The sequence below is a fragment of the Leptodactylus fuscus genome, chromosome 4 (assembly GCF_031893055.1).
Source record: "Leptodactylus fuscus isolate aLepFus1 chromosome 4, aLepFus1.hap2, whole genome shotgun sequence".
Taxonomy (NCBI): domain Eukaryota; kingdom Metazoa; phylum Chordata; class Amphibia; order Anura; family Leptodactylidae; genus Leptodactylus; species Leptodactylus fuscus.
In genome coordinates this window covers 77,625,134-77,769,312 of record NC_134268.1, presented here as the reverse complement: position 1 = coordinate 77,769,312, position 144,179 = coordinate 77,625,134, and the positions used below count along the sequence as shown (strand labels likewise).

Below are 144,179 nucleotides of genomic sequence, written 5' to 3'. Positions count from 1 at the left end.
ACCAGTATTAAAAATTGTGGGTGCACATAACCCCCATATATTCTTTGAATTCCCAGTGAGACAATGGAACTGTATAGCAGTAGCAAAAATTGTGGGTGCACGTAACCTCCATATATTCTTTGAATTCCCAGTCAGACAATGGCACTGTATACCAGTATTAAAAATTGTGGGTGCACATAACCCCCATATATTCTTTGAATTCCCAGTCAGACAATGGCACTGTATACCAGTAGTAAAAATTGTGGGTGCACATAACCCCAATATATTCTTTGAATTCCCAGTCAGACAATGGCACTGTATACCAGTATTAAAAATTGTGGGTGCACATAACCCCCATATATTCTTTGAATTCCCAGTCAGACAATGGCACTATATACCAGTATTAAAAATTGTGGGTGCACATAACCCCAATATATTCTTTGAATTCCCAGTCAGACAATGGCACTGTATACCAGTATTAAAAATTGTGGGTGCACATAACCCCCATATATTCTTTGAATTCCCAGTGAGACAATGGCACTGTATAGCAGTAGCAAAAATTGTGGGTGCACGTCACCCCAATATATTCTTTGAATTCCCAGTCAGACAATGGCACTGTATACCAGTAGTAAAAATTGTGGGTGCACATAACCCCCATATATTCTTTGAATTCCCAGTCAGACAATGGCACTGTATACCAGTATTAAAAATTGTGGGTGCACATAACCCCCATATATTCTTTGAATTCCCAGTGAGACAATGGAACTGTATAGCAGTAGCAAAAATTGTGGGTGCACGTAACCCCCATATATTCTTTGAATTCCCAGTCAGACAATGGCACTATATACCAGTATTAAAAATTGTGGGTGCACATAACCCCCATATATTCTTTGAATTCCCAGTGAGACAATGGAACTGTATAGCAGTATTAAAAATTGTGGGTGCACGTAACCCCCATATATTCTTTGAATTCCCAGTCAGACAATGGCACTGTATACCAGTATTAAAAATTGTGGGTGCACATAACCCCCATATATTCTTTGAATTCCCAGTCAGACAATGGCACTGTATACCAGTAGTAAAAATTGTGGGTGCACATAACCCCAATATATTCTTTGAATTCCCAGTCAGACAATGGCACTGTATACCAGTATTAAAAATTGTGGGTGCACATAACCCCCATATATTCTTTGAATTCCCAGTCAGACAATGGCACTGTATACCAGTATTAAAAATTGTGGGTGCACATAACCCCCATATATTCTTTGAATTCCCAGTCAGACAATGGCACTGTATACCAGTATTAAAAATTGTGGGTGCACATAACCCCCATATATTCTTTGAATTCCCAGTGAGACAATGGCACTGTATAGCAGTAGCAAAAATTGTGGGTGCACGTCACCCCAATATATTCTTTGAATTCCCAGTCAGACAATGGCACTGTATACCAGTAGTAAAAATTGTGGGTGCACATAACCCCCATATATTCTTTGAATTCCCAGTCAGACAATGGCACTGTATACCAGTATTAAAAATTGTGGGTGCACATAACCCCCATATATTCTTTGAATTCCCAGTGAGACAATGGCACTGTATAGCAGTAGCAAAAATTGTGGGTGCACGTCACCCCAATATATTCTTTGAATTCCCAGTCAGACAATGGCACTGTATACCAGTAGTAAAAATTGTGGGTGCACATAACCCCCATATATTCTTTGAATTCCCAGTCAGACAATGGAACTGTATAGCAGTAGCAAAAATTGTGGGTGCACGTAACCCCCATATATTCTTTGAATTCCCAGTCAGACAATGGCACTATATACCAGTATTAAAAATTGTGGGTGCACATAACCCCCATATATTCTTTGAATTCCCAGTGAGACAATGGAACTGTATAGCAGTAGCAAAAATTGTGGGTGCACGTAACCCCCATATATTCTTTGAATTCCCAGTCAGACAATGGCACTATATACCAGTATTAAAAATTGTGGGTGCACATAACCCCCATATATTCTTTGAATTCCCAGTCAGACAATGGCACTGTATACCAGTAGTAAAAATTGTGGGTGCACATAACCCCAATATATTCTTTGAATTCCCAGTCAGACAATGGCACTGTATACCAGTATTAAAAATTGTGGGTGCACATAACCCCCATATATTCTTTGAATTCCCAGTCAGACAATGGCACTGTATACCAGTATTAAAAATTGTGGGTGCACATAACCCCCATATATTCTTTGAATTCCCAGTCAGACAATGGCACTATATACCAGTATTAAAAATTGTGGGTGCACATAACCCCAATATATTCTTTGAATTCCCAGTGAGACAATGGCACTGTATACCAGTATTAAAAATTGTGGGTGCACATAACCCCCATATATTCTTTGAATTCCCAGTCAGACAATGGCACTGTATACCAGTATTAAAAATTGTGGGTGCACATAACCCCCATATATTCTTTGAATTCCCAGTGAGACAATGGAACTGTATAGCAGTAGCAAAAATTGTGGGTGCACGTAACCCCCATATATTCTTTGAATTCCCAGTCAGACAATGGCACTGTATACCAGTATTAAAAATTGTGGGTGCACATAACCCCCATATATTCTTTGAATTCCCAGTGAGACAATGGCACTGTATAGCAGTAGCAAAAATTGTGGGTGCACGTCACCCCAATATATTCTTTGAATTCCCAGTCAGACAATGGCACTATATACCAGTAGCAAAAATTGTGGGTGTATATAGCCCCAATTCTATTGCTAGGGGACTTGCAGGGTATTTCTGAGGTGAAGGTGGGGGGGGCACACCGTTGGAACGGGGATTTGGGGTGTATATATGGGGTATACGGGAATACACTGTCAGTGTGTTCCATTCAGGATCCTGGGAAAGCTGGGTTGCGGCGATTGAGCCCGTCAGTGCCACGTTACACTGACAAGCTTCTCCCTTGAATTGAAGTTATATGTAAGCCCAATATATTCTTTGAATTCCCAGTGAGACAATGGCACTATATGGCAGTAGCAAAAATAGTGGGTGTATATAGCCCCAATCCTATTGCTAGGGGACTTGCAGGGTATTTCTGGGGTGAAGGTGGGGGGGCACACCGTTGGAACGGGTATCGGGGGTATATATCGGGTATACGGGAATACACTGACAGTGTATTCCATTCAGGATCCTGGGAAAGCTGGGTTGCGGCGATTGAGCCCGTCAGTGCCACGTTACACTGACAAGCTTCTCCCTGGAATTTAGCTCTTATAAGAGCTGTTGGTTGTCTTCTCCTTCCTATCCTAGCCTGTCCCTGCCTACCCAGAATCTAAGCCCTAGCTAACTGGACAGAAACCTCCGTCCTCGGTGAATTGCAAGCTCAGAATGACGCGAAGCTGGGCGGCGCTGTTCTTTTAAATTAGAGGTCACATGTTTTCGGCAGCCAATGGGTTTTGCCTACTTTTCTCAACGTCACCGGTGTCGTAGTTCCTGTCCCACCTACCCTGCGCTGTTATTGGAGCAAAAAAGGCGCCAGGGAAGGTGGGAGGGGAATCGAGTAATGGCGCACTTTACCACGCGGTGTTCGATTCGATTCGAACATGCCGAACAGCCTAATATCCGATCGAACATGAGTTCGATAGAACACTGTTCGCTCATCTCTACTCCTAACTCTAGAACTCTATTGGGAGGCTTTTTTTGGAGGCTGATTTTGAGGCAGATTCTTGACCAAATTCTTGACCAAAAAACTCTGTGTGAACTCAGCCTTAGAAGAAGCTGAAAATCTAGTCTCAAGCTATAGGCTTTACCTCTGGGAAAACAATGTAGCATATTAATTTGCTGCACACTAGATTCTCCCCTTTCTACTAAATATTCTCCAATTTTTTTGACCTAAAGGACCATGTTCTATTCTGATTTTCCTCCTGATTATTTCTACTTTTCTTTTAATTTTTCTTTGATTTGCATTAATTGTCTGATAAACTGAAAATGTCATCTTATCAAAACTACCAGAAATAAACCTATAATGGGACAAATGTCTCTTCAGCATGAGAGTGAGTCAGACAATTTATTGCATGAATAATAATTAGAATTCACTGGAATAAAACGAGGATTTATATAGAAGTCAATTTAATTCAGAAATTCATATTTACTAATTCTTACATAGGTGTTGTCGTTGCTCAAGCTAATCTCACTTTTATTTGATTCTTTTCTTGCTCACTTTCAGAAAAGTAGTCAAGTGGTTGCTTCAAATTTTATTTCTCCATTTTTTTCTATCATTTCCTAGTACATTTGTAAGGTTTGCTTTTAAGTGTAGTTAGATAGGAATTCAATAACATTATTACTTGTTTACAAGACACCACCACGATACATTTCTGGTGAAATAAATGTGTAATTTCATCACTAGTGTACCTACAATCCTGTCTAAGTTCCCTCTTCAAACATTGTGAACGTTTGTATTTCTTTCTAGAGTTTGATTCCATCCAGCTTTCCTATTTGCAATAGTGGTTATAGATCTTGTATTGCACATTTGTCTATTCCATAATTCTTTGGAAATTCTCTGGATAAAATGTTGAGCAGCTTGTCATGTGTTTTACATAAGTGATTCTTTATCATGACGTAGTGAGTATATGGAGTAAGGCAATGACTACAAGAAGAGTTATGGCTGTATTCCCAATTGCATCTAATGATGGTGAGTGCGATCATGTAGAAATCCATCAGGTTTGGAGGTCTCAACACAACCACTTTCAATTAGAAGTGATCCAGAAGATAAAATAAGATAATCCTTTAATAGTCCCACAGTGGGGAAATTTCAGTATGTTACAGCAGCATAGTAATACAGGTACAGGATAATACACAATAATATAATACAGACGTAGACACATATATGCTGAGAAGAGAAGATATACTGGGAGTCCATAACAGCTAAGGAATGGAAGAGAAAGAAAGATAAGACTTCATGGTCATCATCATAATCATCATTATCATCAGAAGTGCAACATTGTAATTATACGTCACCATTAGGGTTGAGCCGATCTTCACTTTTCAGGATCGATTTTAAAATCTGATTTCCGATCATTTTTCATTCAAACCCGATCTCGATCCCAATTCGGATCCCAATGCAAGTCAATGGGATTTTTTTATTAATCGGAGATCGGATTTTAAAAGCAATCCTATTCACTATACAGCATGGAATCTAACAATTGAACACTTGTAGTCCCCCTTGGTGTCCACTTAACTGCAGAGATGGCTGCTCCGGTGCCTGGTGTTCTTCTTCGCCTCGCTGTCGCTCCACGCTGCTCTTCTCGCCTAGCTGCCCTGTGCCTCCCAGATTAGGAGAGTGTGGCAGGTTAGGAGAGTGTGGGCGGGTACTGGGAGGGGAGACGTCACATCTCCCCACCCTGTACCCACCCACACTCTCCTAAGCCACAAGCCCCGCCTTCCTAGCACTTTAAACACTAACCTGGGAGGCGGCGGCAGCGAGGCGAAGAAGAAGGAGAACACCGGGCACCGGAGCAGCCATCTCTGGAGGTAAGTAGCTACTAGAGATGTTAGTTTAGTCTTCCATTAGGAGGCAGCCGGCACGCAGAGGGTTAAGGCTGTGTGCCGGCTGCTTCCATTCATTCCTATGGAACCGCAGCTCAGAATGAGCGGAGCGTATACTTAGTGTGAAGGCTAAGCAAAGCATTGTGGGAAATAGGACCAATCTCGATCCCACCTAAAAAGATCATGTTTGGAATTCCGATCGCGATCGTGAAATTTTCTCGATCACCGATCGGAATCCGATCTTTTCCGAACATGTTTGCTCAACCCTAGTCACCATATAACCCTATGGTTCTAAGTTTAAAGACTTTTTCCAGTATGTTCTGTACTACACACTAATTCAAACATAAGAACATAATGTGCCATAATCTATTCCTGACACAGCCAGATTTTTCATTTTTAATATTCGCATTCTGATTCCCCACCTTCCAAAAGCCATAACTTGTTGACATAGATGGACTTATTTTTTTCAGAAGTTGTGGACTTATTTAATGTTTCATGTCATTCTTCGAGAAACTATAAAAAGAAAAATTACTTGTGGGGAGGAATTGTAACCCCCCCCCCTTTTTTTTAATTTCACCATAAACTGAAGTATTTTCTGGTACCAGTTTTAGGAAAAAAAATGGCTTTTTAATAATTTTTATTTCATTTTATTTGGGCAAGGGTGAAGTGACCAAAATACAGCAATTCAGGCATTGTCATTGTCATTTGCTTTCTTTTAGTTAGACTGGATGTACACAGTTGTAATATGTCATTTTTCATAGATGATATTAAAGGGGTTTTCCAGGATTTTTTTTTTTAAAAAAAGGTCTGTTAGTGCTATTAATCGGTTAATAAATGCACCCATCTACCTTCAGCAGTGTTTTGAGTGATTGAGTGATAGACTATAATGGGGTCCGTGCTTTCCACGCAGTGTCCGCACAAGTCATGCGGAGAGAAAAGTACTTTATGAACTTCTTTCTTCAATACATGACTCGTGTGGAGACCGCATGGAAAAAACATGGACCCCATTATAATCTATGGGGTCCATGTGCTTTCATTCCTCACCGCTTGTCAATGTGCTCGGTATTCTGTTCAGGGGGTTCCCATGCGGATTCCCTGAACAGAATACCAAACACAGATGTGAACCAGGCCTCACACTGCAAGATGCCTTTATGTATGTCAGAATATGGCACCTTCTTCCACTGTGTGATCAAACATTGACACAGATAGGATAATTAGAATATCACTTGTTGACAAGTTGTCACTAGAAATGAGCGAACCAACTTGTAAGACCTGAACATTCCAAATTGTTCTATTTTTTTTAAGAAACTGAACAAATAGAGATTTACCTCAGGTGACTTAAAATGGCTACCGCATTATATTCTGAGGTCTCTTCAGACCACAAAGTATATCTCCTTTATTCTTCTTCTTCTTCCTCACCACCTCCTCTACCCACCCTTCACCCCCTTTTCGTTGCCCACTTGTTGTGTTTAATTTGTATGTTTATTGGTTTGTCTGTCTGTGTTTTTACCAGATTACTTATTTTTCTGTTTTCTTCTGGGGTTCTTCCCTGCTCTCCTTATCTCCATTATTAACCCAATATAACACACAACCCCCTAGGATGGATTCATCCGAGACCTATATTGTATCCCATAAAAGATACTTATGGCAATGGTGTTATTAGAATAGCGATGTCATTGTTGACATGTCTTGAGTACTGTTCACTAATGTTGGTATTCTTTGTGTGCTTGTTTCCTGACTTTACCTTTTGTACTGGCTGTTGTGACTTTGTTTATGTACCCTCCTTATAACTGAAATAAAAAATCTTTTGTATCAAAAAAATAAAAATGTTGTCTTGAAATTTTGAGAGAACGAATTGTTTTCTGGAAAAAAGTTTGTATTGTGCAAAAGTAGCAAAATATAACAAAAACAGCCACCATAAAATAATGTTTACTAGCTAATTATTTATACAGTGCTGTGCAAGAAATAAGCAAAATGTAAAAGATAATGGAAATAATTGCTGGTTTCTTTATATCCACAAAATTCAATCTTATAAAATTACATTAAAATAAAATTTTAAAAGTTACAAGTACTAAAACACAGAGAGGGAAATATTACTGATTTAAGCATAACATGCGTTAGATTGCTAAAGGCTAAAATTCACTTTACGTACTGGGTTATGTGCCTGCAATTTTTACTTGAGTCATAAACTTAAATTCTGCAATAAAAAAAAAAAAAAAAAAAAAAAAAATATATTTTTTAGGAGGGTTCTTGCAATTTTAATGTGACTGTTAGAGGTTTAAAGAAATAGTGGAGGTAGCGGAGTCTGACCACTGCGTGGAGATGGCTGCTTTTGCCTGATGCTCTATCACATTGTGTCTCTTCACTTCCACTTTCTTAGATGAAATTGTCTGAGGATTGTAAAGATAGGAAGGGATAGACGGGGTGAGTCACCTGAAAATTCTGTAAATGGCAAAAAGCCAGACTTGCAATGTTTCCTTCATAAACGGAGTGCACAATTTCCATCAAGGCCTTCTAAAATGGCGTATGGAGAGCATACCCTTATAAACAATGCAGAGGATACAGACCAGGAAAGCCTGCCTGACGTAGAACAACAAGAAGGCAAGACTCTACCGCTATCAAAGGATTACAATTGGAAGGTACTAGCACAAGCCTTAAAGGTGCTCATACCTGAGCTGGAGGATAATAAAGCTGAGATTCTGAACATATACAAAACAGTGGATAACTTAGAATGTACCTGCACGGATCTCTGCACATACTCAGAGGCCCTCACCATTCAGCTCTCCAACCAATATGAATATATCAGTAAATCCCTAATGCTAACTATGCCCAAATGATCCACCATGAGATGTAATCTGTGGCCTCCTATAATGCCAACACTATGGCCATCTCAAATGCTGAAGTGAGCGCTAAGACTAGATATTGGTGAACCGCTTTGTCACATGCTAGATTCGACTGGAATATTTAAAATTGTTAGCTTTTTTTCTAAAACAACATGGTGATTCATTTTGATAGAACTAAAATGGCCGCCACCACATGTCTGAGTAGGAAACCCAGCAGAAACACGTGTCTGACACTCTGCAAGCAATATAGTAAGCTAGTTGCAGTGATGGTGGAGATAGTGTAGGGTCTGTGATTCATCTCATTGCATCATGCAGAGCACAGTTCTGAAAAGTTTGCAAGCAATAGTTAGAATAGGAGAATTTAATCAAATTTAAGCAATTACACAGGAAGGTGTCAGGATCTGAGTTGTTTATAAAATTGTTGTGTATTTTCTGGTGGTGTTTGTATGGGGATTTGAGTCGGTGCCCTGTGATTCTCTGGTCATTCTCTTTGCCACTGACCTGTTGGGATAGTGGTTGGGGCTCTGCCTTAGTGTCTACTTGAGCTTGCTTTGTGTCTCGGTGGCTGCGAGCTTCAGGTGTGTGTAATTGTCGTCAACCTATCAGGTCTTTCCGGGGTCTGTATAAGGCTGACTGCTGGCTTCAGTCCTCGCTGGTTTTCGTGGTTACCCCCTAGGATTCTTGGCCCAGTCTTGCAGGAGAGTTTAGTTGGTGTTATACTGTTTCTGGAGCTGAATTGGAAGTGGTGTGAGTTTTTTTTCTGTGTGAGAGTCTGCTTTTCCCTCATACATTCCCACTCAACTCCTGTCCTGCATTTCTGGCTGCCTGTCACTGTTTTGGTTAGTGAGTTTCTGTTTCAGGCTTGTTTTGCCCCTGTCCTGTTATACCTTTCCTCACTAATCCAATCTTACTCTCCTCATTTCCTGTTGTGTATTTAGTGGTTGTGCTGCACCTGTTAGTTCTCCATCCAGCACATCCCATCCTAGCTTGTACTGTTTGCAGCTGCATTAATCCTTTCGCCAGGGGTGACCACCTCTAGTTTTCCAGTCCCTAGCCTCTTTCAGCTCTCATCCTACCCGTCTGTTAGGTCTTCATGTTTAGAGAGCCAGTAGTTGTCGGGCCGAGCTTAGCTTGGGTACAGCTGACCTACACCCTCAGGCAGGGCCTAGTCAGCCGTCGTAGCACTAGGGACAGCTTTCCTACCCCATTTTCCTAATAGGGCAAGCAGCATTCAGTACCACGGTTGTCGGGCATTGACACAACCATGACAGAAGGTTAATGATATCAATCTATATAAATCATGATCTATTTGGTTTTCTCTTCTATTCACTATATGTTTATTATTTATGTGCTTTACTTTATCCCTTTCACACAAACTGACCTACATGGGCATGAGGGATTGTATGGAGTGGGCTCAGAAGCTGAGCCTCTCCATACACAGGGGATTCTAGCTGTATAATACAGCCAGAACACTCTGCTAACAGCCACGATTGGTACGGACAATGATCACAGCTGTTAAACCTACAGATTACACGGCAAAACATGACTATGACATCTAAACAGCATCGGTGGCCATGTTTAGAACCACCACCCTATGGTGTATCAGAGGACAGTGATCGGTTGCCATATCTGTTACTGTTGAAGGCTCCTAGGCCTATCATTAGTATAGTTCTATTACACCGTGCCATGTATTAGAATATGTGATTAGTCTGAGAGATCTGATGTTAAAGTGTTAAAAAGTTTTCAAAAGTATAAAAAAAAACACAAAAAATATCACATTTCAAATGACCCCCCTTATTCAAGATCATATATAAAAATAAACAAAAATAAACACTTTAGGTATCCCTGCACTCAAAGAAGCCTAAAACAATAAAAATATTTATCCTATATTGTGAACACTTAAAACCTAGTTATGTCTTACCACCTTGACTTACTTTTTTATACCCTAGATCTGCGGTGGCAAATCTATGGCACACATGCCAGAGGGGGCACAAATCAAATCAAAAAAGCTTTATTGGCATGTCCGAGTAGACATTTAGCATTGCCAAAGCAAAAAGAGTGGGTGTGGGGGGGTTGAGGTGGAGAGGGAGAGGATTGGGGGGGAGGGGTATACATAGAGTGGATGGGTAGGTGATTTGAGGTATAATAGTCCTTGGGGTTTCATCTTCCCCCTCATTTGGTAACAGGTTGACACATATTGGGCAGTGATCTCCACAGTGGACTCATCTTCTCCCAGTAGGATGTAGAGTTTCCTCTTCTCATCTGCAGATGTGAAGTCTGGGATGTGGGCAGAGAGTCTTTGGAAATAGGTAGCCCTCACAGCTGAGTATTTGGTGCAGTGTAGCAGGAAGTGGGCCTTGTCTTCTAGGGCCTCGGGCACAGTCTGTTCTCCTGTGGCTTGTACGTCTGCCTGTGCCGCCCCATCTCTATCTCTAGGCTGTGGGTGCTCAGTCTGTACCGGTTCAGGGTCTGTCTATGTTTGGGATTGTGTATTTTCTCCAGGTAGGTGGCCATGGTGTAGTCTCTTTGCAGTGACTGCTACACGGTAAGTTTCTTGGAGTTATTTATTTCATTTCTCCATTCCTCAATGTACTGCTCTTTGCTGATTTCTATGTCCCCCTTTTATTTGGGCCTTGTTCAGGGCCTGTTGAGAGTTTTGGCTTGGCAGGTGGCTGTTGCTGGGTAGGGAGGCGTCGGGTTTGCTCAGGGCTCTGTGGCTTAGCCAGGCTTGGTGGTGGTAGGAGCTGGGGCTGCTGCCCTGAATGTGCTCCTGGAATGATACTTACTGTATCTATGCACTTTCATATAATGCTGTACTACCTCATGGCCAATCACAGGCCACTGGGCAAGGTTCTAGGAAAGGGTTTATATTATCTGGTAGCTGTTGCCAAGGTTAGTCCAGGGTTTGCCAAGCCGGGCGTCCGCCATAGCCGCTGGGTGTCTACTGCTTTAAGCAGTAGACAACTGGCTTTAATGCCTCCGATCGGAGGCATTAACCCCTCTGGCGTCACGGTCAAAGGCGCCGGAGGCACCATTTTCCCGGCGGCGCATGGGAGCCGCCATTTTGCCGGTGATCGCTGGCTCCTGGAGCATGCTCCAGGGCCGACGTCACGTTGCCATGACAGCCGGGAGCCTTTACAAGGCTCCCAGGCTTGTCTGCAAATTCTGCAAAAAGGATGATTTTTTGCAATGCATTAGCATTGTAATGCATTGCATTAGTGATCAGACCCCCTGGGGTTCAACACCCCTAGGGGGTCTAATAAATGCAAATAAAAAAATAAAAAAAAAAAGTAAAAAAAATATAAAAAAATATAAAAAGTATTAAAAGTTCAAATCACCCCCCTTTTCCTAGAACACATATAAAAGTAGTTAAAAACTGTGAAACATATACATGTTAGGTATCCCCGTGTCCGAAATCGCCTGCTCTACAAATATATAAAAATATTTTTCCTGTTCGGTAAACGCCGTAGCGGGAAAAATAGTCCAAAAGTGCCAAACCGCCGTTTTTTCACTGTTTTGATTCTGATAAAAATTTGAATAAAAAGTGATCAAAGCAATAACATTTCCCGAAAATGGTAGAACTAAAAAGTACACCCAGCCCCACAAAAAATACACCCTATGCATCCCCGTACACTTACGTACAAAAAAGTTACGGCCGTCGGAATATGGCGACTTTTAGAAAAACATTTTTTAACATAGTTTTGGATTTTTTTTAAGGGGTCAAAATGTAAATAAAACCATATAAATTTGGTACCCCTGGAACCGTACCGAAACACAGAATACAGGGGACATGTCATTTTGACTGCACAGTGAACGCTGTAAAACCAAAGCCCGTAAGAAAGTCGCAGAAATGCATTTTTTCTTCAAATCCACCCCATTCTGAATTTTTTTCCTGCTTCCCAGTACATTATATAGAATAATTAAGGGTGGCATCATGAAGAAAAATTTGTCCCACAAAAATTAAGACCTCATATGGCTCTGGGAGCGGAGAAATAAAAAAGTTATGGGGTTTAGAAGGAGGGGAGTCAAAAACAAAAAACGAAAATCAAAAAATGCCATTGGTGGGAAGGGGTTAACTAATGTAATTTCTCATGAAATTAATGCAACAAATATTTATGACAAAAACCTGGAAATTCACCCTTTAACCACAGTGGACATGCATAGACACTAATAGAATAGTAATCATATAACTTTGACTTGACACACGCATATCTGGGCATGTCTAGTTAACAGAACAGGTAAAGGAAGTAGAGATGAGCGAACACTAAAGTGTCCGAGGTTCGAAATCCGATTCCAATAGCCGCACACTGTTCGACTGTTCGAACGGATTTCGAACCCCATTATAGTCTATGGGGGGAAATGCTCGTTTCAGGGGTAGGCAACATTCAATAAAATCATACTTACTAAGTCCACGAGTGACGGTCGGGCTGGATTCTGCTTGAAGTCTTCTCCCGGCGCAGCTTCCCCGCGACCTCTTCCGGGTGGAATTCACTCTGCCTAGGCATCCGGCCTAGGCAGAGCCGACTGCGCATGCGCGTGTATGCGCAGTCGACTCTGCCTAGGCCGGATGCCTAGGCAGAGTGAATTCCACCTGGAAGAAGACGCGGGGACACAGCGCGGAGAAGACTTCGGAAAGGTAAGAGAAGAACCAGCGTTGATTGGCAGAATGTATAGCATTCTGCCAATCAACGCTGATTCTGCATCGAACCTTAAACTTCAAACAGCTAGTAGTGTTCGATCGAGTACGAGTATTTCGAATACCGTAGTATTCGATCGAACACCTACTCGCTCATCTCTAAAAGGAAGACATGTGAATATGCAGTGTGGCTTCTCATTAGGTAGAATTACACCATATATTATAATCATCAATGCTTGCTGTGGGTACTCTGCAATAATATGTTGATGGGTCAGGGAGGACTTTCTTCCATGCTTTGATCTATAGCTCCAAGGCATCTGAGCTGTGCCTTCTCCCTAATACCCGCTGTTGCTGGGTAGAACATGCAAATGACTGATCAACAAACACAATTGCAGAACAATTATAACAACACAATTACAGAATAATCAGAACAGTTATAACAACATCACATGCTCTAGCCTAGAAAGTGGAAAAGTGTGAACATACCTTTACGGCTTTGATAACGGTAATGAAGAAAATGATACCCAGGTGCAACTAATCATCTTCACTTGATTACCAGAAAGTCAGAAATGAAATGTTTAAAAAGTAGAAATGTGGCATTTAGTTAATTTTAACCAAAATTATTTTGTAATATACATAGAAATGAGTGAACCATAAAAATATTCTACTCAGTTGTACCGTGAATGTAAATGGATTTGGAATATGTATTCAACTTTCACATTTTCTACATATAAAGAATTAATGCACATGCTTTTAGCAGATGCAATTAAAAAATGCTTAAAAATGTAAATGACTAAGATTTGACTAAGGTTATACTCACACAACCATTTCCATTTCTCAGTCATAACAAAACTGATGAATTAGTCCACCTGTGTGGACAATATATTGTGTAGAGGGGCATAAAACAGTGGGGGCAATCTGGAAGGGGACAAGAAACTATGGGGACATCCTAACATAATAATTAAAAAACTTAAATTAAATTACCATAAATTAACATAAATAAGGAATGCTAAACCTGGGTAAGAGTCCTTGGAGCTATCAAAACCAAAAACCACAAATCCCCCCATTCTGGCACTACCCTAACCACACATAGACTTACTACCAGCTCGGTGGCACCATGAGTAAGAATGAACCTCTTCTTCCATGTACCAACTCCCAGGACCAAAACCCTATAACCATTCACCAGGCACCAGGCCATCCACCAAAACCGAGCAATTTACTCCCCCCCCCCCCTTTTAGCCATTTGACCACCAACTCCAAGGACCCAACCCCAATGGCCACCATGATGCCAATACCTGCAAAGGAAACACAAACTAACACTCACAGAAAAAAGGGTGGGAGAGACAAAATTTCACTGTTTCGCGTAGCTCTGGAGTGAGTGCTTCCCAGCACAACACAGTGAAACCTGCCAGCACTAAGCTCTGCCCACCCCAGTCTTCCAGCTGAAGAAAGCTATTGGTCCCACTACTGCCCGTCCCTAATCATGATCCCTGCACTCCTCTGCCTGTCACTCTGGTAATTCCTTTACATAGCTATGTTGACAGAAAAATAAACAAGTAGTGAATTTTGGAAGTCCAGATGGAACATATGAAAAAAGTTGCTGAGTATTAACTCCCAAACTATCCTGCATTCTTAAAGGGCTAAAAAGTGTTCTCTATTATAAGAATCTATTAGGCACTGTGAGAAGGTAGCAGACAAAGTGCTGGAGTCCAGATATATCAGCTCCAAGTTTCTGACATATATGTGGTCCAGGGCGGATCTGGACTAGGCCTCAGCACAGGTGTAGATCCTGGGTTCATTACTGCAGAGCGTGCAGTTCAGTGAAGTGAAAAGAGATGTATGGTTCTGTCCTGTAACCCTGAGTCCAGTAAGACAATATTCCTCCTGTTTTGTTCTTGTCGCTGGAAGTAAGCCACACCTATAGTTAGGTTATCAGTTCTGTTTAGTTAATGGCTCAGATAAGCAGGTATTTATGTTGTTTTTGCCTGAAGTTAAGGCTGTATTTTGTTTTGTTTATTTTGTGCCTGAAGTCAAGGTTTATTTATTTTCCAGTTTTTTTCTAAATAAACCAGTTTTCTGCAATTTTTGTGTCCCTGCCGTGACTGTTTTGATCCGCACTGGTTCTACCAAGCTAACTTTCCCACACCACCTATTGCACAACAGATGTTACACTGTTTCAAGAATTCTATTGTAAGGGCAAGTTCACACGTAAATTACATGTGGCGTAATTTGCTCCGGAAAAAAACGCTTCCTAATTAGGAAGCGGTTTTTGAACCTTGACACGTTTTTTGGAGCGTTTTCGGGAGCAGTTTTTGGTAAAAACCGCTTCAGAAAACGTCAGGTGGTTTTCTCCTCCCCTAAAGTGAACGGACCGTAAAAAAAATGCCAAAACCACGACGCGTTTCCCGCTTCCCATTCACTTTTATTGCTTTCCTCAGGTGGAAGAAAGGTCATGTCACTTCTTTTTTCCGCTAGCAGCAAAAAACTGCTAGCGGAAAAACAAATGCTAACAGTCTCCATAGACCACCATTGTATGGAGGTGGATTTTGAGGCAAAATCTGCAGTCAAAATCACCTCATTGCCCCTGTGTGAACTAGTCCTAAGCAGAAGACACAAAGCAGATCCTTACAAAGTCTTAAATTGAACTTGTCTCTTTGTTCTTTCTAAGCACTATAGTTGATACATGCAAAGTTATTCATTCCTTACGCTAGGTTCACACTAGCATTTGGGTTTCCGTCCTTCGGGTCCACTTGGGGACCAGAAAAATGGAAACCCTATCTATTTAAAAAGCAGTTACATGCAGAAATTATAATGGGGTCTGCTGTGTTTCTGTCCGGTTTCTGCCAAAAAGATGAGAAAAGATCTCCTTTTCTCTCCGCTATTTTTAAGCAAAATGGGAGATGGAGTCTTATACTGAGACTGAAATGTTAGTATGAACCTAGCATTACTCATTTATTCTTTTCCCTGCTGTCACAGGAAGATGGTAAATAAGCTGCTGTTGATGGATTTTATTATCTCTTCTTTTTTACAGCTTTGAATACAAATGGAGCATTAAAGTGAATGGGCTGATACTTTAAATGACTTTATGTTAGCAATTTTGTTAGATCACTATATATAGCTTACTGTGCATACTGCTTGTGTCTGCATTATTACAGTCAATAAGCCTTTAAACTTAATAAAATAAAAGCATAAGTAGAACCTCCAAAAAAACTTTAAGTTGTATGGAGTTATAATAGCGTGTTTTATTATGCCAAAAAGAAATATCGCTCTACTTGTCCTGAATTCATAGTTCGAGACCAATGTGGCTGCACGGAAACTCCAGACCGTAAAAGAGTATGAAAATTGAAAAAATCCAAGAAAAAAATTCCAGCATGCCACCAATTATCTAAAACATAACTTTTGCTTCAATGTATAAAAAAGATGGATATTACATTACCATAAAGAAGGTAGGAACATGATGAAAAGCTGACGCGTTTTGGGTCAAAAGTTAATGTAAGTCCCTTACTTATAGCATGTTCAATAAAAAAAATACAAGGACACATATATAGGAACAAAAAGCCCCACCCATCAAACACAGTTAACCCCAGCAACACCAAAAATGCAAGGATAGACATAAACATGGCGTACACGTGTATACAATATAACACTTCATATACAATCCATCTACCTCAAATGATCATGTCTAATGCATAGCAGAACCATCATTAAAAAAAAACGCATACAAAAAACTCATACAAAAATGGGCGGTCACTTTGCAAACCCATTCAAGAGAATGGGTTTGAAAACTGACTACTGGGTTTCCATCTCCTGTCCAGTATCTCGGGACAGAAGACAGAAACCGTCAGAATTGCCTAAAGCGGGCACGGGCACAGATGTGAAGCCACCCTAAAAAAGTATATTAGTAACATTTAGGAGTATGAGAACTAGTAATATTTGCATGCAGCTGTATGGTGGTGGGAACTAGACACCCTGGTACAACACAGTTTACAGCCATCAGATAAAATGCCCAGAACAGATTTGTATATTTGAATAGGAAGACTCTTAACTTTATTGAACAACGGAAAGGTAAGCGGATTTGCTCTTCGTAAATAGTCGTGCACACAAACTGCAGTTACAGAACATTCTGATTAAAACAATATCTGATCTGTAATTAGATTACTAAAAGAAGTTTTAAACAGGGCACAAATTATATCCCTGGCTCATAGAGCTAAAGGGGCTTTAGTACAAAATGAGAGCCAGACAGAAGGTTATTGACAGAACCCAAAAAAAGAAACAGAGAGCAGCAAGCTACTAGTGTCATGCAGTATGTGCATGCAGTTGTATCGTGGACCCCCAAAATAAATTTCACCTAGGCACATCAGTCCAACTCTAATTGCAATAACTGGATAAAATGACCAGAACACATTTTATTTATTTTTAGAGCACCGTTATTAATTCCATAGTGCTTTACATTATTATATTAATTCCATGGTGCTGTACATTATTATATTAATTCCATGGTGCTTTACATTATTACAGTCCTATGAAAAAGTTTGGGCACCCCTATTAATCTTAATCATTTTTAGTTCTAAATATTTTGGTGTTTGCAACAGCCATTTCAGTTTGATATATCTAATAACTGATGGACACAGTAATATTTCCGGATTGAAATGAGGTTTATTGTACTAACAGAAAATGTGCAATATGCATTAAACCAAAATTTGACCAGTGCAAAAGTATGGGCACCTCAACAGAAAAGTGACATTAATATTTAGTAGATCCTCCTTTTGCAAAGATAACAGCCTCTAGTCGCTTCCTGTAGCTTTTAATCAGTTCCTGGATCCTGGATAAAGGTATTTTGGACAAACAATTCAAGTTCAGTTAAGTTAGATGGTCGCCGAGCATGGACAGCCCGCTTCAAATCATCCCACAGATGTTCAATGATATTCAGGTCTGGGGACTGGGATGGCCATTCCAGAACATTGTAATTGTTCCTCTGCATGAATGCCTGAGGATTTGGAGCGGTGTTTTGGATCATTGTCTTTCTGAAATATCCATCCCCGGCGTAACTTCAACTTCGTCACTGATTCTTGAACATTATTCTCAAGAATCTGCTGATACTGAGTGGAATCCATGCGACTCTCAACTTTAACAAGATTCCCGATGCCGGCATTGGCCACACAGCCCCAAAGCATGATGGAACCTCCACCAAATTTTACAGTGGGTAGCATGTGTTTTTCTTGGAATGCTGTTTCTTTTTGGACGCCATGCATAACGCCTTTTTTTTTATAACCAAACAACTCAATTTTTGTTTCCAAAATGAAGCTGCCTTGTCCAAATGTGCTTTTTCATACCTCAGGCAACTCTATTTGTGGCGTACGTGCAGAAACGGCTTCTTTCTCATCACTCTCCCATACAACTTCTATTTGTGCAAAGTGCACTGTATAGTTGACTGATGCACAGTGACACCATCTGCAGCAAGATGATGCTGCAGCTCTTTGGAGGTGGTCTGTGGATTGTCCTTGACTGTTCTCACCATTCTTCTTCTCTGTCTTTCTGATATTTTTCTTGGCCTGCCACTTCTGGGCTTAACAAGAACTGTCCCTGTGGTCTTCCATTTCCTTACTATGTTCCTCACAGTGGAAACTGACAGGTTAAATCTCTGAGACAACTTTTTGTATCCTTCCCCTGAACAACTATGTTGAACAATCTTTGTTTTCAGATCATTTGAGAGTTGTTTTGAGTAGCCCATGATGCCACTCTTCAGAGGAGATTCAAATAGGAGATCAACTTGCAATTGGCCACCTTAAATACCTTTTCTTATGATTGGATACATCTGGCTATGAAGTTCAAAGCTCACTGAGGTTACAAAACCAATTTTGTGCTTCAGTAAGTCAGTAAAAAGTAGTTAGGGGAATTCAAATCAATAAAATGATAAGGGTGCCCATACTTTTGCACCGGTCAAATTTTGGTTTAATGCATATTGCACATTTTCTGTTAGTACAATAAACCTCATTTCAATCTTGAAATATTACTGTGTCCATCAGTTATTAGATATATCAAACTGAAATGGCTGTTGCAAACACCAAAATATTTAGAACAAAAAATGATTAAGATTAATAGGGGTGCCCAAACTTTTTCATAGGACTGTATATTAATTCCATTGTGCTGTTCAAACACAAAATACACAACACAAGTACAATACTAACAGAAACCAACTGGTACCATGGAATAGAGGGCCCTACCCATAAAAAATTACGATCTATGAGGGAAAGGATAGAGACAGTAAGTAGGTGGGGATAGAAGCTGTTTAGATGGTGGTGCGGTGGCAGTGGGATTATTGAGCTAAAGATATGAGTTTTCAGAATCCTCTTGGATGTTGTGATTGCAAGGACCAGTTTTATGTATCATGGTGGTGAGTTTCAGAGTCTTGGGGATGCACAGGAAAAGTCTTGGAGGTGGTTGTGTAAAGAGTGTATAAGAGCAGAGTAAAGAATAAGGTCTTGAGAGGATTGGAGATTATGTGAGGGTAGGTATCTGAAGATTAGGTCAGAGGTGTATGGATGTGAAAGGCTGTGGACAGCCTTGTATGTCAGAATTTGCATTTCAGATTCTATTCCAGGGGTGAGTAACCTTTTTTTTATTTGTATTTTGGGCCGATTTTTGAAAAACAATCAAACATGGAGTAGTGTGTCATAGAATAAGTGTAAGGATGTTGACCCATACATGAAAGATATATAACACACAACATAACACTAACCAATTAACTGCTTGACTAAACTTCCAATTCAATTTGATTCTTTTAATAATTAAGGTCTTATAACTGAAGCTATATGAGTCTGTCATCAGCTGGTATCTATGAATGTACTGATACTAAGTGCATGGAGTGCAGATAAACATCTAGATGAAGGGGTCAGATTCTGTGAAGTGAAGTAGTAAGGATAGCTTAGGATAAGAAATGTTAGTGTGCGGAGGTGTAAAACAATGTGATCAGGTCGTGTGATTGATCAAAAACAAGGGGAGAGAAGAATTAAGCAAGCTGCAGAATTGAGGGTGGACTGGAGTGGAATTTGCAAGATTAATATTTATCTAGTAAACACATGAAGGTTCTTATAGAATGACAGCAAGCACAAATCTCTTCTTTTTTTCTCATTCTGCCCATGAGGTATAGACAATGTGAGTACCAACTGAATGATAAAAAGCAGAGGTCTTGTATCCCTGAGAAGCTGAAACAGAAAGTGGATTAGAAAATTTGTATAACTTAACAATGCAAACAATAACATTTTTGCTAAAAGTAAGCGGAAGCTAAAGTAGCTGTGTCAACAATCTACAGTTATAGAACATTTTGATTAAAACAAAATCTGATCTGTAATTAGATTACTAAAAGATGCTTCAAACAGGGATATGTTTACAAAATGTTACACAAGCCATTAACACCTAATTAAAAAACATAAATCACTGAGCATATTATAATTAGTTTTTCTCCATTTGGAAAGATTAGTAAGATCACCTAGGCTCCAATCCAAAAAAAAAAAAAAAATGTAACTAAGGATATTATGACATGAACTTTGTTCCAAACAAAATTGGCTGTTTGTGGAATGTTATGCTAACCAGGGCAGTGAATGTCAATTTAAATGGAAAGTTTAAATTACTGCCGAAACTTCTTTCATAAAAGCAAATAGTAACAGTCACACTTGTAGAGGATATTGTAAGGGTTAAAATCAGATTTACATGTAGCCATTTGGGAGTCATTACAAACCAGGTCACCCATTTAGTGCTGTCTCTCCCATATTACAATAACATTACTTTCTATTCTCCTCCTTCACTCTACCTACAGTTAGTTTCTTAATCAACGGCCAATATTGGCCCAGACAACCCCAAGAGGCATATGCCTCTCTTATCCTGAAAGAAGGTAAGGACCCCCACAACTGCAGCACTTAGAAGCAAAGCTCTCTTTTAAATCAGGACCAGCACAAGCTATTCATTTTTCAAATTCCCACAGGATATCTTAAGTTCTTCTTGGCATTTATGCCAAGAAAGTCTTTGATAGGGTCAATTGGGCCATCATGAACCCTAACTCAGTTTGGTGTACTACCAGCATTTATTAGACTGATATTCACTATGTACACAAGACTATATGCCAGACTGAAGGTGAATGGGACCTACTCACCCTCACTACTCACTCTCTTCATCCTAGTGGGGGAGACTCAAAGTGTTAGGTAGAATGATTCAATAAAGGAACTTAAAATGAGCTTGAAGCAATTGTAAGTAACTGATTTTGCAGATTACCTACTATTTCTAATTACAAACCTAGAAAGGGGCTACCCAGTTTTTAGGCCCAGTTCATATCTGCATTCAGGTCATTCCATTCCCCTCTCCACATGAAAAATGAGGAGTGAAAAGTCGTGCAAATAGCACTTTTCTCTCCACATTTTTCAGGCGTAAACCACAAGGATCCCTTTATAGTCTATGGGGTCCACAGATTTCCTAAGGTAACCGGTTTTTTATGCAGAACCCCAAACAGAAGCCCATGCGCAGAACCAGGCCTCACTCGTAAATTAGAACATTTCTGTTATCTGCCAAACTAAAAGTCAATTTCAGTAAGTCAGATATCTTAAATATAACGTTGTCTAAGACAAATTAAAGCCACTTACCACCTTGTTTTGGACAAAAGACCCCCTGAAATACTTTGGTATTTCGGTGCCATCTGACTTTGCAAGCCTCTGTAGTGCATATATCCTCCCCCTAACTTTGAATATTAAAAACTGTTAGATGATTATGATATTCCACACATTTCATGGTTGGACTGTATGTGCCTCTTAAAGACCTACATCATGCCGAAACTGCCATACATAATGAATATTGTTCCTATCCCCCCTACCACTCCCAATATGTTTGCCAATGAAAGAGTCCCAGGCTAATTCACTCCCTACTGAGGAGAGGCAACGGCATGGGAGCGATGGGGCTTCTCAATGCAAAGGCATACTACACAGCTATTCAATTGAACCGTTAGCTAGAACTGGCGAGCCCCACTAGAAATGTTGCTGTCTCACACTTTCCTTGTCAGATGAGGATACCAAATTTAACAAAAGATACCAAAATTTCTGCATCACATGATTTTTCTAATTGTACCAGAATTCAGGAACACCATTATAATCTCCTAAATAAGTGGTACAAGATGCCTGAGTTACTGCATGCATACCAACTAGCTCTTTCTAATCTCTGCTGGAGTTGCAATTAGAATGCTGGCTTTCTCATTTTATGGTATTAAACCATAACAGAATATATATAAATTTGATACCACCATGATCATGTTGACACACAGAATATACTGTAGGTGACACATATTAATTTATAACAGAATTTATCTGCACAGACTAATTTATCTGCAGAATGTATTTCCTTTTTTTTTTTTTTTTTTTTTTTTTTTTTGTCTTTGGTCATCTTCCTCCCTCGCCCCCCTCAAAATAGAATGAAAAGTAATCAAAAAAAGTTGCAAATATTCTAAAATCGTGCCATATATACCATATCTACCCTTACAAAAATAATCCCTCACCATGTGCTTTCCCTATATATATGAGGAAGAAAAAAAATGCAATGAAAAATGCAGCACAAACTGAAAAATGTGTGGAAAAAATGTATTGGTGACAGGTGAGACAGTAGTGTTCCTGATTCCTTTAGGTTCCTTCAGCATACAAAATTAATATTCAATAACCTTGGATATGTCACGTGCCAAGGGTCACCACTGAGGCTTGTGAACTCTGTATGCTGCCCTCTAGAGAGCAGCCTTAACATCATGCATGACAAGCCTACTATCATGATGCGGATTTAATTGCCAAATTAGTATTTCTATTCCAAAAGGAACAGATTCCCAGCTCTAGAGGGCGGCATACAGAGTGCACCGTTCTCCTAATTACATCCTGGAGAATAGATTTGCATATTTTGCACCCATTGAGGAAGTTTCATCAGACAACTGAATTAAAGAGATGGTATTGAGGCTGACATTTGGCACAAGGCCAAGTACCCATCCATGCCCACCATATTCTGCAAACCAAGGATAAGAAATTAAAAGAGGGATGGACAAATTGACAGTTTTATTACACCATATTACAAATTACGATACAGTCTTCAACTGTTAGAGTAGAAATCCAATTTTATTGTGCAAACCTTCCAATGATAAAAAATAAATAAATCACAAATTAAAAAATCAAAATCCACTGTTCCAAATTATTAATCGCAACAGAGCTTTTAAACTTTTTATAGGTTGTAAAGAACTGAAAATGGTCATTAGATGAATGTGAAGCATTAAGTGGTCACATTTACTGAAATCAAAAGCTATTTCAATCGAAAACATCTTAACAGGCCAAGTTACATATTAACTTGACTCCGTCTTTCATATCACCTTCACACTTCTTATATCCATTGAACTAGTTGCGAGTGTAAAGACATAACTTGATGCAGAATTATATACTAATTATAAAAAAATCTAAGTTACAAGAATTCATGTTTTTAATGTTCTATACAAACTACATTTATGACTTTCCTTAGTAAAAGCACTAACATTTCAGAAATTTCTATAGATAATGAGAAGAAATCTCCACACAATAAAGCTACAAATACATTAACAGTAATGGGAAACCAGATTAGCTTGACTGACTGTAATATGCAGAGATCATCCTGCTCAAATTATTATGGGAAACAATCATCTCAATTCTTGAGCTGGAAATTTAGACAAAGTCTTAAGAAATCATACAATTTAACTTTGCTACATTGCCATCTATCTAATTTCACATTGATTAAACCCAAAATTTTCATCTTTGTTACTTGACTATTTTAGATTCAAATAAACGCCTCTCAGGAAATTGAATCCTACAAGGTCCTCAATTTAACTCCCATGATTATTACGAGCTATGGCTAGACAGAATTAACCCTTAAGTACTATCATGGTGTCTATCATAAAACACTAACATACACATATCATTATGATAGACACCATGATAGTACTTAAGGGTTAAAGGGGTTGTCTCACGTCACATACTCACCCGTCTTCGTTACTCTAAAATCTTCCGTCTTCCGGCTTTGTTTCGTCATTGGTGGGCGGGGTCACATATGCAAAGCCAAGCGGCAAGATGCCACCGGCCCTGCGTGCGCGCTCATACATCAGTCTGCTTTAAGCAGTAGACAACCGGCTCTAATGCCTCCGATCAGTCCCCGATCGCCACCATTTTCCCGGCGGCGCATGGGTGCCGCCATTTTGGCCGGGATCGCCGGCTCCTGGAGCATGCTCCAGGGCTGACGTCCCGTTGCCATGACAGCCAGGAGCCTTGTACAGGCTCCCAGGCTTGTCTGCAAATCCTCTCTTTTGCAGGCTGGTCTATGCAGCCTGCAAAAGAAAGGATGCTTTTTTGCAATGCATTGCAATGCATTAGCATTGTAATGCATTGCATTAGTGATCAGACCCCTGGGGTTCAACACCCCTAGGGGGTCTAATAAATGCAAAAAAAAAATAAAAAAAAAAAAGTTAAAAAAATATAAAAAAATATAAAAAGAATTAAAAGTTCAAATCACCCCCCTTTCCCTAGAACACATATAAAAGTAGTTAAAAACTGTGAAACATATACATGTTAGGTATCCCCGCGTCCGAAATCGCCCGCTCTACAAATCTATAAAAATATTTTTCCTGTTCGGTAAACGCCATAGCAGGAAAAATAGTCGAAAGTGCCAAACCGCCGTTTTTTCACTGTTTTGATTCTGATAAAAATTTGAATAAAAAGTGATCAAAGCAATAACATTTCCAGAAAATGGTAGAACTAAAAAGTACACCCGGCCCCGCAAAAAAAAATACGCCCTATGCATCCCCGTACACTTACGTATAAAAAAGTTACAGCCGTCGGAATATGGCGACTTTTACAAAAAAAATTTTTTAACACAGTTTTGGAATTTTTTTTAGGGGTCAAAATGTAAATAAAAGCATATAAATTTGGTATCACTGGAACCGTACCGAAACACAGAATATAGGGGACATGTCATTTTGGCTGCACAGTGAACGCCGTAAAACCAAAGCCCATAAGAAAGTCGCAGAAATGCATTTTTTCTTCAAATCCACCCCATTCTGAATTTTTTTCCTGCTTCCCAGTACATTATATAGAATAATTCATGATAGCATCATGAAGAAAAAATTGTCCCACAAAAATCAAGACCTCATATGGCTCTGGGAGCAGAGAAATAAAAAAGTTATGGGGTTTAGAAGGAGGGGAGTCAAAAACGAAAAACGAAAATCAAAAAATGCCATCGGCGGGAAGGGGTTAAATGCCAATCATATTGGCCTTTATTTCACTTTTGAGGTTGAATCTGGATCCTTTTTATTTCTAGACCTCGAAATTTCGAGGGCAGGGGATGGTGAACTCCATACAACGGTTTATTGTAAACCTACTGCTACTAACTCCTTATTACGTTGGGAGAGTCACCACCATCTGTCCCTGAAAAAAGGCATTCCGAAAGGGCAGTATTTGAGGTTACGATGGAATTGCACCACCACAGCTGAATTTAAGAAAAAGGCTGATGATTTGCAATCTAGATTCCATGCGAGAGGGTATCCGGATTATGTTTTGTGCAAAACTTTCCAACATGCATTACAATGTAATCGCAGCCAGTTATTGATCCCTAAGAAACCTGATCCACCTGATAATGTTATCCATCTTGTAGCCACTTATGATGGGTTCGCAAGAGAGATTCGTACCATCATAGCCAAGCTTTGGGGTATTCTGACTATGGACCCAAACATCTGCCCCGTAGTTGGTTTATCACCACAAATTGCATATCAATGGGGCAGAAGTAGTCGAGACTATTGTATCCAGTCATTTTGTTAAACCTCTTGGTAACCAATGTTGGCTTCCACCACCCGTGATTGGGTGTCACTGTTGTAGTGGGTGCATAGCCTGTCTATCAATGGTGACTGGTAAGCACTTTGTATCTAATGTCACTGGCCAAAGTTTTCAAATCCAGTCCTTTATTAATTGTCGGTCTAAGGGAGTAGTCTACAAAGCCAATTGCATCTGCGGCTTAGAATATATTGGGAAAACAATTCGGGAACTGAGGCGGACAGTGGGGGAACATTTATTGGATATTGCACATGATCATAACACTCCTATTGCTCGTCCCCAGGGCCGGCGTCAGCGCACGGCATAGTCGGGCAAGTGCCGGGGCCCACAGAGCCTCTGGGGGCCCCCCGGCACTTGCCTGTCACAATTTCAGCTCATCGGCGTCCGTCCGCCGATGAGCTGAAATACATACGCGATGCAGGAGCTGTGAGATCAGCTCCTGCTTTAAAACTCCGGGCCCGGCGTGCGTGTGTAGGCGCGATGACGTCATCGCATCACGCCTACAGACGCAAGCCGGGCCGGAGCTAAGCAGGATCTGAGTGAGAAGAAGGTGAAGGTGAGTGATAGAAGGTGAGTCTAAGTGTTTGTTTTGTATTACATATTAAGGTGAAACATAATGAAGGGGGCCCATGAAACTGGGGGGCAAATGAAGGGGAGGGGGGGAACGGAATGACACTGGAGAAGATGAAGGGGGTGGGGAGAGAACGCCATGAAACTGGGGACAGAGATGGAGGGGGCCCAAAGAAACTGGGGGGCAAATGAAGGGGAGGGGGGAACAGCATGACACTGGGTCAGATGGAGGGGGGGAGAACAGCATGACACTGGGGCAGATGGAGGGGGTGGGGAGAGAACGGCATGGAACTGGGGACAGAGATGGAGGGGGCCCAATGAAACTGAGGGGGCAAATGAAGGGTAGGGGGGGGAACGGCATGACACTGGGGAAGATGAAGGGGGTGGGGAGAGAACGGCATGAAACTGGGGACAGAGATGGAGGGGGCCCAAAGAAACTGGGGGGCAAATGAAGGGGAGGGGGGAACAGCATGACACTGGGGCAGATGGAGGGGGGGAGAACAGCATGACACTGGGGCAGATGGAGGGGGTGGGGAGAGAACGGCATGGAACTGGGGACAGAGATGGAGGGGGCCCAATGAAACTGAGGGGGCAAATGAAGGGTAGGGGGGGGAACGGCATGACACTGGGGAAGATGAAGGGGGTGGGGAGAGAACGGCATGAAACTGGGGACAGAGATGGAGGGGGCCCAATGAAACTGAAGGGGCAAATGAAGGGGAGGGGGGGAACGGCATGACACTGGGGCAGAGACGGGGGACATGAAACTGTGGGCAGATGAAGGGGGAGAACGTGATGAAACTGGGGACAGAGATGGAGGGGGGACATGAAACTGGGGGCAGAGGAAGGGTGTATATGAAACTGGGGGAGAGATGGAGGGGGGCATATAATTTACAGGTGACTGTAGGAGGATTATACTGTGTGGGAGCACATAATAAATGAATGAGAATGGGTGGAATCAACATAAAAGTGGGTGGAGCTAAATTTGCAGCGGCACGCAGAGCGCGCCGCACATTTTGCCCCTCTTTCTACTCTTTAAAAGATTGGGAGGTATGGCGTTGGTGACGCCACACTCCTGCATGACGTCACTCGCTTCATCTGCAACGCACAGTGTCTCGACTCCCCCAACTCCTTTACAAGGGGGCCCACTGAGGCTCTGTCGCCCAAGGGCCCATAAAAACCTGGAGCCGGCCCTGCTCGTCCCATTCGACTAGCTCATCATGGTGATGCGTCATGCATCAAATTCATGGGCATTGATATTGTCAAAGCCCCAACCCGTAGAGGGGATTGGGATCAATTGGTTACTCAAACTGAAACTAAGTGGATATTCCACTTGAAAACAGGTAAACCTTTGGGACTGAATGAGCAACTTAGTTTTTGTTTTGTTTTTTTATTTGATTTGTCAGTTACTTTGTCCTGTTCTGTAATTGGTTGTCACTTGTTGATCCTTGTGCTACTTGAATTTTAGTCCTGGTCAAAAATCAGCATTACATATTCCTTATACCACACTATATTATATTTGCATGATTGTGGATATTATGTGTATACCGATTTGGCATTGTCCTTTTGGTGTATATATTTGTGCCCATGTTTTCCTTTTGGGAGTTGCACATATTTATTTATCCTCTGTGGCGTTGTTATACTTGTATACTTACGTATCCCCGCTCCGGAGTTTGTATTCGGCTTGGTTTGCGCATGTGCAATTTGCGGACCTTCGCGCTTGCGCATTCAAGCCTTCTTTGCTGGTGAGGTATCTACTGCGCAGGTAAGGCTTGTTGACCAGTGATCGCCTATTATGCAGGATAGGACCAGCAAGCAGGAAAGGACAGTGGAGGGTTTCAGCTTAAGGCTCACTATCTATTGTGCACCTCCCCCCAGGGTTCACAGCAGCTACTGGGGAATTGCTGCTTTAGCAATTCCCTTACATTAGGCCTGTACACTAGTCTATGGAACTTGATAGTAAATAATGGATTAGAGGGGTTCTAGTATGTTACATGAATAGTCACAGAGTGGGATGTTGCAGTAGTCTCGGCAGGAGAAGTTGTATCGATTATTTAGAATATTATAGAGATAAGAACTAAGAACTTTAACCCCTTCCCGCCGATGGCATTTTTTGATTTTCGTTTTTCGTTTTTGACTCCCCTCCTTCTAAACCCCATAACTTTTTTATTTCTCCGCTCCCAGAGTCATATGAGGTCTTAATTTTTGCGGGACAATTTTTTCTTCATGATGCCACCATTAATTATTCTGTATAATGTACTGGGAAGCAGGAAAAAAATTCAGAATGGGGTGGATTTGAAGAAAAATGCATTTCTGCGAATTTCTTACGGGCTTTGGTTTTACGGCATTCACTGTGCAGCCAAAATGACATGTCCCCTATATTCTGTGTTTCGGTACGGTTCCAGGGATACCAAATTTATATGGTTTTATTTACATTTTGACCCCTAAAAAAATTTCCAAAACGGTGTTAAAAAATTTTTTTTCTAAAAGTCGCCATATTCCGACGGCCGTAACTTTTTTATACATAGGTGTACGGGGATGCATAGGGCGTCTTTTTTTGCGGGGCCGGGTGTACTTTTTAGTTCTACCATTTTCGGGAAATGTTATTGTTTTGATCACTTTTTATTCAAATTTTTATCAGAATTAAAACAGTGAAAAAACGGCGGTTTGGCACTTTTGACTATTTTTCCTGCTACGGCGTTTACCGAACAGGAAAAATATTTTTATAGATTTGTAGAGCGGGCGATTTCGGACGCGGGGATACCTAACATGTATATGTTTCACAGTTTTTAACTACTTTTATATTTGTTCTAGGGAAAGGGGGGTGATTTGAACTTTTAATTCTTTTTATATTTTTTTTATATTTTTTTTTACTTTTTTTTTTATTTTTTTTTTTGCATTTATTAGACCCCCTAGGGGTGTTGAACCCCAGGGGGTCTGATCACTAATGCAATGCATTACAATGCTAATGCATTGCAATGCATTGCAAAAAATCATCATCTCTTTTGCAGGCTGCATAGACCAGCCTGCAAAAGAGAGAATTTGCAGACTGGCTGGGAGCCCTTAACAAGGCTCCCGGCTGTCATGGCAACGGGGGGTCGGCCCTGGAGCATGCTCCAGGAGCCGGCGATCCCTGCCAAAATGGCGGCGCCCATGCGCCGCCGGGAAGATGGCGCCTCCGGCGCCTTTGACAGCAGCGCCGGAGGGGTTCATGCCTCCGATCGGTCCGGGGACCGATCGGAGGCATTAGAGCCGGTTGTCTACTGCTTAAAGCAGTAGACACCCGGCGGCTATGGCGGCCGCCCGGCTCCCGGGCGGTCGCCATAGTTACAGACCCGACACGCGCCGTACTATTACGGCGCATGTCGGGAAGGGGTTAAAGTGAAAGTACACATTTACTTATTTATATTAAATCAATAGCGCAGGTGAAGGGATCAAAATTTGTAGTATACCTTCAAAGAGTCTTTTTCTTCCCTTTTTAACTCCTTCTACCACTGATCAAATCTACATAGTAGACATCAATGGGGAGGGTAAAGGGAAGAAGAGTGACCATCCTGTTTCTCGACACAGCTAGCTTATCAGGAATTACTATCCAGCCTTATTTTGTCAGAAATGACTCAATTAATTCTGTAGACACAGCTCATGTCTCGGTCTCTCTCATTCCTCCCTTTGCCCTCTCTATAGACTGCACTGGAATGTTATCATCTTGTGTAGAGACCAAAATAATCAGATAAGAATTAAGACAGGAATGATACTTAAAAACATATGTACTTCTTTTAGTGAAGTACACTCACCGGCCACTTTATTAGGTACACCATGCTAGTAACGGGTTGGACCCCCTTTTGCCTTCAGAACTGCCTCAATTCTTCGTGGCATAGATTCAACAAGGTGCTGGAAGCATTCCTCAGAGATTTTGGTCCATATTGACATGATGGCATCACACAGTTGCCGCAGATTTGTCGGCTGCACATCCATGATGCGAATCTCCCGTTCCACCACATCCCAAAGATGCTCTATTGGATTGAGATCTGGTGACTGTGGAGGCCATTGGAGTACAGTGAACTCATTGTCATGTTCAAGAAACCAGTCTGAGATGATTCCAGCTTTATGACATGGCGCATTATCCTGCTGAAAGTAGCCATCAGATGTTGGGTACATTGTGGTCATAAAGGGATGGACATGGTCAGCAACAATACTCAGGTAGGCTTTGGCGTTGCAACGATGCTCAATTGGTACCAAGGGGCCCAAAGAGTGCCAAGAAAATATTCCCCACACCATGACACCACCACCACCAGCCTGAACCGTTGATACAAGGCAGGATGGATCCATGCTTTCATGTTGTTGACCCAAATTCTGACCCTACCATCCGAATGTCGCAGCAGAAATCGAGACTCATCAGACCAGGCAACGTTTTTCCAATCTTCAATTGTCCAATTTCGATGAGCTTGTGCAAATTGTAGCCTCAGTTTCCTGTTCTTAGCTGAAAGGAGTGGCACCCGGTGTGGTCTTCTGCTGCTGTAGCCCATCTGCCTCAAAGTTCGACATACTGTGCGTTCAGAGATGCTCTTCTGGCTACCTTGGTTGTAACGGGTGGCTATTTGAGTCACTGTTGCCTTTCTATCAGCTCGAACCAGTCTGGCCATTCTCCTCTGACCTCTGGCATCAACAACGCATTTCCGCCCACAGAACTGCCGCTCACTGGATGTTTTTTCTTTTCCGGACCATTCTCTGTAAACCCTAGAGATGGTTGTGCGTGAAAATCCCAGTAGATCAGCAGTTTCTGAAATACTCAGACCAGCCCTTCTGGCACCAACAACCATGCCACGTTCAAAGGCACTCAAATCACCTTTCTTCTCCATACTGATGCTCGGTTTGAACTGCAGGAGATTGTCTTGACCATGTCTACATGCCTAAATGCACTGAGTTGCCGCCATGTGATTGGCTGATTAGAAATTAAGTGTTAACGAGCAGTTGGAAAGGTGTACCTAATAAAGTGGCCGGTGAGTGTATATTGCTACGTTCCTTCACTTCACCTACCTTGTTGATTTATGAAAAATATTAAAAATTTACTTATACTTTAGGTCACATGATGGCTTATTGTTTGTGGGACAATTTTTTTCTTTGTAATGGCACCAATCAGTACCATGATCAATGTATTTGGATATTGGGGATATTCGGATAGTTTGATCACTTTTTATTCTATTTTTTTTAGGAGCCAAAGTGTTGAAAAAATTTGATATATTTCCTGATGATGAAATTGCCCATATGGGATAAATATTTCTATATTTTAAAAATTCTGGCATTTTTTAGCGCGGGGAAAGCTAAAGTATTTCTTTATATTTTTGTTTATTTTTATATGTGATCTAGCGGTGATTTGAAATGTTTTATCTTTTGTGGGTTTTTTATACTTTTAAAAACTTTTTTACATTTTTTTTTACTTTTATTCTCAGGACCCTCTAGGGACCATGAACCGTAGGGGGTTTGATTGCTCATACAATATGCTGTAATACATTACATAATGTATTACAGTGTATAATAAAATCCATTGATTTCTATGGCACGCTGTCTATGGCAGTATTTTAACCCCTTAAGGACCAGGCCATTTTTTGGTTTCGCATTTTCGTTTTTCCCTCCTCACATTTCAAGAGCCATAACTTTTTCATTTTTCAGTTCACAGAGTCACATGATGGCTTATTGTTTGCGGGACAAATTGTACTTTGTAATGGCATCATTCAATATGCTGTGCAATGTACTGGGAAGCTGGAAAAAAATTCAGAATGAGGTGCAATTGGAGAAAAAATGCATTTGCGCCATTTTCTTATGGGTTTAATTTTTACAGCGTTCACTGTTTGGTACAAATGACATGTTACCTGTGTTCTACGTGTCAGTACGAACGCGGTGATACCAAATTTATATAGTATTTGAAATGTTTTGATACTTTTAAAAAAATGATAAACTTTGCAAAATAGAAAAAAAAAATTGTGTCATCATGTTCTAACACCTGTAACTTTTTCATATTTCCATGTATGGAGCTGGTTGTGGTGTCTTTTTATGCGGGACAAGATGACGTTTCTATTGATACCATTTGGGGAAAGATCTGATGGTTTGATCACTTTTTATTCAATTTTTTATAGGAGGCAAAGTGTTGAAAAAAACGCTTTTTGGCTGTTTTTATTTTTTTTGCTGCTACGCCGTTCGCAGTACGGGATAAATGTTTTAATATTCTAATAGTTCGGGCATTTTGGAGCGCGGGGATACCTAATATGTTTATGTTTAATGTTCTTTAATTACTTTTATAGCTAATCTAGGGAAAGGGGGGTGATTTGAACTTTTATATTTTTTTTATTTTTTTAATACTTTTAAAAACTTTTTTTTTTCTTCTGTTACATTTATGATCAGACCCCTTAGGTACCTTGAAACCTAGGGGGTCTGATCGCTCATACTATTCACTGCAATACTACAGTACTGCAGTGAATAGCAGAATCCCAGCACTTCTATTAGACGATGCCTCTGGCATCGTCTAATAGATCTAGTGCAGAGACAAGCCTGGAAGCCTTCAATAGGCTTCCGGCTGTCATAGCAACCGATCACCGCCCTCATGTGACGTTCAGGAGGGCGGCAATCGGGGAAACATGGCGGCGCCCATGCCGCCTGCGCTGTTTACACGCTGCGGTCGGGCACCGTCCGCTGCTGTTATTGGCAGGTCCTGGCTGTATTATACAGCCGGCATCTGCCGTGTATGGAGCGAGCTCAGCGTGTGAGCTCGCTCTATACATCCCCATGCGACCCATGACGTACAGTTACGTCAAGGGTCGCTAAGGGGTTAATTATATTGTGCAAGCCCTGTATCTTCTAAAAAATCATTGAAGAAATTAAGTTAAATGCCCTAGACGCTTCCTATTTTTAATCTCTGGGAAAGAAAGTATGGGCTGCCATCAGGACAGTAAGGTTTTTATGGCCCTCAGAGGCCTAGCCACAAGGATATAAAAATGTGGGGTTGCTCGCAGCCACCACTATCTGCTGTCAAACTTGGGCTCTTAATATTTTTTGGGTGAAAGCCAAAAGCCCAATTATGTTGCAAGGCCTGTGCCTTTTATTCAAAGCACACATTAAATACCCTAAATGGGTGAATAGCCATCCAATAATTTCTACACCATAACTGTACTGCAGTTTGGGAGGAAGAGGAAGCAGAGACTCCTGTTACCCTTCAGAGTCAGACATGTTGAGTTACTGTGGGAGGGGAGCTATAAAGACTAAACAATTGACAGATAGTAATTTGGATACATTTTCTATAAGGTTCAATACATTCATATAAAAAAGTTTCCATGTTACAGAGGATGGTCTGTGAAGGAAGCTAGGTTTTTGATACCTGATGCAAAAATATTCACAGAAAGTCCTGGGCAACTAGAATCCCCAAACACTGTGGTAAAAATAGACCTGAGTGTACTGCGTTCTCCTACCCAGAGCGGCACCAGGCCCCGGAGTTCTTTTTTTTTTTTTTTTTTTTTATTTATTCTTTATTTATATTTATACACAAGAAAGTACAGTGACATTAGGTGTAATCAGTCAAAGATACAAACACCAATGATTTCTTTGAAAATTCAAATAAAACAAGTAAACAGAATCCAACAAATAAGTTGGGTATAATAAAACACATTATGTCAAAAGAACATACAGTTGTGTAGGTCATTCTGTATAAGTATGAAGTAACTACCTGAAAAAAACTTCAAATACGAGCATAAGAAGGCAAGGGGGGGGGGGGGGACAAAGAAAGGAGTGAAGAAGCAAGAAAAGAGGACCTGATTCCCAAAAGAAAGAAATCCCAGAAGGAATCACGATACCAGGTTCCACCACTTCTTCCAAACCTTGACATAGCGATCGTGAGATCTATCCTTCCAACTCACTAACTCCTCGAAACGAGCAATTTGGTGAGATTTCTCTAGCCATGCCTGAAAGGTTGGGGGGGAAGAACTTAACCAGTGTAAGGGAATCAGCGACTTTGCTGCGCCAATCAAGTGGAACCACAGCTCTCGTTTATGTGGGCTCAAAGAACCTGCAGGGCCCGTGAGAAAGACTTGATCCGGGAAAAGCACCTGTGATGTTTTGAAAAGTCTGTTAATAAAGTCTGATATCTCTCTCCAAAATGGTTCAATGAGATCACACGACCACCAGATGTGTAACATCGTACCTACTTCAGAATCACAGCGCCAACACTTATTAGAATCTTTAAGGCCATGTCTAAAGAGCCAATCCGGCGTGCGATACCACCTAGTTAAAACTTTATAGTGGAGTTCCTGTAAGCGCACACACCTAGATTGTCCAAAACTACGTTTCAAAATAAAATCTACATCTTCCTCAGAAAAGGTCAAGGCCAATTCTTTCTCCCAAGCAGAGACATAAGGGGGTTTGTCAATGTCAGCATAATCCTCAAGCATTCGTTTACAGCATGAGACCTTTCGTTGGGACGGTAATTTTGCAAGTAGGCCCTTCTCAAAAGCTGTAAGCTTACGACATGGGTTGGCAATTGATAGCAGTTTCTTAATAACACCATAAAATTGCGCGTAATGGAGGAAGTGAGGCTTGACAGAAGGAGCTAATGCATGAAGCTGTGTTTGAGAAATAGGTAAGCCGTCCTCAATTAAATCCTTAAGTCTAACTTCTTTCAAAACATTCCAGATGGAACCACTGAGTAACGGCGCGTTATGGGTTAACAGCGGAAGGAACGGAATGAGGTCTGCAGGCAAAATTGGGGAGGGTGTTGGAGCCAAACGTTCTTTATGTTTAAGCCAAACCTCGCACGGGCCCTTTAATAACAAATTTAGGTCTCCACGACAGTAAGAAGGTGTGGGGAACCAAAGAGGTTTGAAATAAAAGTCATCAAAGAGGCTTTGTGCCAAGTCCGTGACTAAAGAAATCTTATGAGGGAGAGCATAGTACATCCAGCGGGAGAGCTGAATAGCCTCATAACAGATTTGTAGGTCTGGTAGAGCAATTCCACCGTTTTGTCTTCGTTTAACAAGAAGTCTATATGGTAACCTAGGAGGTCTGTGGTTCCAGAGAAAGGCCGAGAAAAGCCGTCGAGTTTGGTGAAAATAAGATCGAGGTACAAAAATGGGTAACATCTGCAATACATATAGCATTTTTGGGACAATATAAACTTGCAAGAGATTTTTCCTGCCTAACCAGGACAAATATGGAAGATTATAATCCTTCAGCAGTGACATGAGTTCAGAGAGCAAGGGAACATAGTTTAGCGAGAAAACATCTTCAATATCAGAGGGCAAATGTACACCAAGATATTTCAAGGACTTAGTTTTCCACTGGTAGGGTGTGGAGCTTTGTAAAACTTTAATCTGGGAAGGTGGTATAGACACATTGAGAATTTCCGATTTCGTGTCATTAATTTTATAATTGGAAAGGGAGCCATAAGTAACTATAAGGGATTGAAGTTCCGGCAGAGACGTTACGGGGTCAGACAGCAGGAACAACACGTCGTCTGCATAAGCCATCGTGTGTATTGATTTATCTGCAAATTGGAAACCTGAAATATTTGGATTTTGTCTCACTGCCTGGAGGAAAGTCTCCAGGGAGAGGACAAATAGGGTAGGGGAGAGAGGGCACCCCTGTCTGGTCCCGTTGGATATATCAAAGCAGCCTGAAAAGGAACCATTAATCTTAATCCGAGCATGAGGTTGGGCATAGAGAGAGAGAACAGCTCTAACAAAAGGAGGTGGAATACCAAAAGCTAGTAAAGTTTCCGACATATAGTTCCAACTTACACGGTCGAATGCCTTCTCGGCGTGTACACTAAATAGAAGTAATGGGCTATTCAATTTTTTTGCCAATGCAATAACATGTAGCAATTTATGCGTGTTTTCTTTACCCTCTCTGCCTTTCACAAAACCGACCTGCTCCTCATGTACTAAAGAGGGAACTATATCTCTCAGTCTCATAGCGAGAACCTTAGCCCAGACTTTCAAATCACAATTCAGCAATGATATAGGTCTATAATTGCAGCATTGCGTCGGGTCTTTGCCCTCTTTGTGAATCAAAGTAATATGTGCCTCCTGCGACTGCCGCACCATAGATGAGCCTTTCAACAAAGAATCACAAAAAGAAGTAAGATGAGGAACTAGCTGAGACTGAAAAGTTTTGTAGTAAAGGGAGGGCAGCCCGTCAGGGCCAGGGCTCTTACCACTAGGAAAACTAGATAAAACCTCTTGTATTTCAGATTCTGTAATTGGTCGAAGCAAAGAGTCACTCATCTCTTCTGTAACAGAAGGCAGTTTAAGAGAGTGAAGGAACTCTCGAATACGTAACGTATCCTCCGTAGTCCTAACTGGACCATGAGGGTTAGTATCCTGTTGCTTTAGGTTATAGAGAGAGGAGTAATAATCTCTAAACTCTTTTGCAATTTCAGAAGTGTCATAAGTCAGAGAGCCATCTGTTTTCTTAATTGCTGCTATATGTGCTCTTGCTCTCTCCTTTCTCAGCATTGCGGTCATAATTTTACCCCCCTTATTTCCATGAGCGTAAATACGGGCTTTAGAGTGTAAGAAAGCCTTAGCTGAGGAAGCATTCAACAAATTTTTCAACTTTTCTCTAAGTAGCAACAGATCCGAGTGGGCAGATAAAAGGGCATTACGTTTCTGCAGTCGCTCAAGGGTGGCAATCTGAGCCATCAGGGAGTCAATCATTTTTTGTTTCTCCTTCTTCAGGGCTGAAGCTTTTGAAATAAAGAGGCCTCGTATAACAGGCTTGTGAGCCTCCCAAACTAATGCCGGAGAAACTTCCGGCGACACATTCAACAGGAAATAAGCAGACAATTCCTTACCTATATGCTCTCTAAACTCAAGACTGTCAAGTAATTGTTCATTAAGGCGCCAGGTCCACTCTCTAGGGGTCAGGTCTGGAAGTGCAAAGGTGGTAGAGACTGGCGCATGGTCCGAAACACTAATAACACCAATTTGGGACTTGGTAATATTATTAGCCAACGACTTGGAGCATAAAATATAATCCAAGCGTTGGTGTGAATTATGTGGCATTGAAAAAAAAGTATAATCTTTCACAGTTGGATTTACCAGTCTCCAGGAGTCTATTAGATTCAATTCCTGCAAAGCAAGGTGTAGTCTTCTAATAGCCTTCTGGGAAAGCGCAGATTTTTGTGAGGAGGAGTCTAAGAGGGGATCTAACAAGACATTAAGATCCCCGCCGATCAAAATTTCGCCCTCTGCAAACTGAGCCAGAGATTTCAGGATCTGTATTAACCAAGAGAGCTGACCATGGTTAGGGGCATAGAGTGAGGCTATAGTTAGTGGTCGGTTAGAAATGCGACCTTTAACAAAAATGGCTCTCCCTTCTACATCAGCATACTGTTGGGTGATAATAAACGGGAGCGTCCTTTTAATGGCGATGGCAACGCCTTTGGAAGAGGACGTCGGATGAGTTGAGTAGTACCATCGATCATATATAGTTTTATAAGGCTTAGGAATCCTGTCTGTTCTAAAATGGGTTTCTTGGAGTAACAAAATATCCGCATTAAACTTTTTTGAAAGGGACATTACCCAATGGCGCTTATTTGGAGAGTTCAACCCCTTTACATTAAAGGATGAGATCGTAAGAGAGGAGGGGGTTACAGAAGCCATAATGGTGAGGTAGGCTAGAAGTAAGAGGATATCTATAAAGAGTATAAACAAGACACGTATCAAATAGGGTGTGGATGCCTTCTACACAAAGAACCCTAGAGGGTATCTCGTAACTATCAGGTAGTAAAAGAATATAAGAGTATGCAGTACCTACACAACTAGAACTAGTCAAGAAGTAACCAAATACTAAACTAGTAGACTGATGGAACGGGGTTTTTCCTGATCGGAATGGGACCCTAAGGGTCGTCCTATAAAGAAAAAAAATTAGCAAGTAAAATACCTGTAGGAGGAACATAGACAGTTAACAACTGAACGAAGTTCGGGAAAACTAAAGAGCACTGTCAGAGTATTGTTGTACCGGTCACACTAAACATCAAGGTGCGATAAAGGATGAGTCCAAAGCCAACACGAGGTGATTATGGTATAAAAGGAAATGTCCCAGCGTCCAACTAAAATATACACAACTAGATAAGGCTAGACTCTTGCTCAAGAGATAGGCAGTGAGCACAATGTAAAGTTACCGGTAGATCCATGAACAGATAACAACCAGGGAAGTCCAGGGCATATTCAGGTAAATTCTTTAGTCCCTGAGAAGGCTCTTCCAAGATTTGGGTGACTTGAATTTATTAGCACCAGGCCCATGCGAGAGAGGTGGCAGTAGTGGTATCGGATCCAAATTCTGAGAGGGTAGCCAAGAGGGGATTTCCAGGGGGGATATATCCAAATATGACCATACAGCTGGTAAGTCCCGTGGAGTATGGACAACAATACGTCGTCCGCCACATAAAATAGCCAGTCCAAAAGGGTATAACCATGCATACTGTATATTCCTTGCTCTCAGTTCATCTAGTAAAGGCTTGAGCAATCTCCTCTTTGCCAATATGGAGGGGGCAATGTCTTGGTACAGAAAAATTTCAACACCCTCAAGCAAAATTTGGTCTTTAGCTTTAGCCGCAGTAAGGATGGCGTGTGTGTCTCTGAAGGAGAGGAGACCACATATTATGTCACGGGGAGGGTCCCCTTGTCTGGGCTTAGGCCGAAGCGATCTATGTATGCGTTCTATGGTCACCTGAGCTGCACGTTCCTGGCCTAACAGATCTGTGAAAATGCTGTTCGCCATTTTGGGCAAGTCCTCTGGGGAGTAAGATTCAGGGACCCCTTTCAAACGGAGATTGCGCCTGCGGTTTCTATTCTCCTGATCTTCTATTAGTAGCAAGGAGCGATCAAGTAGCTCTTCCTGTTGTTGGAGATGGTCTGACACCGCCCCAGCATACTCTCTAATGGACGAGTAAGACTCCTCAAGAGCCTGAACTCTATGAGAAGTAGCTTTAATCTCAGAGGAAATATCCGCCAGTTCAGCTAAAACTGGCGACATCGCATTAGTAATTGCTTTTTCCAAAGTTTTAAGAAAAAATTTCCGTGTGAGTTGCGTGGTATTTGCATCAGAAAGCTCACCTCCCGTTATGCTTCCAACTTCAGAGTCGTCCTCTGAGTCCACTTCCGGCTTAGACTCCGGCGCCATCTTAGGGAGAGTGTGAGGAGAAGTCCCGGCCTTTTTTCTAATAAAACGCTGCAAGTCCACCTGATGTTTGGGCATCCTAGGGGTGCTCGGAGCTTCCCCCTGCTTATCTCTGCCAGATTTGCCCATGTTCACCTCCAGGTAAGGCAAGACGACCGCTCAAAGTCCCCGGTATCACGGAGCTCTAGTGACTCGCGTCCACCATGCTGCGCGGTCAGACCCCGCCCCCCAGGCCCCGGAGTTCTTCTCCAGAGCTCCTGATGGTGGAGTTGGTAAAATAGCCTCCTGCCCACCGCTGACCTCCTTAACCCCAGAAACACTAGTCCCGACACTAGAGGGAGATCGAAACCACCACAGACTCAAGCGGTTCCTCCATGGGGGAACAGAAGCGCCATTCCGGTGCTGAATACAGAGCAGGCCGGTAGCCTCCATGCGGTAGAGCGGAGGCCACGGCACACCCTAACAATAGAATTGTATTTCTGTCCTATCCCATCATTCCTCTGTATGCAAATCAAATCTAATGCCATATTAATAGCTTTAGCTGCAAGTGGTAGCCATTAGGTTGACTTTGTCAATGTAGTATGCTGCTATCACCTACTTTCATTCAGCAGACTAATATTCATTATAAGTCACAGATTATTTTTAAAAGTAAAAGTAACTTGACCAGTTTTGGCAATTCTGCCACAAGAGATTAATATGAGCTAGAGTTCAGTTCTTGCGAATGTTCCAAAATTTAGCATAATATGACAATTTTTGTTCTCTAGAAATTAAAAGCATTTTTCATTAGGACAGTTATAATATATATTATTTTACTTAAAAAATTGTGTGCGCTTTATCTATATGAAGCTTTCTTTTTGTGAGACCTCTTGAACTTCTTTTAAGTACGGCTTAGTTTTGGGTGGTAATCTGAATATATGTTTATGTTCTATTATTTTATATTAATGGGGGATATTTTAAGGGAAATCTATTTCATTTTTTCTTCATATTTGTAGATTACAATATACGCATATATTTGCTAGTATATCAGCTTGTGGCTGGCTAAGAACTGATAATGGGATAATTGTCTCCACATACAAAGCATAGCTATCAATTATTTCAGATATAGCAACATTTCATTAATATTTTTTTCATCTACACTAGTTCTGATTCACTTTATACTAGTGATTTTGGTGTAACATATAGATACTTTCCTATTATAATATTATTATAGAATCTTTCTTCATATCAGTAATAGGACAACAATAATTTATTTTAATCCCATTGATTTACTGTGTTCTATTACCATTTTCCCACAAGTAAACCATATGTTTCAAATGACTTATAGCTGTATTGTTACTATGTTACCAGAAATGAGGAGTCAAACTAACTCTGCTTTCCCCCATTTATCCTGATTTATTAATTTTTTAAGTTTAATTAACATAAATTATTAAGACTACATTTTGCTGGTGAAATGTAACAATTCTGTAGTCTCTCAAGGCTTTGTATGATATATACAGCCTTTTAACCCCTTGCAAGCATTTTTTTAAATTAGATTTTTTTTTATTTACATCCAAAACTACGCAAAAAAAACAGTTACTGTATTCTGACACCCGTTTTTTTTTTTAATATTTCCGTGTATTGGGTTGCATAAGGTCACTTTTTTTTTGGGGGGGGGGGTGGCAGATGTACTTTTTAGCAGTACCACTTTGAGGAATGTCTGATCACGTTTTGTTAAAATTTTTATGGAAAGCAAAATGACAAAAAAAAAAGGCAGCTTGGCGCTTTTGACTTTTCCCACCATTCAGATGTGGGAATGTATAATTTGCTTATGTTTGATTTTATTTAGTTATCTTTATTTTAAATCTAGGGAAAGGGGATGATATTAAGAAAATCAATAAAAAGGTAAAAACTCATATTTTCAAAAAAAATATAGACTGTACCATCGAGGAGTACCAGAGGCTCACCATCAGAGCCGTGCTGGGAACTCCAGTTATCACTGCATCTTTTTTGTTTTGACTATCAGCATATGATTATGAGTATTAGCTCTACACAGGTTTAGGCACAGTTAACTTCTGATGAACCTGAGAACTCGGGGGAAACGCGTTGAGTCTTTATCTACACAAGATTTTATATATATACAAAACCATTAGCCGACTACCCTTTTGATCCTTTGGTGTGTTAGACATTGGTATATGATCTGGGGTGATTACATATCATACAGGTGATCTACACCCAGTATCACTGGCCAGCACACCTTCTGATCTGTATTGCAGCAGGACAATACACCGGTACTGGTGTTAGTTTTGGCTCACCGGCACTTATCTTGCTGCGAGTATATATTTACCACTCTAGACATTGGCGGTATTTAGTGCTCACTACGCATTAATTTTGGGCCATCCTTGGCACCTGAATGTCCATATGGGGAAGTGAAATGTAATGTATATATACATACTGCTTGGTATAAGAGACTTGTAGAGTACAGGCTCAGGCTTATTTATAGTGAACACTTTTTTCCGTTTAATTAGCGGAGAGAAAGATGGTCAAAATAGTGGACAATCACAAGTTTATAGTGCAAATCTATGGCTAGAGGAGAGGTAGACATCTAATACTCTCTCTAGGAAACTGGCGCTTTATGGGGTACAGATTTTTTCCCCTTGACCTGTATGACATTCACTTTTGTATGTGGATGTAAGGACGGTCCGTGTTTTATTCAACAATTTTAACATATATTCATTAAAAGTTATGTTTTATAGTTCATTACTAGAGACAAGCGAGTAGTATTCAATCGAGTAGGTATTCGATCAAATATTATGGTATTCGAAATACTCGTACTCGATCGAGTACCACTCGCTACTCGAATGGAAAAATTCGATGCAGAACCAGCATTGATTGGCCGAATGCTATACAGTCGGCCAATCAACGCTGGTTCTTCTCCTACCTTTTGAAGTCTTCTCCGTGCAGCTTCCCCACGGCGTCTTCCAGCTCTGAATTCACTCTGCCAGGCATCGGGCCTGGGCAGAGCCGACTGTGCATGTCCACTTGTAGTGCGAGCATGTGCAGTCGGCTCTGCCCAGGCCCGATGCCTGGCAGAGTGAATTCAGAGCTGGAAGATGCCGCGGGGATGCTGCAAGGAGAAGACTGCATGGAGGATCCAGCCCGACCCTCACTCGTAGACTTGGTAAGTATAATTTGATCGAACGTTGCCTACCCCTGAAACGAGCATTTTCCCCCCCATAGACTATAATAGGGTTCGATATTCGATTCGAGTAGTCGAATATTGAGGGGCTACTCGAAACGAATATCGAACCTCGAGCATTTTACTGTTCGCTCATCTCTATTCATTACCTAATTGTGATTACCGAGATCTGGATTAGTGTTTCTCTCTTGACGGTAATAGACCGTCTGGTATTATCTTTTTATTTGGTGATTTTTATGTTATAATTTGATGCGATTTACATCATATATAATTACATACTCTTTTATTTTACTTTAAGATTCAAATTTTTATTACATATAATTTTCATGAGAGGGTTAATAGGTTGTGGCTTTGTACAGATGCAGAAGCCTATATGGTGCTTTATTATACAACATAAAAGAATGAGTAACAATAACTATTGACTATTTAGAAAGTAAGCACATTTTACATTAAAAAACAACATACATATGGGGGTATTCATAATATTCTCCTAAGAAGTTCCAATAATTAGGTCTCAATACTCTTATATGCATTCTAGGGAAAGGGGGGGGGGGTGATTTGAATTTTTTTATATTTTTTATATTTTTTTACTTTTTTACTTTTTTAAAAATTTATTTTATTTCATTTATTAGACCCCATAGGGTCTTGAACTCCAGGGGGTCTGATCACTAATGCAATGCATTTCAAAATATCATCATGTGTATGGCAGCCTACAATATAAGTAAATGGAAGATAAGCTTGGGATCCTGCAATAGGCTCCCAGCTGTCATGCCAATGGGACGCCAGCCCCGAATCTTGCTACGGAAGGAAGGGGGGGGCCAGGGCAGTGATCCCCGACAAAAATGGTGCCTTGTTCTGCTTTGACTGAGGTGCCAGGGAGAGGTTAATGCTCGCGGTCACTAGTCACTGATAGTTCTCATTAGCACAGGGTCTTTGCTGTATAATACCGCAGAGTCCTGGTGGCTATGGCGACTGCTCAGCTCCTAAGCAGCCACCATATTTAAATACTCAACATCTCTCATACTATTACGGCGAATGTTGGGAAAGGGTAAAGTGTAAAGTACCATGAAATTAATGGTTAATAATAATAATAATAATAATAATAATAATAGGCAACACAGTGGCTCAGTGGTTAGCCTTGTAGTGCTGGAGTCCTGGGTTCGAATCCTGCTAAGAACAACATCTGCAAGGAGTTTGTATGTTCTCTCTGTGTTTGCGTGGATTTTCTCCCATACTCCAAAGACATACTGATAAGGAAAAATGTACATTGTGAGCCCTATATGGATCTCACAATCTACATAAAAAAATAATAATAATGTGCTCTAATCTATAATATACAATAAAATTAAAAATAATCTTGTTTTGTGCTTATTGTAACCAAAACTAGGAAGAATACATTTCAGAAATATTTTTACATTGCAATGAAAATGAAGTGACCGTAGTATACTTTTGTGCAATAGTAATTTTTATGTCGGGGTAGCAAACACTTAAGACATGACATTTTCTCTTCAGCTTTCTTCAGCTTGATTACACTCCACACAAATGCCACTGATTACGCCGTCACATCTACTGTCACCTTCATTATATTGGTTATTTTGACCATAGCATTTTTTAAACTGGTAAGAAGGTTCACTTACTGAAACCTAGAAAATTGTACAAAGCTGTAAAGAAAGAAAAGCTTTAGAATGTGTTTTATTTATATACGGCTGCAAAAACAGGAAACTAACACTCGCCCACATTCAGTGATGTCCCCTACAAAATACAGTAGCATGCAAAAGTTGTAGATGTGGATAAAATGCTGCAAAGAAAAAATACTTTCAAAAACAAAAGTGTTTATTTTTGACAATTCACAAAGTGCAAAATTAATGAAAAAGATAAATAGGAATCAAATCTATATTTGTAGTGAGTGTGACCACCCTTTGCCTTCAATAACTTGATTCTTCTAGGTACACTTACACATAACATTAGAAGGAACTCAGAAGAGAGGTTGTCCAGATAACTGATGCTAGGATCACACAGCTTGGGGACCCGAAAAACGGAAAGCTAACTTGCTTAAAAAGTGGTTACCTGCAGAACCCCATAGACCCCATAGACTATAATGGGGTCTGCCTGGTTTCCACTAGAAAAATACAGAGAGAAAAGTCTTGCTTGCAGAACTTTTCTCTTCACATTTTTCAAGCGGGTTCAGGGACAGAAATCCCAAATGAAGTTCAAGCGCTGGTGTGAACCCAGCCTTAGAGAGTTAACCAAAGATCTTCCTTAAATGTAGGCTTGCTCAAACCCTTTTGTCTCTTCATATAATTTGAGGCAAACTTTATGATGTTGAGACCAGGGCTCTGTGGGGGTCATATCATCACTTCCAGGACTCTTTGCTCTTCTTTACTCAGAAGATAGTTCTTAATGGCATTGGCTGTATATTTGATGCCATTGCACTGCTGCAGATTAAACTTGGAGCCCATCTCTCTGATAGTATTGAATGATGTATTTCTCAGCATTGAGTAATCATTAATCCTGACCAAATTCCCAAATCCATTTGCTGAAATGCAGACCCGAACTTGCAAGAAACTCCTATCATGCTTCACCATTGTCTGCAAGCACTCATTATTGTACAGTACTACTCTCCAGTAGAGATGAGCGAACACTAAAATGTTCGAGGTTCGAAATTCGATTTGAACAGCCGCTCAATGTTCGTGTGTTCGAACGGGTTTCGAACCCCATTATAGTCTATGGGGAACAGATACTCGTTAAGGGGGAAACCCAAATCCGTGTCTGGAGGGTCACCAAGTCCACTATGACACCCCAGGAAATGATGCCAACACCTCTGGAATGACACTGGGACAGCAGGGGAAGCATGTCTGGGGGCATCTAACACACCAAAGACCCTCTATTACCCCAACATCACTGCCTAACAACTACACACTTTACACACTCAATACCACATCTCTGACAGTAGGAAAACACCTTGAAACATGTGTATTTGGCACTTGCAGTGAGGAGAGCTTGTCACCAGCAGTGAATTTGGCCCTTGTAGTAAGTTGAGGTTGGCACCAACATTTGTTTTGAAAATCAGGGTGGATTGAGCCTCTAACCAGCAGAGTTTGGGCAAATTCATGGTGGAGGGAGCCTCTAAAAACCCCAATTTGGACCAATTCATGGTGGAGGGAGCCTTTAAAAACCCCAGTTTGGACCAATTCATGGTGGAGGGAGCCTCTAAAAACCCCAGTTTGGACCAATTCATGATGGAGGGAGTCTCTAAACAGCCCAGTTTGGGCAAATTCATGGTGGAGGGAGCCTCTAAAAACCCCCAGTTTGGACCAATTCATGGTGGAGGGAGCCTCTAAAAACCCCAGTTTGGACCAATTCATGGTGGAGGGAGCCTCTAAACAGCCCAGTTTGGGCAAATTCATGGTGGAGGGAGCCTCTAAACCGCCCAGTTTGGGCAAATTCATGGTGGAGGGAGCCTCTAAAAACCCCAGTTTGGACCAAATCATGGTGGAGGGAGCCTCTAAAAACCCCAGTTTGGACCAATTCATGGTGGAGGGAGCCTCTAAACAGCCCAGTTTGGACCAATTCATGGTGGAGGGAGCCTCTAAAAACCCCAGTTTGGACCAATTCATGGTGGAGGGAGCCTCTAAACAGCCCAGTTTGGACCAATTCATGGTGGAGGGAGCCTCTAACCAGCAGAGTTGGTGGAAATCAGGGTGGAGGGAGCCTCTAACCAGCCCAGTTTGGACCAATTCATGGTGGAGGGAGCCTCTAAAAACCCCAGTTTGGACCAATTCATGGTGGAGGGAGCCTCTAAACAGCTCAGTTTGGGCAAATTCATGGTGGAGGGAGCCTCTAAACAGCCCAGTTTGGGCAAATTCATGGTGGAGGGAGCCTCTAACCAGCCCAGTTTGGACCAATTCATGGTGGAGGGAGCCTCTAAAAACCCCAGTTTGGACCAATTCATGGTGGAGGGAGCCTCTAAACAGCCCAGTTTGGACCAATTCATGGTGGAGGGAGCCTCTAAAAACCCCAGTTTGGACCAATTCATGGTGGAGGGAGCCTCTAAACAGCCCAGTTTGGGCAAATTCATGGTGGAGGAGCCTCTAAACAGCCCAGTTTGGGCAAATTCATGGTGGAGGGAGCCTCTAAAAACCCCAGTTTGGACCAATTCATGGTGGAGGGAGCCTCTAAAAACCCCAGTTTGGACCAATTCATGGTGGAGGGAGCCTCTAAACAGCCCAGTTTGGACCAATTCATGGTGGAGGGAGCCTCTAAAAACCCCAGTTTGGACCAATTCATGGTGGAGGGAGCCTCTAAACAGCCCAGTTTGGACCAATTCATGGTGGAGGGAGCCTCTAACCAGCAGAGTTGGTGGAAATCAGGGTGGAGGGAGCCTCTAACCAGCAGAGTTGTGGGAAAGCAGGGTGGAGGGAGCCTCTAACCAGCAGAGTTGGTGGAAATCAGGGTGGAGGGAGCCTCTAACCAGCAGAGTTGTGGGAAAGCAGGGTGGAGGGAGCTTTTAACCAGCAGAGTTGTGGGAAAGCAGGGTGGAGGGAGCCTCTAACCAGCAGAGTTGTGGGAAAGCAGGGTGGAGGGAGCCTCTAACCAGCAGAGTTGGTGGAAATCAGGGTGGAGGGAGCCTCTAACCAGCAGAGTTGGGGGAAATCAGGGTGGAGGGAGCCTAGTATTAGCAGAATTGTGCAACGCTTATGGTGGATGAGTATGAGGATGCGGAGGAATTGGAGAGGTTGAGTACAGACATGGAGTTTCATGTTGGGGTGCTTTACACAGGTGGGCACAAAAATGAAGGCTCTATCCAGTGGTGGTTCATTTTTATCAAAGTGAGCCGGTCGGCACTCTCAGCTGACAGACGGGTGCGCTTGTCAGTGATGATGCCACCGGCTGCACTGAACACCCTCTCAGATAGGACGCTGGCGGCAGGACAGGACAGCACCTCCAAGGCATATAGGGCAAGTTCAAGCCACAGGTCCAACTTTGACACCCAATACGTGTAGGGCGCAGAGGGGTCGGAGAGGACAGGGCTGTGGTCGGAAAGGTATTCCCGCAACATGCGCCTATACTTCTCACGCCTGGTGACACTAGGACCCTCCGTGGCGGCACTTTGGCGAGGGGGTGCCATCAAGGTGTCCCAGACCTTAGACAGTGTGCCCCTCGTTTGTGTGGACCGGTGAGAACTTGGTTGCCTACTGGAGGAACTGCCCTCCCTGCCACCAACGTCACATGCTGGAAACATCTCCATCATATTCTGCACCAATTGCCTGTGGCAAGCATTGATGCGATTGGCCCTCCCCTCTACCGGAATAAAAGACGAGATGTTGTTTTTATACCGGGGGTCAAGGATAGCAAAGATCCAGTACTGGTTGTCCTCCATGATTTTGACAATACGCTTGTCGGTTGTAAAGCACCCCAACATGAACTCAGCCATGTCTGCCACAGTGTTAGTTGGCATGACTCCTCTGGCCCCACCGGAAAGTTCAATCTCCATTTCCTCCTCATCCTCCATGTCTACCCATCCGCGCTGCAACAATGGGATGATTCGAAGTTGCCCAGAAGCCTCCTGTATCACCATCACATCATCGGACAACTCTTCTTCCTCCTCCTCCTCCTCCTCCATTAAACGCAGTGAAGCGGACAGATGTGTGGACCTACTCTCCAGCTGTGACGGATCGGATGCTATCCCTAACTCCTCTGTGTGATCTGAGTTATCCCTGATGTCAATCAGGGATTCTCTCAGAACACACAAGAGCGGGATTGTAAGGCTCACCATCGCATCCTCAGAGCTCACCCTCCTTGTGGACTCCTCAAAGACCCGTAGGATGTCACAAAGGTCTCTCATCCATGGCCACTCATGGATGTGAAACTGAGGCAGCTGACTTTGTGTCACCCTAGGGTTTTGTAGCTGGTATTCCATCAAAGGTCTCTGCTGCTCAACCACTCTATTCAACATCTGAAACGTTGAGTTCCAGCGTGTGGGGACGTCGCACAAAAGCCGGTGTTGTGGCACATGCAGGCGTTGCTGGAGAGATTTTAAGCTAGCAGCGGCTACTGTCGACTTGCGAAAGTGGGCGCACATGCGCCGCACTTTCACCAGTAGCTCTGGAACATTGGGGTAGCTCTTTAGGAAACGTTGCACCACTAGGTTGAAGACGTGGGCCAGGCATGGAACATGTTGGAGTCCGGCAAGCTCCAGAGCTGCTACCAGGTTCCGGCCGTTATCACAAACGACCATGCCTGGGCCCAGGTGCAGCGGCTCAAACCATATTGCCGTCTCATCGAGGAGGGCATCCCTCACCACGGAGGCAGTGTGCTGTCTGTCCCCCAAGCTGATCAGCTTCAGCACAGCCTGCTGACGTCTACCAACGCCAGTGCTGCAACGTTTCCAACTCGTAGCTGGGGTCAATCTAACAGCGGAGGAGGAGGCGGTGGCGGAGGAGGAGGCGGTGGCGGAGGAGGAGGCGGTAGAGGAGGAGGAGGAGGGGGGTGTTCTTCTCGTGTCCCTGCCAGGAATGTTAGGCGGGGAGACGAGGTACACCGGGCCAGTTTGGGAAGCAGTCCCAGCCTCAACTACATTCACCCAGTGTGCCGTCAGTGAAATGTAGCGTCCCTGTCCGCATGCACTTGTCCACGCGTCGGTGGTCAAGTGGACCTTTGTGCAAAGCGCGGAACTAAGGGCCCGCCTGATGTTGAGTGACACGTGCTGGTGCAAGGCGGGGACGGCACACCGGGAGAAGTAGTGACGGCTAGGGACGGCATAGCGAGGTGCGCAGTTGCCATCAGGTCCAGGAAGGCAGGAGTTTCAACAAGCCGGAACGCCAACATCTCCTGGGCCAGCAGTTTAGCGATGTTGGCGTTCAAGGCTTGCGCGTGTGGGTGGTTAGCAGTGTATTTCTGCCGCCGCTCCAATGTCTGAGAGATGGTGGGTTGTTGTAAAGAAGCGCCTGATGGTGCCTTTGATGGTGCAGGAGAAGGAGATAAGACAGGAACAGGGGAGGATGAGGGAGAAGTCAACAAAGTGGCGGAGGCAGATGAAGTGGTGTCCTGGCTCGTCCTCTGGAGTGCATCGCCAGCACAGTCAGCAGTGGCAGTGGCAGAGGCAGAGGCAGTGGCAGAGGCAGTGGCAGTGGCGTGAACGGCAGGCGGCCTTTGTCCTGCCGTTGCTGCCTGCCACTGATTCCAGTGCTTGGATTCCAAATGACGGCGCATTGAAGTGGTGGACAGGTTGCTCTTCTCAGAGCCCCTAATCAATTTCGAGAGGCAAATTGTGCAGATAACACTATATCTGTCCTCGGCGCATTCCTTGAAAAAACTCCACACCTTCGAGAAACGTGCCCTCGAGGTGGGAGTTTTTCGGGGCTGGGTACGAACTGGAACATCTTGGGAGATTCCGGGTGTGGCCTGGCTTCGCCTAAGCTGCTGACCTCTGCCTCTGCCTCTAGCTACCCTTTTTGGTGCTGCACCTGCCTCAACATCCACACTACTTTCCCCGCTTGACATCCCCCCTGTCCAGGTCGGGTCAGTGTCCTCATCATCCACCACTTCCTCTTCCAACTCCTGTCTCATCTCCTCCTCCCGCACAATGCGCCGGTCAACTGGATGCCCTGACGGCAACTGCGTCACATCATCGTCGATGAGGGTGGGTTGCTGGTCATCCACCACCAAATCGAACGGAGATGGAGGAGACTCTAGTGTTTGAGCATCTGGACACAGATGCTCCTCTGTTAGGTTCGTGGAATCGTGACGTGGAGAGGCAGGTTGAGGGACAATGAAAGGAGCGGAGAACAGCTCTGGGGATCAGGGACAGTTGGGGTTATTGTTCTGTGAAGCTTGGGAATTTTGGGAGGAAGGAGGACAAGACTGTTGGGTAATAGGAGGAGAGGAGGCAGAGTCTGACTGGCTGCTGGACAATGTGCTGTAAGCGTTCTCTGACAGCCATTGCAAGACCTGTTCCTGGTTCTCGGGCCTACTAAGGTTTGTACCCTGCAGTTTAGTTAATGTGGCAAGCAACCCTGGCACTGTGGAGTGGCGCAATGCTTGCTGCCCCACAGGAGTAGGCACGGGACGCCCTGTGGCTTCACTGCTACCTTGCTCCCCAGAACCATTCCCTCGACCTCGCCCACGGCCTCGTCCACGTCCCTTTCCGGGAGCCTTGCGCATTTTGAATTCCCAGTTAGAAATTGGCACTATATACCAGTAGCAAAAATTGTGGGTGCACGTAACCCCAATATATTCTTTGAATTCCCAGTCAGACAATGGCACTATATACCAGTAGCAAGAAATGAGGGTATTTATAACCCCAATATATTCTTTGAATTACCAGTCAGAAACTGGCACTATATGGCAGTAGCAAGAAATGAGGGTATTTGTAACCCCAATATATTCTTTGAATTCCCAGTCAGACAATGGCACTATATACCAGTAGCAAGAAATGAGGGTATTTATAACCCCAATATATTCTTTAAATTCCCAGTCAGACAATGGCACTATATACCAGTAGCAAGAAATGAGGGTATTTATAACCCCAATATATTCTTTGAATTCCCAGTCAGACAATGGCACTATATACCAGTAGCAAGAAATGAGGGTATTTATAACCCCAATATATTCTTTGAATTACCAGTCAGAAACTGGCACTATATAGCAGTAGCAAGAAATGAGGGTATTTGTAACCCCAATATATTCTTTGAATTCCCAGTCAGACAATGGCACTATATACTAGTAGCAAGAAATGAGGGTATTTGTAACCCCAATATATTCTTTGAATTCCTAGTCAGACAATGGCACTATATACCAGTAGCAAGAAATGAGGGTATTTGTAACCCCAATATATTCTTTGAATTCCCAGTCAGAAAATGGCACTATATACCAGTAGCAAAAATTGTGGGTGCATGTAACCCCAATATATTCTTTGAATTACCAGTCAGAAACTGGCACTATATGGCAGTAGCAAGAAATGAGGGTATTTGTAACCCCAATATATTCTTTGAATTCCCAGTCAGACAATGGCACTATATACCAGTAGCAAGAAATGAGGGTATTTATAACCCCAATATATTCTTTGAATTCCCAGTCAGACAATGGCACTATATACCAGTAGCAAGAAATGAGGGTATTTATAACCCCAATATATTCTTTGAATTACCAGTCAGAAACTGGCACTATATGGCAGTAGCAAGAAATGAGGGTATTTGTAACCCCAATATATTCTTTGAATTCCCAGTCAGACAATGGCACTATATACCAGTAGCAAGAAATGAGGGTATTTATAGCCCCAATATATTCTTTGAATTCCCAGTCAGACAATGGCACTATATACCAGTAGCAAGAAATGAGGGTATTTATAACCCCAATATATTCTTTGAATTACCAGTCAGAAACTGGCACTATATGGCAGTAGCAAGAAATGAGGGTATTTGTAACCCCAATATATTCTTTGAATTCCCAGTCAGACAATGGCACTATATACCAGTAGCAAGAAATGAGGGTATTTATAACCCCAATATATTCTTTGAATTCCCAGTCAGACAATGGCACTATATACCAGTAGCAAGAAATGAGGGTATTTATAACCCCAATATATTCTTTGAATTACCAGTCAGAAACTGGCACTATATGGCAGTAGCAAGAAATGAGGGTATTTGTAACCCCAATATATTCTTTGAATTCCCAGTCAGACAATGGCACTATATACCAGTAGCAAAAATTGTGGGTGCACGTAACCCCAATATATTCTTTGAATTACCAGTCAGAAACTGGCACTATATGGCAGTAGCAAGAAATGAGGGTATTTGTAACCCCAAAATATTCTTTGAATTCCCAGTCAGACAATGGCACTATATACCAGTAGCAAGAAATGAGGGTATTTGTAACCCCAATATATTCTTTGAATTCCCAGTCAGAAACTGGCACTATATGGCAGTAGCAAGAAATGAGGGTATTTGTAACCCCAATATATTCTTTGAATTCCCAGTCAGACAATGGCACTATATACCAGTAGCAAAAATTGTGGGTGCACGTAACCCCAATATATTCTTTGAATTACCAGTCAGAAACTGGCACTGTATGGCAGTAGCAAGAAATGAGGGTATTTGTAACCCCAATATATTCTTTGAATTCCCAGTCAGACAATGGCACTATATACCAGTAGCAAGAAATGAGGGTATTTATAACCCCAATATATTCTTTGAATTCCCAGTGAGACAATGGCACTATATGGCAGTAGCAAAAATAGTGGGTGTATATAGCCCCAATTCTATTGCTAGGGGACTTGCAGGGTATTTCTGGGGTGAAGGTGGGGGGGCACACCGTTGGAACGGGTATCGGGGGTATATATCGGGTATACGGGAATACACTGTCAGTATATTCCATTCAGGATCCGCGGAAAGCTGGGTTGCGGCGATTGAGCCCGTCAGTGCCATGTTACACTGACAAGCTTCTCCCTGGAATTTAGCTCTTACAAGAGCTGTTGTGGTTGTCTTCTCCTTCCTATCCTAGCCTGTCCCTGCCTACCCAGAATCTAAGCCCTAGCTAACTGGACGGAAACCTCCGTCCCCGGTGAATTGCAAGCTCAGAATGACGCGAAGCTGGGCGTCGCTGTTCTTTTAAATTAGAGGTCACATGTTTTCGGCAGCCAATGGGTTTTGCCTACTTTTTTCAACGTCACCGGTGTCGTAGTTCCTGTCCCACCTACCCTGCGCTGTTATTGGAGCAAAAAAGGCGCCAGGGAAGGTGGGAGGGGAATCGAGTAATGGCGCACTTTACCACGCGGTGTTCGATTCGATTCGAACATGCCGAACAGCCTAATATCCGATCGAACATGAGTTCGATAGAACACTGTTCGCTCATCTCTACTCTCCAGCCCTTCAGTGAACAACCTGCCTTGTGTTTTAGCCAAAAAACAGACCATTTTTGTGCATGTAATTCCTATGTTTTCATGCATAGTTGAGTTATTTTGTATTGGTTCTATGTCAAAGGTTTGAGAATTTGGCCATAATTCTTCTATGAAGACCTTCTTAGCTGATGACACTGCTGAACATTTTTCACTTTCAAAGTGAATTAAGGATCATACAGTATGTCTTTCATCTTCTGCACTCAAATTTTCTTGGCAAACCTCTGCGTCCATAGTCTTCATTGCTGCCCTAATGCTTCTTCAAATTTGACTGTAGCAGAATTCAGTTTTTGTCATCAATCTGTCTGGCTCAAAATTTATTCTTCAGCGGGACAATGGCCTCAAATGTACGACCAATGTCATAGAGAACAATCTTGAGTATGAAGTAAAGCAAAGAGTCCTGGAAGTGATGATATATCTGAGCCTCTGCTTATTATACTGTGGAGTATGAACCGGTTTGCTCATCTCTAATATATTATTTGTAAAATGATTAATTATAACCCTCAATGTCATTTGTAATTACATACGTTTCTAGCCCTTTCTAAAATGCTGACATGGTATTTGTCATTACTGTCTCCTGGGGTAAGCCATTCCAGCATTTGTAAAGATCCCTTTCTTACATAGAATCGTATATAGGCGTCAAGTCACACTATGCACCCCCCATTATCATATGGCTGGCATGGCATCTTATAGAATCCTTATCTATATGTATTTGGAAGGCGAGGCATCCAACATGCTGATGGGTTGTAGGTGTATGAGTGATTGCATTATCAGTATTATGCATCTGTGCAGTATTGTACAGTATATGTGCCATCTGGGCATGTATGTGCCCTGCAGTGCACCAATGCTTCACTTGGCATAAGGTAAATGTCACCTATTACACTAAACCAGTAACAAGCAAGTCTAAGAAGATGAGACACAATGTCGATTGCTGGGCTCAGTCCCCTCTATACCTTTGGATGAATGTTGTCTGAGCTGGGAGCTTTATTGATATTTCATTTGCCCAGACGTAGTTCTTCTTGTGTTAAGTTGGTGACTTTGGATGCAAGACCTTGCTTACTGTTCCCCTGAAAAATCTGGTACTGTCAGTTCACTGGTATTCGCATAGAAAATGTGTAAGATTAATATTTCAGCCTTTCCTCTGTCCTCAACAACTGCTGTATAATTCGTAGTCATCTCTTTTTTCACTTTGGCGCTGACATATTTATAAAGTATTGGGATAGTTTTTATGTAGCTAACCTTGCTAACTTCATTACATTATTAGATTTCAGTTACTATTTTCTGAAGTTCCCTTTATGATGTTTTATTGAATACTATTTTGAAACTTAGAGTTACAATTGCCCGAGTGCTATACAGATATTCTGTTTGTAATGTGCTGTATGCCATTTATACAGTAATGTATTAAAGGGAACTTGTCACCATGTAATTGCTGTGTAATCTGTAGATATCATGTTATAGAGACGAAGTATCTACGTAGACTGATATATAGTTTTGTGGGATAACATTCAGTATCACCTGCCATTTATCCATTTATTTCTATGCTCTTTCTATGCTTTGAGGAGTAATGGAGTCTAGTGGGCGGTCCTAACAATGATTTTGCATACAGAGATAGTTGTCAATAACTATTAGGACCACCTACTGGACTCCATTACTCCTCAATTCTAAGCATAGAAAAAATCTTAGAAATTAATAAATGATAAGTTTTATTATATCTTTTCCTGCAAGCCTATACATCAATCTATTCAGCTCACTCTGCTCTATACCATGCTGCTTGAGGATTACACTGCATGTTCACGGTGACAGGTTCCCTTTAACCCCTTCCCGACATGCGCCGTAATAGTACGGCGCGTGTCGGGTCTGTAACTATGGTGACCGCCCGGGAGCCGAGCGGCCGTCATAGCCGCCGGGTGTCTACTGCTTTAAGCAGTAGACAACAGGCTCTAATGCCTCCGATCGGTCCCCGGACCGATCGGAGGCATTAACCCCTCCGGCGCTGCTGTCAAAGGCGCCGGAGGCGCCATTTTCCCGGCGGCGCATGGGCGCCGCCATTTTGGCAGGGATCGCCGGCTCCTGGAGTATGCTCCAGGGCCGACGTCACGTTGCCATGACAGCCGGGAGCCTTGTTAAAGGCTCCCAGCCGGTCTGCAAATTCTCTGTTTTGCAGGCTGGTGTATACAGCCTGCAAAAGAGATGATGATTTTTTGCAATGCATTGCAATGCATTAGCATTGTAATGCATTGCATTAGTGATCAGACCCCCTGGGGTTCAACAGCCCTAGGGGGTCTAATAAATGCAAAAAAATAAATAAAAAAAAAAGTAAAAAAAAAATATAAAAAAATATAAAAAGTATTAAAAGTTCAAATCACCCCCTTTTCCCTAGAACAAATATAAAAGTAGTTAAAAACTGTGAAACATATACATGTTAGGTATCCCCGTGTCCGAAATCGCCCGCTCTACAAATCTATAAAAATATTTTTCCTGTTCGGTAAACACCGTAGCAGGAAAAATAGTCAAAAGTGCCAAACCGCCGTTTTTTCACTGTTTTAATTCTGATAAAAATTTGAATAAAAAGTGATCAAAGCAATAACATTTCCCAAAAATGGTAGAACTAAAAAGTACACCCGACCCCGCAAAAAAAGACGCCCTATGCATCCCCGTACACCTATGTATAAAAAAGTTACGGCCGTCGGAATATGGCGACTTTTAGAAAAAAAATTTTTTAACACCGTTTTGGAATTTTTTTTAGGGGTCAAAATGTAAATAAAACCATATAAATTTGGTATCCCTGGAACCGTACCGAAACACAGAATATAGGGGACATGTCATTTTGGCTGCACAGTGAACGCCGTAAAACCAAAGCCCGTAAGAAAGTCGCAGAAATGCATTTTTTCTTCAAATCCACCCCATTCTGAATTTTTTTCCTGCTTCCCAGTACATTATATAGAATAATTAATGGTGGCATCATGAAGAAAAAATTGTCCCGCAAAAATTAAGACCTCATATGACTCTGGGAGCGGAGAAATAAAAAAATTATGGGGTTTAGAAGGAGGGGAGTCAAAAACGGAAAACGAAAATCAAAAAATGCCATCGGCGGGAAGGGGTTAAGTTATGCCATAATATTTAATGGAGTGCAATGTCATTTACCATCAGTCCTGCATAGATGTCTTCCCTTACCTTTTCTCTTGACCAGGCTTGTCTAGGTACATGTATCACAAGTTAAAAGGATTGTCCGGGATTGTCAGAACTTGGGGATGAGGTCAGGGAAGATGTCCGATGCCACTGTCCAATCAAGCCGGTTTAAGTCCTTTGCTGCAAGTGAGTGTTGAGGCAATTATCAGCCTCAGCAGCCACAGGATATGATCTGGTGATATCACTCAGATATATCATTGGTTCCTTTCGTGCATTATAGAATTTACCTCTAGCTGTATTATTTCCAAAGATAGTCAAGATTGGAAGCAACTGCAGCATAAATATTACAACCCTTACTGTGTTTTCTACTAGTCATATCTCTGGAAATAATACAGATATAGCTGCAACCTTAATAGTTACATAGTTACATAGTAGATGAGGTTGGATAAAGACATGAGTCCATCAAGTCCAACCTATAACTCTACAATCCCTACAGTGTTGATCCAGGGGAAGGCAAAAAAAACCCATGAGGCTCGTGCCAATTGCCCTATTTCAGGGGGAAAAAATTCCTTCCCAACTCCAAATCTGGCAGTCAGTATAAAAACCTGGATCAACGTGTCCTTAAAATCTATAGACCATAACCCGTTATATTTTTCTCTTCAAGAAAGGCATCCAGGCCCACTTTGAACTTGTTCAGTGAATCCGCCATCACCACTTTCTGGGGCAGAGAGTTCCAGAGCCTCGTTGTTCTTACTGTGAAGAATCCCCTTCTATGTTTCTATATTCTATGTTTTCTATGTTTCTGGTGAAACATAGAAACATCTGGTGTAATATCATATGAAAGAAACCCACCCCCAATCCACATTATTCTATTTGAATAGTAAGAATCAGGGTTGAGCTCTCAATCGAGGAGCAAGGAAAATAATAAAGAAGAATCCCGGGATTTCACAGAGAGGAGTCAACTTTTTAATAAAAGTATATTACGGAATGTATTAATTACACAAATACTACTAGAGACTCAAACGCTATTTTACGTGCGGGTGGACTTGGTGACTCTCCTTTAGTCGAATAGTGCTTTCCCCTGAAACAGACATTTTTTTTCCCATAGACTATAATGGGATTCGATATTTGATCGAGTAGTTGAATATTGAGGCTCTACTCGAAACGAATATCGAATATTTCACTACTCGCTCATCTCTAATCGTTATGTGTTATTCTGGGTTCAACAGTGTCATACATGTGGACATAAACTGCTATTTGGGTACACAGTGGGGTTCAGATTTGAAGGAGCGTTATGTGGCTTTTGGAGTGAGACCCAAAAATTGTCCATACAAAATGTGGTCACTTCTTGGGAAATTCCAAGTTACTGGCACCTCTATGGCTCTGCAAAAACATCATGGCTTTCAGAAACCAGTCCCTCTAAATCTATGCTCCAAAAGCTAAAAAGCACAGTGATCTTTCCCTTCTGAGCACCTGTTGTGTTTCCAACCAGCAGTTTACACCCACAGATACAACTTTTGTATCCAGTATAACCCACTTTAAAGTTTTAGGTGTGTGTTGCTCTGTTGACACAAAGTGGGCACAACTTATCTGGCATTGAAATGGCATATTTCTTTAAAAATTTTAATTTTCACTTCACACATTCATTTTGGAAAGCATTCTAGGGCTCAAAATGATAATATCCCTTGAGAAATTCTTTGATTTCAAATATTTCGTCATGAGATATCTATGAATGGTTTTGGTAGCATGTCTCAATATTGTACTGAATTGGCTTTATGTGAAAATGGGGTCCTTAACCAAATCCAAGCTAAAGTAAGGATGCATAGGTATGTGTGTTTCTGTGACCCTACTAATGGCAAACAAATCTGATAATCTTGTACCAACCAAGAGTTCTTGATGTTTGATTAACACATAAACATTGAATGACCTAAATGTACAACATGTGTGAGGGATAGTTAATGCAGAATACTGTACATATAACTGACAGCAGGACTCCTGCTGCAACGGCCATAGATATTGATAACAGTCAGGGTCTTTTAATCCCTTAGATGCTGCTGTCGGCTGTTGCATCTAAAAGGGTTTTATCTTCATCATCCCGGGATTAAAGGGGCTCTATCATTGGGAAAAGTCATTTTTAACTAATCACATCCTCGCATAGCCTGGGGCTCAGTGGTTAGCACTGCAGCCTTGCAGCACTGGAGTCCTAGGTTCAAATCCTGCCAAGGACAACATCTGCAAGGAGTTTGTATGTTCTCCCCGTGTTTGCGTGGGTTTCCTCCGGGTACTCCGGTTTCCTCCCACACACCAAAGACATACTGATAGGGAATGTAGATTGTGAGCCCTATATGGGACAGTGACTGTAATGAGCTGCGGAATATGATGGTGTTATATAAGTAAGCATAATAAATAAATATTCCACACCTACCTTTAGTATGTAAATTGCCTCAGTGGTTTTTGAATAAGTCCATTTTTATTCATATGCTAATTAGACTGGTGTACGATGCATCGTGCACCCTCTTTGCTATTATTTCCTATGGGTGTATACAGCACAGGCTGTTGCTGCTGATGATGATGACTCAGCTTCCTGTTTGCATACCCACATAGAAGAAAATAGCAAAAACGAGTACTGCTGGGAACTTCCTGTGCTGGCTGGAAGCTTATTATTATTATTATTATTATTATTTATATAGCACCATTAATTCCATGGTGCTTTACATTTGGGGGTTACATACAATACACAGAATATACAGGTAGATATAATACTAACAATGACTGACTGGCACGGTGGGGTAGAGGGCCCTGCCCGCAAGGGCTTACAATCTATGAGGAAAGGGGGTAGAGACAGAAGGAGAGGGGAAGACTGTTCAGATGGCGGTGCAGTGATAGTGTTATTGGAGGTTGTAGGCCTTCCTGAATAGATGAGTCTTCAGGGCCTTCTTGAATCCTGTGATTGTGGGGGTCAGTCTTATGTGTCATGGTAAGGGGTTCCAGAGTATGGGGGATGCACGGGAGAAATCTTGGAGACGGTTGTGTGAGGAGCGGATGAGAGAAGAGCGGAGTAGGAGGTCATTGGAGGATCTGAGGTTACGTGTGGGCAGGTAGCGGGAGATTAGGTCAGAGATATATGGAGGGGCCAGGTTGTGGATGGCTTTGTATGTTAGCGTTAGTAGCTTGAAATCAATTCGCTGGGCTATAAGTAGCCAGTGGAGGGAATGGCAGAGGGGAGTAGCTGATGAAGATCATTAGCATATGAATAAAAACGGACTTATTCAAAAACCACTGATGCAATTTACATACAAAAGGTAGGTGTGGAATAGACTTTCTAAAGGCTATGCAAGGATGTGCTTAGCTAAAAATGACTTTTCCCACTGATAGAGCCCCTTTAAAGATTATATATATATATATATATATATATATATATATATATATATATATGTGTGATTATACCGTAGATTCAATATTATTCATGGACAAGCAGCAAGCAAGCAGCTTTCCTGACTGTGCTCAAAGATTGTTCTTTTCCTGCATGTATGTGCTCTGTATTTCCAGTTTATTGTTCCTGGATTTCTTATATGAAGGTGATTTGGACAGTTATTTGTTTGATATTGTTCAGTTACTCCTGTTAGAATTACATGTAAACAAATCAAACTAGTTATAATAGATGGTGGCAGACTGCTCCTTAATGTGCATGCCTACAGCCTTTCGCTGAGTTCACACCAGCGTTCGGGTCTCCGTTATCAGTTTTCCGTCTTCTGCAGACAAAAGATGGAAACCTGTCAGACCATGACCAACAATGAGCGTTTAAAATATTCTGTATTATGGTGAAACTTGTGACCACGTGTTGTGAGGCCTTATCATGATAGGAGGAGTCAGCTTGTTATGAAAACATGTAGAGTTTAATTAGGCCTTGAAGGAAAACACAGGAACAGGGAAAATGTCCAAAATAACAGAAATATCAGTCAATGTCTCAATAGCTTACATCTTCAGAGAAGTTAGATTTCTTCATCTGGATATCTTGTAGTTACAGCAAGGTTCATGCTTGTCATCTGGTTGATGGACTTGGGCTGGTCACGACGTCCTCCATGAATGACCACCTTCCAGGACCACCCACCCTGGTCTTCCCAAAGACCTAGACATATGTATTTCTTACTCAATTCTATTCATGAGAGAGGGTGTTACCTTCCAACTTGTTGCTATGTAAGGAGATTTCTAAAATGGTGTACTCTAACCGCACCCATGTACCAAAATATAGACGTGTGATGTCAGTAGAGTATTAACCTTTTGTGTGCTAGAGAATATTGTAATTATAATATTTAACAGAGAATCCATGAGCACTTTATGCTCTCGGTGGCGAAACCGTTTTTTTTAAACCGGACACGAAGTCCTGCATGTCTGACTCTGTGTCTGGTTAAAAAAAACGGTTTCGCCGCGGACAGCATAAAACGCTCACTGGCGCTCACAGCCTGGACACTTTTCAAACCCATTCAAATGAATGGGTTTGAAAAATGAATGCAGGTTTCCATCTCCTGCCCAGCTTCGTGCAGGAAACGGAAACCTGCATAACAGAGACCCTGTGTGCGAGATGTGAACGAGCCCTTAGAGACAAATGGAAAATGTGCTTTAGCCATTATGTGATTATCAGCAACAGAAAAACTGATAAGACACCACATATGAAGGCTTATACAGACATAGAATAGATTGCCCAGAAAGATCCTTCCAATACTTCAACTTTTCATGAAAACCCAGCTAACTTTTAAATTTATAGGGTTAATGTGCAGGCTACAGAGACCTAGGTTAGGTTTTTCCTCTTCAATTTGCACATTTCAATTGCATTTATACACAGCGGTGGTGAGAGTACTCCGCTTCATGTGGATCTTTTCATTTATCATATGAAATAATGAACAAGACCGTTTTTTATTTCATTTGTATGGACTTTCAGAACATTTTGCAATGACGCTTTTCATTTTGTCTAAATAACTCTGTGCCTACATGCGTCGCCTCCACAGCCGCTCATAAAGTCATAGAAATATTTATGAAATCAGGAGACCGAAGCCAAATAAAAGGAGTGACATGAAGTTATCAGGATTTTATTATTAATATTTACTAGGCAGTTCACAGGAGATTCGCAGACTGCAGCAGCAAATGATTTCTTTGAAAGTCTTTCGCATTTCTTGACTGCGGAACGCATATATGAGAGGATCAATGACAGAATTGCACATTATCAGAATAAGGTACATATTAAAATGAGACATAAAACAGATACAATAAAGGTTTTGTGGACAGGAAATCATGAGAATGAGGTGAAGAAAGAATGGTGCCCAGCACACAATAAATATACCTATCAGTATAGTTAGAGTAATGGCTCCTTTCATGCTTGTTCTCTGGTGGACGGAGTTATAGCCTGGCAAGGCAGCTATCCTCTTCACATGAGTACGTGCCAGTAAGAACATATGAATGTATAAAGAAACCATAAGGAAAAGCATGGTGAAAAACATAGTAATAAGACATATAATGACATAAGTAGACTCATAGTACAGAATAAAGATAATACCGCATCCTGTACAGAATGTCCAAATACAAGCAATGATGGCTCCGGCTCTCTTCACAGTCATTATGTTATGGTACCGTAAAGCATAGAAGATGGTGATATACCTGTCAACTGCTATGGCAAGCAAGCTACACATGGAAGCCACCACTGAAATACAGATCATAGAATCAAAAACATTGTCAATATGACGTACAAAAGCATCTTCCATGACCAGATGTTTATTGTTGATAAGATTTATGGCGATTGTCTCCCATGCATTAGACACACTAACTAACATGTCAGCCACTGCCAAGCTACACACAAAGAAATACATAGGCGAGTGCAGATTCTTGTTCTTAATAATAGCTGAAATGACTAGAATATTTTCAAGGAGACTTACAATGCCAAGGGTTAAAAATACCTCAGCAGCTATTACCACTTGATCACATGATGACAATTTAGCCTTGCTTGTTGGCACTGTATTGTTGTCATCCAGGTCGCTTATATTAAGTTCCAGTATTCGTGGATGCAATGATGAGTTCATCACTAAACCGATGTGAAGGCCTTTTCTTCAGAAAGTTGGTTTATAATTGTAAGGGCAGAGCCCATTGTCACAAGTACTGGAAAATACTGGAAAAAAAAAAAAAAACAGATATTAATGCAATATACTTATTTTCATGAATTGGAGTTATGTATTCTTCTATTGCATAAAATCATATAGACCTAATACAGTATAATAAACTCACCAGCAAATATATAGTAATTTAAGTCACTCTCCTTCCTTCATCACGTGTTATAAAAATGCTATAGTGCCCATAAGTTCTGTTACCAAAAATATGGTGAATAAGCAGGACAGTGCCCAACATGTAAAAGACTGATGTGCGGGGTGCTAACAATTGGGCCCCTGCCTAGCTAAAATGGATGGCGTATATTAATGATAGTCCGACAACTATTAAAAGGTGGATAACCCCATTAAAGGTTTCTATAGAGCGCAGTTGGCACACTGCAAATTATAATTATGAAGTAGGGTCCCAATCACAGTATATATGACAGTATATAAGAGACTTCATAGTCAAAAGAGCAGACATGAAAGTTTATTAATCACCGGTTCAGTGTATATATAAGTCATGAATCATACATCCACAAATGCTAAAGTATGTCAGTAAATCCGAATAGCCAATAATCCAACTATATAAATGACAAAATCCAGTATATAGAGATGTAAGGATTGGAGTCAGGGTCAGGCAGTGCAAAGTGACACAGCTGGGAAAGCAACACTGTGCAACTAATGACAAAAAGGGTCGTAGGCCCTGCAGCTATAACTATGCTGTAGATCTGAGATGAGGCAGACCAATGCACTTCCTAATTGAAGTGCGCCTGCCACGACTCCTACGCTACTGTCCAGGCGGCTAGGGTCAGGGAAGAGGAGGCCCTGAAAGAGCTAGAGGCTGGAGTAACGAGGGTCACACCTAAGCAGAAAGCACAGTGTAAAATGCAATGCAAAACCAAAGACAAAATAGCATGGAACAAGGGAGAACAACAAGTCCCAGGAAAAACACAGTACAGAAGGTTAGGTCGGACGAGCAAGAGGTCAAGCCAGGAGATACGAATAAAGTACAAAATCAGAAGACAAGGAATAGTCAAATACAAGCCAATAAACAGACAGAAAGAAACACAGTCTGGGTATCTGGAGGAGACCAGGAAACACAAGTAAATGGCTGGCAAGGATCCATGCCTGGGTGGGGTTTAAATAGCAGCAGAGAAAACAACCCACAACACCTGTGATGGCTAATGGCATGGAGTACTGAAAGCAAGGAAAAGATTTAACCCTTAATCACCTAAGCACAACCAATAGAACTCCTAACACATCTCCCCGGGAGACGCCGCGCAGCAAGGAGACCGCGGCGACTCCGTATCCTGACAAGAGATATGTGAATGTTTTCGAAATCAGACTCCCTATACACCTGGAGGAATGACGCCGCAAAATCACGGCCGCAAAATAACGCGGCGTATACGATACTAACTCCCATTGAAATCAATGGGAGCATATACGGCGCGCAAAGTCTCACACGCCGTATACGCGCAACATCACGCGGCACGTTATTCCGTGTGAATGCACCCTAACAGAGAATTTCTGTAACCGTTCACCTAGTCAGAGAGACCATCTAAGCCTGGATTGCTTGTGTGGCTGGCCAAATCTAGCTGTAAGTGGGCAAACTCCTTGAATACACCATTTTTATGTATCTGAACCAGGATGGATAGTCCCCAGTGTTCCCAATGTGGGCAGCCCTCCAATTGAAAGAACTCTGGAAGGTCAGGATTGTGCCACAGTGGGGTAATATGAGTAAAACTAGTAATCTTCAGGTTTTCCTTCAGTTTGTGCCATAGTCTGCACATGAACATCAGGGTCGGAGTATTCCTACATTGTCTTGTTTGCATACATTGCAGAGATGCCAATAGGGGAGAATGACCTGACATGAATCATTAGCCTGCCAGATGCCCCCAGAGTTGACCACTCTCCACCCCTGTCATGCGGTTGCTGCATTTTGGATGCCAGAAAGTACAACCATGGGTTGGGGAGTGCAAGACTCCCTGAGACTTGTACCTTTGTAGGGTCTCCTATCTAATACAGGGGTGAGCCCCACTCCACAACAAGCTTCGGAACAGAAACTGAATGGAATAGAACATTCCAAGTGGTATCCAGACCGGGGAATTATGCAGGACATACAGAAGATTAACCCTCCCAATTAGAGAGAAAATTTATACCAGGCATATATTTTGGTCTTAAATCTCTCCAACAGGGGCTGTAAGATATGAGGACTATAATCCATCTCCTAGAAATTTCTGCACCCAAATACTTAATTTTCTACAGTATTTGTAATTGAGCAGCTCCTCGACCTACTGCCCACGGAAGAGTCATAACAGGCATCATCACAGACTTGCCCCAATTTATATGCAAACCGGATGTATTACCTGTGTATGTACAATGTGTCAATGCTCTACCCACTGAATACAAACAATATGATGCCTAAAGTTCCTTAAAATGCCACCAGACACAGTATCGGCTGCACACCCCCCCCCCCCCCCCCCAATCCCTAATCCTAGTATTGTAAATCCTTATGACAGTTTCAGCAGGGACATTGCTCCTACCTTATTACTGGAATCTGACACTTGATCACTTGATGTGACTTTTATATCTAGTTAATAAAGTAATATGCTAGCAGTTGATTGTTAATTGGCAGTGAATAATATCATTATCATTTTCTAGCGGTGACTCCTTCTATCATTTACCTTACAGCTCAGCTTGTGTTAGTAAAAATCTATATCATGTTTACTTGCTGACTAGAGGTTTCTCTCTTCATTCTGAAATACGAAAACAATCTACCAACACTTTGATTTAGTATTGCTTAGTAAGCAACACATATCTCAAGGAAAGCGTCGGTGACATGAGTTTGAGACTCAAAGGAATTAAGCCTGCAAATATGGTATACAATATGTTGTAATTTAAAGGGAGTCTATGAGGACCAAAACATCTCCAAAACCAACAATAATGCTGTGCAGTGGACTTTAATAGGTGAATATATACCTCTATAGCCACAATCTGATGAAGGAATGCAGAGATAATATTTTTTATAGAAATGCAAATCAGCCTGTGAGTGCACCAGGAGGGACTAAGTTGCCAGATTTACCTACTAACAGTCACAAGTTCTTCAGCTGTCCCCTGGAATTGCTGTCTAAGACCACCCCAGTCTGCTTCATGACCGCTTACCATAGCTATTGTTAAAGTATTTTTCTTGTGTGTTTCTGTCCAGATTAATGTGGGGATATTGTCACTCCTTAGGGAGAGACCACCATGTAGGTGTGTGGAGTCTTACAAAGCCCTTTTCACTCCACTGTGGGGGATTATGGGAAGAATATGCAAATATGTTTCCCAGGATGTAAATAGGGAAACACTGTGCTGATGAGATCCAATCTGATCGAAACGGCTGTCCACAGTTGGGATGATACTGACTTGGCAAAATCCTGCATCATTGCAGTAAAGGCTTGTTGGAAAGTTAGGCATGATGTTCAAGGGAGCTTCCCATAGAGGGCAGCATACAGAGGCAGTGTTTCCCTATTTACAACCTGGGAAACATATTTGCATATTCTTCAGATTAATGTGTACATCTAATTTATGACTTATTTTCAGAATTAATTAATGAAACACAGCATGTTCACATAATGAAGAGAATTATCCATGCAATGGAAACATAAGCTGTGATTATGACGCATGCATCTGTTTACATTACATCAGCGTTGCAGTAATAATCCATCTATTGTGGCTGCAGACGATGCTATACATCTAGCTGGCAAATATGTAAATCTTCAGTGAGGTTTATCAATGGCAAAGGTAAATGTGCAGATCCAGGAGGGGAGAGCCAGTTGTGAAAGATGGATTCCTCATGTAAGAGGATTAGAAACTGCTGTGAACTATCAGTGATTCCCTTAGCCATCATGTATCCTAAAACAGTTTAATTATTTCCAGACCGCTAGTTAACTATATATGTTTGGGCAGTCCATTTTTAAACCCGCAAGGTCATATCTCTACATCTTTGCAGTATTAAGCCAGTTGCACACAACCGTGTGCTAACCGATGGCCGTGAATGAACGGCATAGGGAGCGCGCAGAACTCACACAGATATCATCTGTGTTGCACCCATGCACTGGTCATGCTTCCGCGGCTAATTTTATTCAATGAATAGGAGCCATGGAAGGAATAGGACCTGTTCCATATTTTGCGGCCTGCTCTGACAGCCCACACATTGGGACAATGTAATTCATGATCATGTGCATGGGCCCATAAAAAAGAATGGTTCAGTGTACTATCCAGGAAAAACCCAGATAGCACACTGACCATTCATATGGTTGTCCACAAGGGGCTTTAGGCAGCTGCACAAAATTGGGAGTTACAGCCAGAGAAGGCAGGGGCATTTTTACTGTCCCTGCCTTCCCAAATCAGCTCTACAGTGTAACTAAGAAGGTTGGATTCCCACTGTAATGTATCACTCCCAGTAACGGGAAATTATCAAAGAAAAAAAGTAATGTAAGGCTGGGGCCCCACGGGCCGGAAACGCCATGATTTACCCGCGGCGGAAACGCCGTGGGAAAAATCACAGCGTTTTACAGTACTTGCAAAGGGGATAGGATTCGTGCGAATCCCATGCCCACTTTGGGGAAAAAAATCGCAGCGCGGACACACTGCGATTTCCAAAACCTTTGCAGTTTTGAAAATCACAGCATGTCAATTATATCTACAGAAACACTGGCGGCTTTCCCATAGATATAATTGTAACAGAAAGTCTGCAGAGGAAAACTCCGTGAACTTTCTGTTCAAAGCGCTGCGGGAAAAACAGCAATGTGTTCACACCGCAGTTGTTCCCACAGCGTGGCGTTTCCGGCTTGTGGGGCCTTAGCCTTAAAAAGCTTCCCAAACGTGTATTATGACATTATAGGGGGCTTATTTAAAAAAAAAAAAAAAAAAAGGAAAGAAAATAATGCCACTACCACAACCATGTCACAGGTTCTAGCCTCACCCTTGGTAACACAACAATATTTGTCTCTTATGTAAATATTAATTCGAGGGTGAGAGAAAACTATGAAAAAAAGATGTTATTGGCAAAAAGCATGAAAAATGTATCCCCTACTGTTTTGCTCACATTTTCTGAGATAGTAAAGAAAAATTGTGCAAAACAAAAATTACATAAAAATAAAAATCCTCTTTATCACTGAAACAAAGATAAAAAAAGGAAAAATGTTTTAGCCCTCAAAACCTAATGTATAAAAAGATCAGGCAAATATCCATACTCATAAGCCAGGGGAAAATGGCCGGGTTCTAAAGTGGTTACGAATAGGTTCTTGGGGTTATGTTGTTATGTGCTATGCTGCTATAGGGACATCACTAGCACTTATCTGATCTGGAGCCTATTGTTACATGTATCACTTACCTCAGAATGCTAATACAGTTGCTTTCTTTGGTGGGACACTGGAGCCTATGATTTACTGTCTTGACACTTGCCCTTATATGGTACAGATTACTTTAGACTTTCAGCCCGAGATGAAAGAGGTGAAAAATGGCTAAGAAAAGCATCCATTTGTCACAGCCGTCTTGTACCCAAGAGTCACCCGTTTTCGTGGACCCCCCATACATATGAGTGTACGGAGGAATCCATTAAAACAGCCAAAAGTAGGACTTGACCTATATTTTGATGGTTCGTAAGAAAACAGACCATCATAACGTTTATGTGACTTCCATTCACTGACATTGAAATTAATGCTGCCGTGTAAACATCCATTAAAAACCAGTGTTCACAGTCGTGTGAATGTAGCCTAAGAGAGCGGATTAACAGCACAGATGGCATGACCATATCTCCCAACCGTCCCAGGTTCTGCGGGACATTCTTGGATTTAAGATTGTGTCCCGCAGTCTCGGTCAGCGGGAGGTATGTCCCAGATTCAACTCATCTGCGTCTGGATAGGACACAGATGAGTTGAATATAGTAGTGAAACAGGAGAGGAGTGCTGTTAGGATTGTGCAGTAACTGCGGCCAGGATATGGGCGCCGCTGCCTGTTACTCTGCACAGTCCAGGGTTGCAAGGGTTAATCTGCCTTGCAGCAGCCGGGCGTGGTCGACTGGGTGATCGACATAGGAGTCGACCAATAGACGCTTGGATTGGGTAGCTGGGCTATTTGTTGGTGACCGCCCCTTGCCTATATAAGGGGGCTGGTCTGGACGCCTGGCGCTCTATGATTTCATTCCAAACCTGAAATGATGTGTGGTGTGTGTGTGTGTGTGTGTGCGTGCGTGCGTGCGTGCGTGCGTGCGTGCGCGCGCGCGCGCTTGGGTTCCTGCCTGAAATACTATTAGAATTGCCCTAGTTAGCAAAAGACCCCTGAGCTAGCATTTCCACAGTTAGTCAGGCAGCATGCTGCCTTGTATGTGTGGTACAACTCTGTAGGGGCAGCTAGTAATACTTCCCAGACAGGGTGACTGGGAGTGGGCTTGGCAGTAGTTGCCTGGGGTGTTGGGTGGAACTACCACACTAACAAGTGCACAGCCCCTGCCTCACCACTGTGTCCCTGTGTACTCCGTGTGTCTAGATGGAGTTGCTCTGGTAGGAGTGATGTCACGGAAAGGGGCAGGGCCTCTGCGAGTAGGGCGGGGTCTCCTCTATTACAGCTCTATGCTGTATTCTGAAAGAAGGAAAGCAGTGAGATATCTTGTGGGACTGCAGGATGGAAGGGGAATCAGAGGATTGTTTAGCATGGGACTGCATGTTGGAAGAGGCTGAGGGGAGAGTGATGTATTTACATGGCACTGCATGTTGGAAGAGACTGAGGTGGGGAGTGATGTATTTACATAGCACTACATGTTGGAAGAGGCTGAGGTGGAGGGGATTGACGTATTTACATAGGACTGTATCCTTGGGGGCTTGGATTGATGTTTAGTGTGTGATAGGAGTCCCTGTATAAGCGGCCATTTTCTTGTGGCCGGCGGGCATGCGCAGTCGGCTTTGCCCTAAGCCTAGAAGTTTGAATCCACCGCCGTAAGAAGACCCGTTTCTGAAGAAGATGGAGGCGGCGCTGGAGAGGTCTCTCTCACAATTGGGGACATCCCCAGTGCTGTTTGAGCACTGGGACCCGCCCCCAGTGCTGCGAGAGAACTCATTTGCACACCAACAAAAAACAGATTATATACCGAATGGCAGCACGGAGAAGGCATCAAAAGGTAGGAGAAGAATAGCCTTTCTTAAAGCTATTCCTACGTGTTAGTTAGAAAAAAAGGGATTCTAATGATAGGATCCCTTTAATACTAATGAGGCACTCTTGGAGAACATTATTACTATTTATGGTGCTATGGAGACACCAAATGTGGACAATGTGAGGGAGCACTACTTCTAGTGGCGACACAATGAAGGAACTATTACTGTCAGGAACACGATTTTGTAGGTACAATTATTTTTAAGGACACAAATGGCACAAGTTACTGTACAAGGCAATATGTATATGCCACTGGTATTACAGCAGTACAGTATTTGCGGGCACCTGGTGCAGCTGGCACATTGTTAGTACTACATTATCCAGAACATAAGGCATTATAATAATTGTAACCTAATCCAATGGATCACTAAATCAAGTATATACCATACTGTACATATTCACGTAAAATATGCACATCATAAAAAACAAGCAAAGAATAAAAACTGACCAAGTAAATAAGGAAGAAATATCGCTGTAGCGCTGCTAAATACAGATCAGGCTTAACCAGCAAAAATCAGAAATGTGTTTTTTTGGCATATAGGAAGGGTGGGATAGAGGAAAAAGACAACAGATTGGTATGTATGTATTAGGGCTTGGGCCCTACACCTTTTAAGACCCTAGAAACAACTCTTCTGTAATGACCGAACACATTTAATTGCTTTACATTTAGTTTGTTACAGGCTATTGGTTGGACAAAAAATGTGAATAGGTCTCTTATGAATAATAGCGTGTGGTAAATGAGAGCTTTGTCTCTAATCTTATAGAAATCCTTTAAGTATATTAGGAAAATGCCTACCTAGAGGCTGGCTTTTAAATCCTTCTACCTTTTCGGAAGTAAACTTTAAAGTGGCATTCCAATATTATTTCACAGGAAGAAATACATTTCGGATACATCCCACCAATTTCTGATAGATTCTGATTTGGAGAGAATAAGTCCCTGAGGTTGGGACAACATCTATCAGATATGTGGCATATCCTATGGATACTATGAATATGTTGCAGATGGGAATACCCCTTTACATAATCTCTTTCTATGTATGTAGCTAGAGCCATCCCACCCAGATCTCAATCGCAATGGTACAGCTAGGCCACAGCAAGGGGCCCTGACAAAGTTGAATGCACTTACATAGGAAACTAACAGCCATGACCATTAGTTAATTTATGAATCTTATATTCAGATGTGAATAAAATCATAACTTGTAGCTTCTGAGCCCAGTGCAAAATCTGTGAAGGGGCCTCTTCCTACCTTATGCCTTTAAGTATAGTGGTATAATTTGTGTAGGAGGAGGAACCTTTTTAGCATACTCAGGGACCAGGACACGGTAGCAACTGCTACCGCTGCACGCCCTAATACAATGTACCCCGGATGAAAGACGTTAATGTCAGACATGAACATGGATTCCTGTCATAGGAGGAAACTAAAATCTGGGCTCATGGAAAGGGGAGAATGTGCCTGTTGTGGTGGTTATTGTGGTGGGCATTTTGGCCATCATGAAGTACACTTAGGCATATTATCAAGATAAGCAGTATAGCCAGCTTGTCACAGGTTTTAGGAAGACCACTGAAAGTGCAGTCACATGTCTCTCATCCTTGTGGCCCCCTACATTTCCATATGGATTGTAAGCCTGTGGGCATGTCCTCTTTCCTACTTATGTTGCCATCTAGTTTTGTGTTTATTGTGCAAATTTTTTGAAGTATCTATGTAAACCCCATCACAAATGTACTGCACCATGGAATGTAGTATAGTTGTGCTATATAAATATTATTATTATTAATAATAATAATAATAATAATAATAATAATAATAATATCTGCCCAGGTAGCCCCGCCTGCTCATGGTCCACTTCACTTAGTCAGTGTTTCACCTCCTCTGTCAGTGCTGCAGCAACAAAGTAGCAGGAGGAAAAGTGGCAGCAGTATCATGAAGATGATGAACTATACATTTTTCACCTAGCAGCAGCAAACAGATTCATAGAAGGTAACTGACAACCACCAGCTGTACAAGCAGGTATGGTTGTACCTGGAATATTCTTATATTCCAGCAGATAACTTTTATACAATTGCAAGCCATGGCAGTCATGAGGTCGGCCTGGTAACTTCCTATGCACAGTTTCAATAAGAACTACTGTGTGATGTTCTGCAATACTATGTACTGTGCACAGGGGATCTGAGATCCCAGCTTCAAGTCCCCTTGTGGGACATGTAAAAGGTGACAAAAAGGAAACATGTACACATAGCAAAAACACACAAAAATGATAAATAAAAAAGTTAAAAAAAAAACACCTCTATATTTAAAAAATACATTATGTAAAAAAAAAAAACGAGTTAGGTATCCCCGTGTTTGTATAAATCCACAATATACAAAAATAGTGATAATTATCCTTTACTATATATATATATATATATATATATATATATACTGTATATACAGCAATATACAAATTAACATGTTTGCTTTTCCAAAAAAAAGTCAACAATAAAAAATAAATAAATGACCAGAAAGTCATGCATACCAAACATTGGTACCAATACAAAATACAATTTGTAAAAGTGGTAAAATGGAATAACACCAATATAAATATGGTTTGATGTAATGGTAATGGCCTGCACACACTATGTTTTAAGTTCAGGTTTGTGATGAACTTATTCGATCCAAAACAAACCTTTGAGTCGAGCCCGAAATAAAGTGAATCTTTGGGGGTTTTCCAATGTCTAGTGCAAACAATTGTGTTCAAACCTTGCTGCCAAGACCTTGACAAGTAAGTTAGCATCATAATTTAACAGTAAACTAGACCTGTAAGAATCCATATATACATAATAAAATCCTTTGGCACAAGTGCTGACGGCAGCATGTGTTTGTATTCTGGTACTGTAAAACTAGAAAAAAACTCAATAAATCCAATAGATTTTTTGGCTGTAGGGCAACTAGTTATTTATTTAGATTGAACGGTTTATGTATTCATTCTGAGTAGTAACAGGCTTTGCTTTCTAGTTCTGCAACATCAGAATACAAATACATGCTGCCGTCAGCACTTGCGCCAAAGGATTTTATTATGTATATATGGACTCATACAGGCCTAATTTGCTATTAATCTGTGGTGCTAACTTACTTGATTAATTTACTTACTGATTAATTTACTTACAGTATATACTCGAGTGTAAGAAGAGTTTTTCAGCCCCCCCCCCCGGCTTATACTTGAGAAAAGCAAAAGAAAAACAAAAACACACACACATATATATATATATATATATATATATATATATATATATATATATATATATATGATTATTATTATTTTATTTTTATTTTTTTTATTTTTTTTGGGGGGAGGTGTCTATGACCAGCCAAAATAGTAATGTATAGAATCTCCCATAAAATAATGAAAAAGAGTCGCTTTAAAAAATAAAATAAATAAAAGTTCTAAATAACTCCTTTCCCTAGAATACATATAAAAGTAGAAAATTACTGTGAAACTTAGACACATTAGGTGAAAGTGCTCGGTCTACTGAACATAGGGGATCTGCAGTGCTCCTTTTCCATCAGGAAGGGGTTAATAGGAGCACTGCAGATCCCCTATATTCAGCCAGGCTGAATTACAAGTGGGGGATAAAAGTAAACAGTCCTCAAGCTCAGGGAAGGGGCAGACAGACAACCAAAACACCCCCTCCCCATTTACCCAGCAACTACTGCACCCAAAAACTCTGACCATTTTAATGTTTGAAATTATCCAGTAGCTGCTGCATTCCCCCCCCCCCCCTCGGCTTATACTCGAGTCAATGTCTTCACAGTCTTTTGTGGTAAAATTAGGGCCTCGGCTTATACTCGAGTATATACGGCGGTACTTAATTTTTTTTGTCCTGCCTTATACTTTGTGGCAGTAAGTCAATAGTGAGTGTTTGCGTGTGTGTATATATATATATATATATATATATATATATATATATATAGTATACTAGAGGGAGGACCCGGCTTCACACGGGTATATTACATTTTATGTTTGTGTAGTGGCCCCATAAGAATTGTCCAATTTTGCACTGATGTATTTTGTATGTTGTTTGTGTGTATGTCCATAAGCGTCATGTGATTATGTGTATCTCATTTTGAATGTCAGTGAAAAACCTGTGATCAGTTGTTATGGATACCTGGAGTAAAGCTGTATCTAATCCTTCCCCGTGTAGTACTGTGTTTAGATGCAAGTATCCAATCCTTGTTGGTGTGGTACTTTGTGCAGATGCACATATCTAATCCTCCTTGTGTGGTATTGTGTGAAGAGGCGCGTATCTAATGACTCTGGCGTGTGATACTGTGTGCAGATGCGCGTATCTAATACTCTGGTGTGTGGTACTGTGTGCAGATGAGCGTATCTAATCCTCCCCCATGTGGAACTGTGTGCTGAGACGCGTATCTAATTCTCTGGCATGTGGTACTGTGTGCAGAGGCCTGTATCTAATCTTCCAAAGTGTGGTACTGTGTTCAGATGCACGTATCTAATCCTCCCCTGTGTGGTATTGTGTGAAGAGGTGCGTATCTAATCCTACAGCGTTTGGAACTGTGTGTAGACGCGCGTATCTAATCCTACAGCATGTGGTACTGTATGCAGACAGTATGTATCTAATCCTATGGCATGTACAACTGTGTGAAGATGCATGTATTTATTCCTCTGGCGTGTGGATCTGTAAGCAGACGCACATATCTAATCCTACGGCATGTGGTACTATGTGCAGACCTGCTTATCTAATCCTCTGGTGTGTTGAACTGTGTGCAGATGCACATATCCAATCATCTGGCATGTGGTATTGTGTGCAGACGCATGTATCCAATCCCCCGGCCTATGGTATTGTGTGCAGATGCGCGTATCTAATCCTCCGGCGTGTGAAACTGTGTGCAGATGCACGTATCTAATCCTCTGGAGTGTGGAACTGTGTGCAGACGCACGTATCTAATACTACGGCATGTGGTACAGTGTGCAGACGTGCGTTTCTAATCCTCTGGCGTATGGAACTGTGTGCAGATGGGCATATCCAATCCTCTGGCTTGTGGTACTGTGTGCAGATGCGCATATCTAATCCTTCCCCGTGTGATACTGTGTGTAGAAACGCATATCTCGTCCTCTGACAGTGGTACTATGTGAAGACATGCGTATCTAATCCTCCAGCGTGTTGAACTGTGTGCAGATGTGCGTATCTAATCCTCCCCCATGTGGTACTTAGAGCAGACACACGTATCTAATCCTTCAGCGTGTGTAACTGTGTGCAGACACGCACATCTAACCCTCGGTCGTGTGGTACTGTGTGCAGATGCACGTATCTAATCCTCCCCTGTGTGGTATTGTGTGAAGAGGTGCATATCTAATCCTACGGCATGTGGAACTGTGTGTAGACGTGGGTATCTAATGCTACGGCATGTGGTACTGTGTGCAGACGCGCGTATCTAATCCTACGGAATTTGGTACTGTGTGCAGACGCGCTTATCTAATACTCTGGCGTGTGGCACTGTGTGCAGACGCGCGTATTTAATCCTCCCCTGTGTGGTATTGTGTGAAGAGGCGCGTATCTAATCCTCTGGAGTGTGGAACTGTGTGCAGACGCGTGTATCTAATCCTATGGCGTGTACAACTGTGTGAAGACACGTGTATCTAATCCTCCCCTGTGTGGTATTGTGTGAAGAGGCACGTATCTAATCCTACGGCGTGTGGAACTGTGTGCAGAAACGTGTATCTAATCCTATGGCGTGTACAACTGTGTGCAGACGCGCGTATCTAATCCTCTGGAGTGTGGAACTGTGTGTAGACGTGTGTATCTAATCCTACGGCATGTGGTACTCTGTGCAGACGCGTGTATCTAATCCTATGGCGTGTACAAATGTGTGCAGACGCGCTTATCTAATCCTCTGGAGTGTGGAACTGTGTGTATCTAATACTTCGGCATGTGGAACTGTGTGCAGACACACGTTTCAAATCCTTCAGTGTGTGGAACTGTGTGCAGAAGTGCATATTTAATCCTCTGGTGTTTGGGACTGTGTGCAGACCCGTGTATCTAATCCTGTGGCGTGTGATACTGTGTGCTGATCTGTGTATCTAATCCTCTGATGCGTGTATCTCAGTTTGTATATCAGTGTTGTATTGTGCATGTGGAGTGACCGTGTGTATTGCATTTGGAATATGAGTGAAAGTCTTGCAGTTTTGTATTGGCTAAGGGGGGGGCACTGTGTTTGGAATGCTGTATCTCAGCAACGGTACGTCCGAGCAAGTTGGAGTCTCATCTTAAACCTTCCTGGATATCTGACGTATCTCTGTACCAAATTTGGTGAAGATCGGTCCAGTCGTTTGGTTCGCATTAGAGAACAGACAGACAGACAGACAGAAATTCATTTTTATAATATAGGGAGATATACACACACACACTACTGTTCTAAAGTTTAGGGTCACTTAGAAGTTCCCTTATTTTTGAAAGAAAAGCAGTTTTTTTAATGAAGGTAACATTAAATTAATCAGAAATACACTCTATACATTGCTAATGTGGTAAATGACTATTCTAGCTGCAAACGTCTGGTTTTTAATGCAATATCTGCATAAGTGTATAGAGGCCCATTTCCAGCAACCATCACTCCAGTGTTCTAATAGTACATTGTATTTGCTAACTGTGTAAGAAGGCTAATGGATGTTTAGAAAACCCTTGTGCAAGTATGTTGCACAGCTGAAAACAGTTTTGCTGGTTAGAGAAGCTATAAAACTGAACTTCCTTTGAGCTAGTTGGGAATCTGGAACATTACATTTGTTGGTTCCATTAAACTCTCAAAATGACCAGAAAAAAGAGAACTTTCATGTGAAACTCAACAGTCTATTCTTGTTCTTAGAAATGAAGACTATTCCATGTGAGAAATTGCCAAGAAACAGAAGATTTCCTACAACGGTGTGTACTACTCCCTTCAGAGGACAGCACAAACAGGCTCTAAACAGAGTAAAAAGAGAAATGGGAGGCGCGCTGCACAACTGAGCAACACGACAAGTACATTACAGTCTCTAGTTTCAGAAATCAACACCTCACAGGTCCTCAACTGGCAGCTTCATTAAGTAGTACCCACAAAACGCCAGTGTCTACGTTGAGGAGGCGACTCCGGGATACTGGGCTGCAAGAACTATTTAGGGAAAAAATCAGGCAACTTGTATTCTATCTGTAATGGAGTGACCAGCGTAGGCACCAGATCTCAACATCATCGAGCCGTTGTGGGAACAGCTTGACCATATGGTATGCAAAAAGTGCCCATCAAGCCAATCCAACTTGTGGGAGGGGCTTCTGGATGCGTGGGGTGAGATTTCTCTAGATTACCTCAGCAAATTAACAACTAGAATGCCAAAGGTCTGTAATGCTGGGATTGCTTCAAATGGAGCATTCCTTGATGAGCAAAGCAAAGTTTGAAGGAGAAAATTATTATATCAAATTAAAATCATTATTTCTAACTTTGTCAATGTCTTGACTATATTTTCTATTCATTTTGCAACTCATTTGATAAATAAGTGTGAGTTTTCATGGAAAACACAAACTTGTCTGGGTGACTCCAAACTTCTGAATGATATAGATAGATAGATAGATAGATAGATAGATAGATAGATAGATAGATAGATAGATAGATAGATAGAGAGAAGTACTAGATCGCTGGCAACCTTGTAGAGAAAGGTTAAGCTACATGCAGGATTTTTTTCTGCCTATCACAACAAGCAATCCATCAAGGTTATGAATCAGACAAGTTCATTCTTATGAAAAGCTACGTGAGTGATCTATAAAGGCTAAAAGGTTCCTTGCTATAGAAATTCAGGAACTATGGGAAGCTGCTTCTCTAGAATACCTGCAATACAAATGAATGCCTAAGGACCTGCATGTTCAGAAAACATTAGCCGGGTATATACGTCATCCAGAGACAATAAAGGATTGGGAGGATATGTTCTATAGTTTCTCTAGAGAAGTTATTCATTTTATTACAAGGAAAAGGAAAAAGAGAGTAGTAAGAACTAAAGACACAGTAGAAAGTGCTAAAACCTTTTATAGAACATCCGGACATCATAAAACCTTATACCATTAAGAGTCCCATACAAAGTAAGTGTTAGGATTGGGTCCCGTAGGTTGCTCTCCCAGCGCACAGCACCACCTGCGGGTCAGTCTAAGTCCAGCTTTCGCCCTACTGAGCATGCTCAGACTTTTGGAGCTGCTCACAAGCTAAGTGCCTTTTCTCCCCTATTGAGCATGAGCGGTGAGGTCATGACCACCGCCCCTATTGGGCGGGGACTTCCCTTTAAATCGTGTGAGCCGACGCCCGCCTGGCGCTCACACTTTGATTGAATTTTCCTAAAGTCCACGGAAGCTTGTTTAATGACAGTAGTCTCAGGGATAGGCTCCAGTATTCAGGCAGGTTGTCAGACTAGGCCTCTGTGTGGGGTTCCTCTGCTTCTATCTGGGTGCTGTTAGTTAGGACCTGTAAACACTGAACTGTCAGCTCTTCACCAGGTCTAGGAGCAGTAAAGACTGTTCCAGCCTGAGGAGCTGCAGCAGGTTTGGTCTCTGAGATAGCCTTATTTAGACTGTCAAACTTCATTGGTAACTCCTAGCTGTTTGCAGGAGCATGGTTAGACTTCCGTGGTGGCTTCTAGCTGTTGCAGAGGCGCTCATAGCTGTGTGCATAAGCACCCCTAGCTGTTTGCAGGGGCATGTGTGTTTGATGACTCCTAGCTGTGTGCAGGAGCACGCAAACTCCCTTGGTAACTCCTAGCTGTGTGCAGGAGCACCCCTAGCTGTGCAGGGGTAAGTGTGTTTGCTGACCTGGGGTGAGTGTTAACCCTTGGCAGACTTGTTTGTTTCCGCAGTATTGGTGTACCTGGCCAGTGAGCTTAACTGGCAGGGTTTAATTGCATCCTGTTCACATTGAATATTGCACCACACCACTGTCACTGCACTTTTTCACTGTGCTGCACCTCGGCCAGTGTGTGTTGCACTCTGTTCACATTTAGTTCAGACATACAGCCACCCATATGGGTCTGTGGACCTCGCTGCAGTGTCTTGCAGCCCAGAGGTTCTGTTCAAAAAAAAAAAATTTATATATATATATATATATATATATATATATATATATATATATATATTGTGGGGGAGGTAGGCTCAGCGGTAGCAGCAGCGGACCCAGACAGTCAGAGACAGACACCAAAATCAGTTTAAACAGGGTTTTAGCCCTGTGTGTTTATTTTGCAAAAAGGCATTGGCAAACAAAAACAGGCCTTTACTTCAGGCAAAAACAGAAACAAATACCTGCCCGGCTAGGCGACTAACTACACAGAAACACTCTGTCTATACGTGTGGCTTGCTTCAACCACACGGACAAAACAAATCAATAAGAAATACAAGCTGTGGAGCACCCACTGGTCTCACCAGTTTTCATGGACAGGACCTGGCTCCACCACTCATCCCCCAGGAACTGCCCAGGACAGAAGTCTTGAGAGGCTTTATAGGCCTGTGATTAGGCCTAACTGTTCCCACCTGTGCACGCAAGCTCCTTCCTGCAGTGGGATGAGAAGAGTTAACTGACAGATGCCTTGCTACAGCTATTGAAGCCCTCACTTACCACACATATGAGAGGACTCTGGGGGAGATATAGCGTCCTTCCAGGACTTTTCCTGTCACTTTCTTACAATATATATATATATATATATATATATATATATATACACACAGAACTGTAACAGTAAGCATGAAGAAATTATTGAAAGGAAAAAAATGTGAGATTATAAGAGAAGTTACCATATAGGGAGTATAATAGACGACACTAGCAAATATTTAATGAGGTCGTAACTTCTCTGGTGTGAAAAAGATTTTGGAGACGAGTTCTTCTTACATCTATCAAGACACATTGCAGAGAATAGTCCCCCATTACCCAAGTCACCTGAAATATAGGTTGTAGGAACAGAACAAATTAGGTGGATTACGTCTAGTAATAGGTTTGTAGTATTGGAGGATTTGGAAATAGAGGAACCAGTGTCCTCTGGGATTCAGCATATTGAGAATGGAAGGGATGTGGCTGAAGAAAAGCAACAACAAAGATAGCTCCTGTAAATGAATCTTAGAACAGGAAAAATCACATTAATACGAATCTACAAAATAACGCTCAAAAAAATTTAATAAACCCCCTTACAGCAATAGTATGGCTTTCCTGCCACATGGATAAGGAAGTCCTCGCTCCTAATGTATTAACATCAGCGGTCTTTGACTCATGGCAGTGGGTGCGGCGACTACTTTCTCTGTCGCCAGGCCTCTCCCCTCTCATGTCCGTTCAAGACTTAATCCTATCAGGATCAAAGTTTTTGGACTCTGCTTGAAGCATGTTGGGCAGCTACCTTATGACTCCATACTAATTAATGGGGCTTATTTGTCTTACTGAGTTCACACAACACCCCCTCTCCTTCCAGACTAATTTTCTAACCTATCAATCTATTAAGGCACTATACCTAGGAGCACTGAGGCAGGAGTATCACATTTGCACTATTTCACGGCTTGAGTAGCTTTTCCTCTGGAAGCAAAGTACGCCAAGACACCTCTCTGCTCCTAACTCCAACCTTCTGCATGAACTGGGCACTCAACTTCCCTCGTATGTGCAAAAATTGGAGGCAGGACTTCAAATGTCCCTGACTCCCAAATAATTATCCTCTGTCCTCAAGCGCTCCATGGGCCCTTCTAGATGTGTACTGCTTTACGAAGTAGACAATTGGTGGTAATGTCTCTGATCGGTCCCCGGACCGATCGGAGACATTAACTCCTCCGACACTGCGGTCAAATGCGGCGGAGGTGCCATTTTCCCAGTGGCGCATGGGTGCCACCATTTTGCCGGTGATCGCCGATGCCTGGAGCATGCTCCAGGGCCGACGTCACGTTTCCATGACAGCCGGGAGCCTTGTAAAGGCTCCCGTCCGGTCTGCTTTCTCTTTCTTTTGCAGGCTGGTCTATGCAGCCTGCAAAAGAAATGATGATTTTTTGCAATGCATTAGCATTATAATGCATTGCATTAGTGATCAGACCCCCTGGGGTTCAAGACCCCTAGGGGGTCTAATAAATGCAAAAAAAAAAAAAAAGTAAGAAAAAATATAAAAATTTGTATTAAAAAAGTATTAAAAATTCAAATCACCCCCTTTTCACTAGAACACATATAAAAGTAGTTAAATACTGTGAAACACGTACATGTTAAGTATCCCTGTGTCCAAAATCGCCCACTCTACAAATCTATAAAAATATTTTTCCTGTACGGTAAATACCGTAGTGGAAAAATTAGTCACTGTTTTGATTCTGATAAAAGTTTGAATAAAAAGTGATCAAAGCAATAACATTTCCTGAAAATGGTAGAACAAAAAAATACACCCTGCCCTGCAAAAAAAGACGCCCTCGGGATCTCCGTACACGGACGTATAAAAAAAGTTACGGCTGTCAGAATATGGCGACTTTTAGAAAAATTTTTTTTAACAGTTTTGGATTTTTTTTAAGGGGTTAAAATGTAAATAAAACCATATAAATTTGGTATCCTCGGAATTGTACCAAAACACAGAATACAGGGGACATGTTATTTTGGCTGCACAGTGAAGCCCGTAAGAAAGTCGCAGAAATGCACTTTTTCTTCAAATTCACCCAATTCTGAATTTTTTTCCAGCTTCCCAGTACATTATACAGAATAATTAATGGTGGCATCATGAACAGAAATTTATCCCGTAAAGTTTAAGACCTCATATGGCTCTGGGAGCGGAGAAATAAAAAAGTTATGGGGTTTAGAAGGAGGGGAGTCAAAAACGAAAATCAAAAAATGCCATCAACGGGAAGGGGTTAAACCAGTTTAATGAATCTGCCTCATTACGGGGCTGTTGTCATCATCAATGCAGAACTCCTTCAACACCACCTTGTTCTCCTGGAATCAATTTCAGACCTCAGTTGCATATACTTTAGGACACTGGTAAAACTGATAGGGCCTTCTCTCCCCAAAACTATGCAGACCCCTCTCTTATTCCTCCCCCTTCAGAAAATTTTGTGCTCAGTTATTTGGGACATAATAAATCTTACCAATACATTCCCTGCAGTGGTTCGGCTTTAATACTAATATACACCCTGGTTCCCTGGACCCCATTTATTACCCCTATGGAGAATATCTGGGGAGGCCAAAACGCTTATTCCTGTTTTTCCTGCTGCTATATATACAAATATATACAGTATCTTTTATACCATCATTGAGGAAGACAATGGAACTGAAAACTGTGGGTGAACCTCACCTGTATTTCAGTGTTAGAGGATGGAAGTAGCAAATTATCACTGACCAGATCATCGTGGAGCAGTACAATGCCAGCAGGATGAAAGCTGCGCATATAGTAGTACTGTTGGCAAGCCTGGGAAAAAAAAAAAAAAAAAACAGAAAGAATTTTTGATTCAGGGGAGTAGACAGACAAATATTAAAGACAAATATCCCAAGACAGATAAGCCTGGTTATTAACCCATTAATGAGGTAGCCAATTTTGGCCTTCATTATGCTGCCTTGCTGTACTTATCTCTGTCTTCAGAGAGCCATAACTTTTTTACCTTTCCATTAACAAAACCATGGAACCATTCTGGGTACATTGAAGCATTTATTATATTGGGGGACAGAAAATAAGCAGAAATTTCCAATGTTTGGTGGTTTGGCTTTTGTTTTTTCTTCACTGTGCTGTATAAATGACATGTTAAGTTATTCAGTGAGTCAGTGCAATATAAATTATATTTAGTTTTTTTTACTTTTGTACAATAAAACACTCAATAAAATAGTTTGTATTTGCATCCTTTTTGTTCTGAGAGATAAACCTTATTTTTCAGACTATAAGAGGCATTTTATTCCCCCCAAATTTGGGAAGAAAATGAGGTGGGAGGTGTCTTATAGTCCGAACGTGTGTGTTGGGGTCAGAGGAATGGGGTCGCAGCATCGCCCACTTCCTGCAGCGACAGTGCCCTGGACTTTTAAGAGAGGATGCCCTGGTGGTGCAAACCCATCCAGACATTTACTGTGCTATTATGCTGGATGCCGGGTCTGTAGAGATGATGACGCCTGCTCTTCTGCGCTGAACTGTTCAATATTCCCTCTGACTGTGGGCATTACTACCTGTAATCCCAGGCCCCTGCATGGTATAATATGCTCCACAGTGGCCCCTGCATGGTGGAATATGTTCCACAGTGGACCCTGCATAGTATAATGCTCAGAATGGCCCCTGCATGGTATAATGCTTCACAGTAGTCCCTGAACAGTATAATGTGCTCTACAGTGGACCCTGCATGGTATAATGCTCCTCAGTGGCCCTTGCACAGCATAATATTCTCCACAGTGGCCCCTGCCCAGTTTAATGCTATAATGCTCCACAGTGGCCCCTGCACAGTATAATATGCTCCATAGTGCATGAGCAGTCCATATTATATGGCGTAAGGAAACTTTTCCCTAACTATACAGGAGACTGGCTACCAGTCTCCCACCTTGGCAACAACAACGAGTGGCACAGTACCTGCTTTGGAGGTCCGGTCTAGACAGTCCAACTCTGTCTGTGTGGTGCCACCCTGCTAGTCTTTACACTCAGACTGTTATTAGGGCCTGATTAATCAGCTGACCTCCCTGGTGTGAGTCTTTACCAAACATCCTTAAGCTGCCTGGCTGGGACATACTTGTCTTCCCAGACCACACCCTTCACTCTCTCACAATATACAATATGTATATAATTTAGCATTGTGAACTTGGTGACCGATCCTCTATAATTTTTGTTCTCTTAATGATCCATCCTAAGCTTTAACTTCAAAACTGAATCAGCAAACCTGAACAAAATATGTTCAAAATAGAGTATGTAGTGGTGTCCTACCGCTGACCAATTACCATTACAGATCTCAGAAATGAGCAAATGATGACGATAATATAATTGTGCCATAGCTGGGGGGGGGGGATTTGGGCATCTATAAATATGGCACTGAATCTCTTTAGTTAGCCGGTTAATGAAAATGTAAAATACACAGGGGCAGAGTTTGGGTGCATGCACACGATGTAATGCGGCACTGATTCTTGCACAATAACTCGTGTAAGGATCAGCGCTGCAAAAGAGAATCCCACGGACTACAATGGGTTCCATTTACAACACATTGAAATCAATAGGAGGCTTTTAACACATTGATTTCAATGTGTTATGCGCACTAAACGGAACCCATTGAAGTCAGTGGGATTCTGTTTTGCAGTGCTGATCTTTACACGAGTTATCGTGCAAGAATCAGTGCCGCATTAGATCGTGTGCATGCACCCTTTGGGAACTACATATGTTGTTTAGGCATTTACTAAAATTTCCCCCTATCCTATCAGCCTGCTAGGTGGAGTATCCCCATATGTTGTGCCGTTGATGAGACTAAGTACAAACTTATTAACATTCTACATTAAATCTGACAGTTTTCTACGGGCTGTAACTGTTATGTATTGTTGCAGGATTAACATGTTGCAGTTATTTTAACTATAGGCAAATAGTACCAATACTGGGAATAATGACTTGCTTTTCTATGGCACACAAAGGCTCAATGGCTCAGTAAAGGTATTTACTAGAGATGAGCGCGTAGTGTTCGATCGAGTAGGTATTCAATCGAATACTACGATATTCGAAATACTCGTACTCAATCGAACACTACTAGCTGTTCGAAGTTTAAGGTTCGATGCAGAACCAGCGTTGATTGGCAGAATGCTATACATTCTGCCAATCAACGCTGGTTCTTCTCTTACCTTTAGAAGTCTTCTCCGTGCAGCGTCTCCGTGGCATCTTCCAGCTGGAATTCACTCTACCTAGGCATCCGGCCTAGGCAGAGCTGACTGCACATGCGCGGGCATGCCCTCACATGCGCAGTCGGCTCTGCTCAGGCGTCGGGCTGGGCAGAGCCAACAGCGCATGTCCGCGCATGCGCAGTCGGCTCTGCCTAGGCCCCGATGACTAGGCAGAGTGAATTCCAGCTGGAAGACGTCGCGGGGAAGCTGCGCCGGGAGAAGACTTCAAGGAAAATCCAGCCCGACCGTCACTCGTGGACTTGGTAAGTATAATTTTATTGAATTTTGCCTACCCCTGAAACGAGCATTTCCCCCCAAAGACTATAATGGGGTTTGAAATCGTTCGAACAGTCGAACAGTGTGCGGCTGTTCGAATCGGATTTCGAACCTCGAACATTTTAGTGTTCGCTCATCTCTAGTATTTACATATTAGTTCATGCGTCTGTAGCTGGAACTACATTACATAATGCAGCATAACAATAAGATAACATGTAAAACCCACCATATGTTGCAATTATATATCTGGTTAATTAACATGAAATAGATGTAGAGTAACAGTGGAAGAAGATGCAACAATGTTTGTGAATTTTAGTCCCCACTTAAAGCGGTTTTCCAGGCATTTTTTTATTTATTTATTTTTTTTTTTATAAAAAGCTCTGTTAGTGCTATCAATGCATTAATACTTGCACCCAAGTACCTTTAGCAGAGTTTTAAGTGATTTCTGGCTTTCTCTGGGAGCTCCTGGTGTCCTCTGCATCAGTTTACATGGGTAGCTTCCTGCTATCTTAGCCTACAACTACCATGATGCATTGCAGTTCACTCAGATCCTCCATTTCACTTCCTCCCTCACAACATCCCTTCCCCCAAGTTTCCCTAGTTAGACCGTGGACTATAAGACCTATCTACCAACCTAGCTACCTAATTCAGGCCCCCAACCCCCTCTCCACCCCATCATACTTACCTGCCTTCTCATCCTGGAGATGACTTTTGGGTACCGCTGTCCCCTCTTCACCTGGTATCCGGAACTGGTGCCTGCACAATAGAATGCCAACAAAAGTCATGCATGTGCAATAGAACGCTGCTTATTTTTGCTTCTGCTGGCATTCTGTTGCGCAGGCACTGGCTCCTGCTCCCTTGTGAAGAAAGCGACAGCCAGCAGAAGAAGTCAGCATTGAGTATGAGGGCGATGGGTGGGTGGGGGGGGGGGGGGAGAGAAGAACTGATATATTCCCATCTCCGTAAACAATGAAATGGAACATCACCAGGAAATTAGAAAATGTGCTTGGAGTGGTCAGATGAGGATGGGGTTTAGCTTAGGGGTAAAGTTTTAATTTATCCCTGACAACCCCTTTAACTTTTGCAAAAAAAACTCTCAAACTATAGCAGTCATGACAGATCAACCCCTGATTATACCTCTATCTCTCTGTGCCCTGGACCTGATTCAATCACACCTCATCCCTAACCTCACCTCTTTACCCCTACACTAACCTATCTCCTCAATCTATCGCTAACCAGTATTACCTTTCACTGCACTGTCATACCCATTCCTAGACTTATCCTCTCCAACTTGCCCTCCATTTCACTGCTCTTGTATGCCTCAAAACTCCTTCAACAATATGTCCACTTTGAACCACTATCTAATCCAACTTACTCATTGACTATATATATATAGTCAGGCTTCTGATGACACCACACCACCCTAGCCAAAGTCCCAAATGACCTACTAACTACCAAAGCCAAATAGCACTACTGTGTTCTTTTCCTCTTAGATCTTTCCTCTGCCTTTGTCACAGTTGACCATTCCTTCTTGTTACAAATTCTCTCATTCCTTGGCATCACAGACTGTGTTCTCTTATGGATCTCTTCAGCATCTCTCACTTACATCACCTCCTCACAACAGCCTTTTTCTGCAAGTGTCCCTCAAGGCTCTGTCCTAGGATCCTACTGTACTTCATCTAAACCCTCAGCGTTTGCTAAGTCATAGAATCCCATGGATTTAAATATCACTCTTTTGCAGATGACATGCAGATGTATCTCTCTGGCTCAAACATTACCACTCTGTTGCATAGAGCACCAGAGTGTCTAGCAGCCACAGTCTCCTTCCTCTCCTTCTCCTCTAAAACTCAATATGTAGAAAATGGAGATCATCTTCCCCCACCATCAAAGTTAATGGTACCACACTTACCCCAGTCCCATAAGCCCATTGACTCGAGGTAGCCTTTGATTCTACCCTATCCTTCAAGCCACAAGCCCTGAACACCTCCTGCTGCCTCCAAAGCTAGAACATTCATCAGCTCCTTCCTCATCCCTTAAAGAGGACCTTTCATGTCCTGGGGCACATGCGGTTTTATATACCACTAGAAAGCCGACAGTGCACTGAATTCAGCACAGTGTCAGTTTTCCCGTTATGTGCCCCAGGTGAAGAACTGTTGGTGCCGAAACCCATAGGTCTTCACTGTCAGAAAGCGTTCCTGACAGTCTAGCTGGGAACGCCCCTCCTGACAGTACTGGGTGTAGTGCTATACTGTGAGGGGGCATTTAATAATCAATAATCTATTCTAGTCTAAAAAAAATAATAATAACAATAAAGGTAGCTTAGAAACAATTTTGGTGGTGGCAGACGCCCTTTCATACATTTTACCATATAGTGCAGAACAAAATATGCAAATGTATTTGCAAAAATACTCCAATAACCATTATTTTAGATTCTCTCCATGTTCAAACTCAAAAGCAACTGGACATACTAAAATAACTATAAACAGAAGGATTATTTTTAATACCTGGATGAAAATACTTTGCAATATCCTATCCTATCCTACTAATATTATAAATGTGAAAGTTTGGATGTTTGTTAGTCAATCACGCAAAAAACGGCTAAACGAATTTGAATGAAATTTGGCACGTAGATAGTTTGTAACTTCGATTAAAACATAGGCTACTTTCTTATCCCAGTAAATGATTCACGACATGAATTTGTGTACCAAAAACCTTACACCCTCCCACCTAAAATTGTATTGCTATGTGTCCCTCTGTACATAAATATGCATCCTTCAGGAATTGTTTTTAAATTTACAGGGAAAAAGAAAATCTAATTTATTGCAAAATTCTAAAACGACGACAGCTATGAACGTAGCCAGAAGTCAACAGAGTTCATCATCGGCGCAAAAACACACTCATTATATGGTGTCCCAGAGAGCTGCTGAGATGCTGGAACAATCACAGGCACAGTGTGAGGAATGAGTTCAGTGGGAGGCCAGCTTAGCTGCCGAAACGCCGCAGCAGGCGGATCATCGGCGCCAACAACATGCTCATTATATGCCGTCCCAGCGAGTGAAACAATCACGTGCACAGCGCAAGGAACAAGTTCAGCAGCATTCCAACTTGACAGCTGCCGAAATGCCAGAGCAGGCAGATTATCAATGCCAACAGCACGGTCATTATATGGCGTCCCAGCGAGCTGCTGAAATGCCAGAACAATCACAGGCATGGTGTGAGGAACAAGCTCAGTACCAGGACCGTTTAAAAGCTGCTGAAACGCCGGAGCAGACAAACCATCGATGGCAGCAATTTGCTGAATATAGGCGGATCATCGACGCCAACAACATGTAGACGAAGTCATGGGCAGAGACACACATACAAACAACATACAAAATACATGCGTGCAAAACTGGGCAATTCTTATTGGGCCACTACACAAACAAAAAATGAAATACACCCGTGCGAGGCCGGGTCCTCCTGCTAGTATGTAATAAAACTTAGAAAGAGTAATCAGAAATATTTTACACTGTAGTTTAGGACCTGTGGAGCTCATCAGATGCTGATAGATGGTTTTCTAGACCTTTACTGCAGACAGATTTATTTGCTGATTACAGGATTCTCTTCCTTCATCATGCTTAATCGGGTTCAGCTCAGGTCATGATGTGGTACCTTCCAAAGTCATGAGCCCTTTCTTTCGTTCATATTGTTCTCTTCCCATCATTTTGGTGCAAGTTAAATTAAGTTTCATATGTCCAAAGAATCTTATTAGTTTAATGATGGTTTCCCTTACATGCATTGACACCAAGTTGCAGCAGATGATAAAAGTTCCACCAAAAAGATACTAAATGTAAATTCCATGCGTGAAATTAACTCAAAATCTTTTTTCTCCTTAATTTGTCATAAATAGCGATGCAACAGTCCTCAAAGACCATAAAATTCCATAGTCAACTGTCCAGTTAATAGCGAGACTTGTTTTTTCTTAAAGATCCATAAGTACGCCTTGTTTGTATGTCCTTTATCAAAACATGTAAATATAAAAAAGTACAAATTATGCAGTGAATTAAAACAAATTTGAAACTTTGTGTTAATTCATAAAAACTAATACAGAATAAACTATAGTAAGTAATATGACTTAATTCACACTGTATGTGTATTATTTCATTCTTCAGAATGTGAAAGTCAGTATGTATAATGTATAACATGTATTGAGATAGTCAGGACCTATAAGTATCTGGGGGCGTAATCCTCAATAATAAACTAGACTGGGCTGATCACCTGGAGGTGCTGCACAGAAAGGGCCACAGCAGGCTCTACCTGCTCAGGAGACTGAGGGCCTTTGGAGTCCAGGGGCCACTTCTTAGGGCCGCCTTCAACTGTGTGGTTGCTTCAGCCATCTTTTTCGGTGTGGCTTGCTGGGGGAGCTGTATATCAACTAGGGACAGAAATAGACTTGACAGGCTGATCAGGAGGGCCAGCTCTGTCCTGGGGAGCCCCCTGGACCCAGTACATGTGGTGGGTGACAGAAGGATACTGTCTGTGGTGACCTCCATGCGGGAGAACAAATCCCACCCCATGTGTGGGACCCTGATGGGACTTGGCAGCACTGTAAGTGACCGTCTGCTTCACCCCAAGTGTGAGAAGGAGCACTATCGCAGGTCCTTCCTTCCAACCATGACCAGGCTGAATAATCTACATCAAATCAAGCGTAGATAACTCCACACAGAGAACTAATGACTATGACGATGACCATGAAGTCTTCCTTCTTTCTCTTCCGTTTTTTCCTTAGCTGCTATGGACTCCTAGTATATCTTCTCTTCTCAGCATATGTGTGCCTACTAGAGATGAGCGAACAGTGTTCTATTGAACTCATGTTCGATCGGATATTAGGCTGTTCGGCATGTTCGAATCGAATCGAACACCGCGTGGTAAAGTGCGCCATTACTCGATTCCCCTCCCACCTTCCCTGGCGCCTTTTTTGCTCCAATAACAGCGCAGGGTAGGTGGGACAGGAACTACGACACAGGTGACGTTGAAAAAAGTAGGAAAAACCCATTGGCTGCCGAAAACATGTGACCTCTAATTTAAAAGAACAGCGACGCCCAGGTTCGCATCATTCTGAGCTTGCAATTCACCGGGGACGGAGGTTTCCGTCCAGCTAGCTAGGGCTTAGATTCTGGGTAGGCAGGGACAGGCTAGGATAGGAAGGAGAAGACAAACAACAGCTCTTGTAAGAGCTAAATTCCAGGGAGAAGCTTGTCAGTGTAACGTGGCACTGACGGGCTCAATCGCCGCAACCCAGCTTTCCCCGGATCCTGAATGGAATACACTGACAGTGTATTCCCGTATACCCTATATATACCCCCGATCCCCGTTCCAACGGTGTGCCCCCCCACCTTCACCCCAGAAATACCCTGCAAGTCCCCTAGCAATAGAATTGGGGCTATATACACCCACTATTTTTGCTGCCATATAGTGCCATTGTCTGACTGGGAATGCCAAGAATATATTGGGGTTACAAATACCTTCAAGTCCTGCCACTACCATATAGTGCCATTGTCTGACTGGGAATTCCAAGAATATATTGGGGTTACAAATACCTTCAAGTCCTGCCACTGCCATATAGTGCCAGTTTCTCACTGGGAATGCAAAGAATATATTGGGGTTACAAATACCTTCAAGTCCTGCCACTACCATATAGTGCCATTGTCTGACTGGGAATGCCAAGAATATATTGGGGTTACAAATACCTTCAAGACCTGCCACTGCCATATAGTGCCAGTTTCTCACTGGGAATTCAAAGAATATATTGGGGTTACAAATACCTTCAGTCCTGCCACTGACATATATTGCCAGTTTCTCACTGGGAATGCAAAGAATATATTGGGGTTACAAATACCTTCAAGTCCTGCCACTACCATATAGTGCCATTGTCTGACTGGGAATGCCAAGAATATATTGGGGTTACAAATACCTTCAAGTCCTGCCACTGCCATATAGTGCCAGTTTCTCACTGGGAATGCAAAGAATATATTGGGGTTACAAATACCTTCAAGTCCTGCCACTACCATATAGTGCCATTGTCTGACTGGGAATGCCAAGAATATATTGGGGTTACAAATACCTTCAAGTCCTGCCACTGCCATATAGTGCCATTGTCTGACTGGGAATGCAAAGAATATATTGGGGTTACAAATACCTTCAAGTCCTGCCACTGCCATATAGTGCCAGTTTCTCACTGGGAATGCAAAGAATATATTGGGGTTACAAATACCTTCAAGTCCTGCCACTGCCATATAGTGCCAGTTTCTCACTGGGAATTCAAAGAATATATTGGAGTTACAAATACCTTCAAGTCCTGCCACTGCCATATAGTGCCATTGTCTGACTGGGAATGCAAAGAATATATTGGGGTTACAAATACCTTCAAGTCCTGCCACTGCCATATAGTGCCAGTTTCTCACTGGGAATGCAAAGAATATATTGGGGTTACAAATACCTTCAAGTCCTGCCACTACCATATAGTGCCATTGTCTGACTGGGAATGCCAAGAATATATTGGGGTTACAAATACCTTCAAGTCCTGCCACTGCCATATAGTGCCATTGTCTGACTGGGAATGCAAAGAATATATTGGGGTTACAAATACCTTCAAGTCCTGCCACTGCCATATAGTGCCAGTTTCTCACTGGGAATGCAAAGAATATATTGGGGTTACAAATACCTTCAAGTCCTGCCACTGCCATATAGTGCCAGTTTCTCACTGGGAATTCAAAGAATATATTGGGGTTACAAATACCTTCAAGTCCTGCCACTGCCATATAGTGCCATTGTCTGACTGGGAATGCAAAGAATATATTGGGGTTACAAATACCTTCAAGTCCTGCCACTGCCATATAGTGCCAGTTTCTGAGTGGAAATTCCCCAAATAATTTGGGGATTCATTCACCCTACATCTCAGGCTCTTGCCATATTCACCCAGGTTGTCAGTGCTGCACCAGCTCGTTCCCAGACAGCTCGGCCCGAAAAACACATTACCTATATAGAGGATTTGGACAATGAAGACAACATGTTCTAGATCTAATGTCTGCACCTTCTCCAGAATTAAAATAAAGGCAGCATTTAACTTTCAAATAGCACTGCACAAAGGAAGATCTTATCAGCTTGTCTCATGACATGCTACTAAAAAGTGTCATTTGTGTATCTTAATGTAAATATAGTTGTATAAGCTTTTTGGGTTTTAGGCACTGCCAAGTTATTTATTACCACCCGCTCCCTTATAATGATGATGACGCCAAAGTCACTGTGGGTGTTCAGAGCTCACAGCTTTGGTTGACATTTGTCTTGCTCTCTGTCGGTACCAGCTGTATTTTTGGATACCGTAAAGTTATGTTGACTTTATTAACAGCTATAGAAGCTTTAGCCAGGTTGTGACGGTGTGTAACCCTAACAACACTAAGTGGGATACACATTAATAGTCAGTCTATGTACGCTAAACGTATCACTGAAGTAATTTTTTTTCCCTCTCCCCTAATATAAGAAAGGAACAGACATTAGACCTAGACCGGGGTTCGAGGCTTGTAAAAATCCAGTATTATTTGTTCTCAATGATGTGAAATATGTGTTAGACTCTTGAAAAGCAACCCAAGATGAAGTCAGCCATGTGTGCCAGTGTGTTACTTGGCATGCCTTTGCTGGCCCCAACTGTAAGGGTCACTCTCCATTTCCTCCATTTTCCACTCCCCTTCACACCATTTGTGGTGAAGCAATGGGATGCACTGAAGTGCACCCTCTAGCCTCGTGTGGGACAGGGACATCAGATGCCACTCCAACCCCCTCGTCTTCCTCCGCCAGCCAATGGTGCGAAGATGAGAGGAGTGTGCTCTGAATGTTTTCTGCCTAGCAGAGGCTAGTTCTCACTTACGAAAATGGCCCCACTTTGACCTGTATATCAGGCACCATGGTGTAGGTTTCAAAGAAACATGGCACCAACAAGTTGAAAAACGTGGGCCATGCGTGGACCGTGTTTGAGTCTGGCAAGCTCCAGATCTGCTACCAGGTTCCAGCCATTATCACAGGCGCAAAAATGCCAGGCCCCAGGTGTAGCAGGGAAAAAAAAATGCCATCTCAGCCAGGATGGCATCCCTGACCTCGGAGGCACTGTGCTGTCTGTCCCCCAAGCTGATGAGCTTCAGCACCGCCTGCTGACGTCTCCCCACACCAGTGTTTTAGCGTTTGCCGCTAGTAGCTGGGGTGGAGGTTGCAGCGTCGTAGGGTTTCAGTCTACTCCTGCCATGAATTTTGGCCTGGGAGAGGAGATAGGCCACTCCAGTTTGCACCCGGGGACCAGACTCCACCACATTCACCCTGTCTGTCATTAAAGATAAGCACTGCAGCATCCCTGACCACAGGTGCTTGTCCATGTGTCGGTGGTCAAGTGGACCTTGCAGCAAAGCGCAGAGCTCTGGGCCCGACTGATGTTATGGGACACATGCAGGCGCAAGGCAGGGACAGCACACCAAGAGAAGTAGTAACGGCTAGGCCCAGCATAGGGAGGTGCCCCAGCTGCCATCTGCTGACGGAAGGCCTGGGTATCCAGAAGCATAAACAAACACCAACATCTCCAGGGCCAGCAGTTTATCGATGAGGCTGTTAAAGGCTTGGGCATGGAGGTGGTTTTGTGTTGTACTTCTGCCTGCAATGAAAAGCTTGGGAGATGTGGAGTGGCTGGGAAGAGGCGCATGATGGTGCAGGCCAAAAGGGCGCATGAGGGTGAACTCCCCAATGTGTCAGAGATAGGTGTGTAGGTGTCCTTGCATCATACACTTGCACCATACTTGGCTTTGGAAGTTAATTTTGTGCCAAAAAGTGGTTAAGACAGCGATACCTCAGCTACTCCCGTTACACTGTCTATTGACAACTCCAGCACTGAAATTACCACCTTTGGAAGTGGACCACCACTTCTAAGATCCCAAAGGAAGTACGCAAGAGATGTGCAGTGCAGAAAAAAAGATGAGAAAATAAGTGTAGGCTGTAGAGCACAGAGGGATCGGAGAGGACAGAGCTGGTGTCGGCCAGATATTCCCACAACATGCGCCTATACTTGTCCCTCCTGGTGACACTAGGCCCCTGAGTGGCAGTAATTTGTCCAGGGGGGGCCATTAACGTTTTCCAGACCTAGGAATAAGTCTTCCAACAGGGTAGAGTTTTGTATGCCTTTGCTTCTACCCACTGTTTTTGCTGCTTAGCTTCCCTCCACATCTATACTGCTTTAGCCCCTAAACATCACCCCAGTTTATGCCTTTGCTTCTACCCTGTTTTTTTGTTGAATTAGCTTCCCTCCACATCTACACTGCTTTAGCCCCTAGACATCACCCCTGTCCATGTGGGGTCGGTGGCCTCGTCATCCACCAACTCCTCTTCCAATTGCGCACTGCCCCCTTACTGCAAACCGCACATGACCACAGCTTGCCCTGATGGCAACTGTGTCTCATGATCCCCACTGAGGTCCAGACAAGTCGGTGGCGGGTCCAAAACCCCAAAATTGGAAGGAAATGGCGGATGCTGCAGTATTTCTAACACCTGTTCCTGGTGCTCGGGCCTGGTCTGTGTTGTACCCTGCACCCTGCTTAACGCAGCTGCCATATCCGGAGTTGTGCTGAGCGCATGCTAATGTTTCGTGTCCAGTGCAATGGATGGGATGGGATTTCACATAAGTCTGCCACCCATGGCCACTCATGGTTGAGCAACTGAGGGAGTTGACTTTGACGAACCCGAGGGTTTTGGAGTTGGAACTACATCAAAGGTCTGTGCTGCTCACACACTCTGCTCAACATATGATATGTTTAGTGCCAGCAGTGTGGAGACGTCGCACAACAGCCGTTGTTCCAGCAGGTACAGGCGTTGTAGGAGTGCATAGAGGCTAGCAGCGGCAACTATAGACTTTAAAAACTATCCGCACAAGCGCCACACTTTCACCAGTACCTCAGGAACATTGGGGTACCTTTTTAAAAAGATTAGCAGCAATGAGTTAAAAACATGGCCCAGGCATGGAATATGTTGCAGGCTGCCAAGCTACAGAGTCGATCCCAGGTTACGGCCATTATCACACATGACAACATGCCTGGGCCCAGGTGCAGTGGCAAAAACCACATTGCCGTCTCATCGAGGATGGCATGACTCACTTTGTAGGCAGTGTGCTGTCTGGCCCCCAAGCTGATGAGCTTCAGCACGGCCCGCTGACATCTCCCCACACCAGTGTTGCAGCGTTTCCAGCTCGTAGCTGGGGTCAATCTAACAGCGGAGGAGGAGGAGGGTGGTGTTTCAGCCCTCCTCCCAGGAATGTTTTGTGGGGAGACAAGTCAGGAAAATTCTTGAAACAGGGGAGAGTTTTGCATCTTTGCCCTTGCTGCCTATGGACATCCCTTTGCCTCTAGCCACCATTTTCCCTGCTTTGCTTGCTTCCACATCCACACTGCTTTTTCCCCTAGACATCACCCCAGTCCATGCCTCTGCTTTTACCCCCAGTTTTTTATGCTTTGCTTCCCTCCACATCAACAATGCTTGCACCCCTAAACATCACCCCAGTTTCTGCCTGTGCTTTTCCCCAGCTTTTTTTGTCGATTTAGCTTCCCTCCACATGCACACTGCTTTTACACCTAGACATCACCCCAGTCCATGCCTCTGCTTTTACCCCCAGTTTTTTATGCTTAGCTTGCCTCCACATCCACACTGCTTTTGCCCCTACACATTACCCCTATCCATGCCTGTGCCTCTAGCCATAACTCTGCCACCCATGGAAACTCATGGTGCAGAAAGTGAGGGAGCTGACTCTGAGGAACCCTTGGGTTTTGTAGCTGGTACTCCATCAAAGGTCTCTGCTGCTCACACACCCTGCTCAACATACAGTATCTAGGGTTTGAGCGTGTGGTGACCTCGCACAACAGTAGGTGCTTCAGGCAGATGTAGGCCTTGCTGGAGTGTATTGCGGCTAGCTCCAGGTACTGTAGACTTGGGAAAGTGGGTGTCCAAGTGCCCCACTTTCACCCTTATCTCTGCTAATTTGGGGTATGTTTTTAAAAATCGTTGCACCACTACATTGAACACCTGGGCCAGGCATGGAACGTGTTGGAGGCTGGCAAGCTCCAGAGCCCTCCAACAAGACAAAAAAGCCTGGCCCCAGGGGCAGCGGGGATAAACAAATTGCCATCTCATCCAGGATGGCATCCCTGACCTCAGAGGCAGTGTGCTGTCCGTCCCCCAAGCTGATGAGCTTCAGCCCGGCCTGCTGACGTCTCCCCACACCAGTGTTGCAGCGTTTCCAGCTCGTAGCTGGGGTCAATCTAACAGCGGAGGAGGAGGGTGGTGTTTCAGCCCTCCTCCCAGGAATGTTGTGTGGGGAGACAAGTCAGTCTACCACATTTTGCGACCCGGTCCATGCCTCAAGTACATTCAACCACTGTGCCAAGATTAAAAGTTAGCGTCCCTGTCCGCATGCACTTGTCCATTCATAGCTGGTCACGTGGAACTTTTGGGCAAAGCGCTGAACTTAGGGACCGCCTCATGTTTGGGGAAAAGTGCTGGTGTGGATGGCACAGTGAGGTGGCACAGTAGCCAGCAGGCCCAAAAAGGGCAGAGTGTCCACAAGCCGGGACCCCAACATCTCCTGGGCCAGAATTTTTGAGATGAGGCCGTTGAAGCCTTGGGCATGTGGGTGGGTTGTGCTGTACTTTAGCCTGGAATGAAAGGCCTGGGAGATGGGGAGTCGCATTGCAAAGTGTGTAAACCACACTCAGTTTGTCCTCGACCTATACATTTAGAAATTATCTCCCCCAGCGAGGAACGTGGCCTCGATGGGGGAATTTTTCTAAGGAAGCTAGAACAGAGGGCATCTTGGGCCTTGCTGGCTCAGGTCTAGCTTCTGTCATGCAGCTGTCTTCTGCCTCTGGACATCCCTTTGCCTCTAGCCACCTTTTTCCCTGCTTAGCTTGCCTCCATATCCACACTGCTTTTGCCCCTAGACATCACCCCAGCCCATGCCTTAGCTTGTACCCCCAGTTTTTGCTGCTTAGCTTGCCTCCACATCCACACTGCTTTTGCCCCTAGACATCATCCCTATCCATGCCTCTGCCCCTAGCCATAACTCTGCCACCCCTGGAAACTCATGGTGCAGAAACTTTGGGAGCTGACTTTGAGGAACCCTTGGGTTTTGTAGATGGAACTCCATCAAAGGTCTGAGCAGCTCACACACCCTGCTCAAGATATGGTATTGTAGGGTTTCAGCGTGTGTGAATGACGGACAACAGCCTGTGTTTGGACAGATGTAGGCCTTGCTAGAGTGTTTTTAGGCTAGCAGCGACTCCTGTACACTTGCAAAAGTGGTCGCACAAGCGCCGCATTTTCAACAGTAGCTTCGGTACATTTGGGTATGTTTTCAAAAAACGTTGCACCACTAGGTTAGACGTGGGCCAAACATGGAACGTGTTGGAGGCTGACAAGCTCCAGAGCCGCTACCAGGTTCCAGCCATTATCACAGGCGTAAAAATGCCAGGCCCCAGGTGTAGCAGGGAAAAAAAATGCCATCTCAGCCAGGATGGCATCCCTGACCTCGGAGGCACTGTGCTGTCTGTCCCTCAAGCTGATGAGCTTCAGCACCGCCTGCTGACGTCTCCCCACACCAGTGTTTTAGCGTTTGCCGCTAGTAGCTGGGGTGGAGGTTGCAGCGTCGTAGGGTTTCAGTCTACTCCTGCCATGAATTTTGGCCTGGGAGAGGAGATAGGGTACCTCTGTTTGCACCCCGGGACCAGACTCCACCACATTCACCCTGCCTGTCCTTAAAGATAAGCAGCATCCCTGACCACAGGCGCTTGTCCAAGTGTCAGTGGTCAAGTGGACCTTGCAGCAAAGTGCGGAACTAAGGGCCCACCTGATGTTGAGTGACACGTGCTGGTGCAAGGCGGGGACGCCACACCGGGAGAAGTTGTGACGGCATAGTGAGGTGCCACAGTTGCCATCAGGTCCGGGAAGGCGGGAGTTTCAACAAGCCGGAACGCCAACCTCTCCTGGGCCAGCAGTTTAGCGAAGTTGGCGTTCTAGGCTTGCGTGGGTGGGTGGTTAGCGGTGTATTTCTGCCGGCGCTGCAATGTCTGAGAGATGGTGGGTTGTTGTAAAGAAGCGCCTGATAGTGCCTTTGATGGTGCAGGAGAAGGAGATAAGACAGAAACAGGGGAGGATGAGGGAGAAGTCAACAAAGTGGCGGAGGCAGATGAAGTGATGTCCTGGCTCGTCCTCTGGAGTGCATCGCCAGCACTGTGAGCAGAGGCAGTGGCATGAACGGCGGGCGACGTTTGTCCTGCCGTTGCTGCCTGCCACTGATTCCAGTGCTTGGATTCCAAATGACGGTGCATTGAAGTGGTGGACAGGTTGCTCTTCTCAGGGCCCCTACTCGATTTCGAGAGGCAAATTGTGTAGACGACACTATATCTGTCCTCGGCGCATTCCTTGAAAAAACTCTACACCTTCGAGAAACGTGCCCTCGATGGGGGAGTTTTTCTGGGCTGGGTACAAAAGGGAACATCTTCGGACATTCCGGGTCTGGCCTGGCTTCGGCAAAGCAGCTGACCTCTGCCTCTGGACATGTCTCTGCCTCTAGCTACCCTTTTTGGTGCTGCACCTGCCTCAACATCCACACTACTTTCCCAGCTTGATATCCGCCTTGTCCAGGTGGGGTCGGTGTCCTCGTCGTCCACCACCTCCTCTTCAAACTCCTGTCTCGCCTCCTCCTCCTGCACAATGCGCATGTCAACTGGCTGCCCTGACAGCAACTGCGTCTCATCGTCGTCGATGAGGGTGGGTTGCTGGTCATCTGCCACCAAATCGACCGGAGATGGAGGAGACTCTAGTGTTTGAGCATCTGGACACAGATACTCGTCTGTTAGGTCCGTGGAATCGCGAAATGGAGGGGCAGGTTGCGGTACAGTCAAAGGAAGGGAGAACAGCTCTGGGGAGCAGGGACAGTTGGGGTTATTGTTCTGGGAAGATTGGGAATTTTGGGTGGAAGGAGGACAAGACTGTTGGGTAACAGGAGGTAGAGGCTGACTGGCTGGTGGACAATGTGCTTTAAGCGTTATCCGACAGCCATTGCAAGACCTGTTCCTGGTTCTCGGGCCTACTAAGGTTTGTACCATTCAGCCTAGTTAATGTGGAACTTTTGTGCAAAGTGCAGAACTTAGGGCCTGCCTGATGTTAAGGGACACATGCTGGTACAAGGCTCAACTCACCCTAAGTGCCAAAAACACTGCTGGTGCAAAGCTCTACTCATACCAAGGGCCTCAATCTCTGCTGGTAGTTCAGCTTAAGGTCCTGTAACTTTGTTTGGAAGGGCTCATGTTAAGGGCTAGAAAAGTGAATTTTGGAAGGTCTTACCACATCACACACACACACACACACACACACACACACACACACACTCAAAATGACAGTTAAGGGTGAGGGCTTTTGGATTTCCCATTGTCTATTCCATCCGTGGTTGTCATGGGGAACGTGATTTAAAGGGGTGGTTGTTACTGTTTGTTGAGCTTAAATTGGGGTTTGTGTCCATCCATTTGGGGAGTAAAGAAGGTTTCCAGGTATTTTCCCACTTTGATAGAGGTTTTTTTGAATGTGTAAAGTGTGTAGTTGTTAGGCTGTGATGTTGGGGTAATAGAGGGTCTTTGGTGTGTTAGATGCCCCCAGACATGCTTCCCCTGCTGTCCCAGTGTCATTCCAGAGGTGTTGGCATCATTTCCTGGGGTGTCATAGTGGACTTGGTGACCCTCCAGACACGGATTTGGGTTTCCCCCTTAACGAGTATATGTTCCCCATAGACTATAATGGGGTTCGAAACCCGTTTGAACACACGAACAGTGAGCGGCTGTTCGATTCGAATTTCGAACCTCGAACATTTTAGTGTTCGCTCATCTCTAGTGCCTACGTATGTATTATATTACTGTGTATTATCCTGTACCTGTATTACTATGCTGCTGTAACATGCTGAAATTTCCCCAATGTGGGACTATTAAAGGATTATCTTATCTTATTATCTTATAATTAGCTGTCCAAGCATAGAGTTGCGTGAATCATTCTTTTATATTCTGTCCTCCACAGCCCTCCCCACCACAGACACAGAACATACAGTTGCATGTATAGTTTGATAGGCATGCTTACTTAGTAGAACCTATTAATAGTTGCATTTTAATGTATTGACCAAGGTTCTTGTACCAATTGAATTAAGTCTTTATCTATTCCTAAACTATTCCTAACGCTAGGTTCACACCTTCGTTCAGCCTTCCGTTCTGTGCTTTCCGTCTTCTGCATGCCAGAAGACGCAAAGCACAGACCGGGTCCGGCTGTGAGCAGCGGTGAGCGTTTTATGCTCTCCGCCGCGAAACCGGATTTTTTAATCCGGACACAGAGTACTGCATTGTCCCATTCAAATGAATGTGTGAGAGAGAATCCTGCAGATTTCCGTATCCTGCTCTGTTTTATGCAGGAAACGGAAACCTGCAGAACGGACCCCTTGAACGCAGATGTGAACGAGCCCTAAGAGTTTTTGAAGTGGGAAAGAACAAGAATAAGGTAACCAAACAGATCAGCAGCTTAAAGACTAAGTTTGCAGCTGATCTTGGAAGTATTGTCCTATGATACAGATGTAGCAGTCTTTAACTTGAATCTGTATGTAACGTACTGCAGTGTGATCACAAAAGTCATTAAAAGCCAATGAAAAAAGTCCAGTTAAGCCATATGGCTATTGTTTCTTTAAAGAGGTTTTCCTATCTCAGTGTCTCAGCACTCTGCGTGCAGTGTCTGCTTCTCACTTTCTGTATTTCTCTCCCCCTCCCTCCTACCTCTGAATGAACGGGAAACAGAACGCTTATGCAGGTCAAATAATATGCAGATGCTTGTACAGAACAGGCTCAGTGTTATCTGTGTGTTTACATAGAGAGATAACAGACTTGGCTTTATGAGCAAACTGCATTTAGCTGAATGATTGTCTTGCCAGCAAGAGTGGTGAGTAAGTGATGTCACTTGTCCTATAGGTCTGTGGTTATAGCAAAGCTATGTAAACAATGGAAGGTATAAATTCGCATAGCAGGCAAACAAAGCAGAATTTCTAAAGCAATATATTTAGGAAAAGTCTTCAATTTACATAAGCTATCAGTATAGATAAGTTCCTTGAGATGAGACAACCCCTTTAACTTCTTGTTTACTGTAGTATTAAAGATTGCTGCATCTGTAGTTTCAATTATATTAGAATCTTGAGATGTTCAAATAAAAAACCCCAGCTAGTGGAAAACATGTTCCTAAATATCACACAATAAGACAAACTAATAAATGTGCCTGGACATAAAATCAAGTCCAAATTACCTTATTTTTATGGAACTAAGCAAATTACTTTTAGATTTAGTACTATAATGGGTATTTGCCAATTATTTTCATTGCAAGCTTCTGCTTACAAATGTGTTCCTTTCATAGTTATTATTTCCAAACAAAGCATTCAATGCATACCCCAAAAGGCTCTTTTGTATAACTGATTAAAATGAGGTGCTGTGGGGTATCCCTACAGGTTTTCTTATAAAAAGACTTGGAGATGCCTAACATAAAATATTGTAAACAGATATGTAAATTAGGCTAATTAAAATCTATAATATACAAATTGTTTTTATTTTGCTTTGTAACAAATAAAAACTAGAATACATTTTGAACAAGTAACGCTTAAGTGAGCTTCTCTACATTAAAAATGTATTTACCATTAAGGCATTAGAACAAAGTCACAGTCAGTGCTTCTTAATTAAGCTGAGATTACGCTGAAAATACAACTAATAATTCACACTTTATTGCTATTTTTATTACTGTATTGCCATTTATTCGGATTTCAACTATAACATCTATTTCCAAATGTCCAGCAAATGCTTTTTGTGGCTCTTGATCACCTTATCTGCCTTCACATTGTATTTGTATGAGTCTCAGAGCAAGACAAGGGTATAGCTCACCAACAATGTCCAGATTTGAAATCCACACCTCTGATTTAAGGTGCATAAAACAAACAGGTAACACCTGAACACTGAGGCCAGAAAATAGTTAACACATCCGAGTAAAAATGATCAGCAACCAAACAAAAAATTAGAATTAAAATAAAATGTAACTTTTAATTTTCATGTTAAAAAAATACATCCATTGGTCCACTGATCCTCTGTCCTTAGACTTTGTCCATGCTAAGCTTGTTCTATGTGACACTCATTTCAGAGAAGGGACCGTTGCCAAGTTGCTCCTGTCACTAGGACAGTGTGGAAAGCAGGTAGGTACAGAGGCTGGGTTAAGTTTAGGGCTCACCGTCTCTGTCTTTCCCTTCTTCCATTGTTCCAAAAGCAACACTAAGGAATAGTCCAACTAGCAATTCCCTTACAGCTATGTGCTAGGAAAATAGTGCAATATTTTAATTGATTATTTACCTTTTTAAAAATTTAACAATAATTTTTTTATTTATTTATTTATTTATTTTTTACACCTACAGGCACTTGTGATTTTGGGAACCTGTGCATTACTTGCAATACTTCTGTATGGCACGGTATTGTACATCTCAGTGCTTAAAAGACATTCAGTGTATTAGACCCAGTCAGAAACTATGGTCAGTCCTTCAGCTGTGATGGCAAACCCTGGCACCCCGTGATCTCACTGCAGAAGACAAGGGTCTTCCCCCTGTCTAACCACTTGTCATTGACCATGGTATATAAAGAGCTAACCTGCCAGGAATCAGTGTTGTCCATCCCCGGCAGTTACGGCAGGAACACGTCTGTATTTTGGCAGTGCCAGCACAATGACCATATATTTGTGATGGAGTATTAACTGTTCCTTTTTTGCCACACTATGTAAGGATAATAGAAGAACAGTAGGATAATTTCGACAATGCATCTTGGACAAAACTTTTACAACATAAAGTAGTACAGTAGCTGAAATACTTGACCTACTTAACACACCAAAGCATGCTTTAGAATATAATGTATGGATCACATATAGGTCAAATGATGTCAAACTATTTTGTAGCAATCAATACCAAGCGAAGGCATTTCAAAATCAGACTTGGAAAATGCTCCTGTATTATCTGTATGAAAAACGTCCATAATGATAGAGACTCATCTTTATTTATCACCTGACAGCCAGGAAAGTATTACACTAGCACAGAGGTTAGTTGTGATGTCTTTCAGTGATGATTTCATAATTTCAGATCTGACAAGCATAACACGTACATAAATCCTTTATGCATAATCTATATTTATATGTTGATTTAATATATTGCTTCAGAAGACAGAGTCCATGTATAATTTAAAGTAGGAACAAAGGAAAGGTAGCTGCACTGTATTTAGAAAAGTGGTTATCTCATCCCCTGACAAAAAGTCAGACAATATATTACATGGTTGTCCAATTTTTTTAAATGTATGAAATGTAACATTACAAGTGAAATATATGGACAAATGAAACGTCTTGAGCACCCAGTGAATCTCAATGCAGTTGCACTTAATGACCTTGTTCTCTTTATCTCTTCATTGAAAAAAAAATCATGCCAGCACCACTTTGTAGAAGGTAGCTCCTTATAGATCAATGCTTGACTACAGTGGGTACGGAAAGTATTCAGACCCCTTTAAATTTTTCACTCTGTTTCATTGCAGCCATTCGCTAAAATCTAAAAAGTTCATTTTATTTCTCATCAATGTACTCTCAGCACCCCATCTTGACAGATAATAAACGGAAATGTATATTTGTTGCAAATTTATTAAAAAAGAAAAACTGAAATATCACATGGTCATAAGTATTCAGACACTTTGCTGTGACACTCATATTTAACTCACATGCTGTCCATTTCCTTCTGATCCTCCTTGAGATGGTTCTACTCCTCCATTGGAGTCCAGTTGTGTTTAATTAAACTGATTGGACTTTATTAGGAAAGACACACATCTGTAAGACCTCACAGCTCATGTGCACGTTAGAGCAAATGAGAATCATGAAGTCAAAAGGAACGGCCCAAGGAGCTGAGAGGCAGAATTGTGGCAAGGCAGAGATCTGGCCAAGGTTAAAGTAGAATTTCTGCAACACTCAATTTCCTAAGAGCACAGTGCCTTCCATAATCCTTAAATGGAAGAAGTTTGGGATGACCAGAACTCTTCCTAGTCCTGGCTGTCCAGCCAAACTGAGCAATCGTGGGAGAAGAGCCTTGGTGAGAGAGGTCAAGAAGAACCCAACGATCACTGTGGCAGAGCTCCAGAGATGCAGTAGGGAGATGGGAGAAAGTTCCACAAAGTCAACTATCACTGCAGCCCTCCACCAGTCAGAGCTTTATGGCAGAGTGGCCTGAAGGAAACCTCTCCTCAGTGCAAGACATATGAAAGCCCGCACACTATGTCCACATTACAGGTTCTAGCCCCCACAACACAGCAATATTTATCACCTACATAAAAATTACAGAGAGGGTAAGCTATTTGAAATTGTTAGACAAATTTCTCCTTTTTTTATTTTACATTTTTTTAAAAAATTAAAGGACCTTGAAAATATGTCCCATCCTGAACCAGAGAAAATGGTGCTGTCCTAAAAAGGTTAAATTCAAATTTTTGGCGTTTTCAGTTATTATTTTGTGAAGATGTGTGTGAAAGTAGATACAGACATAAGTAATAATTTTGAGCTCTTCACATTTCGATCTTTTGGGTCAGAATAATTTCCCAAAAAAATAACATTTATGGATTTTTATTTTTTAATGCAAAATTGCATTAAGGTATCCATGAATGTAAGCTGGTATAGAAGTAGATTTTTATGATTTATAATTTGGTTTATTTGCTCTATGTTTGAAGTGTTTCTGCCATCAGAGATACAAAAAGTCATCATATCAGAAACCCCTGAAAGAGAGAGGACTTCCTATTGAACATTTGCTTTGACAACTGGAAATAATGCAGTCTCATATTATTTTACTGGATTCCAAAGACTTGAAAAGGTCACTTGGCCAAAGAAAGCTTATCCCGCTCTCTACAATTCAATGGCTGCATCTAACATCAAAAATATACTTCAACGTCAGGTAAAAGGATTCAACATGCACTGGATTTCCATAGCAACTACTGTCTGTTCATTTAGGACTACTACTAGAATATACTTATGGGATAGCTGCATGAAGTACCCTTTGATATATTGGGCTCTTACTTACAATGTCACCCCATTTTCAATATGCTTTTATTACTTCGAGCTGCTGTAAAGAAGGGAGTGTGTCTAGTAGGTGTAAATGAAAGAAAATCTATTTCACTTCCAATGTGTGTTTGCAGTACTTATGTAGTCAATTGGAGAGCTAGAATATAGAAACCATCTGATTCATATAGCACTGTATCACTAATTCAAGTGGCTGCTGGTACAGAGTCATGGACAAACAATCTCATGTTACAGGAAACCCTTAAACATCACATCATTTTACAGTAATAACATCTGTATATCCGTATATATAATAGGGAATGTAGGAGCCTGGCTAAGTATACATATCACTGAGAAGTGTAGAGGATCAGGAGCGGTGACAATTTGGCCCCTAAGACTGGGGACTATTCAGACTGTCCTCGCCACACTGCTGCTCTAGTGAATTGTATACTTTCCTTCTCTTCCTATACAGTGTTGATGAAGGACCCCGCTTACTGTTAGGTGTACCATAAATCGGAAGACAGAGAAGAATAGAAGAGACATACAGTTGGGCACTGTGCAGGACAAGAAAGTAAGTATACAATTCCCTCGTGTGACATGGGCACTATATGGGGTGCGGCAGCTGTTACTTATGTGTGGATGGTGGAAAACTATTACCTATTTAGCACAGACCGTCAGTCACGATTGCTAAAGAAACTAGCAAATGTTCGACGCCGTTTCCGCTGGTCTGCAACTTGAACACTTTGTAAGTCCCATCTCTCGTAACAAGTAGTTGAGATCCTTTTGATCGGGGTAGTATCTCTCCATTTCTTCCCTCCTGACACTATAGACTGGATCAGTTACATGTTCTTGTTCAAAATCTGATATGCCACTTTCTTCTGATAATGGCTGATTTCTTTCAGGAGGTGCAGGTATGGGGAGCTCAGTGCAGTGGTACTGGAAAAATTGATGATGGGATATCAGGATGTGTCACTGGAGGAGCATTCTTGCCACTTTGACGTTTGGAAGGATCGTCCATGCAAAAGTAGCAGTTGGTTGAGTGGTCAGTAGGATCTCACCAAATTCTTGGAATAGCAAACTTCATGGCTTTTCTTCCCCTCAGAACCATTCCTCAAGTGTTCTTTTGCAGTTTTCACAACTGTAGTGAGGTGCCCAGGGTTTGTCCTGGTCCCCAGCCCATACTCCTAAGTATACCTTATAGGCTTCACACATCCTGACCGATGTTCTCATTGAATATTTCTTGGCTCGCGTCTAGATGAACATATGTAGCAAAACGAATCAGCAGAATGCTTACAGCCTCTTGATGTCATCTCTGCATCTAACTACACACTATATTTCTCAGTCCAATTCCGTTGCTGCACTTGCTCTCACACAATATCGCTATCCACTATCACACTATAACTGCAATTACAGTAAGTACTACTGTCCAGCAGACGTGCTTATATAGTAAACAGGCAGATGTCTAGAATATTCTACCAACGTCTAGACATGGCTAGAATGATTTAGAAGTTTTCAAAACAGTCTAGAATATTTTATCAAGACAAAACAGAACAAAAGGGAGGAATACTCAAAATAATTAGGGTAAAATGTATATCTTTAATTAGAAAACATTAAAAGGTCATAGTAGAAGGATTGTTACCAACAGACAAAGAAATGGGATCCCGGACACACAGAGCATCCGAACATAGCAGGGTAAATGTTAACGTGAATTGGATATAGTCACCTGTACAATAAAGTATATCATAAAAAAGTAACGGTAATGTACATATAAAATGATATCAAGGTGAGTATATAAGTAGAAAATATAGTGGACTCCAAAATCTGTATAACAATATATACAAGTCAACAAAATTGTATACTGTTATATAACCTAGATGGTGAAATACACATGGTCATAAGTGCCTGTGCAGACCAGCACCTGTAATGGTAGTGGCAAATAAATGATAATGACAATAAGGAGGGCTCCTCTAGTATAAGTAGATAGAGCAAAGAGTAATGAAGCACACCTAGAAACCACAAGTGGGAAGGGGGCTCATAGTCATAGTACAAGTGAAGAAGTCTAAATACCACTATTGGCAGACAGGAGAACACATACCTATGGTGGAATGTATCCAGGATGCCCTGTGGGACTGGACCCGTCCCCAACTCACATTTCGTCTATATGTGCTATATGTGCTTTTGGACAGCTGATTTAGATTGTTGGTTTTTGGACACCATGTCATATTTGTAGAGACTCTAAAATTTTCCTTACAAAATGGGGTCAACTCTTGGGGAATTCCAAATTACTGGCACCTCAAGGGCTCTGCAAAAACAACATGGCATCAGGAAACCCCTCCAAATCTGTACACCAAAAGCTAAAAAGCAGCAAGCAGCAGTTTACATCCACATATATAACTTCTTTCTACCCGGGATAGCCCACTAAATAGTTTTAGGAGTGCATACCTCTGATGAGACAAGTGGGTGCAACGCATTGGGCACCGAAATGGCATATTTTTTTTCAAAATTTAAATTTTCAATTTGTACATTAATTTTTGGGAAGCACTCTTAGGCTCAAAATGATAATACCCCTTGATAAATTCCTTAAGGGGTGTAATTTCTAAAATGGAGTCACTTTTGGGGGTTTCCATTGTATTGTTTCTTTAGGGGTTCAGCAAATGCAACATGGAACCTGAAAACTATTCCAGCAAAATCTGCCCTCCAAATCCAAAATGCACTCTTCCCATTTTGAGCCCGGCCATGTTCCCATACAGCAGATTAATACTACATATGGGGTAATGCTGCGTTCAGGAGAAATTTTGTAACAAACTTTGAGGGGCTTTTTCTCATTTATCCTCTTGTAAAAATAAAAAAAATTGGACTAAATTGACTGTTTATTGAAAAAAAAAATTTTTTTCATTTTCACGTCCCAATGTTAATACAATCTGTGAAAAAGCTGTAGGGTCAAACTACTCATTATAGCCCTTGATATGTTCTGTGAGGGGTGTAGTTTCCAAAACGGGGTTATTTTTGAAGGTTCCCATTGTATTGGTACTTTAGGAACTCTGCTAATGCAACATGGCACCTGAAATTTAATCCAGTTAAATCTGCCCTCCAAAATCCCAATAGCGCTCTTTCCATTCCAAGCCTCACCATGTACCCATAGAATACATTATAACCACATATAGGGTATTGCCACGTTCATGAGCAATTGTGTAATAAAATGTGGGGGGTGTTCTCTCCTTTCACCCCTTGTGAAATGGAAAAATTTGGTGAAAAATTGCCATTCTATTAATTTTTCATTTACACATCGCCATCTTAATAAAATCTGTGAAAAGGCTGCTGGGTGAAAATGCTCACTATACCTCTTGATGAATTCTGTGAGGGGTGTGGTTTCCAAAATGGTGTCACTTTTGGGGGGTTTCTATTGTTTTGGTACTTTAAGGGCTCTGCAAATGAGACATGGCACAAAAACTATTCTAGCAAAATCTGCTGTTCAAACCCTCAGTGTCGCTCCTTCCCTTCTGTGTGCCCAAAAATCAATTTACACCCACATGTGGGGTATTTCTGTGCTCGGGGGAAATTTCACAACAAACTGTCAGGTGAATTTTCTCCTTTAACCTTTTGTGAATGTGTTTATTTTAGGGCTAAATGAATGTTTGATTGAAAAAAATGAAATGTTTAAATTTCACCTCTATACGGTTTTAATTTCTGTGACATGCTTAAAGAGTTAACAAGCTTCACAAATGCTGTTTTGCATTATTTGAGATGTTCAGTTTTGAATATGGGGTGATTTATGGGGGTTTCTATTATATAGGCCTTTATAATCTCTGTCAGAACTGAAGGGGTCAAGACACGTCGGGTAAGGGTAACCAGTCTGAACTATCAATACAATAAGGGGCCCCCCAAAGGCTAACATAAATAAAACATAACTTTTATTAAACAGTTTTTAAAATTGCAGTATCTTCCCCCAGTAAAAATATATAATAATTGTAGTCCCTTCTCAATTCATTATAAGGTGCTACTTTGATGTAACTTAACTGAACCCCAGGTAAGTATGCCACTCCTCACCTTATAGATCTAATTCTCACAATATCAAGTTAGTTAATTTGTCATCCTATTGGCGAGGCTAAATGGGCTATAGAACCTAACAGGGGTAAACAACTAACGATATTCTGCCCAGTTTAAATGGTCCTCAGACCATATCAGGCACGCACAGCAGGAGTCAGTAGTAGCAAACAGTGGCTGCATACAAGCGTCAATCGTTTCTGTATGCTTCTCCAAGTGCACGCTCCACTATACTAACTCCTGTTCACATTGTTCATTAGCTGTGCTAACTACAGTCTGTCTGATATGCCGTATCTTTGCCCTCAACGCATTTCGCTTAGTTTGCTCATCAGGAGGACGATAGTATATTATTTTCGGGCCGATGATCTGTAGTGAAAACTACATTTCCTGGAGCCTTGAAGGTAGGCTCCAGTAGTTGTAAGGGACTGACTTAGTCACCTAGGCTGCTTTATCTTCTAGTCGTAATGTCACTCCATTATTTGGTGAAGACATCACAGAGTGACACAGTGATGTTTTGTCTTGCAACTGCCCAGTTGCATTACAGAAAGGAGATGGTGGAATATGGGGGTAGGGGGTTTGAAACTGAATTTTCACACCAGGGCCCACAAGCCTTTAGCAATGCCCATAATTGTAAGATTAGAGATTACCATTCTCTAGGCCAGTCTCCACTAATAAAGTGATCACTAATTACTAGAATATGAACTCTCTTCTTGAATAATACTGTACACTTGAAACCAGAGAACACTGTGAAAATAATGTTCTTTGATTTCTCCAGTACTTTTAACACCATTTAGCCAGGGCTACTGAGAGACAAGCTGGTCCTTGTTGGAGTGGACCACCACCTCTCCAACTCGATACTAGACTATCTCACAAACTGAACTAAGTGTATCAGAGTAGCTTATAAAGAAAAATAGAGAACTGTAGATGGCACAGCTTATAATTCCAAATGAAATGTATAGTCAGGACAAGCAATGAAGATCAGCTAAAGTCCTTGGAGTATAAAAGAGCCAAGGAAAACGATGGAGGTGCACAACTACCCAGAAAAAAGCTGAACAGGTGATAGAACAAAAAAGAGCAGTAATGGGTGGGCACTCACCAAACATTCTCCAAAGGACGACAGTCGTCTTCTCTTTTCTCTAAAACATATCCTTTTATTAGGTGCATAAGTAAAAGAAATCCAAAGGGAGGGAGTGATAGCACAATTGGCAAAAAAGAGGCAACAGCCGTTTCGCGTTCACAGTCACGCTTCTTCAAGCCTAAGGTGCAATACCCTTTGTTTGGTGAGTGCCCACCCATTACTGCTCTTTTTTGTTCTAAGTGTATCAGAGCCCGGGGCTGCGTCTGACACTGTGATCTGTAGTACGAGAGCACCACAAGGTAAAGTTCTTGCCTCTTTTCTCTTCACACTGTACACTGCTGACTTTAGGTGCTGCAAAAGTACTCCACTGACTCTGCAATAGTAGGCCTCATCACAGATGGAGATGACAGGGAGTACAGATACTTAAACCGGGTCTTTGTGGCATGGTGCCAGCGGAAAAACCTGAGGATTAATGCTGGGAAGACCAAGGAGTTGGTGGTGGACTTTAGTAAGAGGAGATATGCATCAAAACCAGTGGACATTCAGGGGACGGGCATTGAGGTAGTCAAGACCTATAAGTAACTGGGTGTGCTCCTCAATAATAAACTGGACTGGGCTGATCACCTGGACACACTGCACAGAAAGGGTCACAGCAGGCTCTACCTGCTCAGAAGGCTGAGGGCCTTTTGAGTCCAGGTGGCACGTCTTAGGAACTTTTTCAACTCTGTGGTAGCATCATCCATAATCTTTGGAGTGACCTGCTGGGGGAGTAGTATACCAGCCAGAGACAGAAATAAACTTGACAGGCTGACTAGAAGGGCCAGCTCTGTCCTGGGGAGCCCCCTGGACCCAGTACAGGTGGTGGGTGACAGATGGATACTGTCTGTGGTGAGCTCCATGTTGAAGAACAACTCCCATCCCATGCAAGAGACTGTGATAGCACTGAGCAGTACTGTCAGTGACTGATTGCTTCACCCCAAGTGTGAGAAGGAGCACTATCGGAGAGCCTTCCTCCCAATCACAGTCAGGCTAAGCGAAGATTACTCCGCACAGAGAACTAAATGATCCTGAGTTGCTATGACTCCTAGTATCTTGTCTATCTGCTATGAGCTTGTATGTGTTCTTTCTTGAAATATATTACTGTATTATCCATGCTGCTGTAACACACTGAATTTCCCCATGGTGAGACTATTAAAGGATTATTTCTAGAGTCGGCTCTGCCTAGGCCCCAATGCCTAGGCAGAGTGAATTCCAGCCGGAAGACGCGACGGGGGCGCTGCGCCGGGAGAAGATTTCAAGGGGAATGCAGCCCGACCATCACTCGTGGACTTGGTAAGTATAATTGTATTGAATTTTGCCTACCCCTGAAATGAGCATTTCCCCCCCATAGACTATAATGGGGTTCGAAATCCATTCAAACAGTCGAACAGTGTGCGGCTCTTCGAATCAGATTTCGAACCTCAGACATTTTAGTGTTCGCTCATCTCTAATTATCTCATCTTATCTTATATATCAGTAGATCCCAAATTAAACAAACAATACACCTATCTGGGTACACCAAAATCCATCACAAGAAATGATAGTAATGACATACATATAGGCTTGCCAGTATAAATAGTATGACCACATAATATGTAATGCAGGAAGGGCACTCAATAATATCACAAAATAAGGATATGGCAAATAATACCCTAAAGCAGTAATAGTTCAGGATCAAAATGGGACCTCCATCACGAGCCCCAATGCACGTTTTGTCCCTTTTGCTTCAGGGGGCTACCCAGTAAAATGACCTCTATGAAATAAGAGGTAGGAGAGTGGAATAGTGTATTAGTTGTTTTATGAATTTATGCAAGGCAGCCGTCTTTTGATAAAGAGCAGAAATCTCTATTAAAGTAATGCAACAGCACAAATTTATAGGACAAACCAGCATTTACAAGCATATCAAGGTAAGGAACACATTTAGGTCTTCTGGCTTGTGCCAAAAACCTGGCATACATGATTTGTATCACTTATTATTTAGCATCTTGCTTGACAAGGGCACTGCTAAGAAGGAGAGCAAATGACGTACCAAAGTAGCAAGGACAATAGGTAATTTACAATTACATAAAAATGTCTCAAAGTGTTATTATATCCGCCCCATGTACAAACCTATTCTTACCTATCTGATCCATAATCTACTTTATAGAGGAGCTTGCAGCTGAAAGGGTACTTGAGGATATATGTTTGCTGAATGGATGGATTCACATTTTAATTCCCAGGGCAAAAAATGGCTATTTATATGACATGCAACTATTTCATACCTGCAGCTGTTAACCACACTGCATATTGTCTTATCCATTGGTCATTGGTCATACATTTTCAGTTGGAGCATAAAGCAAGATTTTTCATCCAAAGAGTAATGCAAGTCCATAATCTCTTAACTTATTGGCACCAAGTCTCTTCAGCTTCAGCAACATGAAAGAATACATTTCTAGCTGATTATATGTCACTGCTATTTGGATTCTCAGACAGCTTAGCACTTTTGCTGAGGGTAACATGAACTTGTTACAATACTGTTAACATTACAGTGAAAAAAGAAGTCAATCTATTGTTAACAACAATAGGATTTTAAGATGACAAACCAAATAAACCTCTGAAGGATTTGGTAAAGAAAACTATTCAATATCGATCATATCAAACATTATTTTATGACTTATTTCAGTGATAAGGAGTTGTACCTTGGTAAAGTAGGTTCACAGGAGAAACAGTGAGCTTCTTCTTTCCTTTACTACAGAAATTCCCTCAAATGGCCCATTCATCTGAATGTGGCTTTCAAAAAGCCATGTGCTTGCCGCCAAAACAATCCAATTTACATGCGGAAATGCAAACAGTTTCCATGTAGGTATAATAGGGGCAAATAGTACACAGACTCTTCAGAAATCGCAATGAAAAACGCTGAGCAAAAAAACGCAATGCGCTTCTACCTCAATTTATTCCCAACTTTTTTTTGCTCCACTTTGCTATGTAGGTCCTTAGTTTTGAAAGGGTTTTCTGAGACTTATTAAGTGATGACCTATGAAGAGTCTTGGTGTTCCTGGGGCCTCAAGGGCCTCAATCTCTGCTGGTAGCTCAGCTTAAGGGACTCTAAATTAATTTGGAAGGGCTCACGTTAAGGGCCAGAAAAGTGCATTTTTTAAGGTCTTACCACATCACACACACACACACACACACACACATCCACAATGACAGTTCAGGGTGGATACTGTTGGATATCCTATTGCCTATTCCATCTGTGGTTGTCATGGGCAATGTGATTTAAAGGCGTGCTTGGTAATGTTTCTTTAGCTTAAAATTTGGGTTTCTGTCCATACAATTGTGGAGGAAAGAAGGTTTTCAGGTATTTTTCCACTTTCATAGAGGTTTTTTTTGAGTGTGGAAAGTGTCTAGTTGATAGACTGTGATGTTAGGGTAAAACTGTGACTTGGGCATGTTAGATGCCCCCAGACATGCTTCCCCTGCTGTCCCAGTTGTATTCCAGAGGTGTTGTCATGATTTGCTGAGGTGTCATAGTGGACTTGGTGACTCTCCTGAGTCGAATAGTGGTTTCCCCTGAAACGAGCAATTTTTCCCCATAGACTATAATGGGATTCAATATTCGTTCAAATAGTCGAATATTGAGGGGCTATTCGAAACGAATATAGAATATTTCACTGTTCGCTCATCTCTAAAAATTATCACACTTACCCGCAAATCCATTCTCCCTACATCTCCTCCTTTGTCACTGTCTATTGACCTAACCATCCTCTCTGTTCAGCCAATGACCTTAGACTAGTATCCTCGGTTATCTGAACATACCCCTCCCATCTCCAAGACTTTTCTCAAGCCTCACCAGTGCTATAGAATGCTTTACCCCGGACAATCAAACTAATATCCAACTATGGCAGCATCAAAACTGAAGTCTAGGAAGGGATTTGTCTAGACACACTTATCCCGTGACCTGATCACATTCTACACCTGTGCACACTATGCTAACATTTCTTATCCTAAACTATCCTTCATATTCTGTTCCTTAAATTCTGACCCCTCTATCAAGAATTTGCCCTGCACTCCATGGACTTAGTATCTGTATATTCATAGATACCAGCTGATCACGGGCTCATACAGCTTCAGTTTTTATTAAGCGATGGCTGGATCATTGTACCAAACAAGCCCTCTTTCCTCTTGTGTCTCCCTATTTCCTTATAATTGTAAGCTCTTATTAACAGGACTCTCACTCCTATTGTTTGACATGTTCATTTCTTTGTCATATTTTAATGTCTAATACTGTCTGCTCATGCACCCTCTGACTTGTAAAGTGCTGGAGAAATATGTTATACAGTATATACACAATATTATTACTATTAGTTATTAGAAATATGTAAGAGACAGCGACACTCAGCCACATGCTGCAGCCTTTCCAAATAGCCAATCAGCCAATGATAGGTCCTCAGTCATGTAGACTGGAAAACCGGTTTCACTTTTCTATTCTAGTGTGACATTCTAGCAAAACCCTCAACAGGTCAAAGTTTACATCACAATCATTGCATGACCACACAAAGACAAATTTAGCACAGGCATGTCTTTACAAAGTATTGTTAAATCATGTTTTTTACAAAGCTGATCATCTCAATATGCTGAGCCGTGAGGATTGGTAAGGAAGATCTGTAGAATATTTGTTTCTTCAGAGTAGTTTTTATCCATGCAGAGAAGAGTATGCATTTCATCAGTCTATGGAAAAGTATACTCAAAATGGATTTAAAGGGAAACATTGAACTTAGTTCATCCCTATATTTTGTGATTCAGATGTTAGTAAATATTTAATGCCCATCCAGAGCCTATTTCTCTCCCTCATCTGGTATTTGCTCCCTGCTTCTTCATTGTTCATACCTCAAGCTCTCTATTGAAATCATTATTTTCCATTGACTTCATGTTTCATGAGCTTGATAATGGAGAAAAATGTGTTCTCATATTAAAACATTCCTCTCCTATTTATTCCACAAGTGTTATCTGCCACAATGCAATAAACTAACTTCTCTATAGACATTGAAAGAGACAAATGTACAAATCAAACAGATCTGCAGCTCGGAGATTGCTGTGTGTCACATATAATGGCTTCAATTTTTCATGTCTTCATTATTCTATAAACTGGTGATTTTCCAAAAATACGCACCATGCCATCATCTATCATATTGTCATACTAGTATACTGTAATGTGCTGCTTGAGATATAGTGTACCATGAATACCTAGCACTATCAGCTAGGAAAGTGTCAGTCTCTTGTTCTCATCATATGTCACCTTATTCCCCCAGTCCTAAATCATTAAACTTCTACCAACCATGACATATACACATCAAACATTTAATACACAGAATTGAAACTTTTCTATTACACTTAGAATATGAAACAGTTGCATCTACATATGAATATCTTTGTATATGTGGTCTACATACAGTATATGATGGGAGTATATTTAGGGAGTTTTGTGAAGCTTAGTTCTAAGATATTCATCTTTAGAGTCCTCAAGTAGGGGAATGTAGTGCCCAATCCCTATGACATCTACACTAACGCTAGGTTCACACCAGCGTTCTTCTTTCCGTTCTGTGCTTTCCGTCTTCTGCATGCCAGAAGACGGAAAGCACAGACCGGGTCCGGCCGTGAGCGGCGATGAGCGTTTTATGCTCTCCGCCGTGAAACCGGATTTTTTTTATCCGGACACAGAGTACTGCATGTCCGACTCTGTGTCCGGATTATAAAACCCGGTTTCGCGGCGGAGAGCATAAAACGCTCACCGCCGCTCACGGCCGGACAGCTTTCTCCCCCATTCAAATGAATGGGTGAGAGAGACACCTACTGGTTTCCGTCTCCTGCCTCTGTTTTAGGCAGGAAACGGAAACCTGCAGAACGGAGTTCACAACGCAGATGTGAACGAGCCCTAAGAAGTATAATGTGATACATAGTTTATCAGGTAGTAGGTGATAAATGCCATATTCTATTTTTGCTGCTCCCCAAGGAACCCCAACATTACCCATGCTGGCATTTCTGACGTCTAGAGTCCCATGTAAAAAGCAAAAAGAACTTCAGTATAGAGTCTAGATAATCGTCCTATGTGGGATTGCGTTTCCCTCATGGTCACTGACTTCTTCTCATACTCCAAAAACATACTGATAGCTTGACTTGCTTCCTATAAAAAAAAGTGTCCCTTACATGAATATAGGTCTATGATAAGGACATTACATTGCAAGTCTCATTGAGGTCATTGTCTGGATGTGTATGGACAAATGTTGTAGAGATCTGTGGAATATCTAGATACTCTATAAGCAACAGGAACTAAATGCAATATAAAAATAATCCAGGTCTCTAGCTGGAAATGGTTTTCTACAAGTGCCTGGGCAGAAAAGAAAACTTGTGGGAAACATGACATTCCATTCAGAAGCCAGAACATTCTCACACTTCCTAACCTCAGCTTCCTAAATCACTAACAATCTGATTTACAGCAATATGTTGTATGGGAATCCAGCGTCCCCTGTTGTCTTAGCTTTAGAGATGGACAAGATATAGTTCAAGTCAAAATGAGAGAGTAATAATTATTGACCTTGGCGAGCCTGAATGCTACACAATACAATATAATCACATTATCACATGACATTGTATGAAACTGTTCTAACAAAACCCTCTGCGACAAAAACATATAAAAATCTCTGTAATTCATCAAACATCCGGTAGCCAAAAAGTAATAAGCAAAATGATTGTAAAATAACCACATACACATAGAGCAGAGTAACATACAGTAGCTTCCCAGCCATCTATAAGTGTTTATTGTAGGACATATAGATGTAGCAGTACTGGATTTGTCATATAAATCTTTAGGACTGCAAAATTCAAGCATAAAGATAAGAGGTTCACATGCAGTGCTATATAAAATGACAAACACTGTGACTAGTGCCATATAGCAAACTCAGCTTAGATATTAGAAAGCACTTTAGTATCTTTTCTGATCATGAAAAACAGCTAAAAGTTTTCTTACATGACACATATGTACAGGAGCCAATACACACTAGATGAGAAGTGAGGAGGAAGTAACCCCATGACTCCCTCATTTACCTGAAGACTTTTTAGGAATCTTCATAAGATTTCATGTATAACTCCTGATCATTCTGCACAATCCCATTCTTTTCTGACTGGTCCATTATCCACTTTATACAGAATCTGTTAGCTAGAAGAGTATAGGCAAGAGGTGTCTGGTTTTCTGAATGGACAAATGATGCAGTCAGAATATAGTCCACAGAACAAGGAGCAGCTATTGATCACATACTGAGCAACTCTCTATTTTATACCTGCAGCAGCAAATCCCACAGCTGTGGAGCTTCTAACTCCTCCTTCCATCCTGTCATCCTCATCCAAGTAATACATGGAAGACTTCACCAGCAGAGGGCACTCACCAGCATCTCTATAAACTTACTGGATCTTCAAGAAAATAGCAGTTTATATAAGGTGCATTTTTATATGGTATGAAATGCATAACCCACCACTATATACATTTGTCAGCTGTTAAGCAAAGATCATGTACAGAGAAACCTCTACACACACACACACACACACACACACACACACACACACACACACGCATTGAAGAGCAGCACAGTGACATACAGTATCTGTAAAGAGATAGGAGATAGATATTTCTCTAAGTGATAAGCATGCTATGTAATTTCAGAAAAGGCTGCCAAGAGACACATGCAGGGCTCTGATGTCATAACTTTAAGGAAGAGATAAGACAAGCTTTACATTGCAGAACAGTTCAGTAAAAGAAGTAGATGATAGACAGGTAGATAAGTGATGAATATATAGAGCGATAGATAGATAGATAGATAGATAGATAGATAGATAGATAGATAGATGATAAATAAATAGATAGATAGATAGATAGACAGATAGATAGATAGATAGATAGATAGATAAATCATGATGGATGGAAAGACAGACAGATGGATAAATGATAGATACAGAGAGAAAGAAAGAAAGAAAGAAAGAAAGAAAGAAAGAAAGAAAGAAAGAAAGAAAGAAAGAAAGAAAGAAAGAAAGAAAGAAAGAGAAAAGAAAAGAAAGAAAAAAGGAAAGGAAAGAAAGATCCTCATTTGGTGTATTCTGCTTTCCTTTATTGCAATCTAATATTCCAGGAGAAGTGACAATACTCAGGGACAGTAAATAATACATACGTATGTACAATAGATAGATAGACATGTTGATGTGTCTCTTTTCCTTTACTAAAACCTGTAAGCTGTAATCTATTTATAGAACGTAAGCGCAGAGTTTTTCTTGTGACAAGCAGTAAAGTAAGTCCTGTTATTAGCTTTCATAGCTGAGAGCGGCTCACAAGAATCCTTTCATAAGGACTGCTTTGTCACTGCTATGAGTGCCCATCAACAAGAAAACAAGTTCATCGGCATTGGCTGAAAAGGTCTTTACACAGCTTTCTGAAAACCTGTATGGGGACCAACAATTGTTAATGTCATCTACAGTAATCATTGGTTTTGCAGCTGTATAGAAGATCAGTTGACAAGCCGTGCCTTTGCACTTCAGCATCTGATCTGAGGACTCTACACGAGCCAATAGGTGACCAATAACTGCCTCATGAAAGAGACCTTTAAGGCTCAGAACATGTTTTTTACATCCATTTAATGGATGCAAAAAAACAGACGGCCATCCGTTTACATAGTGTAACTATGGGACCTTGGGGCTGGTTATCAGGCAAGTAAACACACATGGAGAGTGGTCTCTTCAAGTTTACGAGGGGTGATCCAAAAGTAATGATAATCAATAATAAACACAATGAATATATTAAAAATAATAATATTTTTCTACATAGTCTCCTAACAAGTCTATACATTTAGTCCATCTCTATTCTAAACTTAGAATTCCCTTAGAAAAAAATTCTTGATCTTGACCCTCAAAAAAATTCCCAACAGCGGTTATCACGTCGCTATCGTTGTCAAATTTCTTGCCCCGGAGGTGTTCCTTGAGCCGAGGAAAGAGAAAGAAGTCACTGGGGGTTAGATCTGGCGAATAGGGGGGTGTTCCACCAGTTCAAAGCCCGCTTCTTGGACGGCAGCCACGGCAACTACAGCTTTGTGAGCCAGTGCGTCTTGGTGAAACAGCACCCCAACCCGCACTTTGCCGTGCGTTTTCTCCTTGATAGCCTCCTGCAATCTTATTTGTTCTGCTTAGTAGGAGCCTGTAATAGCGGCTCCCTTCTCCAAATAGTCCACCATAATAATTCCTTCAGCGTCCCAAAAAACGGACGCCGTAACCTTCCCTGCAGAGCTTGATACTTTGAATTTCTTCAGTGTCGGTTCATTGGCTCGTTTCTATGTCATCGATTGTTGTTTAGTTTCGGGATCAAAGTGGTGGATCCAGGTCTCGTCCCTGGTCACAAAACATGACAAAAAATTCTCCTGGTCTGCTTGGAACTTTTCGAGATTTGCTCTCATTTCTTCCTTTGCTCGTTGGTTAATATTCTCGGCACCGAACGTGCGGAGACCTTTCTCATATGCAATTCGTTCGCAAGGATTATTTGAATACTGCCATATGAGATCCCTGTGACCTCAGCTAAATGCCTGATATGCCAATACAACTTCTTCAACTTTTTTCACGTTATCTTCAGTGAGGGACGTGGATGGGCATCCTTCACGATGTTTATTTTCCGTCGATGTTCTTCCCAGCTTAAACTCCTTGGCCCAGCATGCAACTGTCAGCGGCGCACCTCTCATGAGGCGACCTGAAGCGACCGCTTCAGGCGGTGCTATGCCGGGGCCCCGGGGGGGGGGGGGGGGGGCGGCATTTTTGCTGACCTAAGTCAGTCCAGGACAAGCTGTCCTGGACTGGCTTAGCATCACCGTCTCGGCAGCCTGGCACGGGAAGCGAGCGGTGGATTGGAGCGGCCCTGTGGATGCAGCGCTGCTCCAGCGGCCGCCCCTCATGCTTAACAGAGAGGAGGTCCTCTCCCTGCGTGCTCTCTGCCCGCTAACGCTGCCGGCTCCGCCCCACGCCCTCCGCTCGGCCCTGCCCCCTCTCGGCTCCGCCCCCTCCTCCCGGGGGGGGCTTTCTGACGTCCGCCTAGGTTCACCCCTGACAACTGTGGAATATGGAGGAAAAGAGTCCCCCAATGTTTCCACCAAGTTGCTGTGTATGTCTTTGGTAGACATTTTTTTTTCAAGCAGAGGTATTTGATGACAGCTCCAATTTCGTTTTTTTTTCCATTTTGATGTTCACTCCAGTTGAAGTTGCAGTTCGTATTCAAATGAATGTAGCTCCCGGGAATCGTGGCCTATTTAAGTGATTTTTTTTTCCTGAACTAGTGGGTACCTAAGCGAGTAAGGACATTTTATTTTTATTTTTGTGTGCACTAGAAATAACCGATTATCATTACTTTTGGATCACCCCTCGTACACTGGTGCCTTTTTATTAGGTACAGTTCACAAAGTTCAACACAAATATTATATATTTATATTTCTGTTGCTGTCCATTGTTTTGGGGGTTTTTTTTGTTTTTTTAAGAGAGACAAAAAAAGTAGTATACCATACTTTTATGTCCGCCAGCAACAGACCTGTTTTATAACACATTGATGTCTATGTACACAGTTATCCATTTGCATTCATTTCTGCCTCTGTTCTTTTGGATCCATTAAACGGATGTAAAAAAAACATGATCTCAATAAGAGAAAGAAAGATATAGATAGAGATTGAAGATAGATGGATAAATAGAAAATATGCCATTCTAATAGCAGGAGCATCAAGGGGATTGTGGAATAGGTGTCAGGTTTACAACTATAGAAAAAAGGAATTTAAGAGAAACCTGTCACTAGCAAAATGCTGGGTAATATGTATGCAGCTTGTTACAGAGTGGAAAGAACTGAGGGAATTTATATATGGTTTAGTAGGAAAAGATTCAGTATAACGTGTCACGTATCCAATGAAATCTCTACACTTTATATGCTGAGAAGTCAAGATGGCCATCCTGTCAGGGATTGACAACCTGCCCTCTATGACTGTGCTGCCGAGAGACAGATATTACAGATATCAGTCACTTATAGAACTGTCTCATAAAACAGAAAGAACAAAGATGCATAAAAAAGGTTATACAGAATGTATTCCCACAAGCCTAGATAGATTGATAGATAGATAGATAGATAGGAGATAGATAGATAGATAGATAGATAGATAGATAGATAGATAGACCTCAATCTGCTCACATCTACGAGTTTTTAATTTTTGTGGGACAAATTGTACTTCATAGTGGTACTATCTAATATTCCATACAATGTACTGGGAAGCTGGAAAAAATTCAGAATGGGGTGGAATTGGAGAAAAACTGCATTTGTGCAATGTTCTTAAGAACTACATTTTTACGGTCTTACTATACAGCCAAAAATACATATCACCTGTATTCTATGGGTGTAACATCTCTGCCTGTTCAGGTCACTGCGCCACCCTCTGCTCGCATGCAGCGGCGCAAGAGGCGTGAGCAGTTTAGTTCCTTGCTTAGAGTTTTTGGTTGCACTGTGTGAACAAGGCTCTAGTTCTGTAATTGAATTTGCACCACACCCGTCTTCTGCCCTTGTCTGCCTCAGTCCATGAAGTAGTTAAATTTGGGTTTGCCCTGTGATTGACAGCCTGCCTTCCTGTCAGGTCCAGGGCGGGTTTATCCTCCCCTATTTAGTCTTGGCTCACATTCACACTGGGGCTGGTTATTGCCTTGTGCTTGCTGGTATTTCCTCTTGCTGTTCTGTTATTTGTATTCTTAATTCTGACCTTGGCTTTTCCTATTGACAATTCTCTTGGACTTCGATTTGGCACTGCATTGCTCGACTGTTACCGAACCCTGGCTAGCTGACCTCCCTTTGTTGTTGTTTGTCTAGTCTGCATTTTGTGTGTCACATATATAGGAAGGGATCGTCTCCAAGTTGCCACCTATTACCTAGGATAGGGCCTGGAAAGAGGAAGGGACAGTGGAGGGCTTCAACTTAGGGCTCACTGTCTCTTATGCCCCTTCCTCCAGGGTTCTCCAGCAGCTACTGGGGAATTGTCATCTAGCAATTCCCTAACAATGGGTCAGTATGATTCCAGGGATTATATATATATAATATATATATATTTACATTTTAACTTTAGAAAAAAAAGTTGGCAAATTCTGACAAACATAAATAATTTTCCATATTCCCAGGAAGTCCTCTTTCACAAGGCCAGATGTACTATTTAGATATTTTTATCTTTATATTTAGATAACTTTTTATTGAATTTTTTTATGGGAGGCAAAATGGTAAAAAATTTACAATTTGGCTATGTTGATTTTTTATTCCTGCTACAGCATTTGCCATATGGAAAAAAATATATTTTATATGTTTTTCGTGTTTTTGGACGTGTTTGTTTAAGTCAATTTTTCTTTATCTTTATTTCAAATCTAGGGAAGGGGGGTGATTTGAATTTTTTATATATATATATATATATATATATATATATATATATATATATTTATTTATTTTTATTTTATTTTTTTTAAACTACTTTTTATTAAAGATCCTCTAGGGAGCTGGAAGCTATATTCTTTAGATCCCTTCTCTCATAGACTACAATACTTCTCTATTGCCATCTATGAGTAAGTCCAGGAAGCCTCAATAGGCAAATAGTTAAAACATGCCTTGGATCCTTCACAAAGTTCCTGGCTGTTGTGAATACCAGATGGCTCTTGCAATCTTCATAGCCGGTAGCGATGGCGGCCACTCTGCTCCCACGTGGCCATATTTAAACAGCCGACTTCCAGAGTAATAGTATGGAAGATTTTGAGAAAAGGTTAAATCCACTCTCTTTCACACTATAAATCACTGAATCTGTCAACATTTGTTTCGGGTTCAGGGGGTTCGGTTCATAGATCTGTTTTGGGTTGAATACGTTCAGTACAAACTACAGCTTAAAATGGTTCAAAACATAGTGTATGAGACTGACAGGGCTCCAAGAAACTTATCTATCGAATTTCTAGCTTTCTAAGGTTAACACAGCTGAAGTTATGAAAATGTGTGTAATGTTTGTATGATCTCTTTGTGTTTGCATGACTTCTTCCTGTCCCCCAAAGACATACCAATAGACAGGGGGGTCAAACTGGGCAATTGCCCAGGGCCCTAACCGCCACATGGGCCCCCCTGCTTTGCTCTTCTACGCTATATAGTATGGTGTCTTTTCTGAGGTGAGCAGCATGGATGAGACATGCAACAGAGAAGGAGAAGGCTCTTCTACTCGTTCTTCAGCAGGAAATGCTGATTGGAGGAGCGGGCCTTCTCCTTTGCTTCTTCTCTCATCAGCATGGCTGCCCTGCGCACAGACCGAGCTGTCATTTCATTAATAAAGTTCCTGCCTCATGTCACCGGATTGCTGTCTGAGTTTGGAAGTACATTGAACAAGTACTTACAGCTTCCTTGGGATTTTAGTTGATAGTGTTTAGTTACTGTATGGTGGTTTTATTCAGTCACTGTATGATATGGTGGTATTATGCTAGGTTCACACCTGTGTTCAGGTTTCCTTTCAGGGGTCTGCTTGGGGACCCCCTGAACAGAAACCTAATCCACTTAAAAAAAATGTTACCCGCGGACCCCATGGACTATAATGGAGTCCACCGGGTTTCCGCCTGAAAAGGGTGGGTTCTGGACGGAAATCCCAGAGTACAAGCGCTGGTGTGAACCCAGCCTTATTTAGTCACAGTTCAGTGGTATTATGCAGTCAGTATATGGTGTTTTTAGTCAGAAAGTCTATGGTGGTATTATTCAATCAGTATATTATCCAGTTGTGGTGTAGTGGTATTATCCAGTTACTCTATGGTAGTACTACCCAGTCATCATGGTACAGTGATGTTATCTAGTTATTTTGATAGCTGTGTTGTTTTGATACTGTATGGTGGTATTATCCAGTCACTGTATACTATGTACCCAGACTACAGTAAACACATGCAAAATACTGTTAAGTGGCAACTGCCATATTTTAAAGTCCCCCCAGCATTGGCCCCACATAGATAATTGTCCCCCAGCCAGTACTTACTCAACTGATTCAGTTCCCGGAGCGCTCCCTTCCCCTGCTCCAGGCGCACATACATCACAGCAGTGTATCCGGAGCAGGGGAAGAGAGTGGGATGTGCTAGGGGGTGGAGAGGTAAGTATATATATTGAAGCTGCCCCAAGATTGTAGGCTGCAGATTTGTGTTTTTATGGTATCACAATGACTAGTGTTATGAGTGATCTGCTCACTGTATATGGCGCCCCCTATAGTCCCCTGTCCCGCAGGAGCTGCTGCCATATTTAGATTATTCACTTTATTACTGTATATACAGATATTGGAATACACTGGAATATTGAGCAACAGCCATTACTATCATCATGATCACTATCTAAGGGAGCCTTCACACGGAGTAAAGCGCCGCTCATTTTGTCCCAAATACACGTGTAAAAATACATGTGTAAAATCTAGTAAGCTATTGAGTTCAATGGTTTTTTGTTCGTATAACGTGCGTAATTTTGTGCGTGTAAATTTATGCGTGCAAAATTACGCACACAAAATTACGCGCGTTATACGAAAAAAAACATTGAACTCAATGGCTTACTAGATTTTACACGTGTATTTTTACATGTGTATTTGGGACAAAATGAGCGGCGCGTTACTCCATGTGAAGGCTCCCTAAGGACTAATGTAGACACAACACAAAAACCACAAGCACAATATAGATATGTTTAAATATATTTTATTGAATAGGCAACATCGTAATGAAATATTACTGGCCCTTTAATAAAATAAAGGTCGCAGTGACTAAGAGCTCAGGCCTGGTGGAGAGCACAGAACTCGCTGCAGTCCATCCTTGTCCTGAGATGAAAGTCACCGACCCAATGATCCAGAGGAAGGTGAAACAACCCCCAGAGGGGTGGAGGCAAAAAAATTCCTTCCTTACCCCAGATATGGCGATAGGATATATCCCTGGATCATATCTCGCCTGCAGCTTGCTATATGCGTGTATGTATGTTTGCATGTATAATAAACTCATGAGAGCTAAACCTGTAAAAGAGACAAACAGAAACAAAAAACTGAAGTAAAGACTCCCGTGCACATTCCTCACTAACCGTTTTATATTTAAAAAAAAAAAAAAAAAATGATGAGAGTGCAGGTCATCTGACGTAATCCAATTAAATAAACCTGTAAAAAAAAAAAAAAAAACTAAAGCTGGCCATGCATATGAGATAGCTGACATCTAAACAATAGCTATGTCATCCAACATTCCACCACACATGCTAGGACAATAACTACAAGTAAGTAACCCATCCACCCCAACCATTTTCTGGCACATGGATCACCAAAGATTAATAATTGTGGTGTATATCGTTGTATTCAGACACCAGAAAATAGTCTGAACATATTCTGTAAACACCACCTTGGGCATCAGGAGAGCTTGTCGCTCCTGTCTCTACAACTTTTTAGCGCTTGAACCTCTAGAAACTACCAAGATTATTAAACCTGGATATATAATAAACACCCAAGTTAATATTGCCCTTACTATTTTTTAGCATATATGCATGTAAAAAGTCTTGTAGAAATTCTGCCAGGAACAAAGGAGTTTTATCCACTGCTGATCTGCTCCATCTCGGGTGGAAAATTAATGAAGAATTTTGTGCTTCTGTAGACAGGGAACAGTAGGGAAGTTATTGCTCCAGCCAGTTGTCTTACAGCCAGACAAAAACCAAAGATGATGGGGAGGAAGTTTGACTGTCTGACCTCATGAGACGCATAGAGCAGTGGTTCTCAACCTGTGGGTCGCGACCCTGGCGGGGGTCGAATGACCAAAACAAAGGGGTCGCCTAAAGCCATCGGAAAATACATATTTCCGATGGCTTTAGCCGCTGAGAAGCCATGCTGCCTTTGCAGCAGGGTAGATCCTAGTGGGATGAAGGACCTGTGATGACATCATGACCATGTGATCGGACTCTGGTGTGGGCGGAGCTATTCAGTACAGTGCCGAGTTACACAGGAAGGGAAGGCTGCAGTGGATGGAGACTGGAAGGTAAGATGGAGAGAAGAGACAGCATGTGTAAGCAAAAGGTGGGAAGGGGATGCAAGCAGTGTGTGAGTATGATAGAGGGGTTCAGGCTGTGTGTGTGCATGATAGAGGGGTTCAGGCTGTGTGTGAGCAAGATGGGGGTGTTTCAGGCTGTGTGTCAGCATAATAGGGGGGGTTCAGGCTGTGTGTGAGCGTGATAGGAGGTTCAGGCTGTGTGTGAGCAAGATGGGGGACATGAATCTGGGGCAGAGATGGAGGGGACATGAATCTGGGGGCAGAGATGGAGGGGACATGAATCTGGGGGCAGAGATGGGGACATGAATCTGGGGGCAGAGATGGAGGGACATGAATCTGGGGACAGAGATGGGGGACATGATTCTGAGGGCAGAGATGGGGGACATGAAACTGGGGGCAGAGATGAGGGGACATGAATCTGGGGGCAGAGATGGGGGACATGAATCTGGGGGCAGAGATGGGGGGACATGAATCTGGGGGCAGAGATGAGGGGACATGAATCTGGGGGCAGAGATGGAGGGGACATGAATCTGGGGGCAGAGATGGAGGGACATGAATCTGGGGGCAGAGATGGAGGGGACATGAATCTGGGGGCAGAGATGGAGAGGACATGAATCTGGGGACAGATGGAGGGGACATGAATCTGGGGGCAGAGATGGAGGGGACATGAATCTGGGGGCAGAGATGGAGGGGACATGAATCTGGGGGCAGAGATGGAGGGGAAATGAATCTGGGGGCAGAGATGGAGGAGACATGAAACTGAGGACAGAGATGGAGGGGACATGAATCTGGGGGCAGAGATGGAGGGGACATGAAACGGGGCAGATGAAGAGGTTGTATGAAACTGGGGGAGAGATATAGGGGGGATATATAATTTACGGGTGACTGTAGGAGGATTATACTATGTGCGAGCATGTGAAAAATGAATGAGAATGGGCGGAGTCAACATCCCTTTCTTCAGGTGGATTCCACAGCTCGGTGACCCGTGGCGTCCGCTTGGCGGTAGCAACCTCCCGAGTCATCCCATTAATTTGAGCCGACTCCGGGGGGAAAGCCGCGACAGTCGTGGCAAGCGTGTTTTGAACCGAGAGTGACGCGGCTCCCCGTGTCACTCTCAGTGCCTAAATCCGCTATAGATCCGCTATACCGCCCCCTGTGTGAACTAGCCCTTACAGTTATGAAGTAGCCACCAAAATAATTTTTTGGTTTGGGGTCACCGCAACATGAGGAACTGTATTGCGGGGTCACGGCATAATTACTGGGAATAAGATTTTTAGGACAATCTCATATCTGAAGGCGTTTCTATTGAACTCTCCAAGTTGTTCTAAACCCACTTTTATTTACTCTTGGGAGAGAGATCTGAACACTGAATTTTCAGCTGAAGAGATAAGCTCCATTTTGAAAAATTCCTCCGGATTTTCGAGATGTGTAAGACTTCAAGAATTACACTATAAAGTGCTGACTCGATGGTATAAGACCCCTGAGTGGCTCTATACTCATAAGCTAGCAGACTCAAATTTATGTTGGAGGTGCCAGTTACAGACAGGTAGCATGTTACATATCTGGTGGCATTGCGATCTTATTAAGCCGTTTTGGTTGAAAGTTGAGCATCTCATTTCTAAGATTACAGGAAAACAGATCTCTCTCTCACCCGAGGTGGTACTACTATCAAAACCCACCCCCGACTTCCCCCTTTCAAAAAGGGACCTCGCCACACATCTGATAGAGGCAGCAAAATCTTTGATCCCTATTCTCTGGCTTCAGACCTCTTCTCCTACCGTCCAGTCATGGCTGGAAAAAGTCCATCAGATAGCGAGATATGAGGAGTTAATTAGCTGGCAAACGCGGACACGAGATATTTATCTGAAAACATGGTCTCCCTGGTGGTTAATTTATGAAACTCTCGCTTCTGTATAAATTCATACACACAAGCTCTCAATGAGTCCCATTTGAAATATTATGGAGAACTTTTATGTAATAACCTGGATCTGTTACTGTTTTCTGCACTCACCTTTACTCGATACCCTATCTATACCTAACCTACCTTTTCCCTATCCACCCAACCTTCCTTAATCCCCCTCTTCTTGTTTGTTCTTGCTGCCACCTTTCTAGGTAAAGCAATCTAGCCTTCCATTCCTGAAGTAGAGAGTACTTACCTGTTCCACGCTCTGCTATATGTTATAATTAAATTGTTACTTACCCTAACTTTATGTTTTGATTGTTAGATTCCTGCAAATTTGATTTACATTGTTTGTGAACTATATGTAAATTGTAAAAACTAATAAAATCAGAATTTAAAAAAAAAAAAAAGAAAGGTTGAGAACCACTGGCATAGAGGATATTTCTTTATAAATTTCTCAATTTTGATTGTAATATGATATGAAATAGGATCAAAGGAAAGAAATAAGGTAAGGAAGAGATGAATATAGAAACATTTTTTGTACACTTTACCTTTTTAGTTTTCCTTTAAGATAAGGGATTTATAGCACAGACACTTTCATACTATAGATCATGATAAATCTCATTGTGTTTGAAAAGCAATTCTGTGTGAAATTTCTATTCATTTCACAATTCAAGCATCCACGTAAGAAAAATAACAGAGAAAAGATGAATATTGGTGAGGCAAACAGAGTATGAAGATGAAACACTAAAGGGCAAGTCTCAGTGAGTCCCTTTGTATGTTTCATTACAGAAGTCTAACCTTTATCTCATGGGAGAGATTAATCAATGCTGAACATATTGTTCCCTCCCAGGTGCTGTAGGCAGTCGAAGTGTTTGCTTAACCAGTACATATATATATATATATATATATATATATATATATATATATATATATACAACAGCACAATATATTCAACAATTGGGTTGTACTTGTATACGTGAATCAGTTCCTGTCTAAAAAGGAGGTAACAATGACTGTGCAGATGCTCATAGCTTAATGAAATCTTATATATGTGTGTCTGTAAAGATATCATTCTGAATAGTACTATATGTTCATGTATTAGTTTTAGATCATTTAATCTATTTTTTTTTCCACCTGAAACTTAGCCTGTGGGTTGTTTTACACCTGCAAAATAAGAGAAAGCTATTCAATAACACAGCAGGAATCTGTTCTGTAGAATTTCTCCTACACAAAAAGTCATCGAAACTCATGCTAATACTGTACATGCAGGTAAACATTTCACAAGACTTCTTCAGGGCAGATAATTCCTTATCCACCTTAGGCTAAGGCCCCACATTGTGAAAATGAAAACTGTCTCTCTGATTCATTCTTGCCTTGACTACTGTAACTCCTTACTAATCGGTCTTCCCCTCACTAAACTCTCCCCTCTACAATCTATTCTGAATGCAGCAGCCAGGCTCATCTATCAGGCTAGACGTTACAGCGATGCCTCTGGTCTGTGCCAGTCACTACACTGGCTGCCTATTCATTATAGAATAAAATATAAAGTTATCACTCTCATCCACAAGGCTCTCCATAAAGCCGCACCTCCCTACATTTCTTCCCTCATCTCTGTCTACCGCCCAACCCGTGTTCTCCGCTCACTCAATGATCTAACACTTACATCCTCTATTATCAGAACCTCCCACGCTTGTATACAAGACTTCTCCCGAGCTGCACCACTTCTCTGGAATGCTCTACCCCGGACAATAAGATTAACTCCCAACTTCTACAGTTTCAAACGCAATCTAAAGACGCATCTTTTCAGACTAGCCTATCACAATTCCTAATGCACAAAATTGTCTGAACACTGTATAAGCAATGCCGCCCCTGCTACCTCTTGTGTCACCCCCTCTACCTCATAGATTGTAAGCTCTTTTGAGCAGGGCCCTCAGTCCCATTGTGTGAAATGACGTTCTTTGTTATGTATGTCTGTATCTGAACCCTATAAATTGTACAGTGCTGCGGAATATGTTGGCGCTATATAAATAAAATGTATTATTAAAATGAAGCGTTTTTTGTTGCAAAATTTGCTGCGTTTTTTTGAGCCAAAGTCAGGGGTGTATTTAACAGAAAAAAAAATGTCTAAGAACTTCTTTATATAACCCATTCTTTTTCAAGCTACTCCTGACTTTTGGTCAAAAAACTGCAACAACAAATGCTGCGTTTCTGCAATGTGGGGCCCGAGCCTTAAACAGTCCTATAAATACCTTTAGGCTAAGCAAAAAAGTGCTGCAAGAAAAAAAAAAATGCGGCGGTAATGCATCGCGGTGTTTCCCGCAGCCCTTTGCACAGAAATTCCCCAGAGGTTTCCTTCCATTATAACTATAGGGTAACTGCCGGCATTTCCAGAGGTATAATTGACATGCTGCTTTTTCCAAGGCCATAACTTTTTTGGAAATCATAGCATATTCGCTGTGCATATATTTCCGCAATGTCTGGATAGGATTCGGTAGAATCCATGTTGCAGAGATAGTGAGGGCCGGAGCTTAAGAATTCAGCAGAGGCCCAGCATGACAGGGATTTTCTTGGCATAATGTGCAAAAAGTGCTGCAGCATCTCAGAGGTTAATGTCCTCTGGTTAATTGGGGTCTATTTAGAGTTATTTTCAGGCCAGGGGGCGTTTATTTATGGTTAGGGGCTATTTAACTCCCTTTCTTCTCCCCCCCCCCCCCCCCTTTGTCACTCCTTATCTGGGATTTGTTCCCTCCCGCCTTCCCCTTTTTTTCCATGTCTTCATCCCTCGTCTCCCTGCTGGTTTCTTTGTGTTTTTCTTTTTCAGGTTCACACCGTCCTCTCTGTCACGACAGCCGGCGGTAGGAAGGTCTTGTAGGGCACACTTTAAGGAGGAGTTCTGGTGAAATACAGGGGACCCATGGAAGGGTACCTCTGCAAATGTTTGTTTATCGTAAGAATAAAGGTATCAAGGTGCAAGTGGGAGTTCACTGCAGTATCGGGACATTTTGTCTGCTCCCGTGTCGGTGCGATGCAGCTGGGAGGTTTCTTGTGGTGCTGCCTTGCTTATGTGGGCTCTGCCGGACCTTCCATTAAGAATGCTTTGTTGTTAATATGTTAAAATATTCAATAAATTGGCTGTTGTGGACGCTTTTATTCCATCGTACCTATTTTGTGTGTGTCTTTATTATTGGGTCAAGGGTTAGTTAGTAGACTATTCTGATTCTAATATGGGGGGGGGGTGTTGTAGTTTAACCCCCGTTATGACATAGGAGTATCCCGCTCATGTAAGATGCAACATTTTTTTGCCAAACAGTGGTGTTTACACCACGTGGGGCCTGCTCATAAATAGAACTTGTCACCAGGTCTGAAAGCCCCAATGAAATATATAATCTGATAGGTGCTGTTACTCATTTTGTTTATACAGATTCATACAGTCAATCCAAAGATATAAGTCATTTTAAAGTTGATACAAATTAGTAGAGATAGGCGATGTTATCAAGATTTGTTTTGGGTTCAATTGGCTTGGAACCAAGATTAACTTTTAGTTGATCAAGTTCAATAAGAACCACACCTTAAATTGGCTTAAAACACCATATACTGCTGCTCAAACTAACGCTCCAGCATGTGGAGCCCTGCCAGTCAATGTGTGCTTCACCATGTAAGCAATTAGTGCAGTAACAGTGAATGAGTGACACCTAATTTTTAAGAAAAAATGGGACACACTGTCAGTGTATCAATTGGCTAGCATGCCTGACTATCATCCTAAAAGTGATGGGTGGTTGGGTTCTGACTAGTGTTGAAACTGCGCCTGCACCTACTGTATGAAGTGATGTCAGTACTAGAAAGCACCAGGCTTTGCTTCGTTTTTAGACTGTGGTCTCTGGTGCTCACAACATTGACCCAGTGGGCCATGACAGCTAATGTATTGTTAGGATTGTGCGGCAGGTGTGGCAAGGGATCAGGGTTGCAGCCTGCTCCACTGTTACTGTTCGATCCAGTATAGCAGGGGTTAAGTCCTTGCAGCCAGGTGGGCGTGGTTGGTCGCCTGACTGACTAGGATGTCGACCAGTGAGTGCTCGACTTGGGCAGCTAGGCTGGCTGCTTGGGACCTCCCTTCCCCTATTTAATGTGGCAAGTTTCTGAGCCCGACCCTCTAGCCTCAAATCTCATTTGCAAAATATGTGTGTGTGTGCATGGGTTCCTGTGTGGTTCTTTAGTTGGCCATAGCTAGGTTATACCTCAGCGTTAGAATCGCACCATTAGTTGGTTGGGCAGCAAGCTGCCTTGTGTGTTTGTTTGAAACTGGTAGCATACACTGTATACTGGTCTCTGTCTAGCTCAGAATTTCTGACTAAAGTCTTGTTTGTTGTAGCAGCTGCTCTGAGCTGCACAGGACACCTCTGTGATTTAACAGAGCACACCCGGTTGGTGTAGTGATCTGGCAGTGATACTAACTGCCAGACCGTGTTTGTTCACACCAGGGTGTTCCTGTGGGTCAGAGCCCGGTTGGGCTCTGCAGGGTTTTTGTTTATTTAGGCTTTTTTTTTTAATAACCCTTCTGACCATAACATGTATTATCACCTTCCCAATAATGTATGTTCCACATAGTGAGGGTGACGTGCAACTTCCCCACACGGACATTTACAAAGAGAGAACTATATGGCCATCAAGCAGGGACATCTTTCCAAAGAAATATTGGCAGCTACTGTAAAAAGCTGGTATCTTACTCAAATGTGAACCTTTCATTCAGTCCTGCAAACACAAAGAAAATGTCCATAATATGAACAACAGTCTATAAGCATGGTGGAACTGGAACTGAATGGGCTTCTTTCTTTGTTATTACAGATTATATGATTTTGCACAACTACTGTATACTAGATTTCTTCATTCAGTTCTTCTTTAGCCTCTTTTACAATGCATATGAGTTCAGGTTGCCTAGTAACCAATTATTCCTGACTAGGTGATCATCATTTCTATACATTTAGCTATATTAACAAACTGACTACTGGCTCCATCTGCTATAAAGTGCACTTCTCACCCATGCCACAGATATATTTCAGAGTTTGTTTTACCTAGAGTTACCAACTAAAGTAAATCTCTCCCACACAGGAACTGAGAGGTGAAAGCTCAAGATTCATGTGCACTTAAAATAAGCTTGACAAGTGAAAGTAAGATAGAATGGCATATGACTAAAAAATAGAGGAGCCTCGGGAAGAGATTGTCATCCTTTTGCTCATTGCTAAAGATTCACTGACATAAGCAACAAAAGCTGTACCTAGCCACACTCTCCAGCATCTCCAGCATGTCTCAGGACCCAGTTGTTTGGTTCTTCACCCCATACTGACATGACCAATATCATCATCACCACCACTAAGAGGGTTAGTCATATTCCCTGGCTGTAATATATCCACTTTTTACTCTACATACACATCCAACTCTTCATCCTCAGCTGCAGGAATTGGACCCTTGTCAAGTTCATTCTCCATTTCCTTCCGTAAGTAAAATTGTCCTTTTGCATCCTCAACACAGCATGCATTCACAGGGTGGTTACAAAGATGTTGAATCTGTTCTACTTCCTCCATATTTTGTTGCATACATCTGCGTGTTTCCTAAGATACATATTAGGGCATAACATTAAAGATGCAAATGGTGATTTTCTGTCACTGCAAGTACAGAAGGTCTCATGCACCTTGCCACATACTGTCATATCCAAGGAGAAGCCTACATTTTCTTCCACAAAAGTTAGGAAATACTTTCTTAAAGAAATAATGGTGTTTAGTAGAGTTGAGCGAACAGTAAAATGTTCGAGATTTGATATTCGTTTCGAGTAGCCCCTCAATATTCGAATACTCGAATCGAATATCGAACCCTATTATAGTCTATGGGGGGAAAATGCTCGTTTCAGGGGTAGGCAACGTTCGATCAAATTATACTTACCAAGTCCATAAGTGAGGGTCGGGCTGGATCCTCCGAGAAGTCTTCTCCGTGCAGCGTCCCCGCGGCTCTGAATGCCGACTGCGCATGTCCGCACTACAAGCGGGCATGCGCAGTTGGCTCTGCCCAGGCCCAATGCCTGGCAGAGTGAATTCAGAGCTGGAAGATGCCGCGGGGAAGATGCACGGAGAAGACTTCTAAAGGTAGGAGAAGAACCAGCGTTGATTGGCCGACTGTATAGCATTCGGCCAATCAATGCTGGTTCTGCATCAAACTTTTCCATTCGAATAGCGAGTGGTCCTCGATCGAGTACGCGTATTTTGAATACCGTAGTATTCAATCGAATACCTACTCGATCGAATACTACTCGCTCATCTCTAGTGTTTAGGCATCCTCCATCAAGACTGACCGCAGGGAATACACCAACTGATACAACCACAACTGCACTGCCAACAGCATGGTCAGGAATGAGTTAAGTAGATGACTAGCATATATATTCTTTTTCTTGGCTACTCACATTGATGGCTGACAATGGAATGGAGAAGGAGAAGGACTAAGAAAAGCAGATGGTGATGATAATGAAGATGACAACAAACCGTGAACTAGTTGTAGATATGGATGCAGTCTGGCTACAAGAATAACCACAGGGAGGAAGAGCATGATCTTCCTCACATTGTTTGCCACTGAGAGAGATCCTTTATTAACTTACCAATAGCAGTTACATACAGTGACACAGTGAGACACATTTAGCAGTCATTAAGTCATGTGAATTGTAACTTTCACAGCTCACTTCTGCAGCGATCTTTGCTTCAGACAATTCATAGAAAACTGCCTAATCTGGACCAATACCACCTAACACCTCTGATCTATAAAGGTAACAGACAACGGTCACTGCTAAATGTACAATGTTATATGAAAATTTATTTGTAATCAAAAGTTTCCAAAGTTGAAAACAAGCCCTTAAAACAAGTCCTATAAACTTTTTATGATATGGGAATTGGACAAATATGTTGGATCATTGGCATTGGCAGATAGTTGTGACTTGAGTCTAATGAGTTTAATAGCAAATAACAAAGACCTTTATATAACCTGTTTACCTGGCTTACTTTTTACTACAATTGTATGCCAAAACTTTCATGCAAGTACATATGAGCACAACTGTTTTTGGCAAGTCATGCCACCTTGCCAGACATGGTCAAAGTAGAGCCCATAACACATAATACACTCCTGAACATTGAAATTACAACACCAAGATGGATAAGGTTAAGAAGCCCGCAGGAGAACCAATGGATGGATTGTGTGATTGGAAGAGTCGCACATTGTGATCTTTTCTGTACAGCTATTGAAATAGAATGTCACATCTCAATTCTAGAGTGGCAAACAGTATCAACACAGACCATCAGAAAGTGTTAACATGACATTGGGCTACGAGCCTGATGTCTACCAACAGGTCACATTGACTTCAAGTCACTGCTCTCAAAGGCTATCATAGCAAGGTGGCAATAAAGGCTAAAATTAAGGTCTACCCTGTTTAGCGATGAGTCCCACTATTGTTTTGGATGCAACAATAGCTAGAGATTGGTCTGGAGACCAATTGGGAAATGCCATGAAGAGGCCTTCACAAGTTAATGCACATTGGTCCAACTTCTAAGATTATGGTGTGGGTGGTATAATGTACAGTAACTGGATGCTCGGTGTTACATTGACTTGATTGTGGAAAATCAATTCTCCAAAGTGTCCTAGGAGCTGTTTTTCAACAGGAGTATAATGATCGGAGGCCAACGGTGGTAAGCAAATATAAAAAACAATGGTACTCACCCCTCACACGCAACCAAGGATGACATCTGCAAGGAGTTTGTATGTTCTTCCCATGTTTGTGTGGTTGTTCATGGGGTATAATAAGAGCAGTTGCAGTTTGGACATGTTCGGTAAGGATGGAACCTCCATACACTTAAGCCATGAGCCTGAAATAGGAAGGAGGGGTGAATGTGAGAGAGGGAAAGTGAGTGAGAAAGGGAGGAGGCGTATGTGATAAAGGGAGGGGGAGTGAGTCAGCTCTGAGTGCAGTCCAAGGAATCATGGGAGTTGTAGGAACAGGAAATACCAAGGTAAACAAATACAGAGGATGCCTGAAGCTCCCAAAGAACCTAGAAATCAGTCAAGACACTGTTAAAGGTATTTGGCTGCACTCATTAATCTATTAATAGCACTAACAGACTTTAAAACTTATTTTTTTTGTTCTGAAAACCCCTTTAATTCAATAGTTGGACCCCTGACACAATAATGTTTAGTTTCTGCTTCAACAAAATGCCATTCTTTGATAAATGTTTGTTCCTATGAACTTTTATTATGAGTTCACCTTGACTGTTATATCTCATAATATGTTGTAGACATCTTCGGTATTTGTACAGATACTTTCCTTGTCATAACCTGTTTTTTTTCTACAAAACCAATAAAACGATATTTGTAAAGATAAGAATGTAAATGATATCACTTGTATGCTTCTTTAAACTGCAGTAGCACTTTTTGCTAAACCAATGACACGTAAGGATGGGTCTACTTGGAGCTTTTTTACTAAAGAACTGTGTGCATTATATTTCCAGTTATGAGGGGCACTTTCAACTATGTCGGTAAACCTAAGGTTTATAATTTAAAGGGGTTTTCCAGGCAAAATTTTTTTTTTTTTTTTTTTTTAAAAAAAGGTCTGTTAGTGTTATTGATGGGATAATAAGTGCACCTACCTAACTTTAACTGTATCTTGAGTGATTTCTGGGTTTCTCTGAGAAGGCCTACCATTTTTTGTATTTGTTTACATGGTGTGTAGATTCCTGCTGCAATGCATTCTGGTAGTTGTAGGCTCTCACACTATCTCCAGCTCACTCCTCCCCCCCAACACCCCCTCCCTGTCTCCCCACTACTAGTCTTTTCTAACTCACTCAGCAAACCCCCTCCCCCTCCCTACTCCCCCCTTCCTACTCCCCACTCTATTATACTTTACCTGTCTTCTTGCTTCTGCTGGGAATGCACAGCGCTGTATCCTTAGCCTTTAATACTTCTCTATTGCACATGCTTCCAGCTTGTGCAATAGAGATGTATTGTCGGCTTCAGTGCTTCTATTGCGCATGCGTGCTCCAATGTCATCGAAGGAGGAGGAGCCATTCCCGAGGGAAAGGAAGCCCAGACAGGAAGAAGATGGGTAAGTATGATGGGGTGGATGGGGTGGAGTAGTAGTGATGATTCGTTTCCAGAAATGCGGAAATGGATTGCCATCGGATAATCATAATATGTCCCTGAGGTGCCTCAGGGATACAGGTAACTATACATTTTTGATAATCAATGTTATTTAGAAAGTAGGAGGGGGAGGGTGTTTACATTAGTGTAGGGATTTTAGGTTAACCCGGACAACCCCTTTAAGGACGGGTACACACGTAGTGTAAACGCAGAATTTTACATTAGCTGCAAAGTGGATGGGTCTCTGGCTAATCCTATCCACACAATGCAAAAAAATATCTGCAGTGGACATGCTGCGATTTTCAAAAACCGTTGCGATTTTGTAAATTGCAGCATGACAATTATATCTAAGGAAGAAAGAAAGAAAAGAAGAAGAAAGTCCACAGATGAAGACTTTCTGTGAAAAGCGTTTCTGCTGTGTTTTTTCCCACATTTTTGGCTTGCTAGTAGAAGTCTTAGCCTAAGGGCTATTACCAGTCAGGGGAACTACATAGTGACATGAGTTATTCACTTCTACAGTTAAAAATTACATGTAAATATTCAGGTAACATTCAACTAGTACAAGAGTGAGTGTAAACGCAGCCTTAATAGAAAACCAGAAGTTTTGCATTTCATGGCGAAGAGATTACAGCTGAAATGCAGAGTAAAATGTGCTAAGAATTACTGCAGTTAAAAATCACGCTGTTTCCAATTTAAAAAAGCACTGTGTAAACCCTGCCTAATAATGATGGTTTTTGACAATTTATTATAATAAATTCCTTTCCGTTTTTTTAATAAAAACTAAAGAGAGTGGAGCAATCTTACTGTAGGTTTAAGACATAATAAATTAATAATAAATGAAGATTCAGTATTTGATTTGCATTAATAACAGTAGCCCAGTTATACTGTTGTTGAACATACACATTATAATAAGCTTTTGCTTTGAACAGCTCAGGATCTTCGACTAGAAAGGGTTAATAAAAAGCCCCACTTGCGCACATGTGCACATCATCAATTAACCTCTTAATCATCAGTTCACCAGTGCGAGGCAGTGAACAGTTTAATCTTTGCGCTGCATGTCTCTGAAGGAAAAGTGATTATTGAAGGATTGGCGTGCCGATGGCATGGATGTGTTTAATCAGTTCCCTTCACAGCCAAAAATAGGTTCAGAAAGCAAATATCATCTTTTTTTTTGCCTATGAGAACTTTACACAGCAATATGCATCATAATTTCACTTCCCTTCCTGGATATGTATAATCATAAATCCCCTGCTTCAGCTCTTCAATAACTATAGACCAGAGATTCTGCTTTTCATACCTTACAAGCGTACTGCAATCTGGTACTTTATTATTAAAATGATTCTTTAGAGTAAATGATGAAATATCAGAAATGTATTTTGTTGTGGACTGTAATGAGCATGCCTTATTTTCTTCCTTGTAAACTAAATGAACATTTATATGTAATTTATAATTTATAGTTCATATTTACAAAGCATACAGCAAAATGTACTCCCATTGACTCCCGAGCCATGGAATCTGCAGCAAAATCAAACAGGATGCTGATTTTTTTCCATCCGTCAATGGGAGGCAGATTCAGGATAGAATCTGCCACAGATTCGGGGGCGAATTCCGCTCCCAAATGTGTTACAGATTCCTACCTGTGAAACTAGTATTATACTGAAAGGGCAGTGTAGGGAGCTTATTATACTGTGTAGTAAAGAAGGAGCTTCACACGATATTATGCCAACCAAATCAACGTGTTTTATTGGTAGAGCGTGATGGAGCAAACGTTTTCGGTCACAACAGACCTTTTTCAAGCTCTACATAGAAAAAATAATAACAATAAACACCAGTATATACAACACCAACACACTTCGTTTTTCCAATATCCCAAATATATACATATGAACATATATATACAAAAAAGAAAAAAGAAAAAGAACCATGTTATAGTTGTTGTTATTATACTCCGGGTGATTTCAACAGGAGTAACTTAGAGAGATGATATATAGCATAAAGTCAAGGTAGGTGAACATGTCATAATAAAATTGAAGTATATAGGTACACAAGAAATCAAGTCATACGTCCTGGACTGCCATATAACACAGTCAATATAAGCCCAGTGTAGGAATAAGCCATAATGCCATGTACATATCATGGCACCATAAACAAAAGGACATAGAGGGCAAAAAGACAAAAAACAAAAAAACAAAGAAAGGGTGCATTCAGACTACGTAACGCCGGGCGTGTATGAGAGCCGTACACGCCGGCATTACGGCAGACTGCCGAACACTTCCCATTCACTTCAATGGGAGCGCTCGTAACAGCGGCGTTTACGAGCGCTCCCATTGAAGTGAATGGGAAGTGTTCGGCAGTCTGCCGTAATGCCGGCGTGTACGGCTCTCATACACGCCCGGCGTTACGTAGTCTGAATGCACCCAAACAAAGAAGCAACAAATACCTGTAAGTTGATGTAAATAGTCAAAATCGACTGAAGTCAGGAGGTAGAGAGCTGTCCGACTACCTGAGAACACCATAAGGTTCTGATTAGAACCAAGGATGATATGTGAATCAATGTGACATCAATGCTCGTCTCAAGGGGTCCTTACTAGAGATGAGCGAACACTAAAATGTTCGAGGTTCGAAATTCGATTCGAACAGCCGCTCACTGTTCGAGTGTTCGAATGGGTTTCGAACCCCATTATAGTCTATGGGGAACATATACTCGTTAAGGGGGAAACCCAAATTCGTGTCTGGAGGGTCACCAAGTCCACTATGACACCCCAGGAAATGATACCAACACCCTGGAATGACACTGGGACAGCAGGGGAAGCATGTCTGGGGGCATAAAAGTCACTTTATTTCATGGAAATCCCTGTCAGTTTGCGATTTTCGCAAGCTAACTTTTCCCCATAGAAATGCATTGGCCAGTGCTGATTGGCCAGAGTACGGAACTCGACCAATCAGCGCTGGCTCTGCTGGAGGAGGCGGAGTCTAAGATCGCTCCACACCAGTCTCCATTCAGGTCCGACCTTAGACTCCGCCTCCTCCGGCAGAGCCAGCGCTGATTGGCCGAAGGCTGGCCAATGCATTCCTATGCGAATGCAGAGACTTAGCAGTGCTGAGTCAGTTTTGCTCAACTACACATCTGATGCACACTCGGCACTGCTACATCAGATGTAGCAATCTGATGTAGCAGAGCCGAGGGTGCACTAGAACCCCTGTGCAAACTCAGTTCACGCTAATAGAATGCATTGGCCAGCGCTGATTGGCCAATGCATTCTATTAGCCCGATGAAGTAGAGCTGAATGTGTGTGCTAAGCACACACATTCAGCTCTACTTCATCGGGCTAATAGAATGCATTGGCCAGCGCTGATTGGCCAGAGTACGGAACTCGACCAATCAGCGCTGGCTCTGCTGGAGGAGGCGGAGTCTAAGATCGCTCCACACCAGTCTCCATTCAGGTCCGACCTTAGACTCCGCCTCCTCCAGCAGAGCCAGCGCTGATTGGCCGAATTCCGTACTCTGGCCAATCAGCACTGGCTAATGCATTGTATTGGCGTGATGAAGCAGTGCTGAATGTGTGTGCTTAGCACACACATTCAGCTCTACTTCATCGGGCTAATAGAATGCATTGGCCAATCAGCGCTGGCCAATGCATTCTATTAGCTTGATGAAGCAGAGTGTGCACAAGGGTTCAAGCGCACCCTCGGCTCTGATGTAGCAGAGCTGAGGGTGCACAAGGGTTCAAGCGCACCCTCGGCTCTGATGTAGCAGAGCCGAGGCTGCACAAGGGTTCAAGTGCACCCTCGGCTCTGCTACATCAGAGCCGAGGGTGCGCTTGAACCCTTGTGCAGCCTCGGCTCTGTTACATCAGAGCCGAGGGTGCGCTTGAACCCTTGTGCACACTCTTCTTCATCAAGCTAATAGAATGCATTGGCCAGCGCTGATTGGCCAATGCATTCTATTAGCCCGATGAAGTAGAGCTGAATGTGTGTGCTAAGCACACACATTCAGCACTGCTTCATCACGCCAATACAATGCATTAGCCAGTGCTGATTGGCCAGAGTACGGAATTCGGCCAATCAGCGCTGGCTCTGCTGGAGGAGGCGGAGTCTAAGGTCGGACCTGAATGGAGACTGGTGTGGAGCGATCTTAGACTCCGCCTCCTCCAGCAGAGCCAGCGCTGATTGGTCGAGTTCCGTACTCTGGCCAATCAGCGCTGGCCAATGCATCCCTATGGGAAAAAGTTTATCTCACAAAAATCACAATTACACACCCGATAGAGCCCCAAAAAGTTATTTTTAATAACATTCCCCCCTAAATAAAGGTTATCCCTAGCTATCCCTGCCTGTACAGCTATCCCTGTCTCATAGTCACAAAGTTCACATTCTCATATGACCCGGATTTGAAATCCACTATTCGTCTAAAATGGAGGTCACCTGATTTCAGCAGCCAATGACTTTTTCCAATTTTTTTCAATGCCCCCGGTGTCGTAGTTCCTGTCCCACCTCCCCTGCACTGTTATTGGTGCAAAAAAGGCGCCAGGGAAGGTGGGAGGGGAATCGAATTTTGGCGCACTTTACCACGCGGTGTTCGATTCGATTCGAACATAGCGAACACCCTGATATCCGATCGAACATGTGTTCGATAGAACACTGTTCGCTCATCTCTAGTCCTTACCTCTGCCGCCGCTACCCGGAAACCCGCTCTCCCAGTAGGGAAAAATGAGATGAATAATTGTATAATGAGATGCACACAAAAATGGTTGTTAGCCGCAGGGAAGCGCGAAACCTTGGCGTCTCCCCTGCCTTTAAATAGGACGCCGGACCTACTGTGATAGGTCCGCTGTGCGTCTGCGTGTACCCGGAAGCGCGGGTGTAGTTAGAGTGCGCATGCGCGAGTCATTGCGAACACGTGCATGCGCAATAAATGAAAAAGGGGACTTAGAAAAAATGAAAAGTAAGCTCGCGGACGGTGCATGCGTGCGCTCAGATCATCCGGAGATGGAAGTAAGAGAGCAGCATTATTAGGTATAGTGGTGTATTGGGCAATGATTATGCTAAGGACATGAACGGACTACTGATGATCCCACAAGACCAAGACAAAAGGAACCCATGGTACATAAAAAAGAAAAAGAAAGTAAAAGATAAGGAAAAGGAAGAGGATGCACCAAAATTGTGATAAAAGAAGTATAGATTACACAATGGAAAAAAGGAGAAAAAAAGGAGGAAATAGAGAAGATATGTGAAAATTAATGAAAAAATAAAAAGAAAAAAAAGGATGAAAAAATAAAAAAAGTAAAAATAAAAAAATAAATAAATAAATAAAAAAAATTACAATATCAAAATAAAAAATAAAAAATAAAAATAAATATAAAAAATAATTCCAATAAGGATACTGTAGTGGGCGGGCCCAGTAGGGTAGGTCAGAGGTGGGCCTAGCGAGCCTGTGGAATAAAGCACATACAGGTAAGATGGGATTATGACATGTCAATCAGCGAGTGTAATATTAAGTTTACTAAAAAGTAGATAGAACATTGGCTTACAAATATGCATGAATCTCGTACTCCCGATTGAGGCCACGTGGCTCCATAGTCTGTAATTTATGGATCCAGTGAGCCTCACGTTTTTTAAGGAGAGTAATACTGTTACCACCTCTTCGTGGATTTTCCACGTGCTCCAGAACTTGAAATCTGAGTTGGGAGACACTGTGCCCTGCCTGAATGAAGTGTGATGGGATGGGTAAAAGTAAATTACGACAACGGATGTTGGATTTGTGTTGTTGTAAGCAATCCCGCACACGTTGGGTGGTTTCCCCAACGTATGCGAGACCGCACGGACATTTAATGAGATATACTACAAAATTGGAGTTACAAGTGAAGAAATCATGGATGGGGAAAGTCTGACCTGAGTGAGGGTGGTAGATTTTGTCACCTTTCAGTATGTTGGAACACTGATGGCAGCCAAGACATGGAAAGGTACCATGACGTTGGCTACTAAGAAAAGTTTGGCGAGGTTCCCTGATCGCTGATCCTAGGTCAGCTCTCACTAACCTGTCCCTCAAATTCTTAGGACGTTTGAAACAAGCACGAAAATTGTTCTGAAATTCAGGGATTTCAGGGTATGCTCTAGACAGTAAGGGCCAGTGTCTCCTTATGATGTTGTGTATTTTGTAACTAAAAGGATGGTACGAATGTACAAAGGTGATCCTTCTGTCGTGCTTGTTTCAAACGTCCTAAGAATTTGAGGGACAGGTTAGTGAGAGCTGACCTAGGATCAGAGATCAGGGAACCTCGCCAAACTTTTCTTAGTAGCCAACGTCATGGTACCTTTCCATGTCTTGGCTGCCATCAGTGTTCCAACATACTGAAAGGTGACAAAATCTACCACCCTCACTCAGGTCAGACTTTCCCCATCCATGATTTCTTCACTTGTAACTCCAATTTTGTAGTATATCTCATTAAATGTCCGTGCGGTCTCGCATACGTTGGGGAAACCACCCAACGTGTGCG

At 42.2% G+C, this 144,179-nt stretch overlaps 1 protein-coding gene across 1 annotated transcript; it reads right to left on the bottom strand.

Annotated features, from left to right (window-relative positions):
- Positions 1 to 61,847: 61,847 nt before the first annotated feature.
- On the bottom strand, positions 61,848 to 117,801 carry MC5R (melanocortin 5 receptor). The gene is made up of 3 exons (XM_075270707.1): positions 117,624 to 117,801; positions 82,392 to 82,505; positions 61,848 to 62,933 (listed from the first exon to the last, which is right to left on the bottom strand). The coding sequence occupies exon 3, from the start codon at positions 62,845 to 62,847 to the stop codon at positions 61,870 to 61,872; it is 978 nt and encodes a 325-aa protein (XP_075126808.1). The 5' UTR covers positions 62,848 to 62,933; positions 82,392 to 82,505; positions 117,624 to 117,801; the 3' UTR covers positions 61,848 to 61,869.
- Positions 117,802 to 144,179: the final 26,378 nt, after the last annotated feature.

Coding starts and splice junctions, on each gene's coding strand:
- MC5R (XM_075270707.1), bottom strand. CDS start 62,847: ATGAACTCATCATTGCATCCACGAATACTGGAACTTAATATAAGCGAC.